Source organism: Lactuca saligna, chromosome 3, assembly GCF_052625555.1.
Source record: "Lactuca saligna cultivar CGN05327 chromosome 3, ASM5262555v1, whole genome shotgun sequence".
In the NCBI taxonomy this organism is placed as follows: domain Eukaryota; kingdom Viridiplantae; phylum Streptophyta; class Magnoliopsida; order Asterales; family Asteraceae; genus Lactuca; species Lactuca saligna.
In genome coordinates, this window is record NC_136419.1 from 63,545,627 (window position 1) to 63,689,805 (window position 144,179).

General features: G+C 38.1%; 5 protein-coding genes and 1 long non-coding RNA gene across 9 annotated transcripts; 3 read left to right on the plus strand and 3 right to left on the minus strand.

Moving 5' to 3' along the window:
- Positions 1 to 17,503: 17,503 nt before the first annotated feature.
- LOC145036712 (cytochrome c oxidase assembly protein CtaG / Cox11 family) lies at positions 17,504 to 19,787 on the minus strand. Its single transcript, XM_078985180.1, has 7 exons — positions 19,516 to 19,787; positions 18,772 to 19,114; positions 18,629 to 18,681; positions 18,457 to 18,529; positions 18,214 to 18,318; positions 18,051 to 18,131; positions 17,504 to 17,863 (listed from the first exon to the last, which is right to left on the minus strand). Exons 1-7 carry the CDS (start codon positions 19,596 to 19,598, stop codon positions 17,756 to 17,758), a joined length of 846 nt encoding a protein of 281 aa, XP_078841306.1. The 5' UTR covers positions 19,599 to 19,787; the 3' UTR covers positions 17,504 to 17,755.
- Positions 19,788 to 23,129: 3,342 nt separating this feature from the next.
- Positions 23,130 to 24,033, plus strand: LOC145035616 (uncharacterized). Its single transcript, XM_078984135.1, has 2 exons — positions 23,130 to 23,303; positions 23,518 to 24,033. The coding sequence occupies exons 1-2, from the start codon at positions 23,130 to 23,132 to the stop codon at positions 24,031 to 24,033; spliced, it is 690 nt and encodes a 229-aa protein (XP_078840261.1).
- An 18,224-nt stretch (positions 24,034 to 42,257) lies between these two features.
- On the minus strand, positions 42,258 to 50,007 carry LOC145036713 (uncharacterized). Of its 4 annotated transcripts, none has more exons than XR_013678528.1 (3): positions 49,851 to 50,007; positions 49,628 to 49,733; positions 42,258 to 42,495 (listed from the first exon to the last, which is right to left on the minus strand). It is a non-coding gene; the product is annotated as an uncharacterized LOC145036713 (long non-coding RNA). The 4 variants fall into 4 exon arrangements; XR_013678527.1 differs by having other exon boundaries at positions 49,628 to 49,744; positions 49,817 to 49,994; XR_013678526.1 differs by having other exon boundaries at positions 49,817 to 49,993.
- A 755-nt stretch (positions 50,008 to 50,762) lies between these two features.
- On the plus strand, positions 50,763 to 55,107 carry LOC145035617 (uncharacterized). The gene is made up of 8 exons (XM_078984136.1): positions 50,763 to 50,850; positions 50,926 to 51,087; positions 51,489 to 51,557; positions 52,118 to 52,553; positions 52,644 to 53,393; positions 53,457 to 53,584; positions 53,754 to 54,971; positions 55,064 to 55,107. The coding sequence occupies exons 1-8, from the start codon at positions 50,763 to 50,765 to the stop codon at positions 55,105 to 55,107; spliced, it is 2,895 nt and encodes a 964-aa protein (XP_078840262.1).
- Positions 55,108 to 55,159: 52 nt separating this feature from the next.
- Positions 55,160 to 58,357, plus strand: LOC145035618 (ATP-dependent DNA helicase PIF1-like). Its single transcript, XM_078984137.1, has 4 exons — positions 55,160 to 56,344; positions 57,358 to 57,399; positions 58,063 to 58,248; positions 58,334 to 58,357. The coding sequence occupies exons 1-4, from the start codon at positions 55,160 to 55,162 to the stop codon at positions 58,355 to 58,357; spliced, it is 1,437 nt and encodes a 478-aa protein (XP_078840263.1).
- Positions 58,358 to 60,184: 1,827 nt separating this feature from the next.
- On the minus strand, positions 60,185 to 61,328 carry LOC145036714 (Adenine nucleotide alpha hydrolases-like superfamily protein). Its single transcript, XM_078985181.1, has 4 exons — positions 61,021 to 61,328; positions 60,816 to 60,925; positions 60,590 to 60,708; positions 60,185 to 60,484 (listed from the first exon to the last, which is right to left on the minus strand). Exons 1-4 carry the CDS (start codon positions 61,193 to 61,195, stop codon positions 60,415 to 60,417), a joined length of 474 nt encoding a protein of 157 aa, XP_078841307.1. The 5' UTR covers positions 61,196 to 61,328; the 3' UTR covers positions 60,185 to 60,414.
- Positions 61,329 to 144,179: the final 82,851 nt, after the last annotated feature.

Below are 144,179 nucleotides of genomic sequence, written 5' to 3' on the forward strand. Positions count from 1 at the left end.
ACCTCATCCTGGATCTCGATTCATCCAAGTACGCTGAATCAATCAAGCCTTTGATCGAGTGTCTCCGTTACTCTCCATTGGCTCAAGCCCTAACGATAGTTGAGAATGTCCCATTGGTTCATCTGTCCAAGGCATTTTCCACTGCAAGCTACCAACAAAGTGAGGTTGTGATAACATTTGAGGTTGATTCTCACAAAACCTCCATCTCCAACGCCCGATTTAGCAAGATGTTAGGGTTTTCTTCAACAGAGGGTTTGGTCGATCCGGAATCAGTTTCTATATCTGTGATTCTGGAGATGTTCTACCAAATAGATTATTTGGGAAACCTATATCTCCTATCAAAGTTCAAGAAACCCAAGCATCCTCCTATGTGGAATGGGCTTTTCACTCTTCTGTTTAAAAGCTTCTTAGAGCTGGTTACAGGTTCGGAAAGTTCTAACAAGCTTTTCTGCACTATCATCTACGGGTTATACTTTGGGATTAACCTGGAATATGATTCAATCCTTTGGGCACAGCTAGTTCAGAGCACCCTCACCACATCAAGGCATTCAAAGATTTCTTATGCTCGATTCTGGTCAGTTATTGTCAAGAGGGCTATCACTCGCCTAAACATTCTAATGACATATGCTTCTATGATGGCAGCTATTCTTATTTTCCACAATTCCAACTTTATTGTGTCAGATCCCACCAAATTCGACTTTGTTGGATCTATTCCGGAAGCCATGTTACTCAATGTTCATCAGGAGAGTGATGATGGCAATGCACCAATGTTCATCAAGAGAGTGATGATGACGATGATCGTGATGATTTTCAAGATTTCCATTATAGCCCATTCACTGTTCATCGGGAGAGTGATGATAGTAATGCACCAATAATGAAAGGGCAATTCAAGGACCTCAATCAAAATTTGGATACTCTACTTAAGCCGTCCAAATCTTTGTCCAAAAGTGAGTATTCCTTTGAGTCTCATAAAGTGTTACTTAAGATACTCACCAAGTAGCATGCCAAAAGTCTCGATGCCTCTTCCAAAGCAGTTGAAAATTCCAAGAAAAATGTTAGGGATACGACCAAAAAAGTTGAAAAACTACTTTCTGATCTGACTCAATTTATGGCAGAATTCTGAAAATCTTCGGACCAAAATATTGCATCGACTAATTAATTCATCACCAGTCTTGGCGCCACTCTTCAAACGGAGAAATAATCTGTATTTAAGGTTCGTTCAGAACTCAGAGTGGATAATATGGAGATGAATGCCTCCATCGTTTCAAAGATTGAGAAGTTACAGGCAGATCTAGCTACCAAGAATAAGATCATGGATAAAATCGTTGCGAATACCGAAAAGGTGATCGTTCTTTCAGTACAACTTGCAAATGCTAACTAGTAGCTTGATGTTGTAAAGTCCGAAAAGGCTTTTCTCAAAAGTTGTGTCGCAGATGTCAATCTTTTCTTGCAAAATCTCGTAGACTCGTGACTTGTTGCTCACTGTCTCGGTTCGACAACATCTAGCTAACAAACTCAAACCAGTATTCTCCATGCTTAATAGTATTAAAGGTGTTTCAGAATCTGATGCTCTTCTGAAACAAGGGGGAGAAGCTCAGAAGACACCTGGTGAAGAACCCAAAAAAATAGTTGGTGATTCTGGTGAGTTTGAACATAAACTAAAGCCAAACACAAAATATCATAAGGGTAATGAAGCTTCTGGATCTAAAAGCCAAGGAAAAATGGTTGATGATGATGAAGAAGATGTATCCGAAGGCTCAAAGCTCAAAAGAAAGAAACTTGACAAAGAGCTTGATGAAGCTCAACGTGTTGCAAAGGAAGCTGAAGCAGTTGAAAAGGAGAATCATGAAGCACAGGTCACACTTAAACTCAGAAGTCCCTCTTCCCTCCTTGGTCCATGGAGCAGATTCTAAACGAGGCAATTGATAATCTGAATGTTTATTGGTTGGAGCCAGTTGTCTCTTTTGACCAGGATAACTCTTCGGAATCTCAGCTTGATTTTCCGACCACTCTGAAGGCATTCATGTTTCGTTGTTTTTAGAAGATTGAGAAAATCCTGATTCAGATAACGATGCCAATCACATGCTTTTCTCATTTTATCATAAGCATGGAAAGCCCCAATATCAAACATGGAGTTCGAAGAAGATTGTCGCAATGAAAGTTTTTGGGCCAGTTGATGTTGTACTAAGAAAGAAACCAACTGTGCAACCAAAGGAAGCTCCGAATGATATCAGCAAGATGAAGTTGGGAAAAATCTGAAAGGATAACTGGAGCGTGGCATTTCAACAGCGAGAAGCTGAGAAAGTTTAAAATTCCTTGTTCTCCTTACCAAACAAGCATCTTTATTCCACATCTTGTATGGACTATGTTTTGGGGATAACAGACAAATGCAAAGAGAATGATGTAGCGGATAAGAAGTGCTTCACAACTATGATCAAATGGTATATCGTAGTTCGCAACACTTTGCTTGGATTAATTTCAAAGTTGTTCAAAGTCCAGAAACGTCAGCCACATTGAAGAATCAACCTTCCTTGATTAACACAAAGGGGGAGATTGTTAGGATAAATAATGTCGTGTCAATTGTCTTGTACTAGAATAGTCCATAATGTAACAGGTTGGGCCTGTCTACCTGAGTATTAATGTCTTTAGGGTTAGACTATTTATAGTGCATGCATGCAACATTTTTAGGGTTATCAGTTGTATTGCCCTACATCACCTTTATAGAGAAAATCACACAGAATTCTTCTAAGTCTTTGGTAATATAATCATTCGGCACTTTTTGATCAATTGTTCTTCTTGTTTTGATTCACTTTTATGTTAAAGGATCTATCAATCTTAAGTTTATTATTCAACATGCGCCCGTACTACTAGAAGCATAGTATTCGTACTCGATTCAAGGAGGGTGGTAATGCAGCCAAGAAGCTTGTGTAGTTATGATTTCCCCGATATGAGCATTGATGCTTATTCTGATAGTTTTATGGTCTATTTTTAGTATGGTGGTATTGTGAGGCAAGACAGTGGGCAGTTCCAGTGTTAGGGAGGGTTCAGGCTCAGATTCGGGAGCCTGGCAGCTTGATGACCATATGAGGGAGTTCATCTCATCTTAGATTACATGCAGCATCCTTGATCAGACTCATGTTATCTTTGGCATGGTCACGGAGGGTATTCTGGAGATTCTTGATGAGAGATTAAGCGCCTTTCGCGTTGAGATTGTGGCTTTGATCGGGACGCGCTCTCTAACTTTTAGGGAGATTCGGGAATGTGGAGCGTCGGACTATCATGGGGATAGGGACCCCATTGGGAGCAGCAAGTGGTTGCCAGATGTTGCCAACGCCTTCCATACCAGTCGTTGTCCCAAGGGGACAATGTCTGACTAGCTTCCTGCCTCCTGAAAGACAGGGCTCGTGATTGGTGGGAGGAGGTAGGGCATGTTGTATGAGGTGATGTTATTTATTTGATGACTTGGAGTGATTTCTAGACCAGGTTCCAAGCCGAGTTTGCACCGGTGATCGAGGTGCAGCAGCTGGCGCGAGAGTTTATAGATCTCCATCAGACTACTCAGATGGTAACTGAGATCACCATTATGTTCAGGGAGAGGGAACTTATAATTCCGCAATATGTGGCGGACGAGGAAATGAAGAAGGCTCGGTACTACGAGATGGTAAGGAGCGACATTCGACAGTTTGTTAGCCGATCTAGTTGCAGGATGCTGGAAGACATGATAGCGAGGGCTAGGGAGAGGGAGATTGACTTGGAGATGGAGAGAAAGAGGAAGTCAGATTTTGTTGTGAGTGTTGAGGGTTTGGGAAAGAGGCACAAGGTATATGATTCTAGACTGAGAGACCAGCATGGTCGTAGCCGTTGTGGCAAGTGCGGTCGGACTGGTCACATTAGCATAGATTGTACTGCTACCATCCCCATCACTCTAGTATCTGATTTGATATGCTTTCATTGCAATCATAGGGACCACAAGAAGGCCCATTTTCAAAGTTTGGCTGCGGCAGGACCGGTGTTAGCACCCACTTCTGCAACATTGAGGATTACTGATGGCCGCCAGGGTCGGGCAGTTATGCCAGTGGCAAAGAGCGGGGAGTTCCAGCTGATGCCAGAGGAGGCGCGAGCATCACCCGACGTTGTCACGGGTATGTACCTTCTCCTAATCTCTTTATTTACGTAAAATATTTTCTTATATTCATGTGTTTTATTTTAGGATCATTGCTCGTGAACGATATCTCTGCATTGGTATTATTTGATTCGGGTGCTAACCAATGTTTTGTATCTCTTGCGCTTAGCAAGAGATTTGTTAGAGCTCCAGGGGAGCTAGATCGTCCTCTTAAAATGGATATTACTAATGATAGGTCTATTCGGGTTGCGAGGGTTCATGGAGGGTGTACCCTTCAGTTATTTAGCGAGCAGTATCCGATAGATCTAGTTCTCATTCCTTTGCGTGGGAACATGGTTATCGTGGGCAAGGAATGGTTGAGCCCTAATAGGGCGGTGATCGACTATAGTTGGTTCGGGATTGGACCCCAAGTGGGGGATAGTTGGTGATTAAGGGTGAGAGACCGCGGCGTGGATCGGTTATGTGTTCTGCAGTGAGGGCCAAACATTACCTTCATCAGAGTCGTGCAGGTTTCGTTGACTTTATCAGGGATACCCGGGATAAGGGTAAGGCGACCATGGACGATGGGATGATTTGTTCATGAGTATTCGGATGTATTCCCGAAGGATTTTCCTCGGTACCTCCTAAGAGGCGAGTGGAGTTCAGGATCGATTTTATTCCAGGTGTGGCTTCGATAGCCAAAGCACCGTATCGGTTGGCTCCTCCCGAGATGCATGAATTTTCTACACAGCTGCAGGAGCTGTTAGACAAGGTATTTATTAGACTGAGAAGTTCGCCTAGGGGAGCCTTGATTCTGTTTGTAAAGAAGAAGGACAGATCCCATCAGATGTGTATCGACTATCGTGAGTTGAATAAGGTAACGGTGAAGAACCGTTATCCCCTCCAGAGGATTGATGGTCTTTTTCACCAGATTCAGGGTGTATCATGGTTCTCCAAGATTGATATGCAATCGGGTTATCATAAGATGAAAGTCAGGGATGAGGATGTGCAGAAGACAGCTTTCCAGACTCGCTATGGCCATTATGAGTTCGTGGTGATTCCATTTGGGCTCACCAATGCTCCTGCAGCGTTGATGGATCTCATGAACCGCGTGTGCAGACCGATGTTGGATCGGTCTGAGATAGTCTTCATTGATGATATCTTGGTCTATTCGAAGATGCAAGAGCAACATAAAGAGCACTTGAGGGAGGTGCTTGAGACATTGAGGAGGGAGAGACTTTTTGAAAAATTATCCAAGTGTGAGTTCTGGTTGCGCAAGGTGCAGTTCCTGGGATAGCTTGTCAATCAAAAGGGTATTCTGGTCGATCCGGCCATCGTCGACCAGTGATGCAGTGGGAGGTTCAGAAGTCTCCATTTGAGATTCGGATTTTTCTTGGTTTGGCTAGTTATTATCGGAGATTTGTCTAGGATTTCTCTAGGATTGTTATTCCGTTGACCCGGCTGACCAAGAAGTCAGTGACATTTCGCTAGGGGCATGAGCAGAAGGCAACTTTCGAGACTCTTAGATAGCAGCTGGGTGAAGCATCAATTCTGACGTTTCCAGAGGGTATCGATGATTTTGTGGTCAATTGTGATGCATCAATCAAGGGTTTGGGTGTAGTTTTGATGCAGCGGGATCGTGTGATCGCATAAGCTTCGAGGCAGTTAAAGCCTCATGGGGTGAATTATACGAGGCATGATATAGAGCTGGGGGCTGTCGTTTTTGCCCTCAAGATTTGGCGGCATTACCTCTATGGATTTTGTTGTACTATTTACACGGACCACAAGAATCTAAGTTATTTGATGGATCAGCCAAACCTAAATATGAGGCAGTGTCATTAGTTGCATGTGGTGAAGGATTATGATTATGAGATCCTATACCACCTAAGGAAGGCCAATGTGGTGGTCGATGCTCTCAGCCTTAAGGTGGCCACGACTCCGATTTGTGCTATATACTTGAGGATGACAGTGATTACTCCACTGTTGGAACGGATTCGGGAAGCGCAGGTTGAGGCTGTGAAGGAAGAGCGTCGGAAGTGTGTGTGTATAGTAGGTCATGTGGCTTCCCTCGATTATGATAGTCGGGGATTATTGACTTTGTATCGGAGGGTTTGGGTTTTGTATTGAGGCGGGGTGTGCCAAGTTTTGATGGAGGAGGTTCACAAGTCGAGATTCTCCATTCATCCCGGGGCGACGAAGATGTATAGGGATCTTCGCCTTGATTACTGGGGGCCCTGCATGAAGCGGGATATAGCATGGTTTGTGGAGTGGTGCTTGAATTGCATGACAGTGAAAGCGGAGCATCAGCAACCACACGACAAGATGCAGCCATTGGAGATTACCATATGGAAATAGGAAGACATCATGATGGATTTTATCATGAAGCTTCCTAGCACAGCGCGTGGACTGGATTCTATTTGGGTCATCGTTGATCGATTGACCAAGAGCATGCACTTCATCTTGATCCAGGACAGTAGTTTTGCATAGAAGCTAGCCGAGATTTATGTTCGTGAGGTGGTGGCACGTCATGGGGTGCCAGTGTCGGTGGTTTCCGACCGGGATGTTCATTTTACTTTCAGGTTTTGCAAGCGGTTTCATGATGAGATGGGCACTCCTCTCCATTTCAGTATAACTTTTCATCTGCATACCGATAGGCAGGGTGAGCAGACAATTCATACTCTTGAGGATATGTTGTGTGTGTGCATATTAGATTTTGGTGGAAATTGGGATACGTATCTTCCGTTAGCAGAATATTCGTATAACAACAGCTATCACGCTAGCATTGATCGACCTTTTTTCAATATGCTCTACGGGAGGAAATGTAGGAACCCTATTTGTTGGTGCGAGGTCAGTCAACGAGTCATGGGGAGTACCGAGGTGGTACTCAAGACTACCGAGATGATTCAGTAGGTTTGGAGCAAGCTCCATACAGCTCAGAGTCGGTAGAAGAGTTATGCCAAGAAGCGTTGGTCAGATTTTGAGTTTCGGGTGGGAGATATGGTTCTCCTGAAGGTTTCAGCTTGGAAAGGTGTCATCTGGTTCAGGAAGCGGGGCAAGCTGGGCCCTAGATATATCAGTCCCTTCAGGTTTTTGGCTCGGGTGGGTCTGGTTGTGTATCATCTAGATCTTCCATCCGAGCTCAACCAGATTCATATCACATTCCATGTCTCTCATCTACGGACGTGTTTGGTGGATGATTCGCAGTTGTACCCTTGGAGGATATTCAGGTTGATGATTGCCTGAATTATGTTAAGAAACCAATGGTGATATTAGATAGGAAGACAAAAACCTTGAGGAACAAGTTCGTGGAGTTGGTGAAAGTGCAATGGCTACATCGCAAGGGGTCGGAGTGGACTTGGGACCCCGAGGAGGAGATGAGGGAGCATTACCCAAGATTGTTCGAGATAGCGGACTTCAAGGACGAAGTCTGATTCAAGTGGGGGAATTGTAACGCCTGGTTTCTCGTATGATTTTATTTCAAATTATTTCATTTTTCCTAGAGGACCCGTCAAGCTGGAATCCTCAACTCGACGTGTTGAAGTTGTTTTAGCCGCGAAGTTTAATGAGTCAACTCGACGAGTTGAGGTGCTTCAACTCGAAGAGTTAGCAGCAGGGGAGGAAACCCTAATTTTAGGGTTTTGCGCCTTATTTAAACACCTTAAGTCCCAAGTGTTGACCTCATTTCAAGCCTCCATAGCCTTTAACCCTAATCTCGAAACCCTAGAGCCTCCTTGAGTGTTGTGAGCTTATTATGGGTGTGTTTTGGTGTGTTTTAAGCTCACTGAAGGAAGAGAAGCTTGGTGCAAGGTGGTGATTCAAATAGAGCCTTCAGATCTTGATTCTTTGCACCATTTCCAACATATTTCATTTATAAAGTTCTAACCTTGCTAAATATTTGATTAGATCTCTTTTTTGGTTAGTTTAGATGCTTTTCGTCATGTTTGGGTGGTTGGTGGGGTTGTAGGATGTCCCAGGTGTTATTTTTTCAGATCTATGATCCTCATGAGCTCTTTTGGCATAAAGGAGCCAACTTTATCATCTTAAGGGCTCCATGCATTCATTAAGTCCATCTTATGGCTTCTTTTGAGCCTTTGAGCTTCTTCTAAGCATGCTTGTAGGTAAAGTTGGAAACTTTACGTGGTCTTTCAGCCTTTATGGCCAGATCTACAGTTTGGGGTTATATATATATATATATATATATATATATATATATATATATATATATATATATATATATATATATATATATATGTGTGTGTGTGGGGGGGGGGGGTAAGGGAGAGAGAGAGAGAGAGAGAGAGAGAGAGAGTGCAAGTAGTTATGCCGATGAATCAACTTATGGCAAGTTTGGCATAAGTTAAGGGACAACTTAGCCTAAAGCTGACTAGTTCCTCACTTGCATGTTCCTTACAAACCAAAATCAAACCCCAAAGAAAGGAATAAAAACTATATTTTGCAATTTTGAGATCATTAGTGTCTATCTGTTGCATTTCATATCATATCACATCACCTTATGATATAGACACATTTTTCCCATTTGATCTCAATTTAGCCTATTTTTAGTTATGCTTAGCTTTCAGATTTATCTTGCTTTAGTTTTTTGTTTAGCTTTTTTCTTGAGTCGGATTTAGATGTCCCTTGTGGTTTGTATACAGTTGTTTTTTGTATTTTTACTTGACGCAGCCTATGTAAAACTCCTTGGCAAACCAAATAAGTGAGCTAAAAAACACCCATTTCTAGAATTGTCCCTTTTGTAGTTATTTGGTGTCTCATAAATCATAGGCTTTTGTTTAAAACATCGTTCGAAACATTTTGCATCAATTTTTAAGAATTCTTGGTAAATGCCTAAATTTTGTTATGTGTTATGTGAAGTGTCCTCTGTTCTTTTTAAGTTAGAAGAGTCAAATTTTGACCATTTGAAAAGTTGAAGTTTTTATTTTGTTGGTTTGGTTTTTAAAAGCCTTTAAAATTCCTTAGAAAAGTCGGATATTATCACAATTATAAAATGTAAATATAGTTAGAAGTTTTTGGTATTTTTTCTGATTTTGTGTTTAAAGGTTTTATGGAAGTAGTTTATGTCTTCATTTTTATAATCGTAATTGTATCTTGGGGTTATATATATATATATATATATATATATATATATATATATATATATATATATATATATATATTAAAAAGCTCGAGCCAAGGAGTTGCATCTATTTTTCATTCATTAGATGTTTAGATTATTTTGGATTCTATTTTATGTAGCTCGTTTCTATTTTGATGTATTTCTAGTTTAGATTTCATATTTGGCTGGCAACTACAGTGGCACCCATTATTCATCACGTGCTCGATTCTTCACTGTACATGGATCTCATTTTGGTAGGATGAGGAAAATATGAGCTTTGGAAGATAAAGGAGCAATGGAACATCTTTGAAGAGTTTAGATGACATATTTGGGCTATCAAGAGCCTTGCATTTGGGCTGGATCAAGAAAAGAAGCAATGGAGAAGGAATCCCATTTGAAATTGGGCCAAAATGTCCCAATCTGCACTTACACGCAGTACGCATGAATCTACAAATGGTTCGTGTCGACCGTTCAATGAAGAATCTGGATTTTAACCTCTTGCCTCTACTTTGGGAAGTTTGGTAGGATACTTTTTGGACAACTTTTAGATATGATTTTTCATCATATTTGACTAAATATGGAGAGCTAAGAAGGGGGAACTCTTTGGAAGAATACACAAAATTTTCTCTCAAGAAGACTGAAAGATTTGGTGGATTTTTCATCTTTCATCTTGAACAATGTTTGGTATTTCTAGACTATCTTACTTTTCTTTAATCTTAGCCATGTTAGGCTAAGTTATTCTTTGGTTGATGTTGGTTTAACCCATGGATGATTAGCTACTTTGCAGCTTTCTTATGAACTTGTGTTTGAAATTTATGGAAATGTTTCTAGTTAAATATCTTTTTATGTTTTTTTGTCTTTGATCATGAGCATGGATGAATGAATTCCTTTTTTTGCTGATTTATTGGTTAAGTAATGGACTCCTATATTATTAAGCAACAAATGGTTTATCTGTTTATTTTCATTTCACTTAATCCGTGGAAATATTTCCTCTATAATGATAATGTAAGCATTTGATTACTCTTAAAACTTAATGCTAATTGACTTTCCCAAAATTACATGCTTCATTAGTTTTGTGACTTTGATTAACAAAATGTGTTATGAGCTTCTCTATAGCCATTTTAATAATAAAGAAGAGTTGAGGTGATTTATGCTTATGAACTACTATAGCCAAGTTAAATAAAATCATAAGTATTTCACCATTTTGTCTAATGATAAGTTAACTAAGAAATATGTGTGGTGAATTCCAATGTCAACCAACTTCCCTTCATTGATTCAAATTAAACATTTTACTTGTTTATTTGCAATTTCTACATTCTAGTATAATTTTAGTTTTCTCAAAACAACGAAAAAGATTTAAACCCCCATTTTTACTTTTATTTTTGTTTCATAAGTGCTTGAACAAAGAAACATTCATAGAGTTATAAAATTGAACCAATCTCCGTGGATACGATCACTTTACCATTATACGATATTTTTGTGTACAATATTAAGGCTATTTATTTTGTTGGCATCGACAACCACCAGTAAGCTTAAAAACCTTTGAAACTTCTCTTCAGTATCTTCCTTTGGCGGGAATAAAATAGAAAAATTAATATGCATAAACAAGTGTTACACACACTAAAAGTCAAGAACCCCTAGCATCCGAAATTAAATCAAGGGAAAATGACTCACCATTCTCAAGATACTTCCTATTTACAAAGAAATATTTTCTCGTTCATCCGTCATTATCATAGGATGTATTCAAGACTAAGTGAGGTTTCCCGAGTCTTATTTTAAATATGATTCAAGAAATCCCAAAAGTTTGAAGATTGTAATGACTCGCAATCTCAAATAGACCAAGATTAAGATTTCTAATCTTATTGACATGATCAATCCGTAATAAAGTACGCCAATCCATGGGCATAATTTGAGCATAGGTAAACTTGGTTACAATGAAAAAAGCATAAATCAGTGAAGGAAAAGGAAAAGGAAAAGAGAACCTAATAGAAACAGAAGGTGATAAAAACAGGCCCATTAATGAGGACAAAAACTTATGTCTTAAATGAGATTCAGAACCCGTGAAAATGGTTTGAGAAGGAAATTTTCCTTCCGATTGAAGGGGCTTATTTCTAGAGTTGGAAAAATTACAACTTGGGTTTTACTTCTTGGTCAATATACCCAAGTCAATAAAATCATCATATACCAAAGGGCTTGTAGCCCAACGGTATCAAGTGGTGTCCTCCCTCTTTGAGGTCGAGGGTTCAAGTCTCATCGTGGACATAGGTGGAATAGGTGTTGTTAGCTTAGGAGGTTAGATTTGTCGGTTCAAAAAAAATCATCATATACAAAACCCTTATTTTTTGTTTCTGATAGCATAAGGACTTCTTCCATGACAAAAAAAAAAAAAAGACAATTGAAGAGATAAAGAAAGAATTACCTCTGAGACGCAGAAATTAAGAAAATGTTAAATCAAATTTATAAGGAAGAATATCTAATCAACGGGTCGAAAAGAATTTATCTTTCCTGGGAAATCAAACAGTCATTGCGTCTCTTTAGCATATAACGGTTGATTTTCAATTCTATATATCTCCAACTCCTAAGATCTTGGATTGAAGATTTATGGGGGTGGTTGTGATGGGTAGAATTTTCACCTTTACTTATTAAAAATTTACTGAACTTATACTAACATCCTAGGTAACTCAAGATCTTCGATTAGTCAATATATTGGTATTAACATCATATTTCTTGTGATTTTATACGCAGGATTAAAGACTTTATTGAAAAGGGATGGACCAAGTTAAAGGACATGTTGTCAAAGTAAAATAAATTTGAAGTTTTTCTTAAATATCGGGTCAATCATGAATCAAGGAACATCCCGGGATATTAGGACAATTAGTTATAAGATCCTTGTGTATATATATATATATATATATATATATATATATATATATATATATATATATCTTCATATAAGACTAGTTGATCATACTTCATAGACATGTTCTGACTTCTACCATCACTTTCTCTTTGAACACACTTGAACAAAATTACACGATTCACTCTTGAACATAATTACACAATCATCATAATCAGCTAGCATTTATTTAATAAAAGTTCTAAGGAAGTGTGACATTGTCACCTCCTGATGTTTTATACTAGAAATCCTAAAGGATTAAGGGCTTTTCTCGTATATCTTTGTGTTCTCGCAATCATTTTTACTTATTGTGTGTGCTTTAATCAATTTTTGTACTTGCAAATTTACAAATGTTTATTCGACTATTGCATTTTATTTGTTCAATTACAACCCTAAGATATTCTCTAGTGTATTGGCTCTTTTTGAATATCTATATATGTTCCTTCAACTAAAGTGAAAGCATATTTCTTGGTTCTCATACACTAAATCATACTCTCTTTAATGTCAAATGTGTTCTTCACCTACACTTTAAGTTGTCTAACACTCATCTTCTGATTGTTTATAAATTCTTGAGTGAAATTGCTTCATATCCATATGTAAGTGGCAAATGAGCCAAAATTGAAATTCCTAGCACAATTATGCTCATTTACAAGAGACTTGATCTGGAAAGACTGATCGTCACTCATCCATGACCCCCAAAGCCTAAAAGTATAGTTTACATCACAACATTTAACTAATACCCTTCTACTATCATTTCTCATAAAACATAGTTGATAACCATTTGCAACTACATAATTACATAGTGTGTTTTTGAGTTGTTTAGGATTCGCAAACCTCATACCTTTCATAGGTTTTTTCTCCTTCCAGTGTTGCTCTTCATTGAAAATATTTGGCAAATCATCAGCAACATCAACTTCTTCAGCTTCATTCTCAGCCATGTCAACATCAACAGGTTTACAATGACCTATATTCTCACCCATCACACAATCTGGAGCATTATCTTTTTTGAAAAAATAAGGGTTGAAATTTTCATTCCTATGCATTGTCTCACTCGTTTCAACATTAGCATGTACATCATACTCTACTTATTCCTGGATATTATCTACTACTTCCTCTCTATCTTCATCTAACCACTCTTTCATGTTAGTATTACCAAAATGGTCTGCATACATTAGAATTTTAACACCACATTCATACGCAATGGCTATAAATTTAGCATATTGAAGTTCATTCCTAATTAACCTCAAACCTTTTGGAAAATCAACATCAGGAAAACAATAATAGAGCTTATCACATTTTTCTCATGTGAATCTTTCCATGAACACGTAGCACCCGTCCTTGTCTATGCCTGCGAAATCAATGTTTTGCAGCTTGGGGTACTTGGCAAAGATCTTTGGAAGTGAACATCCAAAATGATGTAGACAGCCATGGTTGAGGAAATAAAATGGAGGAAGGAAATATATACAAATGGAGGAGAAATGATGAATTAAGTGTTGTCAGTATTGGTCTCATTAAAAATCCTAAGGACACACAATTAGCAATTTGTAACACTCAAAATCAGAAAGGCCAATAAAGGAAAGAAAACCCTAAGTCAAAGGGTCAACTCGTCGAGTCCAGGGAGGAACTCGACGAGTCGGAGTGGGATCCAGAGGATCGATTAAGTAACTGACTCGGCGAGTCGTCAAAGAGGACTCGGCGAGTCCGGTCTGAAGAGGGGAACCCTAAATCTGAGACTTTGTGCACTATTTAAGCATCTCATTCTCTCCCTTAGGGTTCCTTGTAGCCTCTGTTATTCATAATACAAAACCCTAAGCCTCCATTGTTGCACATTCAAGCTTTCTTGCCATTTTGGGTGATTTGAAGGAAGAAGGTAGAAGGGAACCATTAGGGATTCAAGGAGTGGCAGTAGATCCAGAGTTTGTGGGATTTTTCAGAGCATTTGAAGGTAATGAGTCGCTACCTTCACTCTTTTGCATATAAATCAACCTTTAACATGAGATTTGGGGCTTTAAGGTCAAGTTTAAGAACCATTTCGAGTTAGAAGCTCAGATCTAAAGTTGCTACTTCAGATCTAAGTGTATCTTGGTCTAGAGAATAATAAAGCATTAGTATATGGGTTGATTATAAAGCCTCCTTGTCTTAAACCCTAGTGTATAGTGTCTTGAGCCTAGATCACCTTAGTTACATGTAAATTTTTCCACTTTACGTGAGGAATAGGCTTTAGAAGAGTGGATCTGCAGTTTGGAGTCCATGCATGACTCAAAAGCCTCTTAATGTTTGAAGGACTGAATAGACTCGGCGAGTCCTTTGAATGGACTCGGCGAGTAGTATGAAGATGGAGATGAACTCGATGAGTTGGATGAACAACTCAGCGAGTCTGTTGAAGATTGCCTTAGACTCGGCGAGTTCGTTCTTGGACTCGGCGAGTCAAGTCGCGAAACCCCCAAACCCTTCGAGTTAAGACTTGGATCAGTGAGTTGAGTGGGGACTCAGTGAGCTGGACAGGTCAGGACTCGGAAATCAGTAGACTTGGCGAGTCATGGTCTGACTCGGCGATTCGAGTCGCGAATGAAAGGGGTTTCTGAGCTTATGAACTCGACGAGTCAGTAGGCTGACTCGGCGAGTAGGGTCAACCTGGAAGGTTGACTTTGACTAGGACTTTGACTTTGACAAGAGTTGAATTAGTTGACTTTTTGGAGGACTGTCAGATTAAGTGTTATATTGATATTGGTAGCACAGAGAGCTAGAGGAGCAGCGCCTCAAAAGGTTGGTGGTTAGCAGCCAGAGGGTTATCAGCAGAGATCAGCAGTTCAGGTGACTTTCCTTCCATTAGAAATGGGTCTAAGGCCACAATGCCGACCCGTTTAGCTAGCAGTAGTTTCCGAACTTCGGTTCGATGCAGTAGTTAGTATGTTTGATGCCTTCGTGGCTCAGACAGGATTTATGTGTTATGTGTTCCGGGCTACGGCCCGATGCAGTATGCAATATATGTGTTCATTCTAGTTGATATGTTTATGTTATGTTATGTTTAGTTAGTTCTGGACTTCGGTCCGATGCAGTTAGTCCGGACTTCAGTCCGATGCAGGGGACAAGGTCCCACTTAGTTTCCGGACTTTGGTCCGATGCAGGGGGCAAGGCCCCAGTTAGCCCGGACTTCGGTACGATGCAGGGGACAAGGTCCCAGTCAGTTTCCGGACTTTGGTCTGATGCAGGGGTAAGGCCCCAATTAGCCCGGACTTTGGTCCGATGCAGGGGACAAGGTCTCAGCCAGTTTCGGACTTCGGTCTGATGCAGGGGGCAAGGCCCCAGTTAGTCTGGACCTCGGTCCGATGTAGTGGGCAAGGCCCAATATGTGTTTTATATGTTATTGTATGGTAGGTGGTAGTTTGGGGAAGCTCACTAAGTTTCGTGCTACGGTTTCAGTTTTTGGTTTCAGGTACTCAGATTTCAAAAGAGGAGCTCGGATAGGTTGCAGTGCACACACCATAGTCAGTTAGTCTGGAAATGTTTACTCTGATAATAAGATTATGTTTTGGATTAATACTCCGAAATTATGTTATGACTTATGATGCGGTTTTTATAAATATGGTTTTAGTAATGTTTTTAAAAGAAATTTTTAGTCGTGATTTTTGGGTCGTTACACAATTACACTTGGATTGCTTTAATGAGGTGACAAAGAAGTCATCAACTTACCCCTTTATTTCTTCAAAAATTACCAATTAGACCCGATAAAAATAATTTTATTCTCTCATAAAGCACACAAATAAATTAAGGGACTGAATCAACAAATTCAATATATATTGTTAGGTTAACATGTAATTTTTCCTAATTATAACGATAATTATAAGGTTTCAAATCCCAAAAACCATTACAATTATAACATCAGCCAATCACAGTGACTAAAAACGGATACAGTTGATGCACCTACATTCACATCCGAAAACATTGTAATGGTTTGTTTATTAAATCTATGAATGTTTTCTTTTTTCTTTTTTCTTTTTTTTTTTTTTTTGGATGGCACTCGAAAATTACTTTTAATTATTTCCGGACTTGAACTCTTATCTTTAAGAAGTGAAAACAACACTTGATATCACTAAACTAGAAGTAATTTGATTATTTATGTTAATATTGTATAATAAATAATTTTGAACTAATAAAGTTAATATCAGGCCATTAAAAGTTAGATATCAACAATTTTTAAATATTTAAAATTTTATTTTCTTTTCAAAAATTCCATGAGGATGACGTCAGGAAGCAAACTAAAAATTCCAAGATAATCAAGAGATACAAGCTTTTTAAACACGGTTGCAAATTATAGCATACAAAACATTTGTGTAACAAAAAATATAGCGGATATACGGTTTTAAAGTTTTACTTCCCAAAAGTGGATTGAGGATGTTTGGTTAAGCTTAAAAAATAAGTTTATTAATATATTATCGGTTCTACATTGGTATAAGTTAAAATAAATATTTGAATAGGTTGTTTTTTAAAAACAATTTATAATGGTGTAGAACCATAAATAAGTAATTTTTGATAAGTTACTAAGAAGATGTTTGGCTAATCTTATGAAAAATCATAAACACTTTTTTTAAAAAAATCCGTTTTGAAACCGTTATAAGCTAATAATCTATAAGTTACAAAGTAATAAGCATTTTTAATAAGCTTAGCCAAACATCCATCAAACAAGATTAATCATGCAAGAGGAATCGAATTTTACCTCAAGGTTGTAGTGGAAATCATTTGGTGTAAAAACTCAAGATTAAGGCCCCGTTTGATACACATTTTTTCAGGTCCAAACAGATCTTTCTGGCTTAATGGATCGAAAAGACTGTTTGATTTTTACAAAAGAATGGATCTTTCCCAATAAGATATATCTTTCCCAGAAAACCCCAAAATCATATCTTTCTGACTGAATGGGTTGGAAAGACAATTATACATCAAATCTCGCCTCTTTATTTCTTTATTTGATTATTAATTTTTTTAAATAACTTTTTAAAAATTTATTTTTTATTGAATTATTTATTTTTTTCATCATTCAGCACAATCAATCAGTTGTACAATTAAACATACAATTAAACAGTATGGTTTCTTTCCCGATCAAAAAGTTTTCCCAAACAGCACTTTCTCAAACAGAAACTATCAAACGAGACCTAAAACTAGAATATTATCTTATATGTTATCCACACGAGTAGTATGAAGAACAGACTCCAATCAACATAAAAGAAAAGTTTCTATTTCTTTCTTGACTTGTGATCGAATAACTAATAAACATTTATTTAGTTAGTTACGCTTGATTGTTAATAATATCATAACTCTCTAAAGTAAAGTAACAAAAGAATGTTAATACACCTTTAATTGGTGTTATTAATAATCTTCAACAATGATCATTCCATAACCTAAAAAGTGCATAATCGCCTTTACTATATTGAGATCTCAACATACATTTGTACCCTTTACATGCAAAAGGTACAACTCATTAATGCATAAAATACATAAACAGATCAATTGGTCATACTTTTATTCTCAATGACCTTGGCATCCATAAACAACAAGATACAAACTCTTCGTATGACTACAATGTATAGAAACAAAAACTTTAAAAAAAAAAAATCAATTTTCCATATGATGATAAAAGAAAAAACAATCATAACTTATCTTCAGCAATCTTGAAGAATGTATACGAAAGAATTATATTGTTAATACCATCCATCCTAGGATCCGTTTCAAACTCTGGGTCAATGTAAAAGAACACCTACAATGAAGGGCATTTTAGTCTTTTTACATAACATTTCATTTTTTTAGCAATTACAAAACGCTTAACTTGCATATTGTCATTACAACACATTTGCTTCTAAGTCAACTTGTTTCCAAGGGCATTTTAGACCATATGTAGTTAACTAGATTTCATGGGAAAAGGGTATTTTAGACTATTTACTTACAGGCATATCAATCTGCTCTCCTGGAAGAAGCCGTTGTTCCTCAAAGCAAAAGCATTGTATTTTGTTGAAATAAACAGCAGCCTAAACATCCACACAAACTTTTAAATTTTTTTTACAAAATGACACATTTACCCTATAAACTTGTAACATTATATTTAACTACCTTCATTGGTGTAACATTATACGTAGACATGCCAGTTATAGGAGTTGAACTTCGGTTTTCAGCAGTGTAAAAAGCAAGAGCACTTTCACCTGGCTTTACCCTTACCTATATTATATACACACAAGATACATAAATAAATATATAATCACTTACTTTTTACAAATTTACCCTTGTTTACTTTTCCTTTCTTTATATTTTGGTCAATTTTGGTCGACCTCTATTTGAATTATAAATTTATAATACCTCTCTTTGAGTAGGGATGAATTTCCATGGCATTCCATCTGACACATCAGCATTGAAGTGCACCACAATTTCCCTGTAATAATACATCAAATATCTTCTAAGAAACAAGTATAACATAAAAGAAATAAAAGGAGATCATTTCATTGGATTCTTGAAAGTTGAAATTACACACCTGTTTGTAACTGTTCCATCTTGAGAATGTCTTGCAATTTTTTCTTCTACTGTCTGCAGAAGGAAAAGAAAAAACAAATTTATGGAAGAAAAATGTAAATTATGAAATTGAAAAGAAGTAAAATCAGAAAGTTTTGTGCATACCTCACGCCTTTGAACAGTGCCTCCATAGCCAGTGGCTTGACAAAACCTTCTATATAGAGGAACTGCAGCATAAGTACATCCCACCATTGCAAACACTAAACCTGTTAAGTAATAAAGCATCTTCCTTGATTTCTGTTCTCTAATGACATTTGTAACATACTGACGATGAGAACCCAAAGGTGAGTTGAAGTATCCATTTCCCAAATGGGAGATTTTGTTGAAAGAGTTCGTATTATGTGCAGATCTAGAGGTGAAACTTCGAAATTCAGAGGAGAATTGGTTATGTTTTGAACTACTAGCTCCCACAAAACTATATCTTCTCTGTCCAGCTTCGTGTAGAGACCTGAATCAATAACAATGGCTTAATAATGATTAAAGAATGTCCGATTCTTGTAATTTTGACCTAAATCAGAAAATCATGTTGGAACCCTAAGTAATTAGAAATTGAGGTTTGAACGCATATCCAAACACCCCTAAGATTCGATAACAGAAAGCCTAGACGATGATTTTCAGTTCCAAATTCGAGTAAAAGTGATTAAATTTATGAAACCTAACATAATGTTTGTCACTGAAGAAATTTACGATCCAGAAGTAGCCAAAACAGTGAATTGGTATTCTAATTTTGATTAAACGGTTTCAATTCGAGCTTCTACATGCATCCATATAAGTAAAACATGAAACAATAACATGTGTACAGCAGGTAATAACTGGAACGATAGCAAGTCGTGAGTCGTGACGCAATACCTCGAGTTGACAGGGGTGCGGTTTAGGGTTTTGCAAAGGGAAGATAACTGAGATGATCTTGCATACAGCCTAGCAAATGACATGCTCAATGATTTTGTTTTGCAATCAACACGTATAATTACTTGAACATTTCTCGTAGGATATGAAGCAGAATAACGAAATCAGGGATCTGTAAATTAGTTTAGCAATAAACCTAAAATTGATATTGTGCTAAAATTTTATAAATGAGATGAAATGAATTCGAATGAAGAACCCTGGGGTGCCAGAATTTACTACGTACCCGCACCCAAAACTATACGTATCTTCCGTTCCGGGTTGGGCCTACTGAATGAAAGTTAAACGGGTAAAGGTGGGTCAAACTCTTTTTGACACATTTTATATTTCAACCTAGCATGTCACACGATAATATAGTTGTAAATGAACCAAATTAATTTGAATGAGGATTTGTTTGTATTCATTCGTTTAAATTAGGCAAACAAACGAACAAGAACAAAAACAAATAAAGGAACAAGTTTTCTTATTCATATTCATTCGTTTAATAAATTATATTGTTCATATTCATTTGTTTGTATTTGTGAATAAGTTAAACGGATATTAAAAAAAACATAATTACAAATATAATATAGTAATGTAATCAAATACAATTAATCATACATGAACATAAAAGAGACTTAAATGAACAACTATATGTTAGATAATTATGAGACCACATCATATATATATATATATATATATATATATATATATATATATATATATATATATATATATATATATATATATATATATGTAATGTTATCATTAAATTCAGTTATTATGGTAAGAGTATTAATTGTTGATGGATCGATTTATAGAATATTTACTTACCTTGTGGGTTGAGTTCCTGGTTTGACTCAAGATCTCTTTCATCTCTCACATTAGGGTTTATCTTCATCTATAAATACATGTGATGAGGAGCAGATCGACACACGAAACACTCATGAAAATTCGTTTAGGGTTTGCTGAGGGATTTTTGTAGCAACCCAAATTTTACAAAGAAAATTTTTCGTTTTAATTAATCAACCGATTACACATTCCATAGGTTTTCAAAACATTTTGTTTCCAAATCACATTTATTACATCATTGTTGTCATTTATTGAAAACATCAGAGAGTCCCAAAACATCCAAAAAAGAGGTAGAGTACGCGTCGCGTCATCACGCCTTACCCTTGCCTTTAGGCTCCAAAGTACATGCAACAATCAACAACCTGTAAGCGAAATGCTTAGTGAGTTCCCTAAAGCATACCACACACAATCCACACAATACATATCCTAATACCCATAAGAGTCACACACATATACATAAGCCATGCATACATGAACCTGTGAGAATGCCATGGGCTACCCTACATGGTCTTTACCTAGGACTGTCATTGGCTCCTCCACATGGCCTTACATCCAATGTCATGGGCTACCCCATATGGTCTTTACCTAGGACTACCATGGGCTACCCCACATAGTCTTACATCCAATGCCACGGGCTCCCCCCGGGGTCTTCATACAAAACATGCCATTACATAACAAAACACAAAATGTCTAACACATATATCATAATCATATAATGGGTCGGCCTTGGTGTCTTAGACCCATAGGTATGGTGAGAAAACTCACCTGACACGAATGTTGAACTAACACTTTTCGACTGAATAAACCCCACGAGTTGCTCCAACTCACTACCTAAAGAGCGACATATGATAACCAGTCATTACCCTCAAAATCCGCACTGGTCCACTTCAGTTAAGATCGAGTCAACAGTCCATGTTGACCCTAACTCGCCGAGTGCAACTAGTGGCTCGCCGAGTTTTAGGGAAAATATTCTACACGTCGAGTCACCCAGGTGACTCGTCGAGTTGCTCCTTCGACTAGCCGAGTCTATGAAAATCTTCATCCGACTCGCCGAGTTGTTCATCCAACTCGTCGAGTTTATGGTAACATTTATCGGGCTCACAGAGTTGTTCATCCAACTCGCCGAGTCCATGCCTATCTTCATAAGACTCACCGAGTCACCCAATACGACTCGCCGAGTCCCTACAGATCTGAGGCCATGCAGACCCATTTGAAGCCATGCAAAGTTTCTAAATTACAGATCTAAGCTTCTAAGGTATGCCTCTCACGTAAAGTTGCAAACTTTACGTGAATGCAAGGCTTTTAAGCACTCGAATAGCAATCTAAGCTTAGAATGGAGTCATACACTTGAGAGGAAGGCTCATGCTAGGCACAACTGATAACTTTGTGCATCTAAAGTCCAAAGGGAGTCCAGATCTGAAGTTACAACTTCAGATCTTGGCTTAAACTCAAAAGCCCTTTCTTAGATTTCAAGAAAAAAGGGGGTTTTGGGTGGGAATGAGCCAAGGAACAACTTAATACCTTCAGAAAGTGCTCCACAGAGGTATATCTTAAATCCCCACTAGCCCTTTGCTTCCTCTAGCTTGATCCCTCAAGTGCCTCCTTCACCAAATTCCTCTTTCAAGCTTAAAATCACCAAGAAACACACTCACACTTGATTCAGGGTTTCTGGGAGGTAAAGAGCTGTAAAGGGAAGGCTAGGGGAGGCTAATGACCCTTTAAATAGGTAGCAAGGCCCCGAAATCTAGGGTTTCATATGCCCGCATCTACTCGTGCAATACCATAATGGACTCGGCGAGTAGGTCATTAAACTTCGCGGACAAAACCCGTTACTACTTGACGAGCAGGGAAGCCAACTCGCCGAGTAGGTTTTCAAAAACCAAACCAAAATATCATTATTAATACCTGGGGATCAGGGTGTTACAATTTTAGAAAGAGCTCTTGAGATCAATTGGAAAACCCAACCTTAGTTATTCAAATCTAAATATCATAATGAAATCAGGTATGTAATCGTTCTTTCATGTCTAAGTTTCATTTTAATCAGATTCGAGATTAAAGATCATCATATTATGCTTCCGCCTTTATGTTTTGGTTATCAAAATAACCAACAATTGGTATCAGAGCATACTCGAATCTATTACTATAATATATTTTAATTGTTTAAGATCTATAAAATTTTGGGTTGGTTTCGGATCTAAACCTAAAAATAATAAAACATACATGTATATGTTTGTTTAGTTTTCTTGTTCTTGTCCGCATTATTTTGCTTGAATGTGTATGTGTAAAACTGGAGATATGTAAACGTCCGGTATATTGTTAGCTTTTAACATAAGGAATTTCAATTATGTAATAATGTGATTCAGGATTCCAATTATGATAAATTTTGGATATAAGCCTCATCGGCGTGGGTGCGGTCTAAGACCGCACTTCGTGCCACATAGGACGGGAACACCGCCCCCAGACCGCGGTCTGGTGCAGTCTTGGCTGCAGTGCGGTCCTCCAAAGCCGTGTGTTTTGATTAGTTGAGGCAATATGGTGTGAATTGAGCAGTTGAACATTTATATGTTTTTCTTTTGCTTTTTCTTTCCCATATATATATATATATATATATATATATATATATATATATATATATATATATATATATATATATATCAACTTAATTTTTTTTCATAACACAATCTCCTCTTTCTCTAAAAAAAAATTAAAAAATCACCACTATCTCAAAAATGTCATCTTCTTCATCTTCTGAAGAATTTCAGATTATTTTTTATACCGCTATTGCGTGTATTCAAATGGCGGAACAAACATACAACGTTGTATGTAACAACGCAGTTGCAAGTTCTCAACAGATAACACGAAGATATATTTACAGAAATCGTGAAGAAGCCAACCAACGTTTGGTGCAAGACTATGTAACGCGGGAGTGCAGTTTTTTCCAACAACGCTACGATGCTAGAGGTACACTCGGTTTCACTCCCTTACAAAAATGCACGGCCGCACTTCGTCAGTTAGCATATGGCATTCCGCCTGATGCATTAGACGAAAGTTTTAGGATGTCTGCTAGGATAGCACGAGACAGTCTCCATTTTTTTTTTTTGCAAAACTGTGATTCAGTTTTATGGTCCAAAATATTTATGTAAGCCTACATGTAATGACATCCTGCAATTGCAAGCTCATCATGCTAGTGTGCATGGGTTTCCTGAAATGCTAGGAAGCTTAGACTATCTCCATTGGGCATGGGAAAATTACCCTACAGCATATCATGGGCAATTTACCCGAGGTGATCATGGTCACCCAACGGTCATACTTGAAGCAGTTGCATCACAATATATGTGGATTTGGCATGCTTTTTTTGGTTCTCGTGGTTCGATTAACGACATCAATGTTCTTAACCGTTCACCAATATTTAACAACATATACGATGGATCCGCACCAGATTCTTCTTTTCAAGTACGTGGAACGCCATATAAGTATGGTTATTATCTGGTTGATGGAATCTATCCTGAGTATGCTGTGTTTGTTAAATCGTTTTCAGCTCCACATGGTTATAGACGAAAGAAATTCAAGAGAGCTCAAGAAAGAGCTAAGAAGGATGTTGAGCGTGCTTTTGGAGCTCTGAAGAAACGGTGATTCATATTGAAAAAACCAGCAGCTTATTTGGACGAGGAAAAACTTCAATAAATCATGTATACATGTATTATATTGCATAACATGATTATTGAAGACGAAGGAAGAGTGATATGTGCATTTGACGAGGAAGAAACCATACCAGAGATACAACCAATAGAAATTAGCGGCAAAGAGTATATAAACAGGAGAGCAGCGATACGTTGCACTGAAACATTTCACAATCTTCGCAATGACTTGGTGGAACACATTTACGGGGTTCAAAACATTAACCTTAATTTGGATCCACCGGATGACCCCGAAGACGAGTTCTCGGAGAACGACTTTACGTAATTTTTTTTAGTTATTTTATTTATGTTTTTTAAGTTTCTAGGATTATTTAAATGTCATGTGTGGGTTTTTTTTTAGTAACGCAATGTACTGTTTTTTTTTTTTTAATTTTCAAGTAATGAAAAATTATGTTTTTTTTATTAATATAGAAGTTATATTAAATTAAAGTAGTTAAAAAAAAGTTTTATTAAATTAAAATACTTAAAAAAAAACAAAAAAAATAAAAGAAATGAAAAGTATGACAAAAAACCACACTTAGTGGTAAAAAGTGACATGACGCTTATGTGGCTGAGAAGGGAGTGCAATTTCACTGACACCACTCCCTTCAGCCTAAGCAAACATAAGTTATCGTTAAAGAGATATAAGTTAACGTGATTAAACTATACATACATGATTTTTCTTTGGGAATGATATCTTGTAAAGCAAAGTCATAGAAAACTGTCTCTTCGTGTCCTTTCAGTAATGCATAATGTTTAATTTAATCATCTATTATTTTTATTTTTTTTATGTATTTTTGGATTTTATTAATTTCATGAGGAGGATTCGGACATGGGACAGTTAGCATTTACTTTTAGATTATTATTAGATATGTTTATTGTGTAGTGTGTAGGCACCGTGTTGGTATTTATTTTATTATTTTTAGGATTAGTTTTTTTAGGATAACTAATATCTTTTTACAGGTCAAGATTTAATTACGTCAAAAAGTTTATATATTTTAAGGTTATGCATATCTTCCAAATTTGAAAGTTATTTTATCATATTTTAAGAAATCAATAGTCAATTTGTTGATTTATTTATGCACGTATATATTCTTAATCGAGATAGTATAAATTTTAGGTTCTTAATAAAAATATTTGCCTAAAATATTGTGGGTATCTAGTCTAGTATGGTATTTTAATTTTTTTTTTGGTTATTAATAAATTAAACTTATGACATGTTTATTTATTTTTAAAATAAATTAATTGACACAATATATCACAAAGACTAAACTGCACAAATAATCCCTGTGGTTAGCTGAAAATTGTCACTTTGGTCCAAAAAAGTTTGGACTAGCACCAGTGGTCCAAACTTTTCATTTTGTTGCGAGTTTGATCCGATTTGCTTTAAACTTTTTTATAAAGATAATTTTGCCCCTTACTATTTATTTTTTCATTTTTCTTTTATTACAACAATTAAAAATAATTAAAAATAAAAGGAAAGTAAAATACTCTCTCTCTCTCTCTCTCTCTCTCTCTCTCTCTCTCTCTCTCTCTCTCTCTCTCTCTCTCGTTCATGCCCATTCCTTTTTCATTACTTTACCTTTACAAAAGCTCTTTAATGGTTTCTTCCCCAAAAATTCATCAAGAACATCAAATTAGATATAAGAATTTTCCATCAGAACCAGAACACCACCAGATCTTATTTCAAGCTTTTTCCAACAAACCCCAAATCTCATGTCAAGCTTCTTTTGGTGAACCTCCAAAGATATGGCTCCCGCTCATCCGTTCCTCAAAACCATCGAGCCCTGCAAAATTACTCACCACTTCCATCGCCCACACCACACCACGAGTTGCTTCACCTGAAACCACAAACCATGAAATCAAATTTCTTCCTTTGTTGGGTCTACCTGGGTCTCCCCAAAATCTATCAATTTGTTGATGGATTTTGGGGGTGAATCTAAATGGGTTACATCAGTTCAAAACATGTTGCCATCACTATTCTTTCCCATATTCACGATTCTTCCTGATGATGGTAAACTCACCAGGCATATTCTAGATCCTAATAAGAATCAGGATTATGGATTATGGGGGAATATCAAATAGGATACAGAAGACGATGTTGAAGATGGAGGATGTAAAAGATAAAGTGGGTTACTGTGTTACCAGTTCATCATCTCAAAACTAGTTCATCATTTAAGGGAGATTTGGTGTTGTTGGTGGTTGTGTTTGTTCACCACCGTAACCCACCTCCTCTAGTAAACAAACCCCACCAGCCATCATCTTCACCTTCTTCTAGGGAAACCACTACCAACCTTCAGTTTTGGGGTTTTTGAAGAGATTTAGGGTTGATTCAATTTTTGGCTTCATACCTCGTTTCTTGGTTGTTGAATTTGTCAAGAAAGAAATATGAAGAGATGCAGCTTATTTAGTTTGTTCGTGTCGGAAAAAACTATAAGGCAATGACGCCATTGATGAATGAACCAAAGGTTAATTTGATGGTGATAGGGTTCCGATTTTGTCAAGAAGATGATCAGAATAGGGGTTTTCAGATGGTATCGACTATGAGAATAGTGATGGTGGGTGATTGTGGTGTTGATGGATGATTTGTCGTGGCTGGAAGGAGAAACATATCTAGAAGAAGGAACAATCGTGAGGAGTAGAAGGTGGGTTTTGAAGAAGATTTTATATCTTCTGGGTATTAAAACAAAGAGAGAGAGAGAGAGAGAGAGAGAGAGAGAGAGAGAGAAGGGGGTATTTTATTTTTCTTTTATTTTTAATTATTTTTAATTGTTGTAATAAAAGCAAAATGAAAAATTAAATAGTAAGGGGCAAAATCGTCTTTACAAAAAAGTTTAAAGCAAATCGGACCAAACTCGCAACAAAATGAAAAGTTTGGACCTCTGGTGCTAGTCCAAACTTTTTTGGACCAAAGTGTCAATTTTCAGCTAACCACAGGGACCATTTGTGCAGTTTTGTCTATCACAAAAGTAATGTCTTTTGTGAAAAATTAATTTACAAAGAACTTAAATTTTATGGTTTGTGTTTATTAATGCGAATATTAATCGATCCAAATGTAGGTTAATATTTGGCCGGATAAACACATGTTTGATGATGAATATGTGACAATTTTTAGGTTACATGTCGTTAATAAATCAATTCAAAGAGGGGCTTATTAATTAACATGATATATTGTCAATTCTTATTATCAAAATTTATAGTTTATATGTTTATTAATACGGGTATTAGCCGACCCAAAGATAGACTGATATTTGGCCGAATAAACATATATGTGGTGATAAACATGTGGTGATTTTTTTTGGTTCCATGTAATTAATAAGTCAATCCAAAGAGGGGCTTGTAAATTAACATGATTTATTGTCAATGTTTATCTCTAAAACAAGGCTATCTCTTGCAAGTTAGTATTAATGTTTATGTCGATACCTTGTAAAGATGTCATAAATTGAATTTATTGATTACGGTTTATGGATTAATGAGCATAAAAATAGATTTGCTTATGTTTGAAATATGGTATTGTATCTGCTAACATTTATCACATTTATGATTCATATACTTAATGAGATTAAATTTAAGGAATTGAATGAGGACATTATGTTAGTTCTCAATTGCATGAATATTGACCTTGCATTTTGAATTGAGCAACATTCTTTGAGGATGTTGAGTTTGGGGGAGAAACAAGGTTAAAACATTGTCCTTAATGAGGAATCAATATTGATTCCTATTATTGCTTTCGATAGTATGCAGATTATGAATTAGTGATCGATAATATTATTCAATGTCCTATTCAGAATATACAAACTCAACAACCTCAACTTTGGATATTTTATGCGTTGTACCACATTTTCATCAATTTTTTTTATATCTTTTGGTTTTGAGGTAAATACAGTAGATGATTTTGTGTACCACAAATTAAGTGGGAGTAAATTTATCTTTATGGTTTTGGGCAAATATCTATGCAACTCAAGTTTGGATCATAAGAAAGCAACCAAATGGATTTTGATATACCTATATATAACAAAAGGCTATATGCTCAACTATAGAAAATTCGAATCTTTTGGGGATCATTTTTATTAAGAATACGATTTTATTAGATGTTGTGACATCCCCAAAATCATAGCCAGAAAAGACCGATTTTCATTTATGTTTTTTAAAATAATTTCAGAGTAAATCCTTTTGATTTGAAAGAGTTGCGGGATTTGTTACCAAAAACAAAACATGATAAAACAATGTTTACCAAGCATTTCATAAAAGAAATGTATTTCCATTATATAATCAAAACTCGGGGTGTCATGTTCCGATACAAATCAATAAGCATAAACGATAACATTACAAGTCATTCAACAAATATATACATATGCAGACTTGTAAACAAAACAACTTGATGGTTCATCCATCTTACGCCCTTGCGCCACTTTCTGTAATACAAATAAAACTGAGTGGGTCAGGCTTGGGAGCCTGGTGAGCATATAGGGTTTTCAACCCACAATAAATAAATTATATTTAATTTCACCAACCAATCACTATCCCGATTACCCATTCCCATTATCCTCACTTTACATCCTTAAAACAACATCTATCTCAAGGGACCTAATCTAGGATTTTCATCGGGATGGACATTACTGCTAAGGGGTTTCCTCAACAATAGATATCTTAAAGGCAACCATGAGGGGGATAGAGTACACCGGTGAACACATCGTTCACAACACCTACATGTTATGAACCTGCTAGCGTTCCACGAGACTATCTAGAAGGAGTCTGTGGTCGTTATCCATACTCCGCTGAATAACTAGGTCAACAACAACAACATCGAGGCCTCTCATCTGTTTATTACACACCAACTATCTACCCATGCTCTACCCAACATATTAGTAGATAAAAAAATATATTTTTATACATAGTTTAAAACCTATATAGCATTTTCATCCAATACATATTTCACATAACAGATAAGGCATACCCACATAACACGTATTTCATAGAAAACAAATCATATCTATGAGATTGAAGAGAGTGAGTATACATTCACGCACATAGCAACAAAATTATACACATAACACGTATTTCGTATAAAATACTTCATAATTATGCGTTAGAAGAAATTAACTACACACTCACTTGATCAGAAGATGATCGGACAGCACTACGGCTTGTAGAAGTAGTAATCCTCAGCAGATCTGGAAGATCTCTACAAAAATCGAACTTCTCGCGGGCAGAGCTTCGGCTCGGAAACCGCACTTCTCGAGATCTTCGGGATCTCGGAACTTGCTTCGGGACTCGGGAATATTACCGGGGCTTCGGGGGTTAAAATGCAGAGCTTCGGCACGAAATGGAGGAGAAATGAGCAAATAAGCCCGGACCCCTCGCATCCTATTTATAGGAGGCTGAGGCCTCGCAGTACGCGGGGCGTACTGCCTTATGCGGGGCGTAGGCCTCCGAAACGTCACTGCATGCGTCATCCGAAGTCCTCGAGTGCGAGTGTCGACATTCTTCGCTGTACACGGGGCGTACTCCGGATGAGTCCGGTGACTCGCCTCCGGATAATACTGAGACTTAATAATTAAATTTAATTATTAATTATTTAATAAACTTCGAAAATTCATATCTTCCTCATACGAACTCCGTTTTCGACGTTCTTTATATCCACGTGAAGGTGAGACTACGCTCTACAACTTTCGTTTAGACTCCGTCGACTAATTTTGAATTTATTTTTAATAGGCCGGGACAGAAAATTTCGTTATAAATTCATAACTTCTTCGTTTGACGTCCGTTCTCGCCTAACTTTTTATCGCTTTGATACTAACAACGAGATCTTCTAATCTCATTTAGATCACTAAGGATAAATATCGCTCTAACATAAATTGCACTTTTTATGTCATTCAGCGTTGCCGGTTCTGTCGCGAAAATTCGACAGGTCATAACTTCTTTGTTATAACTCGGATTTCGGCATTCTTTATATCCTCGGAAACCTTGCTTCAACTACCACAACATTATCTAAAGATATCAAGTTTATTTTATACTTAAATTTTGACGCTTATTTTTATTCTTAATTAATCAAACCACATAATTAAGCAATTAAGCACAAAACACATAATACTCACATAATACACTTCTATTATTTCAAAACGGGTTACAAAGGTTAACCTAGACTATTACATTGCTAAAAATGGCAAGCCCAGAAACACAGACGTTACAATTCTCTCCACCTCAGAATGCTTCCGTCCCCGGAATCACACATCAACAAACAAATGCGGATAGCGACCCATCATGTCACCATCCGTCTCCCAGGTGAGATTCGGCCCATTCGTGTGTTTCCATCGGACAAGCACTAACTCGACCATCTTGCGCCGCAATTTCTTAGTCTTTCGGTCAATAACTGCCTCTGGTTCTTCAATCAACCTTTTGTTCTCATGGATTCTCAACTCCGAAAGTGGAATCATGTCGGGATCTTCCCCCATGAACTTTCGTAAATAACACACATGAAAAGTGTTATGAATTCTATTCAGTTCTTCTGGTAGTTCGAGCTTGTAAGCTTGGTTCCCAATTCTCTGAAGAACTTTAAACAGTCCAATAAACCTTGGACTCAACTTTCCCATTTTACCAAATCTTATAAGTCCCTTCCACGACGAGACTTTAAGCAAAACCGAATCCCCAACTTCAAAAGTCATCGGTCTTCGCTTTTTGTCAGCATAGCTCTTTTGACGATCCTGAGCCGCTAACATTCTTTCCCTAATTATTTTCAACTTTTCAGCAGTTTGATGAACCATCTCCGGTCCCATAAACTGCTTTTCTCCAGCCTCAAGCCAACAAGACGGCGTACGACACTTTTGTCCATACAAAGCTTGGTAAGGTGCCATCTTAATGCTTGAGTGAAAACTATTATTATAGGAAAATTCGACCAATGGTAAATGTTCATCCCAATTACCTAGGAATTCCAAGGTACATGCTCTTAGCATATCTTCAAGTGTTTGTATCGTTCGTTCGCTCTGGCCATCAGTCTGGGGATGGTAAGCTGTACTTAGACACAACTTGGTACCCATTTCCTCTTGTAGACTTTTCGAAAACCTCGAGGTGAAACGGCTATCATGATCCGATACAATCGTTAACAGAACACCGTGAAGCCTCACAATTTCTTTTACGTAAGAATTTGCAAGCTTTTGCATAGTCCATTTCTCCTTGGCTGCTATGAAATGCGCACTCTTAGTGAATCGATCAACGACCACCCAAATCATGTCGTGACCATTCCTTGTTCTGGGTAGTTTAGTGACAAAATCCATAGCAATGTCTTCCCACTTACCCATAGGCACAGGCAATGGTTCTAAACTCCTGTACGGTTTCTGATGTTGTGTCTTTACTCTCGCACGAGTCACACACTCAGCCACATACTTTGCAACATCAAGCTTCATCGTCGGCCACCAGTAGTAGGGTTTTAGGTCCCTATACATTTTAGTGCTACCGGGATAAATCGAGTACATGGTCTTGTGAGCTTCTTCCATCAGAAGATCTCTGACTCCTCCTGTCTTAGGTATCCAAATCCGATCCTGGAACACCTTCAGTCCATGACTGTTTACACCGAACACCAACGTTTTGCCCAAACGTTCCTCCTTTCAGTCATTCTTCTTAGAAGCTTCACTTTGAGCTCTCTTTATACTTTCCAAAATAGTCGAGACAACTTCAATTATCAACGCTCTTGGCCTTTTCCTTTTAAGATTGACCTTCCAACTGAGAGCATCAGCAACAACATTAGCCTTACCGGGGTGGTAAAGTATCTCACAGTCGTAGTCTTTAAGTAATTCTAGCCAGCGTCGTTGCCTCATATTCAATTCCTTCTGACCAAAGAGATATTGGAGACTCTTATGATCAGTAAAAAGTTTGCACTTCGTGCCATAAAGGTAATGCCTCCATATTTTCAGAGCGAAAACTACCGCTGCCAACTCCAAATCATGAGTCGAGTAGTTCTTTTCATGCTCTTTCAGCTGTCGAGACGCATATGCTATCACTTTTTCCCTTTGGGTCAAAACACAACCCAATCTAACCCCAGACGCATCGCTATAAACAGCAAAGTCTTCAACTCCATCGGGTAGAGAAAGTATCGGTGCCTCGCATAGTTTCTTCTTTAGCTTCTCGAATGCTTCTTTATGCTTATCATTCCAAACATAAGTAGCTCCTTTGTGGGTCAAATCTATCAACGGAGTAGCAATCGAATAAAAGCCTTGGATAAACCTTCGGTAATATCTGGCTAATCCCAAAAAGCTTCGGATCTCCGTGGGACTTTTCGGCTGTTCCCACTTCATCACAGCTTCGATCTTCGCTGGATCAACCATTATCCCTTCTTGGTTGACCACGTGACCCAAGAATTGGACTTCACAAATCCAAAAATCACATTTGGAGAACTTAACATACAACTTCTCCTTCTTCAAGACTTCTAACACTTCTCGCAAGTGTCTTCCATGCTCCTCTTGGCTTTTTGAGTAAATCAGAATGTCATCTATGAACACTATCACAGATTTATCAAGGAACGGATTACAAACTCTGTTCATTAAATCCATGAATGCTGCCGAAGCATTGGTTAGTCCAAACGACATAACCAAGAACTCGTAGTGTCCATATCTAGTTCTGAATGCAGTCTTCTCGATATCTTGCTCTCTTACTTTTAGCTGATGATATCCTGACCTAAGATCAATCTTCGAGAAATAGCTCGAACCTTGCAATTGATCAAACAGGTCATCAATCCTTGGCAACGGGTATCTATTCTTTATTGTTGCCTTGTTCAGCTCTCTGTAATCGATGCACATCCTCATACTTCCATCTTTCTTCTTCACGAATAACACCGGAGCTCCCCAGGGTGCTGAACTAGGTCTAATGAAACTTTTGTCCAATAACTCCTGAAGTTGCATCATCAACTCCTTCATCTCCGTCGGTGCTAATCGATAAGGTGCTTTTGCTATTGTCGTTGTTCCTGGTAACAAGTCAATTTTGAACTCCACTTGTCTATCAGGGGGTAATCCAGGAAGATCTTTGGGAAATACTTCCAGATAATCACACACCACAGGAATATTCTGCATCACCTTCTTTTCCTTCTTAGCATTAATCACGAATGCTAAATATGATGTACATCCCTTAGTCAAACACTTTCTGGCTTTCATTGGGGAAATGATTCCATAATTCACTCGGCGTTTGTCCCCATACACCATAAACGATTCCTTCCCAGGCGGGTTCACTTTAACTATCTTCTTCTTGTAGAATATCTCGGCATCATTGGCACTAAGCCAATCCATTCCCAACACGATGTCGAAACCATTAAGTTCGATAGGTAAGAATTCTTTGTGAAACTTATTCCCATTAAGGTTGATTAAGATGTTTCTCATACGATGGCTAATAGGTACAAACTTGCCACTAGCAACTTCGAGTAATAAAGCATTATCTAGTCTATCAACAGGCAATGCTAGTTTTCTACCAAATTCATGCGATATAAAGGAGTAGTTGGCTCCATAATCAAATAAAATTTGGGCAGACAAATTGTTAACGAGAAAGGTACCTGAAGCGACATCAGCTTCATCTTTAGCAGCTTCCAGTGTCATCTGGAATGCTCTCGCCTTTGGCTTTGGCGGAATGTTGGGTCTAGCTGCCTCCTTCTTCTTCGGGCAGTCCCTCGACATGTGTCCCTCCTCACCACAACCATAACAAACTTTCTTAGTGAGGGTACATTCATTGGCATAGTGACTTGGCTTTCCACACTTGTAGCATGTGGCCACTACCTCACATTTTCCATGATGCTTCTTCTTACATTTGTCGCACCATTTCGCTTCGCCTCTGCTTCCCCTCGAACCAGACTTCGAGAACTTGTTTTTCTTATTGGACCCTGAAGTTCCATCGAACTTCCTCTTTTCACCAACTTCTATCCTTTCCAAACCCTTTTCCTTCTGCTGGGCCTCCACATTCTTAGTTGCACGAACAATCGTTTTCAGAGTAGTTGCCATCTTGATTGTCGGACCAAAGTCGACAGACAGTCCATTAGCAAACCTCTCAATCTTGGAGAGTTCCGTTGGCACTAGGTACGGAAATAATTTCATTTTCTCAGTGAATGCCATAGCATAGTTGTCTACGCTCATCCTCCCCTTCTTCAAGTTTTGGAACTCATTGTTCAGATCAATCAGATCTATCTCTGAACAATATTGCACCCTTAACTGTTCCAAGAACTCCTCCCATGACATTTTCAAAGCTTCTCCTCGTGGCATAGTATCTGCCAACAACTTCCACCAACTTAATACTCCAGTCTTCAGTTGTCTGACTGCAAAGGCAGTCTTCTGTTTGTTGCTACAGTCGCAACTTTCAAATACCATCTCCATTTCGGAGATCCAATCCATTATTTCAACAGGCTTTGGGCTCCCAGAAAGACTTGGCGGTTTGGCGCCCAAGAAATTCTTGTACATTCGCCCATCCTTGTTGTTTCTCCTTTCCGGATTGTTCCTTCGTTCTTCTTGAGTCCCAACTTGACTCATAATGCGACTATTGTTCCCTTCCTCCGATTGCTTGGGAATCAATTCAGGTTCCTCAATAGGTATGATAGGTTCGTCCTTATTATTATGCAACATTTGTTGCATCTCCTCCCTTTGTTCGGCTAACATAGCCCGAATCATGGCTTGCACTCCAGCCATGGTGATCTGTTCTGGTGCTGCTGCTACAACAGGTGCTTGCTCAATCACTGGCGGTTGATTCCTGTTTTCATCCGCGTTTCCAACGCCACTCCTTGTTCTCACCATTTTTTATCTACACACCGAATAAGGTGAAATTTAGATCTTCGTTCACGATAGATTTCAAATCATCCTTATCACTCCGAAACGATTACATGCTAGTTCTAATATCGTATACATACACTTAGAATCCTAAACACATAAACCTTCAGATCCGGTTGGCAACAAACCGTAAATCCGAACAAATAATATCATATATGGCAACATATAACATTTAGCACATAAAATCATTTTAGGCAACTTTCCTAAAATAAACTAGTGCTTGTGTCTAAAATTTAACAGACACACACCTCGCAATCTCCACTTAGCATTCTAAGTTTAAGTTTAGAAATCCTACAAATTCCTAGTTCGCTTAAACTAATGCTCTGATACCAACTGTGACATCCCCAAAATCACGGACAGAAAAGACCGATTTTCATTTATGATTTTTAAAATAATTTCAGAGTAAATCCTTTTGATTTGAAAGAGTTGCGGAATTTGTTACCAAAAACAAAACATGATAAAACAATGTTTACCAAAGCATTTCATAAAAGAAATGTATTTCCATTATATAATCAAAACTCGGGGTATCATGTTTCGATACAGATCAATAAGCATAAACGATAACATTACAAGTCATTCAACAATATATATATATATATATATATATATATATATATATATATATATATATATATATATATATATGCAGACTTGTAAACAAAACAACTTGATGGTTCATCTATCTTACGCCCTTGCACCACTTCCTGTAATACAAATAAAACTGAGTGGGTCAGGCTTGGGAGCCTGGTGAGCATATAGGGTTTTCAACCCACAATAAATAAATTATATTTAATTTCACCAACCAATCACTATCCCGATTACCCATTCCCGTTATCCTCACTTTACGTCCCTAAAACAACATCTATCTCAAGGGACCTAATCTAGGATTTTCATCAGGATGGACATTACTCCTAAGGGGTTTCCTCAACAATAGATATCTTAAAGGCAACCATGAGGGGGATAGAGTACACCGGTGAACACATCGTTCACAACACCTACAGGTTATGAACCTGATAGCGTTCCACGAGACTGTCTAGAAGGAGTCTGTGGTCGTTATCTATACTCCGCTGAATAACTTGGTCAACAACAACAACATCAAGGTCTCTCATCTGTTTATTACACACCAACTATCTACCCATGCTCTACCCAACATATTAGTAGATAAAAATATATATTTTTATACATAGTTTAAAACCTGTATAGCATTTTCATCCAATATATATTTCACATAACACATGAGGCATACCCACATAACACGTATTTCATAGAAAACAAATCATATCTAAGAGATTGAAGAGAGTGAATATACATTCACGCACATAACAACAAAATTATACACATAACACGTATTTCGTATAAAATACTTCATAATTATGCGTTAGAAGAAATTAACTACACACTCACTTGATCAGAAGATGATCGGACAGCACTACGGCTTGTAGAAGTAGTAATCCTCAGCAGATCTGGAAGATCTCTACAAAAATCGAACTTCTCGCGGGCAGAGCTTCGGCTCAGAAACCGCACTTCTCGAGATCTTCAGGATCTCGGGACTTGCTTCGGGACTCGGGAATATTACCGAGGCTTCGGGATGGCTTCGGGGGTTAAAATGCAGAGCTTCGACACGAAATGGAGGAGAAATGAGCAAATAAACCGGAACCCCTTGCATCCTATTTATAGGAGGCTGTGGCCGCGCAGTACGCGGGGCGTACTAGCTTACGCGGGGCGTAGGCCTCCGAAACGTTACTGCATGCGTCATCCGAAGTCCTCGAGTGCGAGTGTCGACATTCTTCGCTGTACGCGGGGCGTACTCCGGATGAGTCCGGTGACTCGCCTCCGGATAATACCGAGACTTAATAATTAAATTTAATTATTAATTATTTAATAAACTTCGAAAATTTATATCTTCCTCATACGAACTCTGTTTTCGATGTTCTTTATATCCACGTGAAGGTGAGACTACGCTCTACAACTTTCGTTTGGACTCCGTCGGCTAATTTTGAATTTATTTTTATTATTTATTTTTAATAGGCCGGGACAGAAAATTTCGTTATAAATTCATAACTTCTTCGTTTGACGTCCGTTCTCGCCTAACTTTTTATCGCTTTGATACTAACAACGAAATCTTCGAATCTCATTTAGATCACTAAGAATAAATATCACTCTAACGTAAATTGCACTTTTATCGTGTTATTCATTTCTATTAACAATTTGAATTTATAAGTTACACACAATAAACCTAGTGATAAAAGAGGTTAAATGTTTATTTTATTTTATTTAAAATTATTTTAACTTATGTAACAAATCAATGTTATCATGATATTATATGTACATCATTTTAATACTGAATTTACTTCAATATTAAACAAATTTTATTTGGAGATTTATAGTCAAATTCGAAATGAGTTAAAAACTACACATGAGTGTGACAATGTTCTCTCACATTATCTTCATTCTCCTGCCACATTAAGAGAGCATCATATGCATGGAACAAATGTGAGAGCAATCCAACCAATATCTACTCAAGGAAAAAAAACTAAAATAATAATAATAATAATAATAAAAATAAATAAATAAATAAATAAAACTAGTAATGAGCATGGTGGAAATCGATACGGTTTTTTGCTAAAACTGAACGGCAAACCGTAAATAAACTTTAAATTTTCAAAACTAAATGGTGTGGTTATTTTTCAATTTGGTTATACAGTTCGGTTTTATTAGGGTGCAATTTGTTTTTTAGAGAGACTTTAATATATATATATATATATATATATATATAGAGAGAGAGAGAGAGACTAATATTGTAACATGTTCTTTCATAAATAATTGCAACAATAATATAATATCATATAAAAATACGTAGAACTCAACATTGTTGCTTCAAAAAATTCATTATGGAAAAAGAAAGACTCTAACATATACATATGTGGAGTCTAAAATTGTCTCTTCAAGAAACTCATCGTCTATGTTCTACAATATATCTTTGTCTCCGATAATCCTAACAACAATATGATATATATATATATATATATATATATATATATATATATATATATATATATATATATATATATATATATATATATATATATATATATAGAGAGAGAGAGAGAGAGAGAGAGAGAGTCAAGATCAAATAAGAAGGAAATTTTTAGTAGGAAGGTAAAAAGTTTTTTTTCGACATATTTTTTTCGCGAATAAACAAAATTAATCATTAGATGATTCAATTGTAAGATGATTCACAAGAAAAAATTTTCAAAAAAACATCTCGATGATTCATTTATACAATGATTTTGTTGTTATGCACTAACATTATCATAAAAATGAATTTTTTTCTTAATTTACTTAAAAATGAATCATAAAGATGTTTTCTTTGGGATTTTTTCTTGTGAATCATCTTACAAATGAATTATCTAGTGATTCATTTATTTTGTTCATCAAAAAAATATGTAGAAAAAAACTTCTTACCTTCCTACCAAAAAAAATTTCTTACTGGATCTATATCCTATATATATATATATATATATATATATATATATATATATACATACACACACACACACTAAATCCTCTCTAATAAATAAAAAAAACCTTTTGTCACATGTAATCTTCTCCTTCATTTGGACACATGTCATTTTCTGAAATTTTTAAAATTTCTATTTTCCACTTGTTATTTTATTTTATTTTTTATTTTATTAAATTAAAATTCCACATTTAATATGTAAGGTATTTATTAAAAGAAATTTATATATGTAATGTATTCAATATAATAAGGCCTCATTAATTTTAATAATTCAATTTTTTTTTCATTTTTTTTTATAAATTCAAACATTTCAAATTGTTAAAATTTCATATTTATTTTTTGTTAAATAAACTCATTTAATACATAGGTCCACACCTAGTCCCCCTCTCTAATAAATGAAAGTTTATTAGAGATGTTGTAGATGTCGAAGTCGATGGTTGAGTCGAAATTGCGATTTGGAGGGTGTCGCTGAAAAGGAACAGTGGAGTAGGTCACGATGGTGGAGCATGATGGTTGAGTCGATGATGGAGCAACAATGGAACGATAATGATGATTCAGGAACAATGCTTGAGCACGATTGAAGAACTAATCGGCGATAGAGCAGCAATGGAAGGATAACGAGAAATGAATAGAACTGGACCCGAGTGCAAAGCTTGACCAAGTTAATGACTACCAAAATATAATAACCAAGATGATATTAACCAAGTTGATGAGATTAGGTGAGTAAGAAAAGACGAATGCAACAATTTGGATTTAGTGTGTTATTCGAGTAATGATACCAACTTTGTTCAAACTGGACCCGAGTAACCAAAAAGCAGATTAACAAAAGTAACACGGTTGAGTTAAGTGACAAACATCAAATCGATAACCTAAAATCCGACTTACATGCATGACGATCATGCTTAGTTAACATGAAGTATCTTCGGTGGTGTAATATTCTCTAGGTAAAATGACTTCATTACTCACATTTGTCTCTATGTAAACGTGTAATTAAATATTTTTACAAAGTTAACTAATTTTATATATAGATTGTAAATTTTTATTTATGTAGGTGAATGAAAGAAAGTAATTATTTACATATTTTATGAGGAAAAAAATGATAGATCAAACTACAATTGTTAGAGAACAAAAGTATGTTTGGATATATACATTAAGATAATATAATTCTAAAAGATTGTTATACAAATTGATTAATTATCATAATAATAAATAATACAATAAATCAAAAGTTGATGAAATTTTATACTATCCAAGAATAAACACTCTTGAGATCAGTTAATTTAAATATGTATCTATCTTATTCCATACTAGTTTATAATTCGTGGAAACCACGGTTCGCAAAGTAAAATAACATACAAATTATAAAAATTAGTAATCACTATTAATAGATTTGCAATCCTTAAGTTTTTTTTTTTTTTTTTTCAAAATTTAGTATGTTAACTGTTACTATATTGTCATTAACATCATCACGTTGTAGACGGAGGAGATATAGAAAGAAAGTCTTCTTACCGGTTCCTAACAATAAAAAATGCTTATTAGTAAACATGAAATAAACTGAAAATCAAATTGATAAAACCTTTCGAAAACCTGTGTAAAGTTGATGCTTCTATTAAGGCACCGCATCAAAATCAATAAATCATTAACATGTTTGAAACTAAACTAAATATATGTGAAATTAATAGTTAATGTTTAATAATTAACCATAAAACAAAAGTACCATATGTATCTTTTTAACAATTATCCATAAAAAAATACTACCATACATATCTTTATTAAATAATGATATTAATATAGTTACAAAGTACGTGAACCCTATAAGGTTTCACTAAAAAAACTTGAGATTAATGTATGTATATATTGATACTTTTATCATATTCTTCATTTAGATAAAACCCATAATTATTGAAGTCAATCAATAGAAAAATTTAATATCAACCTGCTGGTATGAGAAATTTAACCTCCTTAGACTACCTCAACAGTGCACCAAATGAATTGTGGCCACTATCCCAGTCATGTATCTTCACCACTACATCAGCATTGTTAAACCATGACCACCACATGCTTGAATATTCATCATGGCCTCTTTTGTCGCCACTTCATTCGAAATAAATCAACAAAATGAGGAATAATTTCAAAAGGAGGATACTAAGTCAAAGATTTCACCTTTAGCTTTAGATTGTGAGGGCCAGACTTTAAATTTGATTATAAGAAGTCGTATCAGTCCCGACTTGCAACCGCCCTCCTATAATTGCAACAATCAAACAAATATGATTGTAATTGACATGTCTTAGGCATTTCATAACCTACCTGATTAGAGATGGAGATGTCATAACTAATATCAATGTGTCTTATATGTTATATTGCATTGTATCAATGCATGAAGCCAATCAGTGAGTGCAAACAGGATTCATGTGTCTAGTTATAATTGTACAAAAATAAAGATGGTTTTGTGAAATCAAATATTAACCCTTTCAAATATGAAGGTGTTTAAGGAACTTACTTGCAAACAACACATCACACAAACATCACATACATAATTTTTCTAAAATCCACACATCACACAAAACATTTACCACTTAGCCAATTTCCTAAACACCATTTCTCATAATCTTGATATTTTAAAACAAAAAACATAAAAATTAATAGTTTGTAAAATGAAATTAGGATGATCTAAGAAGTGGAAGTATCTACATTCAGCCCATTTATGAACTTAAATAATCAAACTGATAGTTTGTAAAATGAAAATAGAACTTACAACTTATCTAATCGGTTTAGATACACAAAAACAATCTGCCCTGAATAAATTGTGACCAATTCGGACTGAAAAAGGAAACTAGGAATATTAAAAGATGAGAAAATAAGAATCAATTGCAGGTTCTGGTTCTAATAAACAATTTGCACACTGACTTTTTAAACACCAATTGTAGATCCTCATAATCTAAAATCAACGACGGTGATATAGGAATCAAGATGTAGAGGGAGTGACGATAGTGATGGAATCTGGTGGTTGAAGGAGTTTTAGGGTTAGAGAGAAAATAGAGGGCGACAGGTCATTGAAGATGGTATAGGGAGGCGACGACAACGATTTAAGGTTAAAGAGAGAAAGGGCTAAAAATGGTAGCAGGGTTCGGTTGTAGTATGTTGGAGGTTTGTTTATGTTTGTTGAAGTCGGTGTGTGCAAGTGACGACAGCGTATTGGTGATACATTTTTGAAGCATGTGAATCAAAAAGCTAAGATGCGAAGAGATACCTCGAAACGGAGGAAGAAACAAATAGTAGAGATGTGGAATATGGGTAACTCAAATTTCCAATTTTGAATCCTCCATTAAAGGTGTAAATAGTTGGAACAAAAATATATTGTTGGTTTTAAAATCCAGATTTATAGGAACCAATTATAGATGAAGACTTAAGCAGAATATGCCATGTGGCAAAGTAGAGTTTTAGAAAACTACCATTTGGTATAATTGGGTTTTATTTATTAGAAGAGGTAGATTTAAAGTAATGACAATGTAAAAAAATATTATTTCAATGTCAATGATATCGATATAATTATTTTTTAGTAACATATATTAATTATATTATAATATTTTGTGCAACGCGCGTATATTCGTCTAGTAATGAAATATAAAATGGTGGTAATCTCTTCTACCTCCTCTAATAAACAAAACATATAATTGGCCACATGTCCCCTTTCTACAATGCATACTTGCCACGTGTCATGTATCCATTTAATTTAAATCCTATTTTCTAAATTTTCTATATTTAAAATTTTTTATAAAACACAACAAATATTAAAAAAACCGTATAAACTGCATAAGTTTAGGAGAAAACCCGATTTTTTTTCATCTTTATCATTTTCTGATCATATAAACATTCAAATTCAAATTTCAAATAAAAAAATCCATGTTGTTTTGGAAACAATATCAATGTACGTTCAATTTCATTCACTGCATATCTTATCTTATTTTGACTGTTTTGAATATTTATATGAATCCCAAAAAATCAGGAATTTCAATTTACTCATATATTAACTCCGCTTATATTCTGCATTCTTGTCTTCAACATCCATTCTCATCTTCAGTATTACGATTTCTGCATCTGCATTCTGCACGTTGTTGACATAACAAATCTGGTGAGTTCATCATCATAACTGAAAATATAAAACCATTTTGTGAAAATATATTAAAACCAATGCAGCTATGTTTGCTAATTTTTTTTGAAATTAAATGATTATTCGCAATTTGTGTTTTCATATTATTTGATGTTCTTTGAAGTTTGATCTTCATGTTTTTGTTCGACATAAAATGTTCCCAGGGGTATTATAGTCTTTAATTTACTTTTTTGTTTTTAGTTTTCTTATATATGCTATTTGATTTTGAAAGTTCCAGCACTAAATACCACTCTTGTGTTGGACATTAAATCGTCCCAGGGGTATTTTAGTCTTTAATTTACTTTTTTGTTTTTAGTTTTGTTATATATGCTATTTGATTTTGAAAGTTCCAGCACTAAATATCACTCTTGTCCTTTTATTTTTCTTAAAATTGAAACATATTTGTTTTTTTTTTGTTTTTGTTTTTGTTTTTTTTTTCATATAATAGCATCCTACTTTTGGGTGACATTTTGAAGGTTCTGTTTGACAGAAAATGGTCCCAGGGGTATTTTAGTCTTTAAATTACTTATTATACTTTATATGTGTTATATCAAGTAAACTATCCCCTGAAAATATCTAAAAGAAAATTCCAGCACTAAATACCACTCTTGTGTTGGACATTGAATCGTCCCAGGGGTATTTTTGTCTTTAATTTACTTTTTTGTTTTTATTTTGAAAGTTCCAACACTAAATATCACTCTTGTCCTTTTATTTTTCTTAAAATTGAAACATATTTGTTTTTTTTGTTTTTGTTTATTTTTTTTTCATATAATAGCATCCTACTTTTGGGTGACATTTTGAAGGTTCTGTTTGATTTTTTTTGGCTCTCAATGTTTATGGCTTTCAGTTTTTATGTAATTGATTTTTTTAAATTTCGTTGTTCATCTTTATATATCAAGTAAACTTATTATATTTTATATATGTTATATATTATTATATATAACATACCGAACAAACAGAAAATCTTTCAGTTTAGTTTGGTGATTTTATGTTATTTTTAAGTTATTTTTATTTTATTATTATTATTATTATTATTTTTTGCATATAATAGCATCCTACTTTTTTATTTTGTTTTTTTAGTTTTGTTATATATGTTATTTGTTGTGTTGGACAGAAAATCATCGTAAGGGTATTTTAGTTTTTAATTTACTTTTTTGTTTTCTATTTTGGCTGTCAGTTTTTATATAAGTGATTGTTTTTTTTTAATTTTGTTATTTATATATCAAATAAACTTATTATTGGTTATATATGCTATTTATTGTGTTGGACATAAAATCGTCCCAGGGGTATTTTACTCTATAATTGACTTATTTGTTTTCTTCTTTGGCTCTCAGTGTTTACATAACTAATTTTTTGTTGAATTTTGTTGTTCATATTTATATATCAAATAAACTTATTATATTCTTATATATGATATTTGTTGTGTTTGTTAGAAAATTGTCTTAGGGGTATATTAGTCTTTAATTAAGTTTTTAGTTTTTTCTTTTGGCTATCAGTTTTTATATAACTGGTTTTTTTTCATGTTTATATAAAAAGTAAGCTTATTATATATTACATATGCTATTTCTAAATTTTTAGGGGATAAAGTAAATACAAGTTGTAAAATTTATTGTCATTTCATTGACTTTTCAAATTATTTTTACAGATATGGCTACTTCAAATATTACATTCATAAAAGACATTGACCCAGTCAATTCGGATTTCACTATCAAAGTCAAAGTATTGAAGTTATGGATGCTCAATTCTAAATTTAATGAGAACGAAAAGTACTCCATCGAAATGATTTTATTGGATGAACAGGTATATTCTTATTGTTTTCCAAAAAATATATTGCATTTTACCATTCATTTTTTATAAATATCTTACATGATTACAATTTGATAATGTTGTCTTCTTTAATGTTTAGGGATCTCTAATTCAAGCTAATGTTTTCCAAAACTTATTTTATAAGTTTGAAAAAAGTCTTCGTGAGGGATCCGTTTATGAATTTACCACCCTATCTGTTGCAAAACACAATCCACATCCCAAATCTACCATCTTTTCTGATCTTCCAAATAAAATAACCTTCATAAGGGAAACAGAACTTAAGGAAAGTCTTAATTTTCCGAAAAATGTTTTTGGATTATCTTTTGTTGATTTTCAGAAAATTAATTCCAAGGTTATCCCAACCCAAAGATCTGTTGGTACGTTTTCATTTATTTAATAAATTCTAATTATTTAATACTTTACCTAACATTATTTAGTAATTTTATATTTATCCACAATGAATTTCATAGATGTTATTGGCGTGGTTGTCTCCCGTACTACTATTATCCCCTCTCAGAAAAAAGACAAGCAAAGAATCCATCTTGAGCTCAAAAACTTGGAGTTAGAAAAATTTCATTTTGAATATTTGTTATTTATTATAATTTTTTATTACCTAATCTATAATTTTGTGTTTTTTTTCAGTGGTGTACTACTTAAGGTCACTTTATGGGGTCATTTTGCCAACAAAGTTTCTGATTATCTTGACACTCATAACACTGATGATTGTGTTGTTATAATTGTGCAGTTTGCAAAAATAAATGATTACAAAGGTTTGTCACATAATAATTGTCAATTTATTTCTTATTATAAATTATAAATATCTTTATAACATTTATTATGTTGTCTATAGGTATATCGGTGTTGCAAGTTACTATGATGTCACAACTGTCTTCATCAACACTGATATTGATGAAATCAAACACTTTAGAGAAAAGTTGGTTACTTTCGTTTATGTTTATTTTTTTAACTTATTGAAAAGTTGGTTACTTTCTTTATAATAAACATTTGTTTTTTTATTATATGACATTATATCATACTAAAATATTCTTATAATTAAATATTAATCAGGTTGGCTAAGGATAATGAATCTTCACAATTATCCGGTACCATCAGCTTGATTCGGACAAAACATGTTTCACTCAATGATGATTTCCTAAAAAATAATGAGGTTAAGACAATTTACAAAAGTAAAGAACCTGTCCAGGTAAACCAATTTTTTTGTTTATTTTTTCTTTTGCATATAATAGCATCCTACTTTTTTGTTTTGTTTTTTTTTATTAGTTTTGTTTTTTTTGGAGGGCAAAATGGGCAGATGGGTGACATTTTCATGGTTGTGTTTGACAGAAAATCGTCCTAAAGATATTTAACTGTTTAATTCACTTTTTTATTATATTTTTTGGCTTTCAGTTTTTATATAAGTGATTTTTTTTTTTATTTTTTTATTTTTTTTTTTTTTTTTTAATTTTGTTGTTCATCTTTATATATCAAATAAACATATTATAGATTATATATGCTATTTGTTGTGTTTGACAGAAAATCATCCCAGGGGTATTTTAGTCTTTAAATGACTTTTTTGTTTTCTGTTTTGGCTCAGTTTTTATTAAAGTGATTTTTTTTTTTGAAATTTGTTGTTCATGTTTATATATAAAATAAAGTTATTATAGATTATATATGCTATTTGTTGTGTTGGACAGAAAATCATCTCAGGGGTATTTTAGTCTTAAAATGACTTTTTTGTTTTCTGTTTTGGATCAGTTTTTATATAAGTGATTTTTTTTTTTAAAAAAAAAATTTGTTGTTCATCTTTATATATATGCTATTTGTTGTGTTGGACATAAAATCGTCTCAGACGTATTTTAGTCTTTAATTTATTTTTTTGTTTTCTGTTTTGTGTTCATTTTTATATATCAACTAAACTTATTATAATAGCATCCTACTTTCTATACAAACATATATTTATATATTAATGTTTATGTTTCTTAACATCATTGTTTTTTTTAAGCAGGTTGAAGAGTTCATAATTGTCGGTACTATAATAGGAATCCGCCAAGACAAACCTTGGTGTTACCAAAGTTGTCCCGATTGTCATGTAAAGGCAGTTGAAATTCCGGATTGCAATGAAGATGTGAAACTTTACAAGTGTACAAATGTTGAATGCAACAACTCTACTAAAGTTCCTATCCCAAGGTTTTTTTTTTAAAATAATTTTAAATAAAAAATTATGTTTTTCTCTTCTTAATTAAACAATTTGAAATTGTTATAACTTTCTTTTTTAGATACATGATTCCAGTTTGTGTTCAAGACGATTCTGCTTCTACAATCTTAACTATGTTTGATCGGGAAGCATATGGACTCTTGGGAATTTCAGCCAAAGATTTAGCAGAAAAACATACTAGGGTACATTACCAATACATTTTTAAATTTATTTGTTTTTACCGTTCGACTACAAATGTAATAGTTATTTTTACCATTTTTTCAGCTTGGATTCAGTTTGGGCATATATCCTCCTGAACTCAATTTTTTGAAAAACAAGCATTTAGCTTTTAAAGTTAGTGTCACAAAATACAATGTGAGATTTCAAAATAGTGTCTACACAATCTCAAGGGTAACGGAGGAAAAGCAAATAATCGAGAGTTTGGAGAGAAAGCTACTTCAGTTGCAGGTTATCATTTACTATTATTTGGATTTATTATGCAAATTTAAAATACCAATTACTATTATTTTAAAGTATTTGCACGTATATGACATATAAAACATATATTGTCACATCTATAGCCTGCAACTTTAGAGTCTTTAAACGATGGACCATCCGACTCCAATTCCCAGGAAAAAAATACTTACCAAGGTATAATTTAACACTAATATAATGCATTATAAGTATACTTCTTCATTTTTTACATAATATGTTTTCATTTTTTTATAAGGATTCGGTTTCACATTCGGATGAAAATGTTACACCGTCTACCGGAAATATTTTGACACCAACAAGTTTTGAAAATGTAAAAAGTACTTCGATGAATTTAACACGCAAGTTTGAAGAAGTGTATGATGTGGAACAGTATTCGAATTCGTCATCAACAAAAGCACTGCGTCTTTCAACCGGAACTGGAGAGGGGATCAAGCTTTTGATACCAAAAGTTGAAAAATCACAAGACAAACATTTTTTGAAACATTTTTTGCTTTAGCTTTATTTATAACTTCTCATGAAGTTTTTAATAATTCTTCAAACTTGGTTAATAACTTATTATGACGTTGTACCTTGAAAAGTACAGTTGACTCCTCTTTTGCATTGATGCATTTTAAGACTTTTATGTTTGGTTTTGTTTTTTAATTTTATTGAATGTTCTTTTTTTCATTTCGTAAGTAATTTGACATTGTATTTTGAAAATTAAAATTAACTACTATTTTAATTTTCTTTTCATATGACTATATTTGTGTCCCTAAATGTTTGTTATCAAATTTTATGTCTTTCTTACAATTATCGAGTTTATCATTGTATGCTACAATTATCGACTTTATCAATCAGCTCGGAATCAATTAAACGATAATGGTCAATAGAGGATGCTCGACTCCAAAACTTAAAAATATTGATGGGACATTTGGGATAGTTTATTTAAAATAACTTTTGACAATGGTAACAATCAAGTTTTAGTGTTTAGATTAATACATGCACTTTTTTTAATATATAAAAAAAGAAGAAAAGAAAAGAAAGGTTTATTCGATATGATACATGCACTTTTTTTAATATATTAGAAACTCATATCATTTTTAGTTTTTTAACAAATATAATAAACTTTTCATAAATATTAAAATACCACTTATTAACTTATCAAATAAACTAATCCATATATATTTTTAAACTCTTTTTAGCAGAAGATAAACTCTTTTTAACTAAATACCACTCTTGTGTTGGACATTAAATCGTCCCAAGGGTATTTTAGTCTTTAATTTACTTTTTTGTTTTTAGTTTTGTTATATATGCTATTTGATTTTGAAAGTTCCAGTACTAAATATCACTCTTGTCCTTTTATTTTTCTTAAACTTGAAACATATTTGTTTTTTTTTGTTTTTCTTTATTCTTTTATTGCATATAATAGCATCCTACTTTTGTGTTTATTATTATTATTATTTTTTTTTACTTTTGTTTTTCCTGGAGGGTAATTTGGACAGATGGGTGACATTTTCAAGGTTGTGTTTCACAGAAATTGATCCCAGGGGTATTTTAGTCTTTAAATTCCTTTTTTTTTCCTGTTTTGTCTAACAAATAACTTATTTATCAATACATAATTTATAAGTACTTTATGTAATTAATTATAAGATAAATTAAAAGTTTTTTTAGTGGAATCGATTATGTTTACTATTTTGTTTATTTTCATGATTTTTAGTCACATCACATTACTCAGTAAACTAATAATTTGTGTTGGACATTAAATCGTCCCAAGGGTATTTTAGTCTTTAATTTACTTTTTTGTTTTTAGTTTTGTTATATATGCTATTTGATTTTGAAAGTTCAACACTAAATATCACTCTTGTCCTTTTATTTTTCTTAAACTTGAAACATATTTGTTTTTTTTTTGTTTTTCTTTATTTTTTTATTGCATATAATAGCATCCTACTTTTGTGTTTATTATTTTTTTTTTTACTTTTGTTTTTTCTGGAGGGTAATTTGGGCAGATGGGTGACATTTTCAAGGTTGTGTTTCACAGAAATTGGTCACAGGGGTATTTTAGTCTTTAAATTACTTTTTTTTTTTTTTTCTGTTTTGTCTAACAAATAACTTAACAAGAAAAACCTTATCTAAAGCCTCAGGAAAACCTTATTTGATACCTTAACAAGAAAAAGCTATACGTATGGAAATTTGTGAACTACAAAGTTTTTTGTTTAAACTTGTACTGTGATGGTTTCTTCTCAACCTAATGCAAACAAACATGCATCCTAACCCTAAGAAACAAACATATAATTAAAGTTGTTATTATACCCAATTATAATTGTTTGCTTTTATTACATTTTATACACCCCTTAATATGAACACTGACTTATACAAGAAAAATTCGTCATATTTGTTAATTTCAAAAGACATGATAAAACACATAAGCGGGAAATCTAATATAAAACCAAAATTTCACATCTTGTATTTTGAAATTTACGCAAATTAACACTGAAATTTCAAATTTCGAAATTCAACTTAAATCACCTAAACAGTTTGGTAAACAAAAAATCTTCAATCTATTAAAACAATTATATCTGCATCTTCTTCAAAAAAATGAGAATTAGGTTTTACCTTGATTCCTCTTCTTCAAACGTCTTTCAAGATTAGTAGTACGGGATTCTTGAACACCTTTTATCCAGATTTCGACCTCCATCCAGGTATCTTTCTTTTATACTATCTATTCATTCTCTTTGAAAACCAAAATCAGCACATTAGGTTGAAAAAAAAACTCATTATTCATACCTAATTGTTAATTTTTACCACAAAAAGTCGGATCGAGTATGCAATTACGAACCCTGTTATTCGCGTAGCACAAACCGACTCAACGATTTCACATTCGGCCACCCTTGCTACCCTCTACATCTTCGTTTTGCGTCGGTTTCTTCTTTGACTGTCGGAGTTTTTTGTTTGTCAATATCTGTTTTGGGTGAGCCACATAACTTTATAATAACTTTATAATAATACTAAATGTTGTATCTATACGGAAAAACTGATTTATTTAATATATGTAATATGTAATATGTGCATTCACGTTTACATTTTTTTTTATAACTATGGAGATTAATACTTTTAAAATGAGAACTTCATATATGTTATTAATTAATATATGTTATTAATTAACAAATATGATATTATATGCAAAAATAATTATAATAATAACAATTTGTTTTGCATAATCCAATTTAATTTTTTTTTATTATGATTATTTAACTGTCCATATATTCTTATAACATATTTACATGTATATATAATCTTTTTTAACATTTAAATACTGTTATTTATTTATTTATTTATTTATTTGCAGATTTAACGAATAATATGGACTATACTCATGCTAAAGAAAAGAGAAGACTTAGAAAAATATATTTGGATAAAAAAAAATCTAAAACTTATTTTTCTACTTCAGTCCCGGATAATTCATCAACCGTACATGTTTTAAACAGGAAACAGAATGGTGATAGTATCAATTTAGTTTTTTTTATCAAACTTTTACTGATTTCAAGATTATTATACCAACGAATTACATATCAATCTCTTAAAACTATTTATAAATCGTTTTATATATCTTCAAACATTTAATATTTTTCATTATATTTTGAATAAATTTTATTGTAATATTATTATCGTCTTTCTTACTTTTGTTTTATAGAACGAATGAGCATGTATTATAATTATGCTAGAGAGAAGAAAGATTAGAAAGTTATATATGGATAATAGAAAATCCAAAAAAATCTCCAACGCATCAACCGTTGAAAGTCCATATAATTTAGATGTTTTCAAAACGCACATCGATGGTAATCGGTTTTCATACCTTCATTTCTTATAAATAATTACATATTTTTTTAACAAATGTTTACATTGTATAACAGAAATGTGCAATCTTTCTGGACAACCGCTACCTTCAACGAGCTCAAAAAATATTCGTAAAGAAAATACAAACAACTATACATCGTTCTCAAATCAGCAAAGAAGCTTACAATCTCCTTCTTTAATTCTAAATGTTAGAACACCATTATCTAACATTTCGAATGGTATGAGTCATTTTTTACAACCTACTATCGAACTTTTACTATTTTCGACTTTATTATATGAACAAATTAGATATCAATCTCTTATCGTTTCGTTACTTTTGTTTTATAGAACGAATGGACATTTATTATAATTATGCTAGACAGAGAAGAAAGATTAGAAAGTTATATTTGGATAATAGAAAATCCAAAGGAATCTCTACCGCATCAATTATTCAAAGTCATTATAATTCTAATGTTTTCAACATGCACATACACGGTAATCATTTTCCATTTCTTATATATATATATATATATATATATATATATATATATATATATATATATATATATATTCTTTTCATACCTTGAATTCATATAGATAATTATATATTTTTTTAACAAATGTTTATATTGTATAACAGAAATGTGCAATCCTTGTGGAAACTTTCTACCTTCAAACAACTCAAAAAATGTTGGTAACGAAAATACAAGTAACTATAAATTGTTTTCATATCAACAAAGAAGCTTACAATCTCCTTCTTCAATTCGAAATGTTAGAACACCATTATCTAACATTTCCAATAGTATGAGTAATTTTCTACCACTTATTATTTCTGTAATTCATTAAGTGTATAAAAATTCTACCAAAAATTATACTGTCTAATTCTTTTAACGTTTTTTTACAGGCATATATAGTTCTTGTAATAACATCCAAACACCAATATCAAATAACAGACATCACTCTTTCTTTTCCAATGGCATGCAATCCCTCGACTCCTCGACTATAATTCAACCTTCTTCTTCTGATAATTTAACAAGACGAACCTAGAAATTAAAAAGGAAGCCTACCAACATATCCGCAATTCCTATGTTTGACTTTACAATACACGGAGAAGTTAATGATCAACATACCCATGCAAACATAGCTAAAGGTGTATCAAAAGGTAACCATCACAATAAAAAAGTTATTTGAATTTATTATTATCTTAAATTTATGCAATGGTTACAGCTACATAGATTGTTATATTTGACATTGATTTTTTTTAAACAGATTACATTGATCATGGTGATCAGAATGTTGTATGTCAAATATGTAATGCAAAGTTATGGACAGCTGAATCTATTAGAGGAAAAGATAAACAGAATACAAGTTTTTCACTATGTTGTGGTTATGGCAAGGTTGAGTTGCCAAATTCTAAAAAAGCACCACCAAGTTACCTAAATCTTTTTCGTTCAACAGATTCTAAATCCAAGTACTTTATTAACAACATTCGTCGTTACAATTCAATGTTCTCATTTACCTCAATGGGTGGGAAAGTTGATGCATCCATTAACAGTGGAAAAGCTCCATTCATATTCAGACTTGGCGATCAAAATTATCATAGAATTGGAAGTTTGTTACCCTCAAATGGAGCTAAACCAAAATTCTCTCAGTTATACATATATGACACCGATAATGAGGAGTCAAATAGGCAAACAATTTTTGGGTACATATTCAGACATATCAAAATTATATTTATACATTTTCAATATTTTTCATTACAACTATTAACATTTAAATTACATTTTATTTGCAGTCGACAACAAGATGCATCTACATCAACTTGTGAGTCAGTTGATCTTCAGATTATACACGATTTGAAAGTTATGTTGGATTCAAATAATGTGTTGGTTCAGACTTATAGGATGGTGAGAGATTGTTTCCATGATAATCCTCACATTGACCTTAAGTTACGCCTTATTGGAAAAAGGATACAAGATGGAAGGACATATAATTTACCGTCTGCATCTGAAGTTGCTGCTCTAATTGTTGGAGACATTGATGATTCTTTTCAAAATAGAGATATCATTGTACAAAATTCATCGGGCTCTCTTCAACGTATTAGTGAATTACATCCTTCTTATCTGCCTCTTCAGTATCCATTACTCTTTCCATATGGTGATGATGGGTATAGAGTAGATATCCTTCATCGAGGTCTAACAAGTTCAACCAACAGCAAGCGCCCTAACTGTACAATGAGAGAATTTTTTGCTTACAGAATTCAAGATAGGATTAATAGCTTCTCATTAATCCTTAATTCAAGAAGGCTTTTCCAACAATTTTTGGTTGATGCTTATACAATGATCGAAAGCGAGAGACTTTTTTTCGTACGGAAAAAACAAAAAAATCTTAGATGTGCATCCTACGAACATCTTCGCAACGTACAACATCAAGGGAAGACAACTTTTTCCAACACTGGACAACGTGTTATCTTACCTTCTTCTTTTACTGGTGGTGCACGTTACATGCAACAGAACTATTTGGATGCTATGTCCCTTTGTAAATGGTTTGGATATCCAGATTTTTTTATAACTATAACATGCAATCCAAAATGACCTGAAATCAAAAGGTTTCTTAAAGACACAAATCTCAAACCTGAAGACAGGCCAGATATTCTATGTAGGATATTTAAAATAAAGCTTGATGCAATGATTAAAGACTTGCGAGAGAAAAAATTATTCGGAAAAGTTAAAGGAGGTATGTCTGATTTTAACATTTCAGTTTTACCACCTTCATATTTATAGTATAAATACTATCATACTTAACAAAATTATTACATTTCATTTAATATTTATCTTTTTATTATCTATTTACATTACTGACATTTTTTATTTTTTTATTTTACTTTTCTTAAAAAAAATTATAGTTGTTTATACAATCGAGTTTCAAAAGCGCGGACTACCTCATAGTCATATATGTCTCTTTTTGCACTCCGATGACAAACTCCGTACTGTTGAACAAATTGATAACTATATTTCGGCCGAGATTCCAAACATTAATGAAGATCCTGATTTGTATTCACTTGTGAGTGAGTTCATGATGCATGGTCCTTGTGGTGCTGAAAATATGAAATGTCCATGCATGGTTGATAACAAGTGTTTAAAAAACTTTCCGAAAAAATTCTCCAATGAAACTTTAGCCGATGAAGATGGTTTTCTGATATATAGGAGACGAAATGATGGATGTTTTGTTGAAAAGTCTGGTGTCAAATTGGATAACAGACATGTTGTTGCTTATAACAAAGACCTTTTGAAAAGATATCAAGGACACATTAATGTCGAGTGGTGCAATCAAGCTGGTTCTATAAAATATTTATTCAAATATATCAATAAAGGTCCTGACAGAGCTACACTTGCTGTCATACAATCGAACAATGAAAGTGCTACTAATAATTCAGTAGACGAAATCAAAGAGTATTATGATTGTAGATATATATCTGAATGTGAAGCATCATGGCGAATTTTTGGTTATGATATTCATTATAGGTATCCTTCTGTGGTTAGGCTTCCTTTTCATCTTCCTGGTCAACAACAAGTTGTTTTTGATCCAGATGATGATATCGAGAATATCCTTGACAAACCGTCTGTTGCATCTTCAATGTTCACATCTTGGCTTGAGTGTAACAAGATCTATAAACAAGCCCGAGATCTTACTTATGTTGAATTCCCGACAAAGTTTGTGTGGAAAGCTAATTCACGGAATTGGGAACCAAGGGAAGTAGGATTTTCAATTGGGAGAATTCATGCGGTTTCGCCTAAACTTGGTGATGCATATTTCTTAAGAATTCTTTTAAACAAGGTCAGAGGTCCAACATCTTTTGAAGATATCCAAACAGTAAATCAAGAAATATGTCCTACTTTTAGAGATGCATGTTACGCTTTAGGGCTTCTAGACGATGATAAAGAGTATATTGAAGCTATTAAAGAAGCAAGCCATTCAGGTACTGGTTATTACCTACGGTCATTATTTTCAATGATGTTGATCTCTGAAAGTTTGGGAAGACCAATATTTGTTTGGGAAAATACATGGGAATACCTTTATGATGGAATTCTTTACAATCAACGACGCCGGTTAAAGTCTCCTGGTATAATACTTAGCTTTTATTACTTTAACATTTTTTTATATAAACCATATATTTGTATTTTTTTTTCTAAGTTTATATTTACCATTCTACAGATTTATCCCTTACTGCATCAATTGAAGAACTTGACTTTGTTTGAGATTGAATCATTTCTACTTCGTAACAATTCCACCCTCAAGAACTTCCAAGGCATGCCTTACCCAGATTTTGATTGTGTATCTTCTTCTAATAATCGTTTGATTGCTGAAGAGTTATCTTATGACATCACAAGTCTTCAAAACGAATTTCAGACACTAATTGTTTCATTAACAAATGAACAACGAGGTGTTTTTGATGATGTAATGGCAGCAATTGAAGATAATAAAGGAGGTGTGTTTTTTGTTTATGGTTATGGTGGAACTGGCAAAACCTTTCTTTGGAAGACTTTATCAACAACTATTAGATCTAAAGGTCAAATTGTTTTGACTGTTGCTTCAAGTGGTATTGCTTCTTTGTTACTAACCGGAGGTAGAACAGCACACTCTCGCTTTGGTATTCCATTAAATCTTACTGAAAATTCAATTTGTTCTATCAATCGAGACAGTGATGCCTCCAAATTACTAAAACAAACATCGCTAATTATTTGGGATGAAGCACCGATGGTTCATAAGCATGCATTTGAAGCATTGGATCTCACTTTAAGGGATGTTTTAAGTTTTGGGAACGTTAGGAACTCACATATCCCGTTTGGAGGTAAAGTAATTGTATTTGGAGGTGATTTTAGACAGATTCTACCGATTGTTCCTAATGGTAGCAGACAAGAAATTGTCAACGCGTCGTTAAGTTCATCATATATATGGACAAATTGCAAAGTTTTGAAATTAACGAAGAACATGAGGTTGACTGTTGGAAAAGATCCGTCTGAAATACAACAAACAAGCTTATTTGCAAATTGGCTCTTGGATATAAGAGAGGGAAATGTTGGTGGTTCTAATGATGGTGATGCAGTTATCCGTATTCCTGAAGATCTTCTTATTACTCAATCTTCTGATCCTATCGGTTCATTAATTGAGTTTGTATATCCATCACTTCTTGACAACTTGAACGATCCCAAATATTTTGAAGAAAGATCAATACTTGCACCGAAAAATGAAGTTGTACAAGAAATAAATGATCGTCTGCTTTCATCGTTTCCTGGAGAAGAAAAAGAATACCTCAGTTCAGATAGCATCTGCCAAACAGAGTTTCTTCACGATCAATTTGATGAGAGTTTATATTCACCTGATGTTCTAAATGGACTTAAAATCTCCGGTTTGCCAAACCATAAGTTGATTTTAAAGGTCGGTGTTCCGGTTATGTTACTAAGAAATATCGACCAGAAAATGGGTTATGTAATGGTACTAGACTTCAGGTCGTATCATTGGGTAATCGCATCATAGAAACAGTGGTCTTAACTGGAAGTAACATTGGACATCGAGTTTTTATTTCAAGGTTGTCTTTAATACCTTCAGACAACAAAATTCCATATAAGTTCAAAAGGAGACAATTTCCCCTAGCGGTTTGTTTTGCTATGACTATAAATAAAAGTCAGGGCCAATCGTTAAAAAGGGTTGGGTTGTTTTTGCGAGAACCGGTTTTCTCACACGGTCAGTTATACGTTGCTTTATCTAGAGTAAAGAGTAGAGAAGGACTAAAGTTATTGATTTTAGATAAGGATGGTAATTTGACTAATAAAACTTCCAATGTTGTGTTCAAGGAAGTATTTCATAATCTATGTTGAACATTTATGTTTATTTTTTTTAAATCAAATAAAATTGTATTTACTTACCATCCACAATCAAATGCTTTTGTATATTTATTAATTTTTTTGTACTATATAAAATTTCTAACTTATATCCCGTGGTTTCCACGGGTTTTAACCTAGTATCCTAATAAAAAAGTGTGAGTGTGCCAAGTGACATCTCCATAGCCCCTCCACATAATTTTTTTCCGCCAAAAAGTTTCAATCTAAAATACCGAATATACCCGAAGAGCATTTCACCAAGATTTTGGTTTTCAAACTGAAGATCAGAGCAAATAGGATTGCTAATCTATTCCAAAATTAACGCTCAACATTCTAAACTGAAACCGATAAATCAGGAACTTCAACAAACTAATTTGTGTATATTGATTTTGTTTCCGCTTCATCTGATTCAAACTCTTTAATCAACTTCTTCTTCTCCTGGTTCTCTTTTTCCATTTGTAGCTCTTGAGCTTTGTTCAGTCGCAAACATTAATGACGTCTGGTACAGTGGTACGTTGCTTGGTTTGGTTTCACATCCTCTGGCTCTTCTTCCATCGATGTATTCCTCTATTCCACTCTCGTATATGTTAATTTAGTTTGGTTATAATCATTGTGTATGCTTTTCAGAATCAAGTTGTAGGTTTGAAGTTCACAACTTTTGCACTTTATGTAAGTGATTCTGAATTAGAATGCATATAAGGATCATCTGAATCGTAATAGTGTTTGGAAGATGAACTTCGAGGGTTTGAATTGGAATTTGATCAAAATTAGTTCAACTAACCTCGAATTGTGCGCTCCCATGGATTTCTCAAATTCGTGTGGGCAGTCTTATACTCAAAGACTAAAGTTTCTATAACTTCATACTGTTTTTCTTTGCCTAAACGCAAACCTGATAAATCTTATCCCCCACAAAACGCAAGGATTGGTATTTTGGTTATGTCATATTGTTCCCAAGGTTCTCTATTTGTATAATTATGAAGTAAAAATACTAGTTTGCCAATGGTTATCCTTAATGGTAATGATTTTTGTCCACTAGGTTCCAAACCATACGCTTAGAGCTAAAGGTTACAGCAATGGTTTTGAGAAAATATTGTCTTCATAACAAATTCAATACGAAGATTATGTGTTTTGGCTGGATGTATTTCAATAAAAAGACCTAAAGAGGTAAACTTGTATTTCCTTTTTTTATTTGCAAAAGATTAAAACTAATGCTTGTAGTTGTATTATTTTCTATTGGTTTATTCAAGTTTTAGCAATATCAATTATTTTAAGTAAATTTCTTAAGGTTTATGATGGTTTCAATAATATCGCTTTCTTCCGTTCTCTTTGTAGTTTATACAAAAATGCAGTTTAATTGCTTTTTATGCTGATCTTTTGGTATTATATTGTATTGATGAAAACTTTTTGTTGAGTAGAACCCGTAAGGATGCCAAGAAGAGATCCTCTGGTAATGAAAATTATGATCCAAGGAGTCTATACTTGCCTCCTGGCTTTTTGGAGAGTTTATTAGGTGGTCAGGTAATTGGCCCTTTTTGTTTACAAGTGATTAAATTGTATTACAATATGCAAGTATATGAAACAATATGCTTTTTGTTGAATATAGAAACAACGGTGGAAGTTCAAGTAGCAACATATGGACAAGGTTCTATTTTTTAAGTTAAGTCATATATCTAATATGGGCATAAGATCTCCAATTATCAAATATTTTTCTATAGAATGCACTTTTCTTAGTTGCTAACTCCATGTTACTAATCAGATGGGAAAGTTTTATGTGCCCTTAGAAATGGATGCATATGTTGGAGCAAAAGAATGTGAATAGTCTTGGAATGGTTTTGGTGTTTATGAAGGATAAGGGTATTTTGGTCATAAAGTAAAAATACATGAAAAAAGAATTCAAAATATTCATGATGTTTCTCAAATTTTTGATTGATTTGAATAAAATGATATTAAAACTGGAATTGATATTCAAGGGCCAAAAGATAGAAGAATTTGGTTTGAAATTATAAGAGTAATAGCAATATACTTTGCAATTATGATTTTTAAAACTCGAAATTTAATTTTTAAGTGGCATAATTTGGTATGTATTCAAACTAGAATAATTTAGGATTTTTTATTTTATTTTATTTTATTTTATTTTTTTTTGAAATTCAAGTTAGCTTTGATTTGCTTCTGGAACTTTTAGGACGAAAATGGCATTTGGCTCTCCTGGTACCACATATTCAAAAATCAAAATTGATTATATAATGATTTTATATAATTTGAGTATTTTCTATATGCTTAAACTTAAACGTAAACCAAAACAAAATAATGTGCAAAACAAGCAATTATTTCAAATGAAGATCTAAATTTTGTTATCCGATTAATTTTTTTTGATAATAACTTTTTATCACTTTACAATAAAGATTCCGTCCAATATGACGATTACAAAACAAAAAATATTTCGTTGGTGGAATGGCCAACATCAGTCAATGAAAGTTAACATTTTTATCTTGACATCATTTTATTATTTAACAGTCCACACCAATTATTTTATTTATGTGTTTATTCTTTTGTTTATATAGTTAGTTGAATTCAAAACGTTATTCTCACATAACGAAACCACTCATACCCAATTTCCTTTGAAAAAGACAATGACAATGAGAATTAAATAACATGTATTTGTTGTTTGTCCCCTAATAATCGAAACGTCTCTTTTGGCAAATATTCAACTTAAATCTACTTATTTCTGTTTCTATATCGTTATCGTTAATACCATTTTTTTTTTTTTTTTGAAGGGAGAGCTTAAGATATTTATATTACAATGAATATATTAATTTTAACTATTCATTATAAATTTACTATTATAACGGATATATTAATTTTAACTATTCATTACAAATAAAATTTACGGACAAATCTTCTATATTTTTAAGTTAATATATTTTTTACAAATATTTGATTAGTGATTATGATTTATGTATAAATTAATACATTTTTTTTACAAATATTCATTATAAATAAAAGTTACGGACAAATCTTCTATATTTTTAAGGTAAGACATTTTTTACAAATATTTGATTAGTGATTATGATTTATAATTATCAATAGTGTTTTGTTTTTCAACGGTATGTTTAAACTTAGTTGTCAAAATAAAACATGGATTGCATATATTTTACTAATGTTTAGTCTAATATTTATCGGATATAGAAAAATGGAAGGGTATGTTAGGAATATCACTTTGATGAAATATGAGATGTGAAATTGCTCGAGTCTTTTATCATAATAGAAAGAGAAAAAGATTTATCCCTAGGGTATTTGTCAAAAAGTAAATAAATTAAATTAAAAATGTGTATGTAAACATTTACTTTCCAACGAAAAAAATAATTTTTTAAAAAGTGAAGAATTCCTCTTTTCAAAAGCCAATAAAGAGTTTGAGATAATCCCAAACATGCCCTAAAGGCCCAAACCATAAGAATTATAACAGCAAAACAACAAATAACTTAATCAAAGGTTATACATCAATCCAAATTCTATATGACAAATAAAACAAAACAGTCAAAAAGCAAGAATACGAAGTGTACAAAATATTCCCCACTTATAGACGTCTCCATCGCACTTCATCTCTCCAAACACTAGAAACATCTGGTTCTATGGGCGCATATTTTGTTCTCATACATAAACACACCAACTAAACTCCATGTCTAGTTACTTGACAACAGTGACAGCACAACTCGCATTTTGCACCACGTAGCTGCTTACACTCCCAAGCAACACCCTGTGAATATATTCAAATCTTATACAATCAATCATCTAAAACCCAAAAAACACATTCAATTATCAATATTCATTGGATCGATCATATATATGCTCGTATGCATACCTTTTAATGGCACCGAGACCTCTGCTTCCAAGAACAAGAGAATCGAGTTTCAGAAGATTTACAGCTTCACAAAGCTTCTCCCTTGGATCTCCCCAGTATACCTTCGCAACAACCTTAGCCTTCATTTCACCAAAACCAATAAGTATATGATGTACGAATATGGAATCATGTAATAAAGATTTAAAACCTAAACAGTGGTTTAGATGGATATTAGAATTAGGGTTACCATTTTATCCCGGGAAACTGAGTCAAGCATGTCAAAGAGCTCGGAATCAGGAGTGATTCCATATTTCTTGCACACACCAGGCTCTTTCAACTCTATCAATGGTATCAAAGCTGCATGTTAATATATTAAGTTAATATATCACCTGTTCAAAAGATATTATATTAATAAAACTTATCAAAATACGCCATGTGTAGTCTTTACTTACGTGATCCGGTGTCAGCAAAGAGTTTCTTGTTAGCGGGATCTGATTTCGGCGACAAGACAAGGATGACGACGATGATGTCTCCGGCTTCAATAAGATTATCGATCGCCCACTTCAACGCTGATTTGCTTGTTGCTGAGTAATCCATCCCGATTCCTATCGTACGAGCCTTGGCCATTTTTCACGCTTTTGTTTTTTCGAATATATTTGGATTGAAATCAGAAATATAACGAAGAAGAAAAGAAGCTAGCTTGAGTTATGAACCACCGATGACAAGTATATCCTGTTGATGGTGGTATTTATAGGTGGTAAATCGGTGTGCCGCCAACTTATTTTGGTATGTATAGTAGGGATTCGGTGTCTTGGCTACGTAATAAAAGAGTAGATTCTGGAAGAAAGTAGAATGGAATATTTGAGCGATTGGGACCCGTAAATGTAACTTTTATTCATCAACGATCAATAAATAATTAAAAGGAATCATTATGGCAATCTAGACAACTTTAAATATAGCATGATTTTGTAAGAATTATATATATATATATATATATATATATATATATATATATATATATATATATATATATATATATATATATATATATATATATATATATATATATATATATATATAGGTTCAGGTTCATTTGAGACCATTCTAATTTTGTTAGACCGTGAGACCAAATCTAAAAATAATTTTAAAATGCAAAATAAATGGAAAAATCCAAAATTTTTTTTTTTTTAAATATTATTTTCGGAACTTGAATTAACTAAAAAAATATAAAAAAATATAAAAAATATAAAAATAAATAAAAAAAAATTCCGTTTTTTTTTTTTCTGAAAAATACGTGAAATATTCTAAATAGAATATTAAACTGATATATTCTAAAAAATAATTTTAAAATGCAAAATAAATGGAAAAATCTAAAAATTCTTTTTTTAAATATTATTTTCAGAACTTGAATTAACTAAAAAAAATATAAAAAAATTCTATTTTTTTTGAAAAATACGTGAAATATTCTAAATAGAATATTACACTGTACATATTCTAAAAATAATTTTAAAATGCAAAATAAATGGAAAAATCAAAAAATTCTTTTTGTAAATATTATTTTCGGAACATGAATTAACTAAAAAAAATAAAAAAATAAAAAAAATAAAAAAAAATAAAAAAAATGCGTCTCACGGTCTCACAAAATATAGGTGGTCTCAAATGAACCTAACCCTATATATATATATATATATATATATATATATATATATATATATATATATATATATATATATATATATATATATATATATATATATACCAAAATTACTTTGTGAGGAAATACTACTGTTATTTTAATTTTATTTTTCACGATTGTTGCTGCCATCTCCTTTTTATTTTCAACGATTTTGTCACATTTCTTCCGGAATAACATAAAAGTTAAAAACATGTTAACTAGTTTAAAATTGGGAAATAAAAGCCCAACGAAAATTTCAAACTATTCAAAAAATCTCAATCATGTTTTTTCTGTTCAAAAAAATTTAACGAATTTAATATTTTGTCTAAAAAGTCCAACAAATGTCAAAACGTTTAAAATTGCTATCAAAATGCCTATAAATGTACTTGTAACATCTTTTTTTCGGGGCTAGAAGTTTTTGGTTTTTTGGTAAAAATAAGAAGTTTCTTTAATTTAAATCAAAATAAAATTGAAATGAACTAAATAAATTCATGAAAGTAAATTGTTTTGATTAATAACCATAATAAACATTATTGCTAAGTCATAAATAAATTCGATAGTGTTTGGACATCGAATGAAAACTTTTAAGGTTTAGGGGCTAAAAGTGGCAAATTGGGAAAAATTGTGTTTGACCCGATAGTTTGACCAAATAAACATATAGGATTAATTTGTGGAAGTTAAGATAGGTAAAGGCTATTTGTGGGCTAGAATGAGCATTTGGTGATGTTAGGGACCATTTTTGAAGAGAGTTTTGGAAGATGGGTCAAAAATGTAAACTTTGCCAAATCAGGGGACCGCATCGCGATTTATTGTGTGCTGCACTGAGATGTTGGTGCTGAAAATATTATAACAATTTTTTTCAACCTCCTTTTCTCATTCATTCTTCCCATTTTTTCTCTTCTCGGTTCCAACAATCAATTCCACCTTCATAATTGATTTTCAATCAGATTTCTTGGTGTTTTGAAGATTGGAACTCCTAGATAAATCATTGTTGAAACCTTCTCAACATCATGCTTTAAAGAGGTAAATTTCTCTCCTACTCTCCCAAAATTCGATCTACGATTTTGCTAAACATCAAATCTGAATTTTATGGTTAAGTTGTGATGTTAATGTGAATTTTAACTCCTTGATCTATCTACAAACTCCAACTAACAAATAGTTGGGAGATTTGTGAGATTTAATGCTAGTTAATGGGCCTAGATCTTTAAATCTAAATTTGATGCTCCAATCAATGATATGAGCTTAAGTTTATTGTTAGATGGAACATTTCCCTTCAATTAATGATCCATTTGTCAACCTTTGGCTTATAGTGAGATTCCATGATGTTTGAATCAAGTTCTAGTTCCAATGGTGATAACTTGGGTATTTTCAATTCTAGGGTTTATTGATTCCAAGCAATGATATGAAGTTGGATATGTGTTTAGATTGCTTGTGTCCCCTCAAAATTCAAATCCATGACTCATTTGTTAATTCATGACTAATTGTAACATTCACAAATCAGGTAAATTACATTTCGAACCCTTTTGTGTGAAAGTTTTTGCAAAATGGGTCCCTTGTAGCTTTTAGAGGAAACACATATTCATTGAGTACGTTGGGCGTACGTCCAATATGTTGGGCCTATGTGGCCTGGACCAAACCCTAGTATTTAGTGTTTGTGCACTATTTAAACACCTTTATAACCCTATTAACCTTTTTTTTCATCAGCCTCCAGCCCCATTTTGTACCATAGCTAACACTAATCTCTTAAGTGAAGAAATCATGACCTTGAGTGTGTATTTTGGTGTTCTTGAATGAGGAATAAGGAAGGGAACCCATCTTAGAAGAGCGGCGTACTTTGGATCCAGACTCACAACATCATTTAACACCACTTGGAGGTAAAAAGCTCTGATCTTTATGTAGCTTTGTTTATATCTTGATTAGGCATGGATTTGTGTTCATTTTGGTCACATAAGCTTGGTATTATGAGTATGGGTTACTCTAATTCATATGAGTTGTCCTTTCAGACCTCTTGGAGTGTTTAGAGTCATAAAAATCTAATCTTGGACCTTAGTTTCCTTCCATGCATGAACTAGGATGTCTTAATGAGTTAAGAAGTTAGGGTTTTTAGTATTGATCACTTAATAGCCATGCAAGACCATAACGTTGGAAACTTGATGGTTAAGGAAATCATTTGAGGACTAGATATGGATTTTGGATGAAAGAGTTCAAGGAATTAAGCTCTTAATAGAAAGGAAAAAGGGGGTTGCGTATGTTGGGCGTACCTTGGGTACGCTGCGCATACGAGGTCAACGACCCCATTTTTGATCAAGACCCTAGTACGCTAAGCGTACAAGCTGAGTATGTTGGGCGTACTCAGCTGAGTTGACTCGGTTGACAATTTGACTTTTTAACTTTGACCATGATTTGACCAAGTTTGACCTAGGGTATTTTGGGTATTTTGAGTTGTAGTTGAGATTTGTCACTATCTGATGTATAGGTGACAACTAGAGTTGAGATTTAGAGTAGTGACCTATTCAACTATCTGTTCAGACTGAGAGGTGAGTTTTCCTCACTATACTCGTGTGTCGAAGGTACCAATGTGTTGGATTAGGTGTCTAAGCCCATAACTATAATTGGTATGTACTTGACTAGATAATAACATGGTCCTTTTGGGTTGCATTCACTAGAGCAATTTGATAGGATGGATATTTGAGAAAGAGGTATCTATGATTTATTAATATATTATAATAACAATATATTAATTGAGAAATCATATTATTTAATTGGTATTGATTAAGAATTAATTTGGAATTAATTTAGTGATCAAAAGAGACCAATTAAATTTACAGGGACTGATTAGGTAAATCATTAATACTTATAGTTTGGGCTAATGATCCATGTTGATTAAGGATGGGCTAAATCTATGTGAGAGTCCATGAAGAGTTAGTGCAAAGGTCCTATCATATGGATCATTAGAATACTTTAGGTTTAAGTAAATTAGGGTTTTATGTATGAAACCCTATGAATTCCACACTATAAATACTAACCCTTGCACTCCAAAATCATGACTAGTGTTCCAAGAAGAAACCCTAGCTGATGTTGGTGCCTCATAACCTCTCTATCATATTCCTCCTCTTGCTTTTGGTGTTTTGTGACGCATTAGAGGTATCAAACTTGAGGTAATAAGCTCTTGAAAGGCCAAGAACTACAAGCTACAACAACGAGATATTCATCTAACTAAGTTTTATGTTGTATATTTCCAATTGCATGCTAGCTAGGGTATATGCATTGGATAAAATGAAATTGCATGTATAACTTGAGAAAAATTAGATCTAAAGTATTAGGGTTTTATGTGCACCATAGGGATGTTATAGTGCTCAAAACCTAACATAATGCTGGTCCACTAGTGTCACAACTAGGAATTCTGATGCGTTGTAAAGCAATTAACAAGGATAACATTGTAACTAAAACTTGAGAGCATGTATGATGCTTATTCAATCACAACAAAATTCCATCAAACACTCTATACAAACATTCAAATAGTCAACAAAAGGTTCGAAACCCTAAAAATCCCGGTTTAAGTCCATTATGGACTAGGATTTCCTTATTAGGCCTAATGGACCAATAAGTTTCCAATTTGACTATTTGGGCTTAGAACTCTTAAATGGGCTCTAATTAGACCCACTCTCATGAGACTTAACCTTTTTGGGCCTTATAAGCCTAAAATGGACTAGTTTATCTTTAATGGGCCTTATTGGGGCATAACAAATCCAATTAGATTTAATGGACTCAAATCCATTCCTTTATACTAAATTGGGCCGTGAACATCCCTAGAAGCCCAATGGGCTGAAAAATAGTTATTTAACCTCATAATTTGGATCAAGACTTAGAATGGGCCTAAGATGATTCCTTTCCTCTTCCTTAGCCCATTTCAGCCCACCAACAACAAAAAAAATGAAAAATGAATTGGATACAATAGAGTTGACTAGGAGATGCCACCTCAATAAAATCAATCATGTATCCATGCAATAATTCCTATACATCCATGCAAGTCATCTCACATCTCTCTTTCCCTCTCTCTTTTTCTTCCTCTCGTTCGAGGCTACCTACACACACACACATCACCATTGTAAATTACTTCAATCTCTCTCTAGAACACCTTCATCTTTCCTTCAAATTTTCGAGAACCATAAGGGCTTCAAGAAGAATCTTATTCAAAAACCACTTCTAACTACATACTATTAGTAAGATCTTGCAAACATGTTTTCCTTCTACACTTAATCACTCTTCTTACAACCTTAAATTCTTGACCACACTCCCTATAACTCTTCAAATTCGATATCTCTTCCAGGAGTTTGCTAGGACCAAATTTTCTTCATTTCTTTCTTCAAAACCGTGAGCAACAAAGCAAGGTGAGTTCATACCCCCTTGTTTTCGGTTTTTACTTGTTTTGGGGGGAGAATACAAGTATTATGTGATGATCTATGTGTGTTTGCATGCTGTATGTGAATTCTTTAGTTTTTGGTTGTGATAATATGAAATATTTGTTATGTTTCAAAATCTATAACAACAAGGGTGAAATAATCATGAACAAAAACTTGGTAAACAAATATATATCATAGATCTAAGGGTTCTTAAGTTAGAGAGATGAAAAACAAAACCAAAGAACCTTATAAGTGTCATTTTTGCAAAAATAACAAAGATTGGGTGTAGATTGTAAATTTTTAGTTTTATGGGGGTTATAAGTTGTTTATTAGTATAAAATCTGATTTTTATGAAAACCATACTTTTCAAAGGGCCAAAATCATAAAATTTGGCATATTGGACTTTAAATTGGGCCTCATAAGAGTTTGGGCCCAAAGTTGCGAAAAAAGGGAAATTTTGAGGGGCTAACAAGGAAAAATTAACAAACTACGAGTCTAAAACTTAGATAAACTTTTTCAGGGGTTGAAAATAAATTGATTACTAAATTGGACTAAAAATGCAAAGTTTTTGATTTTAGGGTCAAAATTGTAAAACTTACGGAAATTGGGCCAAAAATGTAACTTATTGCAAATAAAGGCTAAAAATGACAAATGCAATATTTTTGGACTGAAATTACTATTCAAATAAAGTTTGGGTGGAAAATGTCAATAAAAATGGTTTAAGGACCAAAGATGTAAATTTTTCGTAAAAAGGGACTAAAACTGTCATTTTTATAGGAAAAGGTGCCATTATGGTGAATCTAAATATTTTTGGGCCAAATAAATGATTTTAACTTTTGGGGTTAAAAATATCAAGTTTATAACACATAGTTATAAAAATATATATACATATAATAAAAACTTTGTTTTAAATAAAACATTAAAATGTTTCGTTATTGCGAATAAACATTTAACATACCACGAATACCAATAATACGAACTTAAACTAGATAAAACAAAATCGATTCAAAATTGGGCTCAAATACCTTCTATATGTGCTATTGGGACTTTGTGGCCCAATATCATGTTTATTGGACCCGATATATTCACACATGTTTATTTGGGCCTCTTGTGACCCAATTACATGTCTAAGGGACCCTCAATGGCTTTTACATGCTATTGGGCCTCAATGACCCATTGACATTACTAGTAAGTTCCAAATCAAACATATACATGATGGGCCAACGTGCCCGTCTCATACTCGACAACCTATAATAACATACATGATTAGTGGGCCTCTGCTACCCTCTTCTCTTCATATGTTAGGCTTATCTCTATTATTTAAGTAAACATAAATTTAGGTTGATAAACAAGGTTATTCACATTCAGTTGGATTTAGTGGGAAATAACGGGTGATACTATTAAGTGTCGGTCGTAGTCTGTAGTTATTGATGGGTTTTGGTCATAAGACATCCTATGTGCTCATACAAACCCTAGTGCTTGGATCTAGGTTTCTCTATTGTACATGCTTTGAATCCAAGACTATAAACCCTAATTCTAGTATATGAAATCGATATTAACATATGAATGGGTTTAAGAACATACCTTGATTGTTATATAGCAATAACAATCCTAATTCCACCTTGAATTGACTTTGGAATGCTTAGAGTCACAAGTGTCACTCCTCTAATGGCTTACAAACACCAAAAGCAAATAGAGAAGGTATAAAGAGAGAGGAGAGAGGTTAGAATTTGTCCTTAGGACTTCTTGGGAACAAGTACACAAATTCTAAGGCCTTAGGGTTTTTATATAGGTGTAGATATAGGGTTTCAGTCATTATCCTTATCTAGTTGCTTATCCACAAAGCAACCATAAGATAAGCCTTGAAAACCCTTATCCTTTATCCTTTGGACGATTTCAAGGATCCTTATCTCCTTGAATTCGTTCAACCCATATTTAGGATAACCATTACCATATTTTGTAACTATCACATAATTACAATTTAGCCCCTCTAGTTTAATTAATTACACTTGATCACAAAATTAATTCCTAATTAATTATTGACCAATATTAATTAAACAAATATGATTTCTCCTTTAATATATTATTCTTATAACATATTAATAAATCATAATAACCTCTCTCTCTCTATATTTATTTCTCCAATCAAGTTGCTTTGGTGAAGGCAACCCAAAAGGACCATGCACCATCGGGTCAAGTACATACCAAAATAGTTATGGACTTAGACACTAATCCAACAGTTATAAGCAGAGTCTCCTGGAGGGAGAGCGAGAGTTTGTGTATAGATCTATATGGGGGTGACTCCCCCACCCCTGAGCTGTTTGCTATAGTTAGATTCGCCCAGACTAGGGTGACAAAATCTTAAATTAATTCCGGCATTCGCTAGAATGCCAAGACAGATGAACTAGTCATTATTATGCATGGTTATAATGACTCACATTGAGATCCAACACCATCTAAGTAATCAGTGGAAAACATATTCATTCGTTGTGAGGATACAATAATACAAAACTATCATACTATTTATATTGGAAAACATTGGATTTTTCGGGGGAACAACATTATTCACTCCTATACACAGCAACTATAATACGGTAATCAATTTTGAATAACAATCACTTTTACTTGTTTTGAAATCACATACACATGTACTTATGGGATCATCGCATCTTTTCGCAAATAGTTTTTGTATAGAAAATATCGGATTTTCTGGGATTTACAAACGATACAAACAAGTTTTATATCAAACATGCGTATGAACTCACCAACATTATATATGTTGACATTTTCAAAATAACTCGTATTCTCGGGTAATAGATAAGTTGAAGAACAATACCAAGTGTGCTAGGATGTTTCGTTTTGAAAATTTTCAAACAATTTATGTTATGGATGTGTAATGTTTAAACAATGTACTTGATGTGAACAATGACAGTTGTACTATGTAATGTTGCTGATGTATGTGTTGTTCATGTATACTCATTGTGATGATATTTCAATTTAAGTCACGCGAGCCCTCAGACGTTTCCACCGTCTGGTTCGGGGGTGTGATAACTAGATTATGTATCATTGCATAGACGATGTTGTTATGTTGTAGTGATATACAAATGGTTTCAATTATGATAACACGATACATCAACACGTAAACTAGTTAATATAGGATTGTGAGACATCTCTTCATTTATACCCTTCGAGGTACTGGTTAAATCCTCAACATTTAGTATAGCCAGAGTCTCCTGGAGGGAGAGCGTGAGATTTGTGAATAGACCTATTCGGGACTGACAATCCCACACCCAAACTGCTCGCTACAGTTAGGCAAGCATGTCTGGGATGACAAATATCATACCGTACGACACCTGAAGAAACGTCGTTGAGGTCATCAATCATATCAAGCATGGTTATACGAACTCACAATAGTATAAACTAACCTTAGTTTATGGGATTTCATTCTTCATTAGTTTTATGTTCATCTATTATACATTACATTGGAGGGTTTCCAGGGATACAATACATGGTTTTATTTTAAGTAATAAAACTAATATACGTACTAGCGGTAGCCAAGGTTTTCAAACGAAACATACTCTACATACTGGTGGTAGCCAGGGTTTACAAACAGAATATACTTTACATACTGGTAGTAGCCAAGGGTTTTAAAAAAGAATATAACATACATACTAGTAGTAATTAAACATACAAACTATCATGTTTCTTATACTACAAAGGACACAACAACAAACATTCATAGTTAGTTCTATAACCCCTTAGTTTATGCATCATGGTTTTGTATGAAGAATACTCGATAGGCCTTGGAGTATGTGGTTTCCACCTCATTTCCTGTTCCTTGTTTGGTTGTGGGCTTAGGGCAGATCCACATAATCCACTGTCTATTCGATATTGGTTTATACGTGACTACTATGAACTAAGTGGTGATAGAAGGAACTGGTATTATCCTGCTTTTACTAAAGAAAATAATGGATTTTCTTGGAACCATACAAACATTTTCACAAATTCATCAACAGGTTTTCATTACAAAAACATCACTTATGAACTCACCAGCTTTATGTTGATACTCTTTCAAAACTGCTTGTATTCTCAGGAAATCAGTAGACAGGTACCTCCTGGAGTTTTGAGAAGACGGAGCGTATAGAGTCATGTCTTTTTCTTTTGATTATACTTTTGATATATAAAAACAAGAATCAAACAGATGTAAACTCTTTTTAATATATTATCAATGTAATGGTTGTGGTTACTATGATTACTATGATGTGATGGTTGCTGTAATACATATGACGTAATCCACCCCCGAACGTTTCTGTCGTTTCGGTTTGGGGGTGTGACAGATTGGTATCAGAGCTATTGTTTATAGTGAACTTAGTATACCGAACCTTACAAGGTATACAACTATAAACAACAATGCGACCAAGTGCTCTAAACTAAAAATATACTTTTAAAATATAAGTATTTTATAAGAATTATACAAGTGTACATACGTACCAAAAATTGTATCATAAATAGAACAAAACAAAAGTATTTGGATATTGGACATTGTAGTTAAACCTGGACAGTTATGTAATCATGTCTCGGGTTAATATAGCCTGATCAACTATATTTATTCGAGACATGAACAACATGTGTTTGGGAGTGACTGTGGTGTTACAGCAGGCCTAAAACTTACCAAGTATATATACAACAAGATATCAATAGAACAGTACGTACAACTTAAAATACTATAGGAGTATTTTAGCTAGAGCCGAATACAACGTTGAGATTCATTTCAAGTGTTGCTACTCATTCCTTCTTAGTGATAGTTTACTTATATTAGTAACATTTCCTTGTTTATCGCTTAGTAGAACACTTTATCTATCAGGCTTAGATATATCTTGTTTCATATCTCTTGATTCAAATTCTAGGGGACTTACCATCCTCTTCTTCGTGTATATTTTAGAACAATATACCTCTGAAGAAAAGACCCAACATAAAGAAAAACAATCCCCCAACAGATCCGGTACCACCACCTCCTCAATTCGACCCAACTATGTTCCAGGCAGCAGTCACGACCATTGTGGCTGCCGCGATGTCGCAGATCAATTATAGTGGCTCTAGTGAGTCCGGAAATGGTGCCCATACCCTCAACCTTGATGGAAGCTAGGGACACCATAAGGAGTGTTCATACAAAGACTTCATGAACGCAAAGCCCAAATCCTTCGACAACAATGGAGGTGTTATTTCCCTAACACACTGGATCAAGAAGATCAAATCAGTCTTCGAGATCTATGCGTGCTTCGATGCAAACAAGGTGAATTTTTCCATCTTCACCTTCACCGACAGAGCAATGACCTGGTGGAATGGTCGAGTCAAATCTGTAACCTTACCATTAGCAAATGCTATGGGTTGGGAGAGCTTGAAAGAGCTTATGCTTGTTGAATACTGCCCAAGGGGCGAGATGCAGAAGTTAGAGCATGAGCTTTGGAACCTGGAGATGAAGGGTTCCGACATTACTGCATGCATAGCTAGATTCTGTGAGCTGGCTCTTCTATGTTCGGGAATGGTCACCTCGGAAAGCAATAAAATAGAAAGATACATTTGGGGATTGATGCCCCTAACTCAAGGAAATGTGTTGGCTGTTAAGACTACCACTTTTGATAGTGCCAAGTGTCTGGCGCAGACCTTGATAGATCACGGGGTTGGTCTCAATGTTGTAATAGCCGCTCCCAAACCACCAAAGGTGAGCAGTGGAAGAAGAAGTTCTGGAACAAATGCAAGGGGCAGTCTTCGCAGGAGCCCTCCAAGAAACAATAGACAATGGCAGTCCACGTTGCTATTACTCCTGCTGCTGTTCCAACCACCCAAGCGCCTACCAGTGGATATGATGGTACTCTTGCAAAATGCAACAACTGAAACTTCCATCATCATGGACAGTTCCGGGAGATGTTGTGAAACAGCTGTGGTAAGAAAGGACACACGACTCGATTCCGCAAGGCACCAGTCCAACCAACCAATCAGGCTCCTGGAGTGGGCACTGGTCAAGCCTGTTACGGTTGTGGGGAGGTTGGACATTTCAAGAGAAATTGCCCCGTGGTGACATTAGCTAGCAACGCAAGGAGAGTACTTGCAATGTGGCAGGAGGAGGTCGTTGTTGATCCCACCGTTGTTACGGGTACGTTCCTCATTGACAACTCTTATGCATGCATTTTTTCGATTCTGGTGTAGAGAGAAGTTTTGTTAGTCATGCATTCAAGCATCTTCTCAATGAGATGGCTAATGGTAAAAAAGAATGCACTAATGACATAGTCATCAGCTGTACCCTTACCCTAAACGACCATTCCTTTCTAATTGACCTTATGCCAGTTTCCATAAAGAGCTTCGACGTCATCATCAGCATGGATTGGTTGAGCCCCAATCATTATGATATCCTTTGTTAATAAAAAACCCATTCATCTCAATCTGCCATCTGGAGAAGCCCTCATGATTTATGGTGATAAACTCAGCTCAACCCTTCGTATCATTTTGTGCATCAAAGCTCAAAAATTCATATGAAAGAAGTGTCATGCATTCCTATCCCATGTTGTTAATGAGGAACAGGAAGTTAAAGACCTCGAGAGCATCCCCGAAGTCTGCAACTTTCCTGATGTCTTCCCCAAAGATCTTCCCGGAATCCCTCCTGAGTGCCAAGTTGAGTTCCGTATCGACTTGATTTCCGGAGCTACTCCTGTAGCTAGATAACCATACCCTCTAGCGCCAACAGAAATGCAAGAGTTATCCAGCCAGCTCAATGAGCTACTCAACAAAGGATTCATGAGACCGAGTTCCTCACCCTGGGGAGCCCCTGTCTTATTTGTGAAAAAGAAGGATGGATCATTTCGAATGTGCATTGACTATTTTGAATTGAACAAGCTTACCGTCAAAAACCATTATCCTCTTCCCCGAATCGACGACCTCTTCGAACAACTTCAAGGAGCTAGATACTTCTCAAAAATAGACCTAAGATCAGGGTACCATCAGCTACGAGTCCATGAAGGTGATGCTCCCAAAACATGATTTTAGACTCGATATGGTCAGTACGAGTTTGTAGTAATGACCTTTGGTCTAACCAACGCACCGATGGTATTCATGGATTTGATGAATCGGGTGTGCCGCCCTTTCCTAGACAAGTTCGTGATAGTGTTCATTGATGATATACTTTTCTATTTCCGAAGCGAGGAAGATAATAGGCAACACTTGAGGCTAGTGCTGAAGACTCTAAGGGCAGAGACGCTACATGCAAAATTCTCTAAAAGTGAATTATGTATCTGAAAAGTAACTTTCCTTGGTCACATGGTAAGCGAGGGAGGCATACACGTAGACCCTTCCAAGATCAAAGCGATAGAGAATTGGTCGGCACCGAAGATGCCCACAGAAATCCATCTATTCTTGGGCCTTGCTGGCTACTATCGTAGGTTTATCAAGAATTTCTCTAGGATTGCTAAGACTCTAGCCAACCTGACCCAGAAAAGATGTAACTTTTTGTTGGGGAGAAAAGCAAGACACTGCGTTTCAAACATTAAAGCATGCCCTATGCAGCGCACCTATCCTGTCTTTGCCCGAAGGGACGGAAAACTTTGTTGTCTACTATGATGCATCTAATCAGGACCTAGGTTGTGTGCTCATGCAATGAGGAAAGGCTATTTCTTATGCCTCAAAGGAGATGAAAGCACATGAAGTCAATTATACAACTCATGACCTGGAGTTGGGAGCAGTGGTCTTCGCATTGAAGATATGGAGACATTATCTCTATGGAACCAAGTGCACTGTCTTTACCAACCATAAGAGCCTACAACATATCTTAGATCAGAAAAAGTTGAACATGAGACAACAGCGATGGGTAGAGATACTTAGTGACTATGAGTGTGAAATACGCTACCATCCCAGCAAGGCCAATGTGGTAGCTGATGCCCTTAGCCGAAAGGAATATTCAGGTCGTAGAGTGAAGGCCCTGATAATGACCTTCCATTCCCATTTATCTGATCGAATCAGAGAGGCTCAGCTGGAAGCCTTAAAACCAAAGAACGTGTCAGATGAAGCCTTGAGAGGAATAGAGAAGAACTTAGAGATTAAGGGAGACGGAGTATATTATTCATGGAACGGATCTGGACCCCGAAGTTCGGTGGTTATAGGGAGGTTCTCATGAAGGAAGCTCACAAGACTAGATACTCCGTTCATCCAGGTTCAGATAAGATGTACCTGGATCTTAGGAAGTTATATTGGTGGCCAAACATGAAAGCAAAGACCGCTTCCTTCGTGGACAAGTGCCAGACTTGCGCCAAGGTGAAGGTCGAATATCGAAAGCCCTCAGGTTTGCTTCAGCAGCCGAAAATACCTGAGTGGAAGTGGGAGAGGATTACTATGGATTTTATCACTAAATTTCCCAAATCACCAAGTGGGTACGATACCATATGGGTAATTGTCGATCAATTAACCAAATCGGCCCACTTCCTGCCAATCAAAGAAACTTTCAAAATGGAAATACTTACACGAATCTACATCCAATAAAGAGTTCGTCTGCACAGTGTGCCTGTGTCCATTATCTCCGACTGGGATAGCAAATTCACCTCGAGATTTTGGCAGTCGCTGCAGAAAGCTCTTTGAACTAAGCTGGATATGAGCATAGCTTACCATCCTCATACATATGGGAAGAGTAAGAGAACCATTCAGACATTGGAGGACATGTTGAGAGCATGTGTAATTGATTTTGGTAAGTTGTGGGACGTCCATTTTCCCTTGGTTGAGTTCTATTACAACCACAGGTATCATACAAGTATGAAGGCTGCGCCTTTTGAAGCCCTTTATGGCCGTAAGTGCAGATCCCCTTTGTGCTGGGTTGAGGTGGGCGACACGTAGGTAGCCAAGGGACAAGTCCCCGACAGTAGTCTCACCGGTCCATAAATTATCCGTGAAACCACTGAAAAGATTGTACAAATCCGGGAACGACTAATGGCTTTGAGAGATAGGCAAACGAGCTACGCCAATAAGAGACGAAAATCCTTGGAGTTCTAGGTTGGTGACCGTGTTCTATTGAAGGTCTCACCCTGGAAGAGCATGATACACTTCAGAAAGCGTGGAAAGCTAAATCCAAGATACATAGGACCCTTCGAGATCCTTGCTAGGATCGGTCCCGTAGCATACAAACTTCGTTTACCCCAAGAACTTTGCAATGTACATCCTGTCTTCCATGTGTCGAACTTAAAGAATTGTCTATCCAATGAGACACTTCTTATACCCCTCAATGAGATCGAACTAGATGAGAGTTTACACTTCGTGGAAGAACCAGTCGAAATCATGGATCGGGAGATCCAACGAATAAAACAAAGTCGCATACCATTAGTGAAGGTTCGATAGAATGCCAAGCGGGAACCTAAATTAAATTTGGAGTGCGAAGATCAGATGAAACAGAAATATCCGCATCTCTTTCCGAGTCCATGATTTGTATTCTATGTTTGAATTTTGGGACGAAATTCCCTCTAACAGGGGGATGATGTGACAATCCAAACCTTTTTCCGTTTTCGTTATCCTAATTTCGTTAGTAAAATTTTAATTTTATTAAGTTTCCTTCAAAACTTCATGGTTTGATAAACCATCTAGTTTTATATAATTATATTTATATTAGCGAGTCGGAACCAAATCACGTGAAAACCCTAAGTCCTTGAAAAACAAACCAATTTTCGGCCTAAGTGAGTGTATGGCCGCACACTTGTGTACGACCACACACCCGTGTACAGCAACACAACCGTTTTCGGATGGTGTCAGGTAAACCCCACCACTGACCATACCCCCATCCTATAAATACGGGACCCCCACCCTCATTTGAACACTCTTGGCCAAAAACTCTCTCATTCTCTCTCTAGAGCTTCTGACTGTACACAATAAAACACCTATTTTCTTCCCAAAACATCAAAAATCCTCATTTGGAATCGATTGGGAGCATTTGGAACACATTTTCTTCGAAATCAAATACCCTTGTTCTTGAGTGTACGGCCGTACACCCTTCAAATCTTCAAAGGTCATACACCCTTCGAGAAGCAGTTTACGGCCGTACACGGTTCACGACCCTACACCCAATTCACGGCCGTACACCCTCATTCACGGACGTACACACTTCCTAAGCAGTGAAGTAAACTGAAAACCCACTTTCTGCGATTCAATCAAGTCCTGGTAATATCCTTAACTGAAAGCAAGTATTTTCCTAACAGTTTATCTAAAGAAATCGCTAATTTAGATGCATGTATGTATTTATTGATATTAGGATTCCGTTAAGTGCTACGTACAACAACCCGAGGATCTTCATTTCCAGCCGACGTTTTCATGCAATAATAGTGAGTTCATACGCTACATTTTTATGATTTTTAATCGTTTTCAGGGGGGATACAAGCCTAACACAAATGATTTTGTGAACTAAAACAAAAGGGTTTTCGACCAGTATAAAACTTATGTAATTGACAACGATTTCCATAAAATATATAGAAATTTTATCCCTTTTGTATTATGCGGAGCATAAGGGATGTTTTCTAAACATAATTGCATAGTTTTAAGAACAATTCATGAACATAACATTTCATTCAAACTATAATAGGTATAGTTTCGGGAATTCATTACCAGTTTTACCGATACAAACTACTTACTTGATCAAGCATATAAACTATGATAGATTTAGTTTATAATATTCATTACTACGTTCAGATAACAAGAGTATAACACTAAGTAATTATTTAAGTATAATTATTCATACTCTTCCAATTATACAAAAGGTTTCAATTACAAGAACACAACAAAGAACAACACGTAAACTAGTTAATACAGGACTGTGAGACATCTCTTCATTTATACCCTTCGGGTTACTAGTTAAATCCTCAACATTTATTATAGCCAGAGTCTCCTGGAGGGAGAGCGTGAGATTTGTGAATAGATCTATTTGGGACTGACAATCCTACACCCAAACTGCTCACTACAATTTGACAAGCATGCCTAGGGTGACAAATATCATACCGTACGACGCCTGAAGAAACGTCGCTGAGGTCATCAGTTATATCAAGCATGGTTATACAAACACGCAATAGTATAAACTGACCTTAGTTTATGGGATTTCATTCTTCATTAGTTTTATTTTCATTAATAGAACTATTATAGATTACAATGGAGGGTATCCAGGGATACAATACGTGTTTTATTTTAGGTAATAAAACTACTATACTTACTGGTGGTAGTCAGGGTTTTCAAACGAAACATACTCTACATACTGGTGGAACCCAGGGTTTACAAATGGAACATACTTTACATTTTGGTAGTAGCCAGGGTTTTCAAATAGAATATACCATACATACTAGTAGTAACCTAACATAAAAACTATCATGTTTCTTATACTACAAAGGACACATCAACAAACATTCATAGTTAGTTCTATAACCCCCTAGTTTATGCATCCGGGTTACGTATGAAGAATACTCGATAGGCCATGGATTATGTGGTTTCCACCTCATTTGATGTTCCTTGTTTGGTTGTGAGCTTAGGGAAGATCCACACAATCCACTGTTTGTTCGATATTGGTTTATACATGACTGGTATGAACTAAGTGGTGATAGAAGGAACTGATATTATCCTGCTTTTACAAAAGAAAATATTAGATTTTCTTAGAACCTTACGAACATTTTCATGGAATTCATCAAAATGTTTTCATTGCAAAAATATCGGTTATGAACTCACCAGATTTATGCTGATACTCTTTCAAAATTGCTTGTATTCTCAAGAAATCAGTAGATGTGTACCTCCTGGAGTTTTGAGAAGACGGAGCGTATAGAGTCACGTCTTTTTCTTTTGATTATACTTTTGATGTATAAAAACAAGAATAAAATAGATGTAAAATCTTTTTTAATATATTATCAATATAATGGTTGTGGTTACTATGATTACTATGATGCGATGGTTGTGATACTACATATGACGTCATCCACCCTTGAACGTTTCCGCCATTTTGGTTTGGGGGTGTGACATTTAGCCTTTCTTCTTGTTCCTTGTTTGGTTGTGGACTTGAGGAATAATCATTTATTTGAATTTCTATTGATCCCTATATCATGTACAATTGGTGTGCATGGAGCAGATGGTTAGAATGGTGGAAATCCTTGCGAGGCAGTTTGGTGTTGAGGAGTAATCTAGGACGAGTGCTTAGAAATTTAATTTGAGAAGTATGCTGAGAGAATAGTTATATATCCATGTGGGATATATTACTTGTGACTTAGGGTCTTAAGATCACGACTTGTGACAAATACGGATTGGTGTGGAAGGTAGTATTGGGCTCGTATTAATGAGGTGGCCGCATCTATCATGGAAGCCATCCAAGAGATGTTCGGGTCTATTAAGACCACGTTGATCGAGAATTTTGACAAGCACTATGCTTCCGTCACTTAGGCTATCGTTTCCGCTGCCATCACAACCCTTGCAGCTGCGAGGCCTCAGGTAGGTGATTAATTGATGTCCCGAGAGCTCAGAAACATGAATCCACCAGAGTTTGACGGGACCCAAGACCCAATTGCTGTGATGAGATGGATATCTAATGGCGAGGGATGTTTTAATACATCTTCATGCCCGAAGAACCTGAAGGTTCAATTCACGTTGAACCAACTTTGCTTGGGGGCGAAGGACTGGTGGAAGTTTGTGATGACTGATTATTGTCCTACAGATCATGCTGCAGTAACTTGGGAGGGGTTTACCAAGCTGTTTTGAGATGAGTTCGTTCCCCAGGTGGAGAGGGAACAATTAGCCTAGGATTTTCTATCTCTCAAGCAGAAGATAGAGACCTTGACTAAGATCATGAGGATGTTCTACGATAGGTCATTATTCTCCCATGAGCACGTGTCTACAGAGCAGAAACATGTGAGCCGGTACTTGAGCATTTTGAGGAGGGATATTTGGGAGTTCATGGTCAACTCATCATATCTGACATTGGATGAGTTGCAGACCAATTCCATGAAGATGGAGATCTAGTTTGATACCTAAACAAGGGAGGAGAGACAGGAAGCCAGTACAGTCACAACCGGCAACCAAATAGGTCAAGTCTGCTGATTCTAGAGTAGGAGGCAAAAATGGTTGCACTTGTGGCAAGAGCGGTAAGAGTCACGAGGGATCTTGTTGTAACATCTGGTTCCTGGTATGCATTTTAATTATAATTTATTCATTTTTGTAAAGCAACTTGACGAGTTGGGAGCCCTAAACTCGTAGAGTAGAGATCAGAGGGGACGTGGGTTTTAAGCAATCTACCCGACGAGTTGAGAGCCTCAACTCGACGAGTAGGTCGGCAGTGGTGAAACCCTAATTTTGAGCTTTTGCAACCTATTTAAGCCTCCTAATCCCTACATGCTAGCCTCATTTCCAGCCTCCAAGTCCCAAACCCTAAAGCATGAGACCTTAATGCTTTGTGTGAGCTTCTGATATTTTTTGAGTGAATCTTGTGTGTTTGAAGCTTGTGAAGGAGGGAGAGGCTTAGGGGATTCAAGGAGAAGCTAGTAGATCTAGAGACACCATTGCATCCTCATCATTTTATGGTAAGCAAGTCCCAAACTTTCTTAGTAACTTCTTAGATCTTCTAATTATCATTTTATTGGGTTTTTTTTTATCCAAGAAGCATGACCTTTGGGAAATAGACGTCCCAAGTGAGTATACCAATAGATCTAGAATCATGGAGGTATTTCATGGCATAAAGGTGCAAACTTTATGGCGATTGAAGCCCCGTACAAACTATAGGATGTCATTTTGGCCTTTTAAGCTCCAAAGGGCCATGCATAGAGAGAAAGGTGGAAGCTTTACATGTTCATATAGTTTCTAGGGTCCAGATCTTAGTTTGTGTGCTTTAGCTTGGAACATTGATGGCTTACGAACCATGATCTAGGTCCTATAGAGTTAGGCCTTGAGCTAAATCCATTAAGTAAGGGTAATAACGGCTAAAGTTGGAAACTTTATCCTTAAAAGGACATTTCCAATGTATATGAGAAGTAGGAAGCTCAGATCTGAAGAGTAGGGGCTTAATCCATTAAGATGTAGCAACAGACTGAAGAACTTGGTGAGTCCATAGAGGAACTCGACGAGTTGAGTTGATTTGTACCGATTCTGTAGAGGGTAGAACTCGACGAATCTAAGGAGGGACTCGACAAGTTGACTCGCCTTATCACGACTACGAGTAACAAGGGAACTCGGTGAGTCAGGGGGATGACTTGACGAGTTGAGTCAACTCGGAATGTTGACTTCCACTTTGACCAAATATTGACTGGATGTTGGCTTTGATCTTGACCTTGATTTTGACCAAGGTTGACCCGTGAAGGGGTCTTGAGTATAAAATGGTATTTAAGGGGTTGTTTCTGTGTAGGGCATGAGTAGATGTAACACCCGGTTCCTGGTACATATTTAATTTCAAGTAAATTCATGTTTTTTTGTCGGGATTCGACAAGTTGGAGGCCCAACTTGTCGAGTAGATCGACTTTGATCGGAAGGATAACTGACCTACTCGACGAGTCGGGAGGCCGATTCGACGAGTAGGGATGTCTGGACAAAACCCTAATATTTGGGGTTTTCACCCTATTTAAACAATTTATCTTGCCTCAACCCAGCCTCCATCGTCCCTCCCAACCCAAAAAAACCCTAACTCGAAGCCATAATCCTTAATTGAGTGTTCTTTAACTTTTTGGTGTCTTTTTTGTGTATTTGAAGTTGGAAAAGGAGAAGGAATCTTGGAAGATCAAGAGAGAGCAAGTAGATCTAGAAGTCTTGGCACATTTCCTGCTCATTTGAGGTATAAAGCTGATAACTTGGCTATTCATTACTTCGATCTTGATTTGGGGCTATTTTCTACCTTTTTCTAAGCTTTAGTGAAGCTATACTCGGATTTGTGTGTATAATTGTAGTTGTACTTCAGATTTGGAACCATTGAGGGTTCCCATGACATAAAGGTGCCAACCTTATGGCCATGGGAGACCCATGCAACATATAAACCCCCTTTTATGGCTTTTTGAGCCAAAAACCTCATGCATGGATGTCAATATTAGAACTTTACGTATAATATGGACTCTAGGAGGTCATATCTATGGTTTGGATGCATTAAGACCGATTAAAATCGACTGTATAGTTTTGGACAAAGAGGGACTCGAAGAGTTGCTTAGGTGACTCGGCGAGTCGGGTTGCAGTTTCCCCCAAACGTCTTCTAGAAATGGTCTTTGGGTGAGTTGAAGGAAAACTCAGGTTGTTGGGGTTTGTTATGGACTTGAAGATCGAAGGAATCGAAGAGTTCAATGAGGAACTCAGCGAGTTCAAGGCAATGTCCCAATCACATGTAGACGGAATCGACGAGTTCAAGGAGGAACTCGGCGAGTTCAAGGCAATGTCCCAATCACATGAAGACGGTCTCGACAAGTTCAAGGAGAACTCAGCGAGTCATAAACTAACCACCTTTATAAGGATGAAGATGAACTCGACGAGTCCTTTGAAGAAGGTCCCGATATGTTGTTGAAGGAGAACTCGTCGAGCTCTTGCTAGTCTTGACGAGTAGGGACGGGGTTGTAGCATTTTGTAGACGTGGGGACTCGACGAGTTGGTGGACCAACTCGATGAGTCGAGTCAACCAAATGTTGACTTTGACAAAGGTTTTAACCTTGACTTTGACTTGGACTTGAGTTGACCCTTGTAAGGGTTATGAGTATGAAATGGTAATTTAGAAAGGATGTTGTGTAGGGATCGAGGAGTCGAGAAACGTTTATTTCCATACCGAGGACAATGCAGACACTACACGACATTGAGGTGAGTTACCTTCCTGTAGAGGTGGGTCTATGGCCACAATGTCGGCCCACCAGCAGGAGTTGTCTTTAGATGATTGTCTTCGTGATAATTGTCTACGTTTGCTACTACCTGATGTGTCTTATGTGACAGCATGATATGTTATATGTTATAGTGGTAGTAGGAGGGGAATAGTCCCCCGACTCGGTCGTTAGGACTGAAGGGTAGGTCAGTACCCCATATATGCCTGACCGTATGATTACGATATGTTATTGTGTGGTAGTGGTTGGGGCAAAACAGTCCCTGTTGCCGGTTGAGATAGACTGGAGGGTAGGTCGGCACCCCAGAATGGCCTGACATGGGTAGGTCAGCACCCTATATTAGCTTGACATGGGTAGGTCGGGCACCCCAGAATTGCCCGACAATTTTTGGTATTTTCAATTATTTTTTTTCCACATGGCAATTTGTGGTTTTTTCACTTTTATTAAATTTCACATAATATTTTTTTTATTAATTGTAATAAATATAATAATAAATGCATTTAAATTTCATTAAATAACTTTCCTTCTAATATTAAAATTTCTAAATTAAAACCCATTAGTTGGCTTTGTTTATTTATCTAAATTATTTGTTTAAATTTAAAAGTGAAAAACATTTTAATTTTAATAATTCAATATTTTTTTAATTTTTTTATTAATTCAAGCTTCTCAAATGTTTAGAATTTTATATTTAGTTTTTTTTAATGCACCCATGTAATAAATGAGTCTTTCACTTAGTCTGCTTATTATAAAATGAAAATATATAAGTTTATTTACTCAGAGGTAATCAAAAGTAAAATACTTTTAACTTCAACTAGCTTGCGATAAACCCTAGCTGCCTTGTGGTTACATAGAATTTTAATTGTGCCCAAAAGCCCTACCGCCTAAAGCCCCAACTCTCCGCATCCATAAAAAAAATTTAACATAAAACAATCGATACACAACTATTTCAATTACTCTCAGAAACCCTAGCAACTAATTTCCCAATGAAGAAGCCTAAAGGCAAACATTTACGTATACAGTCGGAAGTACAGGAAATCGAATTACTAGAGAAATGGATAGAATTTGAGAAGATAGAATCAGGTTCCAATCCATTATCCCTTCCACCGCTACAGGCGAAGTCCCCGATCGGCCGTATCGATGAGCGTACGTACTCTCAGTTCGCCGGTTTCACGAAATTCCAGCAGTTACCTCTATCAAAGAATACAAAAGACAGATTGCGTCAATCTGGGTATAAGAACATGACTAATATTCGGAGGGCTTCCTTGCCTATTTCACTATCTGGCCATGATATACTTGGTGCTGCCAAAACTGGATCTGGCAAAACTTTAGCGTTTATAATTTTTGTAAATTTGTAATTTCAGCGAACAATCCAACATCTGATGTATATGCTTTTCTGGAACAATGGGGGAACTCACTTAGCTTTTTGCTTATGGTTTTCAGTTTTGGTTTCAGGTACCTCTTCATCTAAGGGGAAGGAGCCGACATTGACACAGGGTAGCAGCGTATCACACACACATGATTCCGCATTTGAGAACCCTAGGATTGTACTATGACATTATACTATTTGACATTTTGGTTTTTGAGACATGTAATTATGGTTTTATGGTTTGATGTGATATCAATAATGCTTTTCCTCAAACAATTTTACAAGGAATATAATTAAAAACAAAAAAATTGGTCTCGATTTTTGGGATGTTACAAGTTGGTATCAGAGCCTTGGTTTGAGGGATTCGGGCACACCTTCGGGGGTGTCTGGACTCAAATTGAGGGCTTGAAAGATTTTTACAAAAAAACAGTTTTCTAAAATATAAAACGAGGAGTTTTGGGAAAGAACAAGGTGTGTGATGCGTGCGACCAGCCGAGCTCAAGTAAGTTTTCCCCAAGATACCCATACATGATATGTTATGTTATATAATTATGAGAACTACATGCTAGACTAGGGCTAAGGATCTAGGGAGGATGCCTTGTATGCCTGTTAGGTGATTATGAGAACTGCATGCTAGATTAGGGCTAAGGATCTAGGAAGGATCCCTTATATGCCTATTGTATAAGTTTATTGAGCTATATGTTAGGGTTGTTTAGTCAGCGGTATGATAGCCTTATTTGGTTATGCTTGGTTTGGTTACTCAATGCACAAATGCCACTTGCTTTATGCTTATAGGGGTTCCAGCTAGCTTTAACTAACTAGTAAGCGAATATGTAATAGTATTCGCAAGCTACTTAGGGAAGGATGGTAGGGACTCCTTGTGCAGCTAATGGCGGAGAGTAGGTCGGAGAGTGCCCTAGGACAAGCCTAGGATGATATTAGTTTGGAAATCAGTATTAGTAGAAGGGACTTGGTGAAGTTGAAGCAAACCTTGAGGAAAGTACGGATAGATGTGGAAGGTAGTATGGGCCCATACTACTAGAAGCAGAGGATCCGTACTCGAATCAAGGAGGGCTAAGATAAAACCAGGAAACTTGGAGAGTGTGTGAGACCTCTCGAGAGTATGTATGACCCTAAAGTTTATGTGACTTGGCGTCAAGACAGACAAGGACACACACACACTGTCCTTCAAGTAATTCAAGGGGAAGTGATGCGCCTGACTTTCACGGGCGAATGAACCCATTGCTTCTAGGCGATGGATCGTAGACATTGAGTCTGCGTAGTTGACGAGCTTCTGCCCAGAAGGGTTGAAGGTTTGCTTTGCTGCGCGTTGTTTGAGAGACAGAGCTAAGGATTGGTGGGAGTTGGTTGGTGACTCACTTTGAGCTCTAGCTATCGAGGCTATTACTTGGTCGGACATTATGACCAGGTTCAGGGCTGATTTTGCACCAGCTGTGGAGCTTCAGCAGCTGGCCAAGGAGTTTTTTGACATGAGGTAGACTATGGAGATAGTGGCGGAGACCACTGCCAAGTTCCGATAGAAGGCCTTGTTGGTACCTTAGTATGCAAGGGATGAGGAGGTGCGGAAGACCCGCTATCATGATATGTTGAGGGCTGATATTCAGGAGCATGTCAGCTACTCAGCCTGCCCGGCCCTGGAGTCCATGATTGCCAGGGCGCGCGCGCGCACGCGAGAGAGAGAGAGAGAGAGAGAGAGAGAGAGAGATTGATGTAGAGCACCTCAGGAATAGGAAGGCAGAGACGGAGCAGGTTACTGTCGTTTCGGGGAAGAAACCCAAGGGATCCGATGCTAGGTCGAAGGGCCAGACGGGCCAGAGCCGCTGCAGGAAATGCGGCAGGCCGCATGAGGGGACTTGTAGAGCGGGCTCATTGGGTTGCTACAAGTGCAGAAAGACGGGGCACTTTGGCATGGATTGTACTGCCCCTACCCCACTATTCAGACATCAGACCTGATTTGCTTTCATTGCAATCAGAGGGACCATAAAAAGGCCAACTGCCCTAGGCTGATAGCGACAGCAACACCAGTGGTGGTGCCAACTCCAGTGACTACTCGGGTTACGGATGGCCGGAAGGTAAAGTTAGAGGCTCCAATGGTGTGGAGACGAGCTTTCCAGTTGACAGTCGAGGAGGCACGCACTACCGTGCAGGTGTTGTTTAGGATCGTTCCATGTGAATGGCATCCCAGTGCAGGTGTTGTTTGATTCGGGGGCTACCCTATCATTTGTCTCTCTTACACTTAGCAAGAGGTTCCCTGAGTCTTCGGGCATGTTGGATTGCCCTCTAGAGGTCGAGATGACAAACGACTGATCAGTAAGAGCATCAAAGGTTTTCAAGGATTATGTTTTGAGGTTGTTCGAAGAGCGTTACTTGGTAGACTTGGTTCCCATACCTTTGCGGGGGAATAGTGTTATTATAGGTATGGATTGGTTGAGCCCCAATGGGGAAGTGATCGACTACACGTAGCAGTTGGTCCCGGTCAAGACCTTGAGTGGGGGAGAGCTGGTGATTCAGGGCGAGAAGCCGCATAGGCCAAATTTATGTTCAGTAGCGAGAGCTAGGCACTACCTCCATATGTCTTGGATATTTAAGAGGCGGTTAAGACGATAATGAGTGACATACCGATGGTGCGACAGTACGGGGATATATTCCCAGAGGAGCTGCCTCGGATACCTTCGGAGAGGCAAGTAGAGTTCAAGACCGACCTAGTCCCTGGTGCGGCTCCATTAGCAAGGCACAATACCGGTTGGATCCTCCTGAGATGTAGGAATTGTCCACACAGCTGCAGGAGTTGTTAGACAAGGGATTCATCAGCCTGAGTAGTTCACCCTGGGGAGCCCTTATTCTATTTGTGAAAAAGAAGGAAGGGTCGCATTGGATGTGTATAGATTGTCAGGAACTAAATAAGGCAATGGTGAAGAACCGTTACCCACTCCCGAGGATTGATGACCTCTTTGACCAGCTTTAGGGAGCATCTTGGTTCTCCAAGGTTGATATGCGTTTAGGTTATCACCAGATGAGGGTCAGAGAGGAGGATGTGCAGAAGACTACTTTTCGAACATAATATGGTCACTCTGAGTTCGTGGTGATGCATTTAGGGCTCACAAATGCTCCTGCCATGTTCATGGATCTCATGAACCACGTGTGCAAATCGATGTTGGATCGGTCTGTGATAGTTTTCATTGAGCACACCTTATTTTGTTCGAATACATAGGAGCAACATGAGGAGAACTTGCAAGAGGTGTTGGATACTCTGAGGAGGTAGAGCTTGTATGTCAAGTTCTCCAAGTGTGAGTTCTAGTTGCGCGAGGTGCAGTTTCTTGGGCACCTTGTCAACTAGAACAAGATTTTGGTCGACCCGGCCAAAGTGGAGGCCGTGATGAGGTGGGAGGTTCTGAGGTCTCCATCTGAGATTCGGAGCTTCCTGGAACTAGTAGGTTACTATCGGAGATTCATTCAAGACTTCTCCAAGATAGTCGTACCTTTGACCCAGTTGACAAGGAAAGTTGTGGTCTTTCACTGGGGGCCTGAGCAGTAGGCCGCCTTTGAGACACTAAGACAGAGATTGTGCGAGGTGCCAATCTTAGCCCTGCTGGAGGGCGTGGATGATTTTGTAGTGTATTGCGATGCGTGCATCTTGGGTTTGGGCACGATATTGATGCAGAAGGGGCATGTTATCGCCTATGCTTCGAGGCAGTTGAAGCCTCATGAGGTGAACTATCCGACACATGACTTGGAGTTGGGGGCAGTTGTTTTCACCCTCAAGATTTGGTGTTATTACCTCTATGGGGTCCGCTGTACTATCTACACGGACCATAATAGTTTTAGGTACCTCATGGATAAACCAACTCTGAATATGAGATATCGTCGATGGCTGGATGTGGTGAAGGATTACGGTTGCAAGATTCTTTATCACCCGGGGAAGGCCAATGTCGTGGCTGATGCGCTTAGATGTAAGGCAGTGCCGATCAGAGATATTTGATTGAGGATGACCGTGGTGACTCCGCTGTTCGAGCAGATTCGAGAGGCCCAATAGGAGGCTATGAAGGAGGAACATTATAAGAGTGAGTGTATTGGGTTTTATTTTCATTCTCGAAATCCCAATCCCCACATGTTGGCCTTATTTCCATCCTCCAAATCCTAAACCGTAAAGCACAAACTCCTAATACTGTGTGTGAGCTTGTGAGATATTTTGAGTGAATCTTGTGTGTTTGAAGCTTGTGAAGGAAGGAGAAGCTTGGGGAATTCAAGGAGAAGCTAGTAGATCTAGAGACACCATTGCATCCTCATCATTTTTTGGTAAGAAAGTCCTAAATTTGCTTAGTAACTTATTAGATCTTCTTATGATCACTTTATTGGGTTTTTGGTCCAAGAAGCATGATCTTTGGGATGTGGGCGTCCCAAGTTAGTATACCATTAGATCCGGAATCATGCAGGGATTTCATGGCATAAAGGTGCAAACTTTATGGTCATTGAAGCCCCATGCAAGCTATAGGATGTCATTTTGGACTTTTATGGTCCAAAGGGCCATACATGGAGAGAATGGTGGAAGCTCTACGTGCTCATATAGTGTCTAGGGTCCAGATCTCAATTTGTGTGCTTTAGCATGGAGTATTTATGGCTTGTGAACCAAGATCTAGGCCCTTAAGATTTAGGGTTTGAGCTAAATCCATTAAGTAAGGGTAATAACGGGTAAAGTTGGAAACTTTACCATTAAAAGGACATGTTTAGTGTATATGAGAAGTATGAAGCTCAGATATGAAGAGTAGAGGCTTAATCCATTAAGATGTAGCAACAGACTGAAGAACTCTGCGAGTTCATAGAGGAACTCAACGAGTTGAGTCGATTTGTCCCGCATCTATAAATGGTAGAACTTGACGAGTCTGAGGAAGGACTCGACGAATTGACTCTCCATATCACAACTACAAGTAACAAGGCAATTCAGCGAGTCACGAGGATGACTTGACGAGTTGAGTCAACACGGAATGTTGACTTTGACCGAGTATTAACTTTGACTAGGCATTGAATTTGATCTTGGCCTTGATTTTGACCAAGGTTGACTCGTTAATGGGTCTTGAGTATAGAGAAATATTTAAGGGATTGTTTTTGTATAGGGTGTAAGTAGAGCCGGTTGCAGGGGTAGAGACATACAACTATTTTACACGACATTTGAGGTGAGTTTCCTCTTGTAGGAACGGGTTGAAGGCACCAATTTTGGCCCGTGTATGTATATTAGTGTAATGTCACGACTCTCAGGTATTAATTTTACAACTTTATTTTTCATATTGAAAGTCTACTCGACAAGTTGAATGCCATGACTCGTCGAGTAGGAACATTTTTGGCCACGTGTTCAAGTGACCAACTCAGCGAGTCGAAGGACACGACCCGACAAGTTGGAGCTGAAGGATGAAACCCTAATTTTCGGGGTTTTGATCCCTATTTAAAGGGTGATTAGCCTCCCTTACACCACTTGTGAGTCTAGAAACCCTAAATCTCCATTTTCCCTCTCTTTGTGTGATATTAAGCTTTGTGGTGGATTTTGGAAGGAAGATCTTGAAGTACTCAAGCTTGGAACAAGAGGAACACTATGGATCCGAGTTATTCTTCATCTTAGCATCATTTTTGAGGTAACAAGTTATTACCTTGACCTTCTTCTATCAAGATATATGCATGTATGAAATTAGGACAACTTTAGCCATGTTAACATGTTATTGTGTGTATTAGCCATGATCTGAAGTTGCAACCTTAGATCTAGGCTTATCTTGGCTTGTAGGATCCTAAAGTTCCAGCCTCTAGTGAAGTAATACCCTCTTCATCTCTTAGAACCTTTCTTTAGCTTGATTTGGGCCATTATCACCTTGTATTTAAATAAAGTTTGCAAGTTTATGTAAGAAGTATACCTTGGGAGCTTAGATCTGCATTATGGAGCTTTAAAGTGGCTTAAAAATCATCTGGATGGAGAAAGGACTGAAGAGCCTCGACTAGTTGCATGGCCAACTCGGCGAGTCCAATGAAGATTGTCGTGCAAGGAATTCTGCATGGACTCGGTGAGTCAGTAGGGTGACTCGGCGAGCCAGCTAGGGTTTTCCCAACATTTGGACATGCATGAAATCATCGAGTTTCAAGGATACTCGATGATTCAACTGAGGATTTCACGATTTCTCGAGTTTAGGAAGGACTTGACGAGTCAATGAACTGCAATCGTCGAGTCGGGCTAACATGGACTGTTGACCTTGACCATTGACTTGGACTTTGACCAAAGGTTGACTAGTTGACTTTTGGGGTATTTTGGTAAATTGGAAATTTATGGAAAATGTCATATTGTAAATATAAGTAGTGGAGTTCGTGCCCGTGTTTTGAGAGTTTGAGTTATCTCTTCGATTCGACAGTTGAGATGTGAGTTATCCTCACTATACTAAGGGGTATAAGGCATCAAGGCCAGCCCATTGGATTGATATCCTAGTTATTTGATTATGTGTTGAGCATGAGATAGTTATACATGCTAGTTTGCCATGCCAGTTAGGTAGATCTGTAGGACTGCATGTGTTACCATTTGATTATTTGTATGCGTAATTAGTTGTATATGTAGACATGTTGTATGGGTAAAGTAGAGGTTGCACTACCTCGTGCGAAGACCAACAAACCTTGGAGTATGCTAAATATGAGGTGAGGGTCGAGAAGGCATACCAGGACATATTAAGGACTCATTAGCATGCCATATACGATTTGAGGAGCAAGTGGTATGCCAGACTCATACTGAGGGTATATCAGTGATGTTTCAGTCTTAGGACGGCAGAAGGAAGCCAGTCATAAGCTATGGGCTCAAAAGTAAACCAGACTTATGTTGTGGGTTTGTAGGCACGCCAAATGTGAGCTGTGGGCCCATAAGGCAAGCAAGACTCACACTGTGGGCCCAGGGGGTAATCTAGTCTGTAGAGTTGTGGACCCATTACATGCTATTATTATGTGTATTGTTGTTATGTATCGGTATTTTAGGGGAGCTCACTAAGCTTCGGGCTTACAGTTTTAGTTATTGTTTCAGGTATATCAGATGATCGCAGGAAGGCAAAGGCGTGATCATACAACTCCTCATGTTTATGACTTGTTTATGGGATACTCTGATATTACACTATTTTGAAAACAAGTTCTATAATAATTAATGGTTTGAAATGTTTTGAAAAAATTGAAATTTGGCATGATTTTTATGGGTGTTACAAGTTGGTATTAGAGCCTTGGTTTGAGTGAATGGGAGAAACACTTGTGTGAATCCAGTCTCAAACTAAAGAAAAGATTTTCAAAATGATTTTTCAAAAAAGGTTTTCAAAATATCAAAGGAGGATGCAGGGTGTACGATCATCCGGAGCCAGTAAGTAGACCCCCAAAATACCATACGGTTATTTGATATTGTGATATGTTAGAACAGCATGCTAGTACTAGGCTAGGGATCTTCAGGAATTGCATGATAGAATTTTCTGATTACATGATGGGTGATAGCCTAGGGTTTCCTTATACGGAATTGACGTCATTACTGTAGTTGCTTGTTCATGCATCACAGTTGTACATAATTATGATCTTATAGCCTGAGAATGCTTTGTTTTGTAACACCCGGTATCAGGTATGCATTTAAATTTAAGTCAAACCTCATCTTTTACTCAAGAACTCGGCAAGTTGGGGGCTCAACTCGTCAAGTAGGATCGACTTCGGGTCGGGGGATTAAGAGACCTACTCACCAGTCGTAAGGCTGACTCAGCGAGTAGGAGCTGTCAGAGTTAAAGCCTATATTGGAGAGTTTGCACCCTATTTAAACAACTTATGAGGCTTCCACCCCAGCCTCCATCACCCCCAAGCCCTATCCTCGAAACCCTAAGCAGTTGTGAGCAACTTTGAGCTATTTAGTGCCATTTTGAGTAATCTTATGTAATTTGAAGCTTGTGTGCAGAAGAGGAAGAAGGAAGGTTTCAAGAAAAGGTTGCAGATCCAGGAACAACATCATATTATCTTCAATTTCTGGTAATCAAGCTTCACACTTGACTTGTGGTTTCTTAGATCTCCTTGTGGTTATTTTTTTGGAGTTTTGGGCCAAGAAGCTTGATTCATGGTACTTGGACGTCCCAAGTTGATACACCTTCAGATCTAGAACCTTAAAGAGTCCTCATGGCATAAAGGCACCATCTTTATGGCCATGAGAACCCCATGCATATAGTTAACCCCTATTTTTGGTCCTTTGAGCATAGAAGTCCCATGCATGCACGTAAAGTCCATGGCTTTATGTGTTATATCGACATTGGGAGCCCAGATCTACCTTTTTGATGAGTTTTACACAACAAAAATCAAGTAATCAACATGGACATTAGTCGACTCAGTGAGTCGTTCTTAGGACTCGGCGAGTCGTGGGTTTGATTCCCCAAGATTTTCTTATTCGAAGGTATCCACTTTAGTTTAGAAGAGATCTAGATGAGTCCAGAAGAAGGACTCAACAAAATAGACATAGTTATGGACCTGGAAACTATGGGACTCGAAAAGTGTATGAATGCACTCGGTGAGTCCAAGGCAATCTCTCAACCCATGAAGACGGACTCGACGAGTTGTTCATACAACTCGACTAGTCACAGACTGGACACACTTATATGTTGAAGATGAACTCGCGAGTTCAAAGAGGAACTCGGCGAGTCGGTTGCAGATTGTCCCGATGTTGATTGGAGGAGAACTCGTCGAGTTCTTGCTAGACTCAACGAGTAAAGTCAGGTTGGGACAGCTAGATGAATAAGGACTTGGCGAGTTGCCGGACCAACTCGACGAGTCGAGTCAACTGGATGTTGACTTTAGCCAGGGGTAAAATGGTCATTTTATACTAAGATTAGTTATCAGTTTTTGACTAAGTACCATTATGGAAATTAATAGCCGGAGAGTCGCCGGAGTAGCAGATAGATATTTCTCACCCAGAGTTGCAGCAGTCAGTCTCTCGAGGTGAGTTTCCTCCAGTAGGGACGGGTATTAGACACCAATGTCGACTCATTTATATATTTGTAGTATGTCGGGCTTAGCTCGAAGAAGTTTACATGTTTCCGGACTTCGGTCCGATGCCGGGGTGGTCCCGAGAAGTAGTTATGTGTGCTTGATGTCTTTGTGATTCATGCATGTTTATGTTATGTGTTATATGTTCCAGACACCGGTCTGATGCCAGACAAGCCCGATGCAGTTTATGTGAATATGTTATATGTTATGTTCATGCTATGATCAGTTATTCCGGACTTCGGTCCGATGTCGGGCGGTCCCGATGCAGTGGTCGGGGACCAAGTTATTTCGGACTTCGGTATGATGTCAGGCGGGGTCCGATGCAGTGGGCAAGGCCCAGTACTTGTTATATGTGCTATTGTATGGTATGTGGTAGTTTGGGGGAGCTAACTAAGCTTCGTGCTTACAATTTTTAGTTTTGGCTTCAAGGACTTCTTTTAGCAAAGGGAAGGGCTCGGGATGATCCCATGGCACACACTACAGCTTCCAGGCTGGGATTTATTAAGACTCTGATATATATTTCCTCATTTGTTTTGATAAAGTATTTGATATGAGATTTTGAGATGCATGACACTTGGTTTTCTTATTGATTATGGTTTTTATATTATTTCAAAACGAAATTTTTGGACCATGTGTTTGGGATGTTTCAAGTTGGTATCAGAGCCTGGGTTTGAGGGATTCGGGCACACTTTTGGGTGTATCTGAACTCAAACTAAGGAAGTGGTATAAAGTTTTCAAAGGAAAAGGGTTTTAGAAAAGCGAAAAGAATTTTTTAAGAAAGAAAAGAACTTTGAAAATAGAAAAAGTTTGTGGTGCATGCAATCAGCCGAGCTCAAGTAAGTACTCCCAAATTACCCATACAAGTTTATGCTATGCTATGATTATCAACTTTATTAGAATAGCATGCTATATTAGGATAAAAGATCTTGGAAGGATGCCTTATGTGCATGCTATATGTGTTTCATCTCTATGAGAACTGCATGCTAGTACAGAATTGTCAGTGTGATAGCTAGAGTAGTATATGCTTGATTGTGTGTACTCGATGCTCGAATGCTGCTTGCTTTGTGATTTTAGGAATCTTAGTTATCGTTTACTAACTAGTAAATGAATATGATACGTTACATATTGCGAGGATTAAATAATTTCAGAAGGTTAGGTCTAGCCCTATTGCGCAGCTCTCTTTTGATTCCAACCATTGTAGGGTAAGATCTCTCATTCGAAGAATTATCTAGTATTAGTAATATGTAATAGTATTCACGTGCTAGTTGGGGGAAGGTAGAAGGAACTTCTTATGCAGCTGATAGCACATAGTGAGTTGGTGATTACCCTAGGGCAAGTCTGGGATGAGAGTAGCAGAGATCAATAGTACTAGAAGGGACTTGGTGGAGTCAAGGCAGTTCTTGAGGAAAGTACAGATAGATGTGGAAGATAGTATGGGCCCATACTACTGAAAGCATAGGATCCGTACTCAAATCAAGAAGACTGAGATAAGACCAGGGAACTTTTAGTATATATGATCCCTCGAGTTATAATAGTACTCTGATTTTTGTTACTATGTGTTTTTCAGAATGGTGGTTTTACACCCTAGACTAGCAGTTGGCCGTTCAGGTGTCGGAGAGGAATCAGGTTCAGACTCTTGAATCAAGCATGTAGATGAGCAGACTAGAGAGTTCATCTCCTTAGAGATCATATGTACCATACTTGAGCAGAATCATGTGATCTTCAGTTTGATCAAAGAGGGTATCCTGGAGCTTATGGATGAGAGATTAAGTACGATCCGCACTAAGGTCGGCCATGATGGGGTCGCGCACGCTCACGTTCAGGGAGTTCAGGGAATGTGGAGCTCCCGATTACCATGGGGCTTGAGACCCCATTGCTAGTACCAGATGGTTGGCAGATGTCGCCAATTCATTCCGCACCAGCAGATGTCCCTAGGGGCACAAGGTTAGACTTGCATCCTATCTTCTGAAGGACAGGGCACGTGACTGGTGGGAGGAGGTCGGGAGAGCCATTGCAGATAACAGAGCCATTGGAGATGCCAAGTTTGCACCCGTCATTAAGGTGCAACAGCTTGCTAGGGAGTTTCAAGATCTCTAGCAGACAACAGAGACTATGGCGGAGATTACCGAAAAGTTTAGGGAGATGGCCCTTCTTGTTCCATAGTAGGTGGCGGACGAGGAGATGAAAAAGGCCCAATATCATGAGATGTTGCGGAGTGACATTCGCCAGTTTGTGAGCCGATCTAGCTGCAAAACGCTGGAGGATATGATAGCAAGGGCTCGTGAGAGGGAGATTAATCTGGGGATGGAGAGAAAAAAGGAAACTGGAGGTGACATATGGCATAGCGAGTTCGGGAAAAAAAGCCCAAGGTATCTGATCACATGTCTAGGGGACAGCCGAGCCACAGTCGGTGTGGCAGGTGTGGTAGGTTGCACGATGGAGTGTGCAAGCCGGGGAGTTCCGACTGCTTCAAGTGCGGTCGAATTGGGCATATGAGTAAGGATTGTACAGTTACTACCACTGCGACCACCACACCATCTGATCTGATTTGCTTTCATTGCAATCAGAGGTGACACAAGAATTCCTAATGTCCAAGTTTAGTATAAGCTGGAAAGGTGGTGGCACTCGCTCCTCCACCCTGAGCATTTCAGATGGCTAACAAGGTCGAGCCGAGGCACCAGTGGCGAAGAGCAAAGCATTCCTGTTGACAGCTGAGGCGGCACGAGCGACTCCTTATGTGGTTACAGGTATGTATCTTCTCCATCGTCTTGTTATTATTATTGACTATTGATCATGATTATATGTTTGATTATAGGATCGTTCCTAGTGAACGACATTTCAGATATAGTATTGTTTTACTCGGTGGCTACCCAATCATTTGTGTCGCTCGCACTTAGCAAGCGATTTAGCAGAGTTCCAGGGGGCTGGATTGCCTACTCGACATTGAGATAGCCCATGAGAGGATTGTCAGGGTCACAAGAGTTCATAGAGGATGTACACAACATTATTTGATGAGCAGTTCTCAGTAGATTGGATTCCTATTCCCCTGCGAGGGAATAAGGTTATAGTAGGTATAGACTGGATGAACCCCAATTGGGCAGTGATAGATTTTGAGCAACAGCTAGTTAGAGTTCACACTCCCAGTAGGGGAGAATTAGTGATTCAGGGCGAGAGCCCACAGTGCAGTCCAGTTTTCTGTTCTGCAGCAAGATCGAGCGGTTATTTTTAGCAGGGTTGTGCGGGATATATCACGTATGTCATGGATACCCGGGATAAGGGTAGGGTGACAGTCGATGATGTATCAGTGGTACGAGATTGTTAGAACAAAGTTCTATCAGGATCGTATGATTCTAAGCAGAATATTAATAAGAACGTAAATAAGAACACAAGTATTGCAATGAATATGTCGAATGATTAATGCAAAATACCCCAGAAGAGCTCGATTAAGAACTTCAATCTGTAGAGGTAAATATTAGGGTTACAAGAATCAACGTGAATGACTATTCTATTATATACGTATACATGCATGCATATATTTATAATAAAACCCTAACAACTTATCTAGATAAAGGAAACTATTCTTGATAACTACGCATGGATAAGCCCAATCCGATTACAAAACAAATAGCCCAAGACGCAACACTAAAATATTCAACAATCTCCCCCTTTGCATCTTTGGAGCAGAAACTCTATTCTCTTTTCACACCAGTGGGCTTCTTCACCGTTTCAAATATCCTCGGTATAATGGCCAGGACGTGTTGTCTAAACGTTATATACCACCGAAGCATATCTGTAAAATTCTTCTTGTCTGATGGTGAGTTCTGCTTGCATCAATGAATGATGTTGATAATATGCTCCAAACAATCTGTTGAAAATAGATGCTTGTCAACTAATGCAAACGGAAACTTATGTCTATCACCCTTAGTGAACATGACAGTCAAATTGGTTGAATCAATCTGCCCCAACTTCATTTTATTTACATCACTGCGCTTAGATGTTGGCTTGACTGTCGGCTTCTTATTCATCACTCTTGCTATCTCCTGATCCATTGTGGCAAGCTCATGGATATAGGAGGCCAACATTCTTTTAAGATGTTTCAATATCGGCTCATACTCTCTTTGATTTGAGAGCAGAATGTTGTATAGCAAAATCCAATCATGAGGATTAAGATTGGGAAGATCTGCCAGAGAGATGAAATATTCCGTGTTTGCTGTACGACGGTTAATCTTGAAATGTACATTCATAAATCTCCCAGCAAGTGATGATTTCAGTACCTTGACTCTTGTAATCTTCTGTGCACTCCAAGTCAAGTACTGCGGTTGACCGTTCTTCAAATAAAAATCAACTAACTCCCTGTCAACCTTCAAATTGGGAAAAGGAACCTCAGCAGTGACCTCAAAACAATGATAAGTAAATGCTCTTTTAGTAATTGGCATGTCAAACTGCGAGTCCTTTGAGTTTTCACATTCAAAAGAAGCAATCGGTTCCAACCAATACATGGAAGGAAACTCAATCGCTTGGGTGATAAGAGTATCTCTGTCCCACTCGGGAAACAGAGTCTTTTTGCACTGTAAGATCTCCTCTTCTTCTTTATTCTTTTTCTCCTTCTCTTCAACCTCTTTTGCCACCTTCAGAGTCTCATCAAGCTCTCTGTCTCGTTTCTTTCTTTTATGAGCTTTAACAATAGTCTCTTCAGGATCAGAGTCACTATCGTCTACAATTTGCTTTCCAGAAACCGAAGCTACATTAACCTTCGGTTATGTTTTGACTTTACTCTCCTCTCCCCCTTGTTTCGGAAGAAAGACTTTCTCTGAGACACCTTTCATTTCACTTAGAAGAGAAATGGCGGGAAGAAGTTTAGTTTGGAGATGCTTCCGAATAGTTAAAGTCAGAATCGGATCATGGGCTTCGAGAAGAGCAGTCAACATATTCTTCACATCACCAGCACAACTTTGAAAGACAGCCCATTGAGTCTTGAGCAGAGATATCTCCTTTTCATTCCGGGCCAGTTGTACTTTCTGTAGCTCAATAGTTGCCTGGTGTTTAATCAAATCCTCCTTCAGTGTGCTTTCTGCAGTTAAAGTAGCAAAACGAGAATCCAAGGATTGAAGAAAAGATGTGGATTCTGTTTTGAGATCAGCACAAAGGGCATCAAATTTGGTAGTTTCTTCTTGAAGAGTGTGGGAAAAGAGTCCACAGAAGCTTGATATTTTGCTGCATTAGTATCAGCATGAGCTTTGAGTGAATCAAGGAAAATCTGAGTTGTATGAACAACCTCAGTAACCTTCTCTGTGGCCTGGGAACACGAAGTAGTGGACTTGTCAACTGCAGCAATAGATTTGTCAATGGCTTCAGTATATTGCTGAACAACAGTCTCCACAAAAGCTTTCATGACAACCCCGCTATAAGCTTTACTGTCTGCAAGCAGTCGGTCAAGCTTTTCATTAATGTCTTGAAGTTGTTGATTATTGGCAGGAGCATCATCATCGGCATCAATTGGAAGCCGGTAAGGACTAAAGTATAATGAATCATACTCTTCGTCATCTCCTCCCAAAGTAGCACCAGAGTTAGAAGATGGGGTGGGAGATGGTGGTTTAGAAACAGGTGGATCAATCACAGTAGTAGCCCCTGTATCAGATACATTGACTTCTACTGGAATTTAGGGAATGGTGGTGGTGATGGATTCTGTTGCAAGAGGAGTTGAGATGGGTGTAGTAGAGACAGGAACATAGATATTGGTAGTTGAAGTTGGTAAAGAAGAAGTTTCAACAGGAAGGGTTGGTATATCTGTGGGAACAGAAAGTGGAGCTTTCTGTTTTGGTGACTGGGTTGGAGTGGAAATTGTTGTGGGCTGAGGAGATTGAAGTCTAGTAGTTTTGGGAGAGACTGGTGGAGTAGGAATGTGAGTATCTTTAGGAGATGGAGGTGGAGTTGGAGATCTCGTTGGTGTAGGCTTTCTGGTGAAGACTCGAGGATTCTCAGTTTCTGCTTCTTGATCTTCAATGGTTTCAGGTTCAGGAGACAAATTTCTCTTGGGCCGTTTAGCCATCTTTTTAATCTTCTTCGGCTTTGTTTGAGAAGAAGCTTCCTCACCAGCCTTTCGCTTTGAAATTTTTGGCTTTTTCTCCTTTGCTTCTTCTTTCTCTGTTTTCACCACCCGCTTGCCTCTTGGAGCAGGTTGCTCCAAAGCATCGAGGGCAGCTTGTTGTTTTGCAGACAAGACCCTCGGACCAACTGGAGACAATTTTCTGTAATCTTCCATCACCGTGCCCTGTGCTGTGACACACCTGTACATCGATTCAGGAATTGATCCATAATGAGGAAACTTACGTGGATCAGATAGAATAATCTTCGTGGTGTGAAATGTAGCGATAGAGGCAAGAAGAGCGTCTTTCATAACCGGAATCTCCAAAGAATCCATGGCTTTTCTTGTAATCACAGTCCAGAAACGGCCACATGAAATCTCTGAGTGACGGGTTGTGGTATTCAAACTCTACACCACTTGGGACCAGATTATCGTGCCATAATCTAGATTGATCCCGTTATATATACCATAGAGAATGGTGAGAAAGCCTTTGCTTGTGGTATCGGAACCACCACTTCTTTCTGCCAAACCCTTGATGAGCAAGGTCAGCAACCCATTCCACTGCGATGGTAAGCAGGACTTCTTGACCTTGGCCATCGATGTAAGTACATCGGTGTACCCCATCTCATACAACATTGTGAAGATTTGGGTTATTGTGATGAATTCTGGTGAGATGATGGAGGAATCAACTGCGAGCCCTAAAAGGGAACAAAACTTCGTCTTTGAAATCGAGGATATCTTATCATGAATACTGAAGTAGATGCGATCCTTGTTCTTGTCATACGTCGCTGATGAGTACACTTGAGATAGTAGCGACATCGGAACTGCTTCGACTAGGGTTAGGGCCATTACCAGAGGTGAATACTTCAGACACTCCACCACATGCAACATATATGAGTCATATGCAGATGGACTCATTTCGATTATCATATTTTGGTTGGGTCGGATTGTAAGCAAGGAGGATGTTGCAGTTTGATCATGCACGGAGGATGAGGTCACCATTGATGAACGAAGAAGAAGATGAACAGTTTAATCTTTGTATGAGAGAGATAATCTGAGACTTGGTAAATGACAAATAAAACGATCACCCCTATTTATACGGTTGCCTGGAGAGAGAAATCGTGATGATGAGGTTGCTAAAACGTCGCCTGAAAAAGTGCGATTTGACAGTGTGGTTAATCCCAGGAAAACGTAAGCACGCGTGGGTTTGAAACGGATCAAATTCACGCGCCCAAATCTTATCTTCGAACCGTTTGAAATTCCCTGTTACCCCGTGTTTGGTTACAACGGATAACCAAAACTTATACCAATCAGTAATTAGAATGCTGGAAAAATATTAATTTTCGTACATCAGAGTGTGAAAGATAAAGAAATAAAACAAGTGTGTATTGGATGTGAGTGATGTCCTTCTAGAGGACAGAAAGCAGAGGATTCCGGGCAAGAATCACTTCTTTCAAAGTCAAGAAAGATTTGAAGTGCTTGTGCGGTTTCCCGAAAATACGATCAACTGTTTGTTAATAAACAATGAAAGGCTTCTTTTGATTATATGCATTGGGTGGCTTTCCTCCAACCGAACATCGAGTTTTAACATAAAACCGATCGTTGGTAGAGATACCTGTGAGACCGATGTGATCTATGTTTATGAACAGGTAGGTGGGATATATGTTTATGACTTATAGGAAGCAGACATCTCAAAAAAAAAATTGGACCTCTTTGGGTAGAAATGTCTTAGTTGTAGATGATTTCGTAAAAGATCACGCAAAATAAAAAGAGATTTCCTTAGGTAACCAGTTAAAGCTTGAGTATTTCACTCACCATCAATTCATTTTTGGTGTCGGATTTTGGGTTTCACTTAGAACGTGGTAATCATATCTAAGATCATTAACACAGATGTTGTGTAACCATAAACCTCAGTGGTAAAGACCGAGAGTCTCAAGGGTTACATTAGTGAACCGAAGGTAGATGGAGAATATAAGGAGGTGGTTAAGGAACCGAATGTGCCTTCTACTAGATAAGCGTGACAGAGCAGAGAAACTCTTTACTCAAATGAGAAAAGTAAGGTAGCTCTAGACCGAGTGAGTTAAAATAGCCTGATTTGGAAGAAACGATGGGTATCAATCGAATCATTAAGGCTTACTCGAGATCGTAGAGGCTTTATAACAACATACATCAGCATGCTTCTAGGGACACTTAACTAGGTTGTATAAAAGTGAAATCATACCTGCTTGAGATTTTTCGACGGTTATTCTTGTGTTTACCTATTAATAACAGGCACCAAACAAAACAAGCAAGCAACAAAAGAAAAAATATTTTTGGATTTTTAGATATTTAAAAAAAAAACAGAAAGATAAAATATTTTTGGATTTTTGGAGATTTTCTGAAAGAAAATAAAAAGAAAAACAAAAAGATAAAATATTTTTGGATTTTTGGAGATTTTCTGAAAAAAAAAATAAAAATAAAAAGAAAACAAAAAGATATTTTTGGATTTTTGGAGATTTTCTGAAAAAAATAAAACAAAAAGATAAAATATTTTTGGATTTTTGGAGATTTTCTGAGAAAAAAAAAATAAAAAAATAAAAACAGAAAGATAATAAATATATATAACCGAAACCTTGTCTTATTAATGAGAGCAGACAGAGCGAAACCGAGATTTACGGAGCCGAGATGTACAGAGCGGTCTGTTTATTACCAAAAATCTAGAGCAGAGATAGACCGAGCACTCTGTCTATCTCTGTCGTCTTTATTTTAAGGAGAAAATTGAAGATTCGGTACCGACTCTCCTTCCATCATACCCAAGCCTTGTAAGATTTTATTGAACATTGTTTCTGGTAAGGCTTTAGTAAAGATGTCGGCCAATTGATCAGCAGAACGAACAAAATGTACTTCTACGTTCCCGTCTTCTACGTGATCCTTGATGAAATGATACCTTAGTGTTATGTGCTTGGTTTTCGAATGTTGCACTGGATTATGACAAATCCTGATTGCACTTTCAGAGTCACAGTAGAGAGGGATCTTTTTCATACTCAGCCCATAGTCTCTCAATTGACTTTGAATCCAAACAACCTAAGAGGTACATGATGCAGCAGCGATGTATTCTGCTTCTGCTGTGGACAAGGAAACACAGGTTTGCTTCTTTGATTGCCAAATGACAAGTTTTCCGTCAAGGAATTGACATCCTCCGGTAGTGCTTTTCCTGTCCAATCCACATCCTCCAAGATCAGCATCTGAAAAGGCTTATATGAAGAATCCAGATCTTGCGGGATACCAGAGACCGAGAGTTGATGTCTTCTTCAGATATCGAAAAATATCCTTTACTGCGGTCATGTGGGGTTCTCTTGGATTAGCTTGAAACCTGGCACAATAACAGACAGAGAACATGATATCTGGTCTACTAGCTGTTAGATACATAAGGGATCCTATCATTTGTCGATAAAGAGTTATGTCTACAGCCGGTTTCTCCAGAGATGGGGTCAGCTTGGTACCGAATGCCATTGGAACCTTTACTTTTGAATCACCCTTCATTCCAAATTTAGTTAGCAGATTTTTGGTGTATGCTTCCTGGTTTATAAAGATGCCCTCTGGTCCCTGTCTAATATTCAAACCAAGGAAAAAGTTAATCGTACCCATTGTGCTCATTTCAAATTTAGTCTCCATCAACTTTCTGAATTCAGCGGTTAAGCTAGGATTCGTAGAGCCGAAGATGATATCATCGAAATAAATTTGAACAATCATTAGATGTTCGCCTTCCTTCTTTCGAAAGAAGGTTGGGTCAATCGAACCTTGTTTAAACTTTGACATTTTTAGTAAGCGAGTAAGAGTTTCATACCACGCTCTTGGTGCTTGCTTTAGCCCATAGACAGCTTTATCCAGTACGTAGCAATGATCCGAGTACTTTTCATTCACAAAACTGGGTGGTTGCTCAACATAGACAGTTTCTTCTAATTCTCCATTCAAGAATGCACATTTGACATCCATTTGGAAAACTTCGAAGTTCTTGTGAGCGACATATGCTAGAAAAGTTCTAACAGACTCTAACCTTGCCACATGAGCAAACGTTTCTTCATAATCAATCCCTTCTTCTTGACAATAGCCTTTTACAACCAACCGAGCCTTGTTACGAATGACATTTCCTTCTTTATCCAACTTATTTCTAAATACCCATTTCAAGCCAACAACAGAGGCATCTTTCGGTGTAGGAATCAATCTCCAAACTCTGTTTCGTTCGAATTCATTGAGCTCATCCTGCATTGCTTGAACCCAATCAGAATGATCGAGTGCAACATTTACGGTTTTTGGCTCTATTTTGGAGATAAATGAGTTAAACATACAAAATTCCACTTTGTAGAATAATGCTGTTTGTTTTGCCTTCAGCTGAGATCTAGTAAGAACACTTTCAGACGATTCACCAATAATTTGCTCTTTAGGATGGTTCTTTGTCCATTTTACTAGCGGAGGATAGTTTGGATCATATTCTGGATTTAGTTCTGCTTCAACTTCAATTTCAACATCTGACTTATCCCCTTCACCTTCGTCAGTTGAACTATCACTTGTTCTCACCTTCTCCCCCTCGACTGGCGAAGTGTAGCCTATGTCTTCAACAGAATCGGCAGTAGGGGTCTCCCCCTCGATTGGAATTTTGCTTGTTAATTTTGGTTCAGTTGTTTGAGTATCAGATGTGGCGGAATGGTAATTCTCCCCCTCGACAGAAACTCCAGAGGGTTTGAAAGTGTTATAGTTCTCCCCCTGGAACGTTGAATCGGAGTTTGAAGTACTAGGTGATGGTCTAGGAGTAGGTGTTTCGGTTTCCAATGATTTGGCAGCTTCGTCTATAACTTTCTTTAGATTATCTATCTTGTTGTCTTCTGCTGTTACCTCCGAATGGATTGCCTTTTCCGGTTCATCGAACAATCGAATGTATTCATCAAACAGATTTGATATTGGAACCGAGACCTGTGCAGATGCTGGAAAGATGTCTCCAGAGGCATCTTCTGTCCTTTGAACCTTCTTCATGTAATTATCGTCAAAGGTGACATAGTAAGTCTCTTTTATTCTTTTGGAACGCTTGTTCAATACTCGGTATGCTTTTGATGACAGAGAATAACCCAGAAAGATCCCCTCATCGGCTTTAACGTCAAACTTATTTCAGTTTTCTTTAGAGTTAAGGATAAAGCACCTGGAACCGAATATTTGGAAAAACTTGACGCTTGGTTTCCAATTGTTTAAAATCTCATACGGAGTTATTGAGAATCGCTTGTTGAGGAGGGACCGATTCTGAGTATAACAGGCCGCAGCAATGGCATCAGCCCAGAAGTATAGAGGTAGAGAGGCATAACTGAGCATGGTCCTAGCTGCTTCACACAACGATCGGTTTCGTCTTTCAACGATTCCGTTTTGCTGTGGAGTATAAGGAGCCGAAAATTTGTGTGTGATTCCCTTATCGGCCAAAAAGTCTTCGAAATCCTTGTTTTTGAATTCCATCCCATTGTCACTTCTGATGTTTCTCACCGTCTTCTTTAATTGAACTTCCACTTGTTTGATGAACATCTTCAGCTTGGGAGTTGCATCTGATTTCTGTCTAAGAAAGAAAACCCACGTGAAACATGAAAAATCATCTGCAATTACTAGAATATACTTACTTCCTCCGATACTCTCTATAGCAGATGGTCCACACAAATCGATATGTAACAGTTCAAGTGCTTCCATGATCTTGGTATTAATGTGTGTTGGGTGGCTTTTTCTGCTTTGCTTTCCTATTTCACATGCTGCACACAAATGCTCCTTTTCGAACTTTAGAAGAGGAAGACCTCGAACGTGATCACCAATTACCAGTTTGTTGATATCTTTGAAGTTCAGGTGAGATAGACGTCAATGCCAAAGCCAACTTTCATCAGTGTTTGCCTTTGATAGCAGACAGATAGCTGGTGTCCCTCGAATAGGATTAAGATTCAGAGGATACATTTCTCCTTTTCGTGCAGATTTAAGCAGAACTTTCTTGGTTTGTTTTTCTATAATCTCAGATCTTGTATCAACGAACGATACCTTCAAGCCTGTGCCTACAACTAATTTCGAGACACTAATGAGGTTGTGCTGCAATCCCTCCACATAAGCCACCTTTCTGATGGAAAAGTCTCCATTAGTTATCATCCCGTATCCTTTGATTGTTCCATAGGAGTTGTTTCCAAATTTCACCGAACCGCCATCCTTTAGAGACCGAAATTCCCTTAATTCCTCCTTTCTTCCTGTCATGTGACGCGAGCAGCCACTGTCTATATACCATTCGTCGTCGAACTGCTCGTCACTGATTACCTGCAATTTCAAGCAGATTTAGGAACCCAAAGTTTCTTAGGTCCTTGTGAGTTTTTCACAGAGAAAGGAATAACAATAGAAGCATCAACAAAATAAGTTCGTTTGACGAGAGTTGTTTGATCTTTTCTTTTGATGGTAAACACCTTATTTTTGTTTTATCTGTAACGACCCAAAATTTAAGACCAAAAATTTCTTTTAATAAATCATTACTTAAAGTAAAGTCATCATTCCAAAACATAATATGAGTATAAGTTTTCAAAACACATGTTCATTATCAGAGTAAACATTCCCAGGCTGTCTAATCTATGGTGTGTGCCATGTGATCACCCCGAGCTCTTCCCTCCGCTACCGGAAGTACCTAAAACCAAAACTGAAAACCGTAAGCACGAAGCTTAGTGAGTTCCCCACCCTACCACATACCATGCATAACCACATAGTGCACATACTGGGCCACGCCCCCTATCTTGGGCCTCGCCCCCTACCTCGGGCCTCGCCCGCTACAACGGCCCCGCCTGGCTTCGCCCCCTACCTCGGGCCTCGCCCGCTACAACGGCCTCGCCTGTCACAGGGCCTCGCCCAGATACATATCTGTTTTACTTAGGCCTCGCCTGTCACAGGGCCTCGCCGTTGACAAATAATAACACATAAACATTTCACAACACATAACTAACACATGCAACTGGTCATGTCCTAAGGCCTCGCCTATCCTAGGCCTCGCCCATGTCCTGCTACTGATGAGTCATGGAACCCCGTCCACGCTACTAATGGTAGTGAGGTACAGGCTTAACCCACTCCTATTCCTGTTCTAGTTCGGGCCTCGCCCCTATTCTGCTACTAATGAGATATGGAACCCCACCCACACTCTGCTATTGGTGAGATACGGGACCTCGCCCACACTCACCTCCCTACCAGGCACATACATGTATCACACAGACAACAAGTATAAACTATCATATAAACAATTCCTTGGGCACCCGCCCGCTATTACTGGACCTCGTCCTGAAAATAATACTAGCATACTGTGCCTAGGGCTAACCCCCGGGTCTTCTGCTCATAACTACATGGGCCGGCATTGTGGCCTTAGACCCATTCACACAAAGGGAAACTCACATGCACTGGCTGAACCTGCTGATGATCTCACTAGTTGCTGCCTGACAACTCACGGAACTCCTGCTCCTCTTGCTCCCCGAACTTCAAATGCTCTGAAATGATCCCCAAACTTCAGATCCAAAGCCACTCCTTGATGCTTCAAAGATTCCCACTTCTTCTTCTTCCTTTAAATCACTCAAAAATGGCCAAAAGCATGAATGAGCACAATGGGGGCTTAGGGTGCGGCGTTTTGGGTGTGAGGGATAGTAAAGGAGCACTAGAAAGAAGAATGAGGCGATTAAATAGGCTCCAAGTCCCGGATTTAGGGTTTTCCTCGCACAAACCCTACTCGCCGACTCGCCTTGGCCGACTCGCCGAGTTGGCCACTTACACCTTGACCCGGATCCTGCTCGGACTCGTCGAGTCCTTCCTTGGACTCGCCGAGTCGACCCTTAAATTAGGGCTTTTCTTTCCTTTCTTGGCCTTTGAAACTTTGGGTGTTACATTATCTTCTTTAAATTTTAATGTATCTTCATTAGTTGGTTTAGTGTTTTTCGTTTGATTCTTAGGTTTAGGGGAGGATCGCTTATGTTTATATTGGAACCTGGAGGATCCATATCTAGAATTGGGACCGAAACCGGTGTTAGAACTGAATCTGGTGTTAGGACTGAACTTGGGTCGATGACCGAAACCTGGTCTAGAACCGAAACTTGGTTGAGAACAGAAACTTGGTTTAGAACCAAAACTCGGTTGAGAACCGAAACTTGGTTTAGAACCGAGACTTGACTTTCGGTTTTGGGATTTGGAATAATAGGAATTAGGAGCAAAATCTTCCTTTACCTTCTGCTTTCCTTTATCCATGGATTCTTTCCTAGGAGGCTCATAGTTAGGATTTTGAGAATTCCAATGCCTTTTCCGTTCATTTAGATTCGAGGCATATCGCTGATTTCTGAGTCCTTTCTGTTCAGCTAGATCCTTCTGAGATTTGTGAACATTGAAACTTGGCTTTGATTTCTCCTTCATTATCTTGTCTTCCACTCTGGTTTCGGTGCCTTCCTTAGTTTGAACTTTCGGTGCTTCCTGTCTCTTGAGTGGACCTTTCGGTTCTTTTCTTTCGATTGGAGCATCAGGTTGCATTAATGGTTCTTCAGGAACATCTTTCGTTCCGCTTGTGCTGGGAATATCGAAACTGGAAGGTTTATTGATGGGTTCTGGTATGTATCGTCCTTTGACTCTCCAAGTGGTTCTCTCAGACAGACCCACAGTCTCATCTGCATTGTCAATGGGAGCAGACCAGAAATAGTCTTCACATCCTTCAGCATTATCCTCTTTAACTATCGTCCTTAATTCAGCTGTTTGTCTGTGAGTGACTCTAGTCACAGCATAAACTTGGTTTGGTACGGTCTGTACCTTCTGATAAACCATAGCCTTTTCTTTTAGTTTCAGTTTCTGTTCCTTCGACAGACGAGCAAACTCAACTGAGTTTTCTGAAATAAGAGGTTTTTCACTCTTGGCTTCATTTTTCACAAACTCAGAACAATCAACAACATCCTCTACTGATATTTTACTCATCTCACTCTCTGTTTCAAATTCAGAAGAATTATCTATTATAATTTTATTATCCTTGACGATTTTGGCATTTGATTCATCGAATGTTTGTATAGTTTCGGTTTCAATTTTCAACCTATCATTTTCATCTAAGATATCTCTTAACATACTTTTATGTTCCTGAGAATCGATGAAAGTTTCTATCTTATCTAAACCTAGCCTATATGACATGGATGTTTCTTCAGAGGAAACTTCTGATTCACACTCTGCTATAACATCATCTTCCTTAAATTCAAGAAAGGGCAAAATCATTTTATGTATTTTCTTTCCAATTTCACAATTAAGATGTAATTGAGCAATATTAGTATAAAGATGCTTAGAAATTAAACAGAAAACATTTCTTTGTTTTAATAATTTCAAATTGTCTCTTTGCAAATAAATACACTCATCCTTAGCCCTAACTAACTCCGCTTCCTTCTGCTCAATCCAGATCCTTCTCTCCTCACTTTTTGAAGACACTCTGCCGAGTTGGTCAGTTAGGTTAGAGTTTGCTAGGCGGGTTTGCATGAGGCTACTACTTAGATTGTTAAATTTAAAGTTTAGTTCATTTAATTCTTCTAGATATTCAGTTTAGGAAATTTTAAGAGATTCAAGGAGAGAATGTACCTTCTTGATCAATCGATCGCAATCGTTGATCTTCTCACTCACTGGCTTGGCTGCAAAACACTTGTTTTCAGTGATGTTCGGTTCTGTGTCTGCACTTTCGGTTAATAGTCCAGCAATGACGATCAAGCATTTTCCACCAGAACCTCCATTCTTTTCCAGAAACGCCTTTCCATGCGTGGGTCTTCTAACCTCTTTGTCTTCAAAATCTGTTGACCAGACTTCTACACCGCCAAACTCATCTTCCTCTGCATTTTCTTGTACAATTAGAGCATACATCGAGCTGTTGGAAGCCTTTTTCTTTTTGACTTCTTCAAGTTTTCGCATGTAATACGCTTCATCATCTTCACCCTCTCTCTTCTCAGCCATCTTTCTTAACATGCAATCTTTGGCAAAGTGGTTCTTGCCGCGACAGTAATTGCAGTCGTATCCAGAGTCTCCTGCAAGTTTGTTTTCCTTTTTCTCTTCCACCTTTTGAGAAGAGCCTTTCGGTTCCTATTTTACTTTTTCAGAACTGTAACTTCCTTGCCAATTTCGGTTCTTATTGGTAGGAAATTTTCTTCTTGCAAATTTCTTTGGATTTGTTATCATTAGAGCATACTCCTCACTTGTAAGATCACATTCTGACATGTCTGAATCTTCTTCTTCTTCAACATCACTTTTTCCTTTAGAGACTAGAGCCAGCGATCCCATGCCAAAGACCACTTTCTCCTCCTTAGTTACAACACTTTCATGTGACTTCAGTATCCCAACTAGTTTCGCCAGAGAGTAGGATTTGAACCGTGCATGCGCCTTTACAGTGGAAACCACAGCCATCCATTCTGGTCTGAGCCCGTTCATGAATGTAACTTTCTGTATGATCACCTTCCTTTCAATTCCATGCTTGATCATCTTACTTAAAATATGATTGAACCGATCAAAGGTCTGAATGAGCTTCTCTTCAGGTTTCTGTTCAAATGCTCCAAATTCTGACAACAACAGAGTTTGAATGGAGTGTTCCAGATCCTCATCAGCTGAGTAGAGTTCCTTCAAGCTATCCCATATTTCCTTAGCAGTTGTGCATGAGCCTACAAGCCGAAAGGTGTCAGATTGTAAGGCAAATCTTATCATTCGCATGGCTTTGACATTACACAAAATCTTGTCCTTCTCATCTTGAGGCATCTTCCGAACATCTATCACCAGCTTGTTGTAATCTTTCACTGTCTTGACGATCGTGTTTGTTTCTGAGTGCACAAACGGTCCAAGAACAATAGCTTCCCGGATGAGATAGCCATTACCTTCGGATCCAACCACGTAATCTTCAAAGTGATGAGCCCATACTTCGTAGTCTTGAGTGTAGAGTATGGGTACTCTAGTTGTAGAACTGATGCTGTTTGAGATGTTAATAGGGTTTGTATGCATATCTTCATGAGACATGGTGAGCTGCTAGAATCTTACCTGTAAACCTAAGATTAGGGTTTTATCAAAAGCTGAGTAGTCGTCGTTAAGAAGACGACGACTTCGATAAAAGCGGAAACCCTAACTATTTGTGAATATAGAAGAGAAGTGTATCGACGAACACAATCTCCTGCTCTGATACCAATTGTTAGAAAAAAATTCTATCAGGATCGTATGATTCTAAGCAGAATATAAATAAGAACGTAAATAAGAACACAAGAATTGCAATGAATATGTCGAATGATTAATGCAAAATACCCCAGAAGAGCTCGATTAAGAACTTCAATCTGTAGAGGTAAATATTAGGGTTATAAGAATCAACGTGAAAGACTATTCTATTATATACGCATATATGCATGCATATATTTATAATAAAACCCTAACAACTTATCTAGATAAAGGAAACTATTCTAGATAACTACGGATGGATAAGCCCAATCCGATTACAAAACAAATAACCCAAGACGCAACACTAAATTATTCAATAGAGATCATCCGGATATATTCACGGACGATTTTCCTAGGATACCTCCATAGAGACAGGTTGAGTTTCGGATCGACTTGGTCCCTAGTGCGGCTCCATTGCCAGGGCACCATATCGGCTGGCTCCTCCCGAGATGCAGGAGTTGTCTACACAGTTGCAAGAACAGCTAGAAAAGGGTTTTATCAGGCCAAGCAATTCGCCATGGGGAGCCCTAATCCCGTTTGTGAAGAAGAAGGACGGGTCGCACCATATGTGCATAGATTACCAGGAACTAAACAAGGTAATGGTGAAGAACCGTTAACCACTTCTGAGGATAGATGACTTGTTCGACCAGCTTCACGGAGCATCTTGGTTTTCCAAGATTGATTTGCGGTTCAGATATCACCAGATGCAGGTCAGAGATGATGATGTGCAGAAGACCGCTTTCAGGACCCGCTATGGTTATTATGAGTTTGTAGTGATGTCGTTTGGGCTCACCAACACTCCAGCCATGTTCATGGACCTCAAGAACCACGTATGCAGACTAATGTTGGATCGGTCTGTGATAGTATTCATTGACGACATCTTGGTTTATTACAAGACTCATGAGCAGCATAAGGAGCACCTGAGAGAGGATCTAGAGACCTTAAGGAGGGAGATGCTTTTTGCAAAGTTCTCAAAGTGCAAGTTCTGGTTGTGCGAGGTGTAGTTTCTTGGGCATCTTGTCAAGTAGAAGGTTATATTAGTGGATCTGAGCAAGGTAGAGGCCGTGATGCAGTGGGAGGTCTCGAGGTCTCCATCTGAGATTCGGAGCTCCCTGGATTCGGCAGTGTATTATAGGAGATTCATCTAGGATTTCTCCAAGATAGCAATTCTGCTGACCCGACTAACCAAGAAGTCAGTGGTGTTTCGATGGGGTCCTGAGCAGCAGACAGCCTTTGAGATGCTCAGGCAACGCCTGTGTGAGGCGCTGTTTCTCACCCTGCTAGAGGGAGCAGATGACTTTGTAGTTTAATGTGACACTTCGATCACAGGTATGGGAGCAGTGTTGATGCAGCGGGGATGTGTGATAGCTTATGCCTTGCGAAAGTTGATGACTCACGAGGCTAATTACCCAACGCATGATTTAGAGCTGGGGGCGGTGGTGTTCACGCTCAAGATTTAGCGGCATTACCTCTACGGGGTTCGTTGTACTATCTACACGGACCACAAGCGTTTGAGGTACCTCATGGATCAGCCAAATCTGAACATGAGGCAACATCGGTGGTTAGATGCAGCTAAGGATTATGACTGTGAGATCCTTTAGCACCTAGGAAAGGCCAATGTAGTGGCCGATGCCCTGAGCTTCAAGGTGGTAGCGGCTCCAATCCAAGATATCTGTCTGACGATGATAGTGATTACTCCACTGCTGCAACAGATTAGGGAGGCACAGGTTGAACGACTGAAGGAGGAGCACCAGAAGTGCGAGAGGATAGTGGGCTGAGTAGCTTCGTTTGATTACGATTGCCAAGGATTCTTGACCATGCAGAGGAGCATATAGGTACCGTACGGGGGGGGGGGGGGGACTATGACAGGTGTAGATGGATGAGGACCACAAGTCTTGGTTCTCCATCCATCTAGGAGCGACGAAGATATACCGAGATCTTTGATCAGATTATTGGTGGCCTTGCATAAAGTGGGATATAGCTTGGTATGTGGAGAGATGCCTAACCTACAGGAAGATCAAGGCAGAGCACCAGAGGCCCCACGGCAAGATACAGCCGTTAGACATTCCTATGTGGAAATGGGAGGATATCACTATGGATTTCATTACTAAGCTTCCCAAGACCGCGCTTGGGGTTGATTCGATATGGGTCATGGTGGATCGGTTGACCGATAGCGCCCATTTTATATCGATCCAGGAGAGCATCTCGTCCGATATTTATGTGCGACAGGTAATGGCACGTCATGGAGTGCCTGTCTCAGTGGTGCCAAACCGAGACATCCGATTTACTTTCGGGTTTTGGAAGCAGTTTCATGAAATGATGGGTACTCATCTCCATTTTAGCACCGCTTTCCACCCTCATATGGATGGGAAGAGCAAGAGGATGATTCAGACTCTCAAGGACATGCTTCGGTCATGTGTGTTAGATTTTGGTGGCATTTGGGATACGTATCTTCCGTTAGAAGAATTTTCATATAACAACAGCTACCACTCTAGTATTGACCGACCTCCCTTCGAGATGCTTCATGGGAGGAAGTGTAGGACCCCAATTTGTTGGGGTGATGTCGGTCAAAGAGACTTGGGGAGTACAGAGGTAGTACTCAAGACCACGGAGCGGATTCAGCAAGTGTGGAGTAGGCTCCAAACTGCTCAGAGCCGACAGAAAAGTTACGCCGACAAGCGGCATTCGGACCTGGAGTTTAAGGTGGGCGATATGGTCCTACTGAAAGTGTCGCCCTGGAAGAGTGTTATCCGGTTTCATAAGTGGGGCAAACTAGGCCCCAGGTCCGTTGGTCCATTTAGGGTTTTGGCCCGGGTGGGTCAGGTTGCGTATCGGTTAGATCTTCTAGCAGAGCTCAGCCGATCGAAAACACGTCCCATGTTTCCCAGTTGCGGAAGTGCTTAGTGGACGATTCAGCAGTGACACCTCTTGAGGACATTCAGGTTGACGATATCCTGAACTACATCGAGAGTCTCATGACAAATTTAGATCGCAAGGCAAAAGAGCTAAGGAATAAGAGGGTAGAGATAGTGAAGGTGCAGTGGTAGCACCAAAAAGGTTCGGAGTGGATGTGGGAGCCTGAGGAGGAAATGAGGGAACACTACCCAGAGTTGCTTCCCGAGACAGTAGACTTTGAGGACGAAGTCTAAGATAAGTGGGGGAGAATTGTAACACCCGATCTCAGGTACGCATTTAAATTTAAGTCAAACTTCATATTTTACTCTTGAACTCGGCGAGTTGGGGGCTCAGCTCGTCGAGTAGGATTGACTCCGGGTTGGGGGATTAAGTGAGCTACTCGATGAGTCGAAATGTCGACTCGACGATTATGAACCGTCTAAGTGAAACCCTAAATTGTAGGGTTTGCACCCTATTTAAACAACTTATGAGGCTTCCACCCCAGCCTCCATCACCCCGCACGCCCTATCCTCGAGACCCTAAGCATTTGTGAGCATCTTTGAGCTATTTAGTGCCATTTTGAGTAATCTTGTGTAATTTGAAGCTTGGGTGAAGAAAAGGAAGAAGGAAGGCTTCAATAGAAGGTTGCAGATCCAGGAACAACATCATCTTCTCTTTACTTTCTAGTAATCAAGCTTCACACTTGACTTGTGGTTATTTTTATGGAGTTTTGGGCCAAGAAGCTTGATTCATGTGACTTAGACATCCCAAGTTGTTACATCTTCAGATCTGGAACATTGAAGGGTCCTCATGGAATAAAGGTGTCATCTTTATGGCCATGAGAACCCCCTTCATGTAGTAAACCCCCATTTTTGGTCCTTTAAGCAAAAAAGTCCCATGCATGCACGTAAAGTTCATGACTTTACGTGTTACATTGACCTTGGGAGCCCATATCTACCTTATGGATGAGTTTTGCACAACAGAAATCGAGTTATGGAGATGGACATTAGTCGACTCGGCGAGTCGTTCTTGGGACTCGGAGAGTTAGGGTTTGATTCCCCAACCTTTTCTGATTCAAAGGGATCAAGTTGAGTTTAGAAGGGCTATGGATGAGTCCAGATGAAGGACTCAACAAAATAGACAAAGTTATGGACATGGAAACCATGGGACTCAGCAAGTGGGTGAACACACTTGGCGAGTCCAAGGCAATCTCCCAACCCATGAAGATGGACTCGACGAGTTGTTCATACAACTCAGCGAGTCACAGACTATACACACTCATATGATGAAGATGAACTCGACGAGTTAAAGAGAAACTCGGCGAGTCAGTTACAGATTATCCTGATGTTGATTGAAGGAGAACCCATCGAGTTATTGCTAGACTCGACGAGTAGAGTCGGGTTGGGGACAGATAAATGAATAGGGACTCAATAAGTTGGCCAACCAAATCGGCGAGTCGAGTCAACTGGATGTTGACTTCGACCAAGATGTTGACTTTAGCCAGGGGTAAAATGGTCATTTTACCCTAAGATTACTTATCAGTTTTTAACTAAGTACCTTTATGGAAATTTATAGCTAGAGAGTCACTAGAGCAACAGACAAAGATTTCTCACCCAGAAGTCCAGCAGTCAGTCTCTCGAGGTGATTTTCCTCCAGTAGGGATGGGTCTAAGGCACGAATGTCGGCTCGTTTATATATTTGTAGTATGTCGGGGTTAGCCCAAAGTAGTTTACATGTTTCCGGACTTCGGTCCGATGTCGGGGGTGGTCCCGAGAAGTAGTTATGTGTGCTTGATGTCTTTGTGATTCGTGCATGTTTATGTTATGTGTTATATGTTCCGGACTCGGGTTCGATGTCGGGCAAGCCCGATGCAGTTGATGTGAATATGTTATATGTTTTGTTCATGCTATGTTAAGTTATTCCGGACTTTGGTCCAATGTCGGGTGGGCCCGATGCAATGGGCGGGGCCCAAGTTATTTCGGACTTTGGTCTGATGTCGGGCGAGGCCCGATGCAGTGGGCAAGGCTCAGTACTTGTTATATGTGCTACTGTATGGTATGTGGTAGTTTGGGGGGACTCACTAAGCTTCGTGCTTACAGTTTTCAGTTTTGGTTCCAGGTACTTCTTCTAGCAAAGGGAAGGGCTTGGGATGATCCCATGGCACACACCACAGCTTCCAGTCTGGGATTTATTGAGACTCTAATATATATTTCCTCATTTGTTTTGATATAGTATTCGATATGAGATTTTGAGATGCATGACACTTGGTTTTCTTATTGATTATGGATGATTATGGTTTTTATATTATTACAAAAAGAAATTTTTGGACCATGTTTTTGGGATGTTTCAAGTTGGTATCAGAGCCTTGGTTTGAGGGATTCGGGCACACTTTTGGGTGTGTCTGAACTCAAACTAAGGAAGTGGTATAAAGTTTTCAAAAGAAAAGAGTTTTAGAGAAGCGAAAAGAAATTTTTTAGAAAGAAAAGAACTTTGAAAAGAGAAAAAGGGTGTGGTGCATGCAATCATCCATGCTCAAGTAAGTACTCCCAAATTATCCATACAAGTTTATGCTATGCTATGATTATCAAATTAATTAGAATAGCATGCTAGATTTGGATAAAGGATCTAGGAAGGATGCCTTATGTGCATGTTATATGTGTTTCATCTCTATGAGAACTACATGCTAGTACAGAATTGTTAGTATGATAGCTAGAGTAGTATATGCTTGATTATGTGTAATCGATGCTCGAATGTTGCTTGCTTTGTGATTTTACAAATCTTAGTTATCTCTTACTAACTAGTAAATGAATATGATACGTTACATATTGCGAGGATTAAATAATTTCAGAAGGTTAGGTCTAGCTCTATTGCGCAGCTCTTGTTTGAGTCCAACCGTTGTAGGGTAGGATCTCTCATTCGAAGAATTATCTAGTCTTAGTAATATGTAATAGTATTCACGAGCTAGTTGGGGGAAGGTAGCAGGGACTTCTTATGCAGTTGATAGCGGAGAGTGAGTTGGTGATTACCCTACGGAAAGCCTAGGATGAGAGTAGCAGAGAGAAATAGAAGTAGAAGGGACTTGGTGGAGTCAAGGCAGTTCTTGAGGAAAGTACGGATATATGTGGAAGGTAGTATGGTCCCATACTACTGAAATCAGAGGATCCGTACTCGAATCAAGGAAGAATGAGATAAGACCAGGGAACTTGTAGTATATATGATCATGTTGGGTTATGAGCATTCTAACACTCCTAAGTGTACATGCAACCCTAAATACCTTGGATCTATGTTATCTCTATTATACATGCAAATATGAACATCCAAGGTATTATCCTAGTCTAGCATACAAAACTAACAATATAACAAGATAGAATACATACCTCTTTGGTGTAGAAAGTCTTCATGAAGCTTGAGTGCCTAGTGCCCCAAGTGTGACACCTCGAATGGTTCACACAACACCAAATACACTTGGAATAACTTGAGAGAATTCTACACTTCATGAAAATCGGCTAGCCCTTTGTTACTCTTACTAGTGGCCGATTTTCCTCAAGAATAAGATGCTTATATAGTTATACAATTAGGGTAAACCCTAATTGTCATGACTTTCCATTTCCTTGGATCCATGGGTTCAAATACACCATGGAGCATCCATGGACCATCCTATGGGTTTTAGCCCAACTTGATTATCCATGGAGCATTAGCCCACTATACAAGTATGGATGATTTACACAATCAACCCATATATTTAATTAGTCTTCTTTTGATCACTTAATTAATCCTAGATTAATTCTTGATCAATACTAATTAAATAATCTCATTATTCTTATTATTAATATACTAGAACTTATAATATATTAATAACCGTAAGTGTCTTATTTCTCTCATTATAGTCAATCCAAGTGCATGATGCCATGCAACCCAAATGGACCATGCCGGGTCGGGTCAAGTCTTACCAATTATAGTTATGGACTTAGACATTAATCCAACAGTCTCCCACTTGGATAAGTCTAAAACTATTATTGCATATGACTTTAGGAACCAACTGGCAATCGTAGCTCTCAAAAGCTTCTGTCGAACTCTGACCTTGTAGATGAACTCTGTCCTTTGTCAATGACCTATCCATTAGATAAGGGATCATATATTCCTCCATTCTAGATATCATATGGACTGAGACATGGATTATAATCATTCTCTCTGTCCATTTGTTGTTTCCCGATTTCCGATTTATGACGACTGACTAATTGAACAAATCAAATCAGTCCTGGCCCGGCCGAGCACTTCCATTTGTCATCATCAAATCATCGAGGGGCCCACAGGTATCGCTTTTATCCCGAAGGTAAAAGGAATGGATAAACTACGACTCATATGCCTTGTTCTACTACTTGTTGAATCATACACAAAGGAACGTTTTATAGCACCGAGTTACCAAATGCGTTTTCGTGCAATCAATGTACAACCAACTCATAGTAACAACTCATATCTCTAGGTTTGAAGAATATAAGATATTATCGTCTCATGATCACTCGTGATAAAATCCATGAAGTGATTCCAATGAGCGCGGGTTGAATCCAATACTCAGAACTTATGAGCACTCATGAGTGTTGTAGCCCTTTGTCCAACACCTTAGACCTCTACAAGCCAACCCATGACAGTCTTAATTCATATCTACTTCCAACATATGACCGACTGTGGCTGGTTTGAATAACTTAGTCATTCCGGAAGAATAACCTAGTTTATTTGGGAAGTCAAAACATGCAAAGTGAAACACAATAATAATTGAATCCAATATGGTATCAAAACCTATGAACATAAATAAAATACCTTTTATTTATCACCATATGATTATACATTATTCATTGTATACTGTTTCAGCTATCAACTTTATTCTTGAATTTAAAAACAATAGTTGTCCCATGCTCCAAGCATGTACACTATGTTTTTCTAAACACTAGTCATGCCACACACCAAGTATGCATACTATGTTTGTCTATGATCTTAACTTTGTGAACTAGATCAATTGAACATAACTTCAATGATTCTCTTTTCACACTCCCAAATCTTTACTGCAAATGCAAGAATTCCAAATTCATGCCATTTACTGAAATCCGTTAGATTCTAAACTTATATGCATTGATCCTCTTGTAACGATTATGCACAAATTCACAAAGACTTGGCAACAATCATTACAGAGTATTCCAAATGAGATCAGCTCCTTAGAAACATCCTTCTTGCATTAAGTTTCCTTAATCTTACACAGATTGAAATTTCTGACTTTGAAACATTTCCAGATTCATTTTGACTATCACTTATGAACAAGAGTTGCCTCCTTACAGATTATGTCAATATGGTCCTTCCAGAATTATCACTATACTTCCAACTGTCCTTGAGCAACCAATCTTTGGTAAACCTTAGATTGTCCTCGACAATTGTTTAATCCTTTTAGTCATATCCAGATCTAAACCTTTTTCCCTTCTTAATGCCCCAGGCATTTGGAAAATTTTAGAAAGGATGAATATAGCACATGTAATCGATCCTATATCTGAAGCATATGGGACACGATTCATGATGTCTCACATAAAGACTAAACCAGTCTTTTGCTATAACATTTCCATTTCTATTTGCCAAGTTCTCATAATTCAGATTATGAAAAGGGATGCCGTAATCATAATCGAATTTTAGAACGCAAATAATGGACCCATATACAGAATTTCCTTATGTTGAGCCATTCCAACATGAAATTCATATATATTTCCTTGACTAAATGATTAAAACCTCACGATCTAAGCTTATAGATTTGAGATGAAGTATAATTTGCTCTCCCTTAATTATAGCAAAACAACTTTTTCCCAATTGAAACCTTTTGTTTTCTATAATTAACATTGCTGACTTGCAATCTTTATCATAATTATCATGCTCCCACTAACATGATGATTATTAGCATAACACTTATGCTCCCACTAGCTTTGACATGTACTCAGAAAGCTCGACTTCTAGAAATCAATACTTTATTAACTTTCTTACCAAAGTTCAGATTTCTGATACTAGATTGTTTTGATAAGACTTTATCAAAAACATACACCTTCCCTTAGATAGCACACTTGTGTGTCTAAACAATTATGAAGAGGGATGCCGTAATCATAATGGTTAGACCTTTTTTCCACTTCTCACAAGCCCAGGTTAGTGTGCCGGTAAACCACACACGCTCCACTAACGACTTTGAGAATGCAAATATCACAATTGCTATCTAACTAAAATCCACTTAGTGAAAGTGTTTCCTCACCATCATTTTCATGAATCAGAGAGAAACCTTTATGACACTTAGATTTAATGGTGTATGTGTTCTTATCCATGTGAATTGTCAAAACCATAGTCACAAGACAAGGATAATGACAAATCCAAAACCATATGGATTGAACTCAATCTTAATTTCTTGCCACCTGGTAGCTCAAGGGCCTGCCATTGCTTCCAAGTTGTTGTGCAACCAATTGAGAACTCTAAGAACTCAACTTTAACTGGAATGGGCACAGACTATGTCAACACGATAGGTTATAAACCTCAATTCGTGTGCTAGTGAAGAACTTTAGGTTTTATTCTTGATTAGTTCTTGAGACTTTCAAGACCTTTAAGACTCCCACTGTCCTCTTAACCTATAAGACTCCCTTTTCAAACATCCAAGAGATAGTGCGGATTCTAATCAAGAAAAACACTTCACACAATTGGCCTTAGTTGGTCTTTGTTTTATCCAAAACATCACAACTTACCAATTTCAAATGTACAAGAGTAGAAAACTTTTACTCTTACATTTGATAAGTGTTTTAAACCTTCTTTAAGACATGTCACTCAAATTACAATCTTGGAGTATGACTCTAAGACTTGTATTGGAACGAAGTATGACTCATCTTCTTGATTTAACCATTTCAACAATTCAAGATCCCTCTTCTTAGTCATAAGAATGCACTAAGACTTCCTTAGAGAACTAATTGTGCTATGGTTTCTTAATCATTAAGATGATCACAAAAACTGATACTAAAGTACTCTCCCATCTTTTCAGATTTGAGAAACTTTTATCCTTCTGCCTAATTTGATTCTTCTTATTCGCTCTGCCTTGCATTGGAACCTTTTCCAATGTCTCAGAGTTACACTTAAGCTTGTAAGTATAATCATATTTACTGAGCTTTAGTAAACTATGACGAATAGCCTTATATCTTTTATGGTGGACTTAATCAGTGCACATGACTATGTACTCGATCCCTTAGTCCATTACTTGACTCACACATCAATGTGAACAAGTAATTAGTCTTAATTTTTCCAATACTTGAAAGTTCTCATTCATCATGCTATACAACTTGCATGATTCCAAGTTCCGGTCCAATTGAGACTTGGGTGATGAGAATCTTTCCTTATTTGGTAAATTTAGACATTACCTCAAATGAAAGAATCAATTTCATATTTCCACTATTGCTATTAATGGAATCATATAAGCAACAATTTTTCCTCAAATGCCATTGTAAGGATATTTTAAAATAAATAAAATCAAAATTTTCTTATATTTTAAAACTATGCGGAAAAACATATCCTTACAATCCATATGAAAACTTGTTGTTATCTATTCCTTAGCAATATCTCATAACTCCTAAGAAGTAGCTCAAGAATCTGATTTTTCAAACTACGCGATAGAAATTCATCTATGCGATCAGATTCAGCATATTCTTTCTTTAAGTTCCTTTACTTTTCTTTGATTCTTAAAACATTACCATGTGACCCAGTCACATCATTTATCAGGAATCTCAGAATAGAAACTTAACAGAGTTAGATTAGCGGACTTTACCTGAAGTAGAGTCAATCTTATTGACTTTAACATCCTTAGGTAAATTTGGCAGCTTCGCAACTAATGACCCTTACTTTGGCAATATAAACATATGGACCCTTTGATAATGGTACACGGGACTATTACAGACTTAGTCTTTTCTCTTTACCATTTGGTCAACCTAGTTGACTATGGTCAATCCCTTTCCTTGGGAAGAGAATGCTTTTTCTGTATTTCCAGTGTCACCATTGTCAATGTCCATAAAGGTTCAGGAAGTTGATCTTAGCAAATAGATAAGATCATTAAGGGTCTTGTCATAGTCTGTTTCATAGGTGTTCCAAAAGAACTCACTATGTGACTTAGAAAGTGATTGAACCACTAACTTTCTCAAGACTTTGACACCCAACTCTCCCGGCTTGTCAATATGTGACTACATCTCCAAGATATGACCACACCTAGACCTTACCTTGCCAATAGGGCTTGAGTGATCTTAAACCTTTTTTAAGAACTTGTGGGTTAGGGAGAATAATTGGAGGAGGAGAAAGAAGTATGATATCCATGGGACATCGTCTTCATTTAGGAAAGCTTGTTTCAAGAGATTTGGGAAGATCATAAATGTCTAAACCAGACATGTTTTGGGAGATATTCAAGATAGTTGATTTAAAGTCCTTAATATGACACCCAATATGAAATATTAAGGCTAGGACCCAACAAACTATTTTTATAACTTAGGAGAGGTATGCCGTAATCCAAGCTATAAAATATTTGAAGGTAGGTGAATGACGATTCACCAATTTCCACCAAGATAAACAAAATGTATTATTAGGTTTTAATTGGTTTTGAAACTCCTAGATCTTTTGAGATTCATTGAACTGTTCAATGGCATGTTTCAATCTCGAGTGTGCCCTTCAAGTTTTGTGACTGGGATGCCGAGGATCACAAAACAAGGTGTAAAGTAACCATGCAAATTACTTGGTACCCTTAAGTGTTTACCCCTTAATCGATGTGCTGGTTAACCACACACGCTCCATCGATACTATGATAAACATTAAGTTACCCTTTACCTACCTTGTTAAGTCCAAGTTAGTGTGCCGGTTAACCACACACGCTCCACTAACGACTTAGACAAAGTGTAAAGTGTAATTTCATGGATTAGCACCTTATTCACATTTTCCTAAGTAACTAAGATTAGGAATTATTAAGAGTTTAGTTACTTGGTATTTATCATTAATACTTTTAATGAAGGGAGAATTATAGTCCTGTCAAACCCATTCGGCTAACGACCCTCCACCGGTCAAGCAAGCGGTGGGTGAGAGTGGACACCCATTAAGTTGCCATTTTATAGGCAACAACCTTATACCCACCTTATAGACCGGCTTCGTGAATGAGGCGTACTAGCGGTAAGACCGAATTTACTCTTATACATATATATATTATTAACTTATAATATTATAAAGTATAAGGGTTGAATTTTAACTTTTAAAATTCTAAGGGCTAACTTGGAATTAAAGTATTCATATGAGAAAACTTTACAAATTCCAAAACTTGAGGGCAAGTTTTGAAACTATTCAAAACTAATTAATTCCATAACTTATGTATTTAAAGTAGTTTTAATCCAAAAACTCTTCAAGTTCCATAACTTGAGGACAAGTTATGGAAGACTTTAAACTAATAAAAGAATTAACTTTTCTTTATTTTATAACTTATGGAATTAATTAAGGTTACATTATTTTTTTTTTTTATTTAATGAAGAGACTCTTGGTCCTCCATAACTTGAGGACAAATTATGGAGTCATAACTCCAATTAATTAGAACTAGACTCTTCATTTTTGTAACCTTTGCCAACTTTTATGAGTTTTATGAAACTTAAATGTGACTTTTCATATAACTTGAGGACAAGTTACAAAAACACATTTTAGAATCAACTCTTAGATTAATTTGGATTGAAAACAACTTTTTCCACTCAACTTTTTTATTAATCTAAACAACTCATAAGAACAAGATAATTCAGATCAAACTTTTTCATGTAATAAGTCTAACCTTTAAACTAATACAAAACATGAATCTATTGACAATTATCTTTGAAAATGAATTAGCATGAACATTACCACATTAAAAAAACAAGTTTATAAGTTCAAAAACAACTTAGGGTAATGTTCCTAGTCCATTTCTAGCCAAAAACCTCGAAAATATGCTGTCTGGGGTCCAACTCGTCGAGTGCATGAACATAACTCGGCGAGTTGGATGCATTTTGCCTTGGACTCGTCGAGTCCCTTCATGGACTTGGCGAGTCTGCTGGGCTGACAGCACCAATTTCGATTTTTCAGCTTCTATTGCAGGTATAACAAGAAAACAAGCCTAGGCTCTGATACCACTGTTGGGTTATGAGCATTCTAACACTCCTAAGTGTACATGCAACCCTAAATACCTTGGATCTATGTTTTTTCTATTATACATGAAAATATGAACATCCAAGGTATTATCCTAATCTAGCATACAAAACTAACAATATAACAAGATAGAATACATACCTCTTTGGTGTAGAAAGTCTTCATGAAGCTTGAGTGCCTAGTGCCCCAAGTGTGACACCTCGAATGGTTCACACAACACCAAATACACTTGGAATAACTTGAGAGAATTCTACACTTCATGAAAATCGGCTAGCCCTTTGTTACTCTTACTAGTGGTCAATTTCCCTCAAGAATAAGATGCTTATATAGTTATACAATTAGGGTAAACCCTAATTGTCATGACTTTCCATTTCCTTGGATCCATGGGTTCAAATACACCATGGAGCATCCATGGACCATCCTATGGGTTTTAGCCCAACTTGATTATCCATGGAGCATTAGCCCACTATACAAGTATGGATGATTTACACAATCAACCCATATATTTAATTAGTCTTCTTTTGATCACTTAATTAATCCTAGATTAATTCTTGATCAATACTAATTAAATAATCTCATTATTCTTATTATTAATATACTAGAACTTATAATATATTAATAACCGTAAGTGTCTTATTTCTCTCATTATAGTCTATCCAAGTGCATGATGCCATGCAACCCAAATGGACCATGTCGGGTCGGGTCAAGTCTTACCAATTATAGTTATGGACTTAGACATTAATCCAACAGATCACTCGAGTTATAATAGTATTCTGATGTTTGTTACTATGTCTTTTCAGAATGGTGATTTTACGCCCTAGACCAGCAGTTGGTCGTTCAGGTATCGGAGAGGGATCAGGTTTAGACACTAGAATCGAGCATCATGATGAGCAGACTAGGGAGTTTATCTCCTCAGAGATCATGCGTAGAATACTTGAGCAGACTCATGTGATCTTCAGTTCAATCAAAGAGGGTATACTGGAGCTTATGGGTGGGAGATTGAGTATGATCTGCATTGAGGTTGGCCATGATCGGGTCGCGCACGCTCACGTTCAGGGAGTTCAGGGCATGTGGAGCTCCCGATTACCATGGGGCTCGAGACCCCATTGCTAGTATCGGATGATTGGCAGATGTCACCAACTCATTCTGCACCAGCAGATGTCCCGAGGGGAACAAGGTTAGACTTGCATCTTGTCTTCTGATGGACAGGGCACGTGACTAGTGGGAGGAGGTGTGGAGAGACATTAGATATGATACAACTTTGGATGTGATGACCTGGGTTGATTTCATGACCAGGTTCAGGGCCGAGTTTTCAACTGTCATTAACGTGCAGCAGCTTGCTAGGGAGTTTCAGGATCTCCAGCAGACAACAAAGACTGTGGCAGAGATTACAATCAAGTTTAGGGAGAGGGCCCTTCTTGTTTGGGAGCATGTGGCGGACGAGGAGATGAAAAACTCCCAATATCATGAGATGTTGCGGAGTGACATTCGCCAGTTTGTGAGCCGATCCAGCTGCAAAACGCTGGAGGATATCATAGCGAGGGCTCGTGAGAGGGAGATTCATCTGGGGATGGAGAGAAAAAAGGAAACTGGAGGTGACGTCTGGCGTAGCGAGTTAGGGAAAAAAGACCAAGGTATCTGATCACAGGTCTAGGGGACAGCCGAACCACAGTCGGTGTGGCAAGTTGCACGATGGGGTGTGCAAGGCGGGGAGTTCCGACTGCTTCAAGTGGTGTCAAATCGGGCATATGAGTAAGGATTGTACAGGTACTACCACTGCGACCACCACACCATATGATTTGATTTGCTTTCATTGCAATCAGAGGTGACACACGAATTCCTAATGTCCAAGTTTAGTATAAGCTGGAGAGGCGGTGGCACTCACTCCTGCTACCCTAAGGATTACAGATGGCCAACAGGGTCGGGCCGAGGCGCAGTGGCGAAGAGCATAGCATTCCACTTAACAGCTGAGGAGGAACGAGCGACTCCCGATGTGGTTACGGGTATGTATCTTCTCCATCAACTTGTTATTATCATTGACTATTGATCATGATTATATGTTTGATTATAGGATCGTTCCTAGTGAACGACATTTCAGCTATAGTATTGTTTGACTCGGTGGCTACCTGATCATTTATGTCGCTCACACTTAGCAAGCGATTTAGCAGAGTTCGAGGGGGTTGGTTACCCACTAGACATTGAGCTAGCCGATGATAGGGCCGTCAGGGTCACGAGAGTTCATAGAGGATGTACACTACGGTTATTTGATGAGCAGTTCTTAGTAGATTTTGTTCTTACCCCCCCCCCCCCTGCGAGGGAATAAGGTTATAGTAGGTATAGACTGGATAAACCCCAATTCGATAGTGATAGATTGTGAGCAGCAGCTGGTTAGAGTTCGCACTCTCAGTGGGGGAGATTTAGTGGTTCAGGGTGAGAGGCCAAAGTGCGGACCATTTTTCTGTTCTGCAGCAAGACCGAGACGTCATTTTTAGCAGGGTTGTGCGGGATATATCGCGTATGTCATGGATACCCCTAATAAGGGTAGGGGGACAGTCGATGATGTACAGGTGGTACGAGATTATCCGGATATATTCCCGGAGGATTCTCCTGGGATACCTCCATAGAGACAGGTTGAGTTTCGGATCGACTTGGTCCTTGGTGCGTCTCCATAGCCAGGGCACCATAAAGGCTGGCTCATCCCGAGATGCAGGAGTTGTCTACGCAGTTGCAAGAACTACTAGAAAAGGGTTTTATCAGGCCAAGCAATTCGCCATGGGGAGCCCCAATCCCGTTTGTGAAGAAGAAGGACGGGTCGCACCATATGTGCATAGATTACCAGGAACTAAACAAGGTAATGGTGAAGAACCGTTAACCACCTCTGAGGATAGATGACTTGTTCGACCAGCTTCACGGAGCATCTTGGTTTTCCAAGATTGATTTGCGGTTCAGATATCACCAGATGCAGGTCAGAGATGATGATGTGCAGAAGACCGCTTTCAGGACCCGCTATGGTCATTATGAGTTTGTAGTGATGTCGTTTGGGCTCACCAACGCTCCATCCATGTTCATGGACCTCAAGAACCGCGTATCCAGACCAATGCTGGACCGGTCTGTGATAGTATTCATTGACGACATCTTGGTTTACTACAAGACTCATGAGCAGCATGAGGAGCACCTGAGAGAGGTTCTAGAGACCTTGAGGAGGGAGAGGCTTTTTGAAAAGTTCTCCAAGTGCAAGTTCTAGTTGTGCGAGGTGTAGTTGCTGGGGCATCTTGTTAACCAGAAGGTTATATTAGTGGATCTGGCCAAGGTAGAGGCCATGATGCAGTGGGAGGTCTCGAGGTCTCCATCCAAGATTCGGAGCTCACTGCGTTCGGCTGTGTATTATAGGAGATTCATCCAGGATTTCTCCAAGATAGCAATTCTGCTGACCCGACTAACCAAGAATTCAGTGGTGTTTCGATGGGTCCTGAGCAGCAGACAGCCTTTGAGATGCTCAGGCATCGCCTGTGTGAGGCGTTGTTTCTCACCCTGCTAAAGGGAGTAGATGACTTCATAGTTTAATGTGACGCTTCGATCACATGTATGGGAGCAGTGTTGATGCAGCGGAGAATTCGGTCCAATGTTGGGCGGGGCTCGATGCAGTAGGTGGAGCCCAAGTTATTCTGGACTTTGATCTGATGTCGAGCGGGGCCCGATGCAGTGGGCGGGGCCCATGTTATTCCAAACTCCGGTTTGATGCTAGGCGGGGCTCGAAGAAGTGGGCAAGGCCCATTACTTTTTATATGTGTTATTGTATGGTATGTGGTAGTTTGGGGGAGCTTACTAAGCTTCATGCTTAAAGTTTTCAGTTTTGGTTTCACGTACTTTTTCTAGCAAAGGGAAGGGCCTGGGATGATCGCATGGCACACACCACAGCTTCCAACCTTGGATTTATTGAGACTCTGATATATATTTCCTCATATGTTTTGATACAGTATTTGATATGAGATTTTGAGATGCTTGACACTTGGTTTTCTTATTGATTATGGATGATTATGGTTTTTATATTATTTCAAAACAAAATTTTTGGACTATGTTTTTGGGATGTTTCAGGTTTGGCCTTATTACCTGTTCTTGTTTGATGAAGGGATTAGGGTAGAATAAGGTCTTTGAAATTCTACAGGGTCCAGCGTTATGTATGGTTAGCATACACAAGTGTTGCAGGGTTGGTGGAAGTTTCATGGGTGGGTTGTGTGGAGCTAGTAGGTCAGTTATGAGATAGTTAGCTTTCCTCTAGGAGTGAGGAATGAGTGACCACCATGCAAATGTATAGTTTTAAGGTGTTGTGATGATACTTGAGACAAATATGGGTACGTGTGGAAGGTAGTATGGGCCCGTAGTACTGAAAGCAGAGGACCCGTACGCATAGCAAGGAAGTCACAACCCCTACAGTTTAGTTGGGAGTTGGTTCCCTGTCTATGATTAGGTGATTATATTTATGTTTATGTGTATTAGTATATGTGCTCATACATATGTCGAGCTTTGCTCGATGCCAAGATGAGCCCGATGTCGGGTGTAGTCTATTGTTGGGCGAGGCCCGATGTTGGGTAAGGCCAATGTCAAAAGGGGCCCGATGTAGCAAGGTAGGGCCCATGATATGTTGTTATGTGTTTATGTGATATGTGTATGGTATGTGGTAGTTTGGGGATCTCACTAAGATTCTTGCTAACGGTTTCCCATTTTGGTTTCAGGTGCTTCCGGTAGAAAAGGGAAGAGCTCGGCATGACTGCATGGCACACACCGTTTATGTTTATCCTGAAATGTTTTACTCTGATTTATTTGACATGTGATTGATATGGATACACTATTTTGATACTTGAGATATTATGGTTCATGTTTTATTAAATGATTTTTAGTAATTCTGGTTTAAATAAATGAAATTTTTGGATCGTATTTTTAGAGATGTTTCACTTGTCGATGGGGATTTGTTTCAAATACGACAAGGAGGGGCATATGGCAAAGGATTACACCAAGGGATTTTCGGCCTGCTTTTATTGCAACCAGACTGGCCACAGGAAGGCTGAGTGTTCTCAGCTCACTCAAGGTTTAGCTCAGGCCCCTGCTCCTGCTACCTTGCGTATTACTGATGGTCGACTGGGGAAGGTCGAGACTCCGAGAGCTCGTGGGAGAGCTTTTCAACTGACTGTCGAGGAGGTCCTTATTTATGCTGTTGATTTGATCTATTTATGTTTATCTTGTGGTTCACGTAGGTACTTTTCTTGATAATTATGTGCCTACTTTGGTGCTATTTGACTCGGGTGCGATTCGATCATTTGTGACTTTATCCTTTATTCGTTATATTAGCATCAGACGTGAGGCCTTGAGTTGACCATTGAGGATTTCCATAGCTGAAGAGCATGCGGTTTTCGCTACTGATATCATTCATGGTTGGGTTTTGGAGATTTTTGGTGTTGAGTTTCTGATTGATTTGGTGTCGATAGCGATGGGGGTCGTTTGTGTTATAGTGGAGATGGATTCATTAGGCTGATATGGGGCTTTGATTGACTATGAGAGCAGCTGGTGACGGTTCGGGATTCAAGTGGTGGAGTGCTTACTATTTATGGCGAGGGCACTAGATTGGGATCAACTTTTTTGTTCAGCCGCAAGGGGAAGACACAGTTTGCAGCATGAGTGTATGGGTTTATGGCCTATGTGGTGGATACTCAGGATGTGGAGAAGGGATCAATTTCTATTTTCATTGTTCTAGTGGTATGTGAATTTTCTGATGTTTTCCCCAAGGAGTTACTGGCTGTACCTCCTGAGATACAGGTGGAGTTCTGGATTGATCTGATTCCGGGGGCAGCATCTATCACCAAGCCACAGTATCGTCTTGCACCGCCCTAGATGCAAGAGTTAGCCTCCCACCTTCATGAACTATTAAGGAAGGGGTTCATTCGACCGAGTAGTTCACTGTGGCGAGCCCCGATCCTTTTTGTCAAGAAAAATGATAGTTCACACCGAACGTGCATTGATTACCGGGAGTTGAACAAGTTGACGTTGAAGAACCGTTATCCATTGCCCAGGATTGATGATCTCTTTGACCAATTGCAGGGGGCATCTTGGTTTTCCAATATTTATTTGAGATATGGATATCATCAGATGAGGGTTTGAGAGGAGGATATTCCAAAGATGGCCTTTCGGACTCGTTATAGGCATTATGAGTTTATGGTGATGCCTTTTAGGCTCACCAACATATCGGCAACGTTCATGGATCTCATGAACCGGGTGTGTAGGCCCATGTTGTATCGATCGGTGATCGTTTTCATTAATGACATTTTGGTATATTCGAAGACCAGAGAACAGCATGAGGAGCATCTTCGGGAGATTCTCGGGGTGTTGAGGATGGAGAGGCTTTATGCCAAATTCTCCAAGTGTGATGTTTGGTTACGAGAGGTCCAATTCTTGGGGCATCTCATCAACCAGAATGGTATTTTGGTTGACCCAGCCAAAATTAAGGCAGTAATGCAGTGGAAGGTACCGAGATCCCCGTCCGAGATTAGGAGTTTCCTTGGCCCGGAAGGTTATTATCGGAGATTCATCAAATATTTCATCAAAGATTACACCAAGATTGTTGTTCCTCTCACCAAGCTGACCAGGAAGGATGTTGTTTTTAATTGGGGGCTGAGCAGCAGGCATCATTCGAGACTCTTCGCCAGAGATTGTGAGAGGCTCGAGTGTTAAACCTCCTAGAGGGGGTCGAGGACTTCCTGATTTATTGTGATGCATCAATATCATTTTTGGGTGTTGTATTGATGCAAAGAGGTCGTGTGATTGCATATGCATCAAGGCAGATGAAGCCTCATGAGACGAGGTATCCCACCCATGATTTGGAGCTGGGGCGGTGGTATTCACCCTCAAGATTTGGCGTCATTACCTCTGTGGTGTCATTACCACCCATGATTTGGAGCCTGAGGTACCTTATGGATCAAACCAACCTGAATATGAGGCAAAGAAAATGGTTGCATGTAATGAAGGACAGTGATAGTGAGATTTTGTATCATCCAGGCAGGGCTAATGTGGTGGCCAAACCCCTGAGTCGCAGAGCAGAGAGTTCCCCGATAGGAGATGTATGTATGAGGATGACAGTGATGAATCCTGTAGCACCTGGTTCCTGGTATGTATTCTTGATTATTAACTCACCTTATGTATTGCATTTTAATCTTGGACTCGGCGAGTTGAAGGACTAACTCGCCGAGTAGAAGCAGGTCTAGACACGGGATCAGTTCTGTCTACTCGACGAGTAGGCCCGTGGGACTCGGCTAGTAGACCCTGTCTAGACTAAAACCCTAACTCGGGTGTTTGCACCCTATTTAAACGATCTAACCCAGCCTCCATTTCCCCTATCACTCCTAGAGGTCTGTAGAACGAAACCCTAGCCCTTTGTGTCCTTGTGGGTGATCTTTTTAGCATTGTGAATGTGGTTTGGAGCTTGGGAGAAGAAGGAGAAGGTTGAGGAGTGCAAGAAGACAAGAAGATCCGGAATCTACTCTGTGAGGGGCTTCTATTCAGGTAGAAAAGTTCCTACCTTGATCTTTAGTTCATTGAACCCCCTTCTTGTCCCTAAAAAGAGGTTTTAAGCCCCAAGAACCTAAATCTCTATGTGTTTATGGTTAATGTTCTCCAAGGACTTTGGATTTGGACCTTTAGGACATCCTAGTAGCATAAAGTCTCTGTGGTTGAGGTGATTGAGGTCCCTATTGAGTGTAGGACCTCTTAATGAGCTTGGAATTGCATGTTTGAGCTCATTGGGTCGTGCATGCACGTAAAGTTTGCAACTTTACGTGGTAAACATGCCCAAGGACCATAGATCTGTGGTTTTGAAGCATTGCATATCTCAGATCTGGCCTACTTGGGAAATGGGTCGAGGAACTCGGCGAGTCCCAAAGTGGAACTCGGCAAGTTCTATGAAGATGGTCTTAGACTCGGCGAGTTGGATGAACAACTCGGTGAGTCCTATGAAGATTGCCAAAAGCTCGCCGAGTTGTTCTTCAAACTCGGCGATTCGGTACTCGAGTCGGCCCCATAGTCCCGAGTGGTGAGTCGAGGGTGACTCAGTGAGTGGGGAGAGGGACTTGGCAAGTAGGACCGGAATAGTAAGCGAAAGACTCGCCAAGTTGCTCGTGGACTCGGCGAGTCCAATCAACTGGAAGTTGACTTTGACTTGGATTTCCACTTGGTTAAGGGTAAAAGGGTCATTTTACCCTAAGTACATCTAGCAGTGTTTGACTGGTCGTTTTGTGGGAATTATAGCCGGAGAGCATCCGTAGCAGCAGCAGTAGACAGTCAGTTTCTGATTAGATCAGCAGCTACTTTGAGGTGAGTTAGTTTCCAGTAGCGGTGGGTCTACGGCCACAATGTCGGCCCACCAGTAGGAGTTGTATGTAGATGATTGTCTCCGTGATATTCATCTAAGGGATTACTACTACCTGTGTTGTATTTATGTGCTAGTGGTAATAGGGGGAGATAGTCCCCAAGATATCTGGTCGGTAGGGCCGAAGGGGTAGTCATACCCAGCCATGCTAGATAGATTCTGATGTTGTGATACATGTTATGTGGTAGTAGTAGAAGGGAGAAATAGTTTCCTCAGTATTAGGTAGAGAGGACCGAAGGGGAGGCCAGCACCCAGATATGCTAGGCAGTATCTGGTCGAGAGGGCCGAAGGGGAGGCTAGCACCCAGATATGCTAGGCAGTATCCGGTCGAGAGGATCGAAGGGGAGGCCAGCACCCAGATATGCTAGGCAGTATCCGGTCGAGAGGACCGAAGGGGTAGGTCGGGCAGCCAGATATGCCTGACAATTTATGTATGTTATGTGTTTATATGGTATGTGGTACAGTGGGGGAACTCACTAAGCTTCGTGCTTATAGTTTTCAGTTTTAGTTTCAGGTACCTCTTCAGCTAAGGGAAAGGTGCCGGCACGGTAGCAGCATATCACACACACTCTTGTCTCCGCAGTTATGAGTTTATTCTGGGATTGATACTCTGATATTTTGGTTGATTACATGTTGTGGATTTTAAATTTGGGTTTTCGATGTGAAATAGTTTAATTAAACAATGTTTTAATTATTAGTGTTTTCTAAGTAAAGTTTTAAGAAAACGAAATTTCTGTACGTGAAAACTGGGTCGTTACAAATCCAATCTTAGATGTCATTAGGGAGTCCCAAGCGGTGGCCATAAAACCAAAAAACTGCAAGAAGGAGCAGGTGATTGCGCAGGTTTCAGCATTTGAGACAAACAATAAGGGGCTTTTGACTCTTCATGGACGAGTATGGGTGCCATATACAAGTGGATCCCGACGGATTTTGATGGAGGAGGCCCATAATTTGAGGTTGTCTATCCACCCGGGAGCCATAAAGATGTATCTAGATCTAAAGTACAATTATTGGTGGCCCTGCATGAAGAGAGATGTGGCATGGTTTGTAGAAAGATGTTTGACCTATGGTAATATCAAGGAAGAGCACCAACGTTCTCATGGAAAGTTGTAGCCTCTGGAGGTTCCCCTATGGAAGTGGCAATAGATTTATATGGATTTCAATACCAAGTTACCGAGGACTGCAAGGGGTGTGGACACTATCTGGGTGATAATGGACTAGTTGAAAAAGAGTGCTCACTTTTTAGCTATAAGTGAGAACTCTTCCGCGAAGAAGTTGGCAGAGATCTATGTTCGAGAGGTAGTGGCTCGGCACGAAGTGCCAACATCTATTTTACCCGAGCGTGATGTGCGCTTTACTACCAGATTCTTGAAGATATTTCATGAGGAGTTGGGTACCAGCTACATTTTAACATCATGAATCATCTGTTGGCAGATGGGCAGAGCGAGCGGACGATTCAGACTCTTGAGGATATGCTTCAAGCTTGCGTTATTTATTTTAGTGGTTAGTTGGGACTCCTACCTTCCTTTGACTGACTTTTCTTACAACAACAGCCACCACTCTAGCATTAGGATGCTTCCCTTTGAGATTTTATATAAGAGGAGGTGCAAGACTTGTATCTGTTGGGGGGAGGTCGGATAGAGAGTTATGGGGAGCACCGAGATAATGCTCACGACGACAGAGCATATCCACCAGGTCAGGAAGAAGTTGCTGATGGCCCAGAGTTGTTAGAAAGGTTACACAGACCTGCGGCATTCTGAGCTGGAATTTCAAGTTAGTGACTTTGTTCTCCTAAAGGTATCACCATGGAAGCGTGTGATCTGATTCAGGAAGCGGGGCAAGTTGGGCCCCAGATTCATGGGTCCTTTCAGGGTGGTTGCTCGAGTAGGAAAGTTAGCTTATTGGTTAGAGCTTCCTGAGGATTTGATTCAGATTCATGACACCTTCCATCTATCCAAACTGAGGAAGTGTGTAGCCGATGAGACAACAATGGTTCTTTTATAGGATATTCAGGTTAATGATTGCCTGAATTATATGGAGAGGCCGGTGCCGATCTTGGATAAAAGTGTGAAAACCTTGAGTAACAAGGCAATAAACTTGGTCAAAGTTCAACGGTAGAACCATAGAGGCTCGGAGTGGAATTAGGATCCGGATTTCGAGATGCGTGAGCAGTATCTAGACCTGTTTCCGGAGGATGACTTCAAGGGCGAAGTCTAAATCTAGTGGGGGAGAATTGTTACATCCCAAAAAGGAGGTATAACTTTCAAACATTAACCTTATATATATATATATATATATATATATATATATATATATATATATATATATATATATATATATGTCAAGATTGGTCCTTATATAAAAAAGGTGGCATTCGAGTACGTGGGACATATGAAGGAGTACGCTAAACGTACTCATGCACTTAGCATTGTCGCGGAGGCCACCTAGTATGTTGGGCGTACCAAAGTTTACACTGGGCGTACCACGCTTAGGGAGAAACCCTAATATTTTCTTGTGCTCCTTTTAAGGAACATGATGTCCTCATTTCTAGCCACCATTATCAGCCTCCAACCTCCTCAAACCCCTAATCTCGTCCCTCTAGCTTATGTGAGTGTTCTTGTTTTGGGTCCTTTTGTGGGTTTTATGTCCCAAGTATGGAACTTTGTGAGTGTGGTGAACTCCATATCTACTATTCTATCCTTTTAGGTGTATTAGAGTGTTCTAATCCATTAAAATGAGTGCTTGGACGTCTAAATCTCTCCATGAAAAGGCTCAAAAACAGCAACTTTATGGAATAAAAGGTCCTACTTAGCTTAGATCTATAGCTGGAATGCTTATCTTAATGGGTTAAGACCAAGAGAAGTTAGAAGTGGGAGTCCGAGAAGTACACCATGCGTACCACCAGCTACATGTAGTGTAAAGTCGAAAACCCCCATCGCATGCTTAGCTAGTAGTACGCCCAGCATAAGGAGTTGTACGCCTAGAGTACTCGTTGGGGATTGACTTTTGTTGACTTTTGATTTGTAGGTCAATTTGTGGACTTTTGGCCATGGAGGGACAAAATGGTCTTTTACCCTTTTGATATTTAGTAGAGAGGCTTGGTCTAACATTACGAGGTTATTAATATTAATTAGAGTTACATTGTGGCATATTTTAGGTGGAGACTTGACCGGCAGTTCGGGTGCGAGACTTATTTGCTTTGCTGTGTGACGTGAGTCTTCTCACTGTACTTACCTATGTGGTAATTTATGTGTGAATGGAGAGTCTTATTCGTATTATTGATCGGAGGGTATTATGTGTTATAATGCATTCTGTCTTTGTGACTTATGATGTTATATTATTCTGTGTATATATTGGGTTATGATCGTAGGGTCCCTACCGAGACATGAGATTGGAGGGTCTTCACTGAGACACATGACCAGGGGATCCTTATCGAGATATAGCCATGAGAGGCTAATTATTTATGTATATGTTATTTTAGGGAACTCACTAAGCTTTGTGCTTACAGTGTTGATATAAATAATTGCAGGTACTTCTCAAGATCGCGGGAAGGCACCGACATGATTGTACACACTCGTCTGCAAATAGGGATATTTGTGGGTTCTAGGATATTCAGACTTTGTTTTATGATGTTATGTATGTGACAATTATATTTGACATGGGATGGTGTTAAAAATTGTTTTTGGGAATCTTAAAAATGAAATTTTTGTTTGAAAATTTTGAGTGTTACATTGATTGTTATAGGTTTATTCAATTTGAGATGAATTATTCATTCAAATCAAATCAAGGTAATTAGCCTCAAAGGTAAAACTTAAAAACAAAATAATAAAAGTATGATCTCTCTCTCTCTCTCTCTCTCTCTCTATATATATATATATATATATATATATATATATATATATATATATATATATATATATATATATATTACGATTGTTGTTGAAGAGGTGCCCATCAAGGGTACATTGGACGTTCATGTCACAATCTTTCTTCCAACTGATTCTACAACAAAATTTGGTACCTTAGGATACCGGCGAACACGATGGGTCTAACGCTATAAAAATAGTGGTTGGGAGTTGATAGATTGGGTTTCTTTATTCATACATATAGTTTTTATAATGATTATACTTTGTGTAAATTGAGTATTTTTTGTTGATCCTGTATATTTTCCAATTAGCTATACTGGGAAATATTGGGACCTTGGCAAGTTATGGCTCGAGACCATGACCCTCTACATATATCACAACCTCATGACATATTGTGACATTCCGGAATTTAGGTCAAAAATTGTGAATGGTCAAGTTCACAGTAAATATCTTGGTAATTTGACTCATTGAGTTTTGGTACATCTAATGTAAAATAAATGAGTTGATTTCAACTATTATAAGATATTATATGGTATCTTAATTCCAAATGTGATAGCTGACAAACAAATCAAACAACTCAAACTGTTAACCATAGTTAATGTGTCTTAAAAACTAAACTATTGTATTAAACAGTTGTGAGCAAAACAAACATTCTAATCTCATAGTACATGTTTCCCTGTTTCCGAAAATATAAAGAACGTGCAAAATGGAGTTCGTATGCAAAAGATATGACCGTTTTAAGAATCCAAAACTACTATAATAGTGATTTTCTTAAAACTGTCAAAACAATTTCTACCTGTTGAGGGACTGCACACTTCATATGGAATTTCTAAGAATGTTTTTGGACTAAGTTCATAGTATAATATTTAATTTCATATTTGAAATATTTTTAGTAAAAATGTAACACTTGAATCCATATATGTTTCATTATTGCCATTTGTGTATTAATAGATACTGGCACCCCGTGACGCGCCACAATCTCCCTAATATAGATGTCATGAAACCTCTTCCAAAACCTGGAAGTAAAACGAACATCCCTGTCCGAGATAACAGATATTGGCTCCCCGTGATGAAACCTCTTCCAAAACCTGAAGTAAAACGCACATCCCTGTCCGAGATAACAGATACTGGCACCCCGTGACGCGCTACAATCTCCCTAATATAGATGTCGGCCAATTTCTCGACCGAAATGCTCTCCTGAATCGGAATAAAATGAGCACTCTTGGTCAATCGATCCACGATGACCCAAATCGAATCTACTCCATGCGCGGTCTTGGGAAGCTTCGTGATAAAATCCATCGTGATATCTTCCCATTTCCACAACGGGATGTCCAACGGCTGCACCTTTCCATGCGGTCTCTGATGTTCGGCCTTGACCTTCCTGCAGGTCAAGCACCGCTCGACGTACCAAGCCACATCCCGCTTCATGCAGGGCCACCAATAATCTAGACGAAGATCCCTATACATCTTCGTCGCCCCTGGATGAATAGAGAATCGAGATTTATGCACCTCCTCCATCAAGATCTGACGCACGCCTCCGTGATACAGCACCCACACCCTTCGGTGTAGTGTCAATAGCCCTCGGCTATCATAATCGAAGGAGGAAACCTGACCCACCACACGCTCGCTCTTCCGATGCTTCTCCTTGATAGCCTCCTGTTGAGCCTCCCGAATCTGCTCCAACAGAGGAGTCACCACAGTCATCCTCATGCAAACATCCCTGATCGGCGCCGCCTTGCGGCTAAGCGCATCGGCCACCACATTGGCCTTCCCCGGGTGGTAAAGGATCTCACAATCATAATCCTTCACCACGTCCAACCATCGACGCTACCTCATGTTCAGATTCGGCTGATCCATGAGGTACCTCAAACTCTTGTGGTCCGTGTAGATGGTACAACGAACCCTGTAGAGGTAATGCCGCCAAATCTTGACAGCGAAAACCACCGCCCCCAACTCCAAATTATGCGTCGAGTAGTTCGCCTCGTGAGGCTTCAGCTGGCTCGAGGCATAAGCAATGACATGCCCCCTCTGCATCAATACTGCGCCCAGGCCTAAGATCGACGCATCACAATATACCACAAAATCCTTTACGCCCTCGGGCAGGGCTAAGATTGGCGCCTCGCACAATCTCTGTCTCAGCGTCTCAAACGCAGCCTGCTGCTCGGGTCCCCACCGAAAGACCACAGCTTTCTTTGTCAACCGCGTCAGGGGCACGGCTATCTTGGAGAAATCATGAATGAATCTCCGATAGTAGCCTACTAATCCTAGGAAACTCCGAATCTCGGAAGGAGACTTAGGGACCTCCCATCACATCACGGCCTCGACCTTGACCGGGTCGACTAGAATCCCGTTCTGGTTGACAAGGTGTCCGAGAAATTGCACCTCGCGCAACCAAAAATCGCACTTGGAGAACTTGGCATACAAGCTCTCTCTCCTCAGGGTCTCCAAAACCTCTCTCAGATGCTCCTCATGCTCCTCCTGTGTCTTGGGATAAACCAAGATGTCGTCGATGAAAACTATCACAGACCGATCCAGCATCGGTCTGCACACGCGGTTCATGAGGTCCATGAACGTGGCAGGAGCATTGGTGAGCCCAAACGGCATCACCACGAACTCATAATGACCATAGCGCGTCCGAAACGCGATCTTCTGCGCATCCTCCTCTCTGACCCTCATCTGATGATAACCTGAACGCAAATCGATCTTGGAAAACCAAGACGCTCCCTCAAGCTGGTCAAAGAGATCATCAATCCTCGGGATTGGGTATCGGTTCTTTACCGTTACCTTGTTCAGCTCCCGGTAATCTATACACATCCGATGCGACCCGTCCTTCTTTTTCACGAACAGAGTCAGGGCTCCCCAGGGTGAACTGCTCGGTCGAATGAATCCCTTGTCTAACAGCTCCTGTAGCTGCGTAGACAACTCCTGCATCTCAGGAGGAGACAACTGATACGGTGCCTTGGCTATTGGAGCCGCACCAGGAACGAGGTCAATCCTGAACTCCACCTGTCGCTCCGGAGGTGTCCCAGGAAGCTCCTCTAGAAAAACACTTGCGAAATCTCGCACCACCGGAACCTCACTCACCGTCACCTTACCCGCCTCCCGGGTATCCATCACATACGCGACATAACCTGCGCATCCCTGCTGAAGGTATCATCTAGCCCTCGCTGCGGAACAGACTGAGGATCCACACTGTGGCCTCTCGCCATGAATCACTAAGGTGCTGTTTGTTTTTTTGAAGCCAAAATGTTTGCAGTCTGCGGACCACATCTGCAAGCCTCTGCGGCAGAAGAGGTGGACCAAATGTCTGCAGTCTGCAATAAGAAGACTGTTTGTTTTTAACGTCTGCAGCTATTGAAATAAATTAATTTTTCAAACTTAATTTCATGTCATAACGATTAAAAATGCATTTTCAGCAAAAAGAGAAAGAAAAAAAACAGGTGGTGTTTTTTTTTTTTTTTTTGGTTAAAATGAGGTCTGAAGACCTTTAAAGACAGTGGCTCATGTCTGCGCCAGGAAGACCTCGCGCAGACGTTTTTTGGTCTGCACACTTCCAAAAAACAAACACTCTGCGAGGGCATATGTCTGCGCGTTGTCTGCGCGGCGCAGACAAAAGTGGTTGCGCAGCTCTTCACAAGAAAAACAAACAGCCCCTAACTCTCCCCCACTTGGGGTCCAGACCCGCACTAGCTGCTGTGCGCAATCTATCACCGCCCCATTAGGGCTCAACCAATCCATGCCTATAATCACCTTGTTCCCACGCAACAGAATGGGAACCATGTCCACAAGATAACTCTCCTCAAATAACCTCAAAACACAACCCTTGAACACTGCTGATGCTCGCACCGATCGATCATCGGCAATCTCTACCTCTAAAGGGCAATCCAACATGCCCGCAGACTCAGTGAACTTCTTGCTAAGCGCAAGGGAAACAAACGATTGGGTAGCACCCGAGTGGAACAACACCTGGACTGGGATACCGTTCACATGGAACGATCCTAACACACACACACACACACACACACACACACACACACACATATATATATATATATATATATATATATATATATATATATATATATATATATAAACCGAGCACATATCAATATCATAACATCATATAAATAATGAGAAGGAAAGAATCATACCCGTCACCACATCGGGTGCAGTGTGTGCCTCCTCGGCGGTCAGCTGAAATGCCCGGCTCCTCACCACTGGAGCCTCTGCCTTGCCCTGCCGGCCATTCGTGATCCGCAAGGTCGCTGGAGCTGGCGCCTTTACCGGTGCTGGAACTATCAACTGGGGGCAATTGGCCTTCTTGTGGCCCCTCTGTTTGCAGTGGAAACACAGCAACTCAGACGTCTGAATAACTGCTTCCGGAGTAGTGCAATCCCTTCTATAGTGCCCAAACTTGCCGCACTTGTAGCAGCCTGATGATCCCGACCTGCACGCCCCCTCGTGCGTCTTGCCGCATTTCCTTCAGCGGCCCCGTCCCTGTTGGCCTTTCGGCCCCACATCTGATCCCTTGGGCTTCTTCCCCGAAGCCCCTCCTGACTGTCCCTCTTCCGCCTTCCGTTTCCAGATGTGCTCCAAATTGATCTCCCTCTCCCTCACCCTGGCAATCATGGAGTCCAAGGTAGGGCAAGCTGAAAAACTAACGTGATCCCGAATATTAGTCCGGAGCATATCATGATAGCGGGTCCTCCTCATGTCCTCGTCGGCCGCATATTGAGGCACCAACAGTGCCCTCTCCCGGAACTTGGCGGTGATCTCCGCCACAGTCTCCGTCGTCTGTCTCATGTCCAAAAACTCCCTGGCCAGCTGTTGAAGCTCGACAGCCGACGCAAACTCTGCCCTGAATCTGGTCACAAAATCTGACCAGGTCATAGCCTCGATCGCTGAGGCTCCCAATAAGTCACCCACCGACTCCCACCAGTCTCGAGCTCGGTCTCGTAAGCACCCTGCCGAATACCTCACCTTCGACCCCTCGGGGCAAAAGCTAGTCAACTGTGCAGACTCGATGTCTACAATCCATCGTCTGGAAGCTATGGGGTCCTTTGCCCCATGAAAGTCTGGTGCACCACTGCCCCGAAAGTCCTTGAAGGACAGTGTGCGAGATCCCGACTGGCCAGATGCCATGTCACTCCTGAATGCCCGGAGGCGATCCTCCATCATCTCCAATATTCCCTCCTTGATCGACCCGAAGATAATGGGGGTCGACTCAAGGATACCTCTGGTGATCTCAGATGAGATGAAATCACGCAACCTCACATCTCCTGGCTCGGAACCTGATCCCGAACCCGATCCCTCTCCTGAACTGCCAACTGCTGGCCTCGGGCGTAGTACCACCATTCTGAAATACAAAGAAATAACAACTGTTAGCGATACTGATACCCCTGGAGGGATCCCACCCACTACAAGTTCCCTGGTCTTATCTTAGCCTTCCTCGGTTCGGGTACGGATCCTCTGCTTTCAGTAGTACGGGCCCATACTACCTTCCAAATCTATCTGTACCTTCCCCAAAGACCGCCTCGACTCAACCAGGTCCCTTCCACTACCGCTGATCACTGCTACTCTTTATCCTAGGCTTACCCTAGGAAACCTCCGACTCCACCCAACCCAACCCTCAGCTGCTGAAGGCCTCTTGGTGATGCCAATTAACTATTACCTGAATACAATCACATGTGATGAGGCTCGGATAATCCTTCGAGTAAGGGACTCATCTTTACAACGGTTAGGACTCAAACAAGAGCTACGCAATAGAGTTAAATCCAACACTCTGAGATTATTCAACCTTGATCACATGTGACTTTAACGTATTCACCTAACAGTTAACTCCGATCACTTCAAAGCCCACATAGCACAAAGCAAACAACATTTGGACATAAGGAAAACAATCTCAAGCAACTCTACCCTCGTAGAGAGAACTGAACTAGCATACAATGCTAAACTCGTACTATCAGGAATAACCTAAACAGGCTACCCTACTGCTGTCTACTTAACTCTAGCATGCAACTCTTTCCTATACTGAAGCACATAAAGCAGGAACATAAGGCATCACTCCTAGATCCTTAGCCCTATTCTAGCATGCTGTTCTACAGAAACTGATAAACATAAATAAACTTGTATGGGTACATTGGGGAATACTTACTTGAGCTCGGCCGGTCGCGCACATCACACACTTTGTTCTTTCTTAAAACCCCTTTACTTAGCCTTTTAGAAAACATTTTCTCTTTCCAAAATCTTTTAATCCCTCGATTTGAGTTCAAACACCCCCGAAGGTGTGTCCGAATCCCTCAAACCAAGACTCTGATACCAACTTGTAACAACCCAATTTTTCACATCCAAAATTTCTTTTTTAAACTTTACTTAAAAAACACTAATAATTAAAACATTGTTTAATTAAACCATTTCAAATCTAAAACCCAAATTTGAAATCCACAACATGTAAACAACCAAAATATCAGAGTATCAATCCCAGAATAAACTCATAACTGCGGAAACAAGAGTGTGTGTGATATGCTGCTACCGTGTCGGTTCCTTTCCCTTAGCTGAAGAGGTACCTGAAACCAAAACTGAAAACCGTAAGCATGAAGCTTAGTGAGTTCCCCCACTGTACCACATAACATACATAAATTGTCAGGCATATCTGGGTGCCCGACCTACCCCTTCGGTCCTCTCGACCGAATGCTGCCTAGCATATCTGGGTGCTGGCCTCCCCTTCGGTCCTCTCAACCGGATACTGCCTAGCATATCTGGGTGTTGGCCTCCCCTTCGGTCCTCTCGACCGGATACTGCCTAGCATATATGGGTGCTGGCCTCCCCTTCGGTCCTCTCGACCGGATACTGGGGACTATTTCACCCCCTACTACTACCACATAACACATATATCACATAGTCTATCTAGCATGGTTGGGCATAACCGCCCCTTCGGCCCTATCGACCGGTATTCTGGGGGACTATCTCCCCCTACTGTCACTAACACATAAACATAGCACAGGTAGTAGCAACCCTAGATGAATATCACAAAGACAATCATCTAATCATACATCTCATACTGGTGGGCCGGCATTGTGGCCTTAGACCCACCGCTACTGGAAGGTAACTCACCTCAAAGTAGCGGCTGAACTGATCGGAAACTGACTGTCTACTGCTGTTGCTGCTCCGGACGTCCTCCAACTATAAATCCCACAAAACGATCAGTCAAACACTGCTAGATGTTCTTAGGGTAAAATGACCCTTTTACCCTCGACCAAATCGAAATCCAAGTCAAAGTCAACTTCCAGTTGACTGGACTCGCCGAGTCCGCGAGCAACTCGCCGAGTCCTTCCCTTACTAATCCGGTCCCACTCGCCAAGTCCCTCTCCCCACTCACTGAGTCACCCTTGACTCACCACTCGGGACTATGGGGCCGACTTGAGTACCGACTCGCCGAGTTTGAAGAACAACTCGACGAGCTCCAGGCAATCTTCATAGGACTTTCCGAGTTGTTCATCCAACTCGCCGGGTATAAGACCATCTTCATAGAACTCATCGAGTACCACTTTGGGACTCGCCGAGTTCCTCGACCCATTTCCCAAATAGGCCAGATCTGAGACATGCAATGCTTCAAAACCACAGATCTAAGGTCCTAGAGCATGTTTACCACGTAAAGTTGCAAACTTTACGTGCATGCACGGCCCAATGAGCTCAAACATGCAATTCCAAGCTCTTTAAGAGGTCCTACACTCAATAGGGACCTCAATCACCTCAACCACAGAGACTTTATGCTACTAGGATGTCCTAAAGGTCCAAATCCGAAGTCCTTGCAGAACATTAACCATAAATACATAGAGATTTAGGTTCTTAGGGATTAAAACCTCTTTTTAGGGACAAGAAAGGGGGGTTCAATGAACTAAAGGTCAAGGTAGGAACTTTTCTACCTGAATAGAAGCCCTTCATAGAGTATTTTCCGGATCTTCTTCCCTTCTTGCACTCTTCAACCTTCTCCTTCTTCTCCCAAGCTCCAAACCACCTTCAAAATGCTAAAAAATCACCTACAAGGACACAAAGGGGGCTAGGGTTTCGTTCTACAGATCTCTGGGAGTGCTAGGGGTAGTGGAGGTTGGGTTAGATCGTTTAAATAGGGTGCAAACACCCGGGTTAGGGTTTTAGTCCAGACAGGGTCTACTCGCCGAGTCCCACGACCTTACTCGCCGAGTAGCCAGAGTTGATCCTGTGACTAGACCTGCTTCTACTCGGCGAGTTAGTCCTTCAACTCGCCGAGTCCAAGGTTAAAATGCAATATATAAGGAGAGTTAATAATCAAGAATACATACCAGGAACCAGGTGCTACAATAGGCATTTCTAGTCAATAGCATGGTTATAAAACTCACATAGAGTATTAAAAACACATTGATTTACGGGGTTTTTCAGACGTATTGAAGGTTTTATACGTACATAACTTAACTACTTTAGGCATAAAACACCTAATTGTGATACAAGTTTGGAACTTCTAAACCACTACTCACAGATGGGAAAACATCAACTTTCTAAACAAACATTGGTTTTGATTTAAGGCTACATTTATACTAGTAGGAAATATGAGATTTTCTAGAAATTAACAAACAAAAACAAACCATTTCATTTTATTTCATACAAATA

Bases quoted from the DNA above. Each gene is read 5' to 3' on its own strand.
- LOC145036712 (XM_078985180.1), bottom strand. From the start codon at position 19,598: ATGTCATTTGCTAGGCTGTATGCAAGATCATCTCAGTTATCTTCCCTT. The intron at 18,530-18,628 runs GTGTGTAATTTC...GTATTATTACAG, and splicing joins GATGGAACAGTTACAAACAG to GGAAATTGTGGTGCACTTCA. The intron at 18,319-18,456 runs GTATTATAAATT...TATATAATATAG, and splicing joins TCATCCCTACTCAAAGAGAG to GTAAGGGTAAAGCCAGGTGA.
- LOC145035616 (XM_078984135.1), top strand. From the start codon at position 23,130: ATGTCATCTTCTTCATCTTCTGAAGAATTTCAGATTATTTTTTATACC. The intron at 23,304-23,517 runs GTGCAAGACTAT...ACTGTGATTCAG, and splicing joins AAGAAGCCAACCAACGTTTG to TTTTATGGTCCAAAATATTT.
- LOC145035618 (XM_078984137.1), top strand. From the start codon at position 55,160: ATGCCTTACCCAGATTTTGATTGTGTATCTTCTTCTAATAATCGTTTG. The intron at 56,345-57,357 runs GTACTAGACTTC...TATGCTTTTCAG, and splicing joins AGAAAATGGGTTATGTAATG to AATCAAGTTGTAGGTTTGAA. The intron at 57,400-58,062 runs GTAAGTGATTCT...TTCTCTTTGTAG, and splicing joins TCACAACTTTTGCACTTTAT to TTTATACAAAAATGCAGTTT.
- LOC145036714 (XM_078985181.1), bottom strand. From the start codon at position 61,195: ATGGCCAAGGCTCGTACGATAGGAATCGGGATGGATTACTCAGCAACA. The intron at 60,926-61,020 runs GTAAGTAAAGAC...ATTAACATGCAG, and splicing joins CTTTGCTGACACCGGATCAC to CTTTGATACCATTGATAGAG. The intron at 60,709-60,815 runs GTAACCCTAATT...GGTGAAATGAAG, and splicing joins CAGTTTCCCGGGATAAAATG to GCTAAGGTTGTTGCGAAGGT.
- LOC145035617 (XM_078984136.1), top strand. From the start codon at position 50,763: ATGGATAATAGAAAATCCAAAAAAATCTCCAACGCATCAACCGTTGAA. The intron at 50,851-50,925 runs GTAATCGGTTTT...ATTGTATAACAG, and splicing joins TTTCAAAACGCACATCGATG to AAATGTGCAATCTTTCTGGA. The intron at 53,394-53,456 runs GTTTGGATATCC...TGAAATCAAAAG, and splicing joins GCTATGTCCCTTTGTAAATG to GTTTCTTAAAGACACAAATC.